Genomic DNA, 144179 nt, shown 5'->3' on the forward strand with positions numbered 1-144179 from the left:
CAACATAAACTGAATACATTATGGAGACATGCATCATGGCTGGACAGATACACATTCTGACATGTAAACATTAAACTTTCCAGCTGAAAACATGTTACACAGTATTACATTGCTAAACCTTAGTACATTCACCCTGTGCATCAGAACCATATTAGCATGTCCCAGCATCGATGGTATGGATGACAGGGATGTGGCACAGGTATCATCATATGCACAGGGTGAATTGTGGGTTTGCCAGAGACCTAGGCTGAGCCATTTGGCTGACATCATGTGTGTGAGTTAGGCAGTCTCATTATCAATTGGGCTGTGCAGACATGGTGTGTGTAGGTATGGAGGTGTCCTAGCTGTGTTGGTGATGTGTGTGTGTATGTATGCACACAGTTCTGCCATGTGGCTGTCTAATACAGGGATTTGTTGGACAGCTGCAGACCATACATGGCAGGGTGTACAGTTCACTATATCTGGCCACGGACACAAGAACTGTGCCTGCCAGGGGTTCCACGGGCACCAGATATGGTACTCTCTCCTAATGATGACAAATGTCTGCTGGATCCAGGTCCCTGTTGGGACCGGCCAGGATCACGTGCATGTGGCCCGCTGTGTTGTGGTGCAGACAGCACCCCCTGCAGTGCTGGTGCTGGTACTACTGCTATGGGAGCAGATGTGACTTGTTGCACGTCCGCGTAGACCTCCACCTGTTGGTGTTGCTGACCTACATCCACCTGGCTGTTGCCCTACTCCCACCATGCTCTAACACAGACATTGCATGGTCGAGGATTCTCACCATCTCACCCAACTGTCTATCCAGGACATCTATGCAAAATAATGCTGGGCACCTGCAAGATCACGGATGTTGTCAAGTACAGCAGAATGAGTAGCCCTCTGGAGCCTCAGACTCTGTCTGGTATAACATTCCATACGTGCCTTTGCCTTCATGATGGACTGAAACATGCATCTGGTGACACCTGTTGTGGGTCAGCAACACCAACAGCCGGAAGTATACCCCTCACTGGTGAGATCAGATCATAAACTAATCTCGCTGGAGGTCCTCATCCCGCCCCCACCTGAAATAAAAAAGACCACAGTGAAAAACTTCTCAAAAGTCGACTTCACACTTCTAAAAACTAGTGTGGTCTCCTTTAAGGCCCCTGAGCCAGTGGTAAACATTACTCAAACCGCTGAATCATTTACAAATGCCTTCTACCAGCACCTACATGACTGCATGGATCAGGCAATCCCAAACAAAACTAAGACTCTTTGTACCAAAGGCAAGCATCCAGTCTGGTGGACCCCAGCCATAAACAAGCTCTACAACAAAAGGAGGAAGCTACTACAAGATAGAGCAAAATCCTTGAAAGGTAAGACACCTTTGATCATTATAAGTAAAAACTAAGAGCTCTCATAAAATCATCCAAGGCAAATTTTGAGAGAAAATCGCCAAGGACTCAAAAGACAATCATAAGGCCTTCTTTAGCTATGTTAGAAACCTAGGAGGAAACTCCCAGATATGCTCAGAATTAGTTCAAAATGATGTGAAGATTACTGAACCTACACACATTGCCAACATACCGGCTGACAGGTTCAGTGCAAACTCCCCCAAAAGGAGAGATATCTATACCAGAGGATTGTAGCCCCCAAACATCTCCAACGCCCAGGTGAGAACTGCTCTCCAAGCAAACAACACAGCATCCATGGGACCGATGGTGTCCCCGGCTGTGTGCTCCATTAACTCAATGAGGAATTAAACCCGCAGTTAGGACAGCTGTTTAATCTTAGCCTCACCTCAGGATACGCACTCAAGGAGTGGCGACGGCGACTGTGGTCCCACTTCACAAGGGCGGTGCTTCCACCGACCCTGGAAATTACCGTCCCATTAGCTTGACAAGCCTTATCTGCAAAGCCATGGAGAGGATCATAATTGTACTCATAATTAAAGTCATAGGAACTTGCAGACTTTGGATCCAACCCAATTTGGCTTTTTCAAAGGCAGATCATGCCTTTTAAACTTGGTTGACTTTTTCGAGACAGTCACCAAGGCCATTGATGAGGGAAAGGCAGTCCATACAGCCTACCTCGACCTGGCAAAGGCCTTCGACACAATACCCCACTCAGGTATCATCGAAAAACTCATCATCTTGAATGTAAACCCATACATCACAAGATGGGTTGCAAACTGGCTAAGTGACAGAACCCACAGGGTCAGAGTTGCTGGAGCCATGTCAGACTCAAAGCCTGTCACAAGTAGTGTCCCACAGGGCTCAGTCCTGGGTCCACTCTTGTTCGGCATCTACTTTTCTGAAGTACAAGCAAACACAGGAGGGTTATGGCTGACAAAGTTTGCAGATGACTGCAAACTGGGCGCCATAGTCGAAAACACATCTGACACAGATATCCTTCAGAAGGCCTCACAGAAACGGATAACTGGTGCCAGAGCCATGGCCTAAAGTTAAACGCCAAGAAATGCATAGTCATACCCTTCGGAAAAAACAAGGTTACCCCTAGCTACCATATAGGTGGCAATCCACTGAGCACAGAAGAAGTCATCAGGGATCTGGGGACCCAGGTTGACAGTAGCCTTCGCTTGACACTCATGTTGCTAAAGTAGTTAGGAAAACCTTCTACATTGCCCACCTGATCATGAAGGGATTCACATCTAGATCAAGGGAGGTCATCGCCCTCCTGTACTCATCACTCATTAGACCTATGATTGAGTACAATGCCCCATTCAGAATGTATCTGACCTGACACCTGCAGCAGCTGGAAAGGCCCCACAAGTTCCTCACCAAAAGGATAAAGGGTCTCAAAAATATGTCTTATGCTGCCCGACTGAAAGAACTCCAGCTCTATTCAGTCTCATACCGCTTGCTCAGAGGTGACCTGTGCCTGACATATAAGGCCATGTCAAACCCAGATTTGATGAATATGCTTCACCTCAAAAAATCTAGATCCCTCAGAACCACAAGGGCGGGAGACTTAAACCTTGACACGGTTATTAATAGAACGTGCTGGAGGGACAGATTCATCACCCACAGACTCCCTATGCTGTGGAACAAAATCCCGATACATGTGAGGCAGAGCACCTCGCTGGCCTTGTTCAAGAGGAATCTTGACCAATGGATGAGAGATTGCAGATATACCCCAGGAATTACTTCAGTGTCACTGCTTGACAGAGGCACAGCAAAATAATAGGCATAGTTTTATTCAAACTAAAGAGGTGGCGAAAGCCACATAACTATGGGCTAGGCTTATAAATGCCCTTGGGCAGATAGCCTAGTATGAACCTATGAACCTATGAACTTCTGCCAGGGGCATAATGGCCAGCAGAACTCCTCTGAACACCCCTGTACATCTGCCTGTGTGGTACCTCAACTGTCATCCAGCTATGGCTGCTGTGTACATCCCACCAACCCCCAACTATCCCTCACATATGGCCACTGGTGATGGGGTATGTTTAGGCATTGTGACTGTGTGCGTGGATGGGCTGGATAAAAGTGGGATGTCAACCGATGGCACAGCTTCAGCCCATGACAACCCTGCCTGTGTCTCACCATACTTATCATCATTATCAGAGTCTGTATGGACACTAACATCAGTTTGCTTGCAGAAGGGACCCTGACCCACCTCACCACCTGTGAGGGGAAAACTAAAAACATAATTTAAGCCCTGTACATCATTGCTTACCTCTACACACACACACACACACACACACACACACACACACACACACACACACACACACACACACACACACACACACACACACACACACACACACACACACACACACACACACACACACACACACAGGTGAGGTGGCACAAAGATATTACATAGACCTCTCATTACCCAACAGTCTACATGCATGACATATGGCACTCAACAGTATGCACTGCAGCTATACTAAATCCATGTTACCAATGTTATACATCTCTGTGATGCATGAGTTGTGTTAGTATGTGCTGTCCCTTTCCCTGGAATACACTGCACCCATCCAAATAGTATTGCTGTGCACCTGTTAAGCACCCTGGCATGTACTGTGCATCATACCTTATAAGTGTACACACCATTGCTGAATGTGTATATGTGTGACAGTTATGTTTGCTCTGTTGCTCACAGCCCCTTTGTGTTTGTCTGACACATACCTGGGATGATATGAGGACAGATGTCAATAGTGAATGCCTGAACTCTGATTTGCAGATCTCATCATCAGCAGTGCATGTATGAGCTACCCAATCCAATTACACTGACAAACTCTAAAGCTTACTGTGGCTATGAGGAGTGTACACACCCTTATTGACATGCCAGCCTCTTCCATGATATGCACTGGAGGGCCAAAATACTGCATATGTTATCATTACACATACCTGATATGTGACATATGACCTGTGCAATCAAATGCAGTATCAAACAAATGTGTTAGTTGTGCAGATGCTGATTGAGATGGTAACCAGTGATCACATTCCAGTCTGATGAAATAGCTGGGTAATGACATCTTTAATAAGTGTATTTAATTCCATGTACATAACATGCCTCTATGTGCTGTCATTACAGTAGCAAGGGGTGTGAGTATACTGTATGGGACACCTGAGTATATATGACTAGTACAACAATCTTTTCTCTTTGTATGTGTTTCATACATGGGTAGTATCCCAGATTATATGCAGTCACACTTGCATGTATTGCATCATTACATTACTACTGTTAACAGTGCTTTCCCAAGTAAGAGTAGATTGCAGATTGTAGTACTGGAACCATACACCCATGCATGCAAAGCTGGACTCTGAGTACTGACTATCATGTTCTTGGTGTGTGAGTGTGTGTTGTTAAGTATTTGCTACTGGATATTGATCTGATATGTGGATATTAACTGCAGACTACTATGTGTATAGGATATGTCAGTGAGGGCTGCTGTCATGTAGTAATGGCATACCTATCAGTGTCAGATGTCTAGCTGTCAAAACATTCATCTCAATGCATAACCTGTTGGCTAGTTGATTTCTGTCTTTCCTCTGTACAGATGTGCAGATGTCAGGTATCCATCTTGGCTCTTTACAGGCAATCTATGCTTGACTGACACTGATGTCTGCCCAGCTATGTTATGAATGCCACAGCTAGGAAACCCCACACTGTATGCATGACATGTCATGGATACCTCAATTAGGCTACCACAGTCAAAAGAACATGCTTGGATACAGGTCTCCAATGCAGACACTGGCCATGTTATGTAATATATGTTGCATACATGTAAATTGGAGCACTTCACTGGCCCTCTGCAAGAGAAGACCATATGATTGGATGTTGCATTTAACTGTCACACTGGGGATCACTCAAGTGCCTACAGTTGATAGATGATCTGCTGACAAATGTCAGGTGGCAAGATACCAGTGTACCCACATCCCCTACTATTCTAATCTCTCCATGAACATTAGCCTGGTACAGACATAGGAACACCTGCACATATGGACCCCAGCACTGACAAATGTGTCAGTGTGCATTACTGGGAATGACAGTGTCTGTGTGTTTGTAAACTTGTAGTTGATAATACAATGAGGGTCTTCTCACCCACTAGAACCCCCCTTGCCATACTTAGAAATAGCTGCTGCTGCTGCTGCTGTAATGGACATTAAATGTACCTTGTTACACTATTCACCCTATGGGCTACCTGGAGCTAGCAGTACCAGCATAACACTGTTGTACAAATAGGTAGATAGGCATGGGTTATCCTCTGAGTCCTGGCAAGTGTGTTTATGTGTGTGAGTGTGTATATTTGTAGGATACAGCATTCTGATGCCACATTCTCCAAATACAATTTGCCTTGCCATACATTATAAGGAATAGTGATGTTGCTGACATTAGGAGAGCCATGACAAACCCTTACCCTACTATCCCTGTGGCATGTGCAATAAATGCATATCCCTGTAGTAGCACTGATTAGATAGACAAGGGGTTGTATTGCAGACCTAGTCAATGTGTGATTGTGGGTAAGTCAGAGCATTACCATTGGTTTCAGTGAGTTATAATGTGGGATGTGGGTGCTGGATATACTGTCTTTACACAATGGTACCCCCAGTACATGTCCCAAGGTCCACTGTATGAGGACCACTGTCACCATCAACCATACAGGTAACGTATTACACTATCCAGCCCAATGATGCATGTGCTGTGTGCAATTTATCTGTAACAGAATGGACTCACTGACAAGATAGTTAGCACTGATAAACCCAGGTCTCTCAGATGTGTTTATGACTGTTATGTGTTTGTCAATGTGTATATGACAGTATGTCATACTATGTACTGTTCATTAACAACCAGTATATCCCTATTACCATACTGTACAAGGCCTGGTGATGTTCACTTAACAAGAAACTCAGGACATACCTCATCCTAAAAGGTGTGTGGTGTGTGCAATTAAGGCCAAACACACTAGTAGCAATAAGTGTGTGAATGAGAGGGAGGATAGAGGAATGGTGAGGATGCAGGGAGTAGAGGTGGGAAAGGTGGTTGAGTTTAAGTACTTGGGATCAACAGTTCAGAGTAATGGTGAGTGTGGAAGAGAGGTGAAGAAGAGAGTAGAGGCAGGATGGAGTGGGTGGATAAAAGTGTCAGGAGTGATTTGTGACAGATGAGTACCAGTAAGAGTGAAAGGGAATGTCTACAAGAGGGTAGTGAGACCAGCTATGTTATATGGGTTGGAGACAGTGGCACTGACAAAAAGGCAGGAGTCAGAGCTTGACATGGCAGAGATGAAGATGTTAAGATTTGCACTGGGTGTGACGAGGATGGACAGGATTAGGAATAAGTATATTAGAGGGTCAGCCCAGGTTGGAAGGTTTGGAGACAAAGCCAGAGAGGCAAGATTACGTTGGTTTGGACATGTGCTAAGGAGGGATGCAGAGTATATTGGGAAAAAGATGCCAAGGATGAAGCTGCCAGTTAACAGGAAAAGAGGGAGGCCTAAGATAAGGTTTATGGATGTGGTGAGAGAGGGCATGCAGGTGGTTGGTGTGACAGAGCAAGATGCAAAGAACAGGAAGAACTGGAAACAGTTAATCTGCTGTGGCGACCCCCAACAGGAGCAGCCGAAAGAAGAAGAAGAAGTACATATGTAGGGGTTCTACTCTCAGTGCTGCCAAGTAAGTGTGTGTGTATGTGAAGTGATCTACTTCATTTTGCAGAAAATACATGTCCCAGGAGGTCATTTGTCCGAGAACTGACTGGCAAATGCTAACATTTCAAAGGAATCCTTTTGTGGAAATTCATTCCATCAAAACTAGTAGTAGATGATTAAATGACCTCTTCCCCAGTGTACTGCTGTATAGCAATACTAGAGTTGGTATATATAGTTGGGTGTGGATGTTGTGGGTACAGCCACCCTCACTGGGGTTATTGTTGTGTGTATCCCCCTCTTAATCTGCTATAATACTGTACAGTTTATGTTAACAGGTTAAGTAGTTGTCACTCACACTATGTGTGGTTCTACGCCACCCCACACCCTCCAAAGTGGAGGGCTGTACCACCCACACCCGCACACCTATGTTTACCAACTCTAGGACTGCACTACATTGGGGAAGAGGATATATACCCTGCCAGTACCATTGTCAATGACATTAAATTGGCAGACTTATTTTTTACTGATGTGATGTTTTGCCTATTTTGTCTTGGGGGGATTACATACATGAGTGACCGGTGTTCCACACCTGAAGTCAACTCCTCGTTGGTCTGATCCAACCATAAGCTTATCACCCTTGATATCTATATCCCGCCCCCACCCCCATTAAGTAAACCACAGTGAACAATTTCTCCAAAGCCAACTTCATGCTTCTTAATACAGAAGTGGTGAACTTCATGACACCCATGCAGATGGACAATACAGTTACAACTGCTGAATCCTACACAAATGCAGTCTATAAGCACTTACACAAGTGCATGGATCATGCTATCCCAAACAGAACCAAGATGCTTTCCTCCAAAAAAAGGAAGACAATCTGGTGGTCCCCTGCCATAAACAAACTGTACAACAGAAGGAAGAAACTGTTGCAAAAGACAGTAAAATCCCATGAGTGGAGGAGCTCCCTGGTCAGCCTCAGTAAGAATCTGAGATCCCTTATAAGATCCTCCAAAGCTAGCTATGAAATCAAAATTACCACTAAATCCAAGGACAACCACAAAGCATTATATAGCTTTGTCAAGAATCTAGATGGCAACAACCAGATCTGTTCTGAGTTACAGCAGAAAGGCATAGAAATTACAAAATCAACTGATATTGCCAACATCCTGACAGATAGGTTCAGTGCTAACTTTACCCCCTCTCACCCCCTAAAGGGCCCATATATATACAGGAAGAATGCAGTGTCCATGTAATCACAACTACACAGGTAAAAGCTGCACTTTCTAAAGCCAAAAATCCAGCATCCATGGGACCGGACAACATCCCAGGCAGCGTTTTACATGAACTTCAGAACTAACTGGTTCCCTACTTAAGCACCATGTTCAATAATAGCCTTGCATCAGGCTTTGTGCCCACTGAATGGTGCACAGCAACAGTTATCCCATTCCACAAATGGGGAGCCACCACTGATCCCGGGAACTATCAACCTATTAGCCTGACGAGCCTGGTCTGCAAGGCCATGGAACATATCATCATGGAACTCATAAACAAAGACATTGGTAACCTCCAAACTCTGGATCCCACCTAGTTAGGGTTTGTGAAAGGCAGATTATGTCTCCTGAACCTGATTGACTTCTTTGAGGCAGTCACTAAAGCCGTGGATGAGGGTAAGGTGGTTCACACAGCCTATCTTGACCTCACCAAGGCTTTCAACAGCATCCCCCATTCTGGAATTATAGCTAAACTCACTAAACTAGGTTTAAATCCCTACATCACAATATGGGTTGCCAAATGGCTCACTGACAGAACCCACACTGTAAAAGTTGCAGACTCCAAATCTGACCTCAAAGCAGTGACAAGTGGAGTACCACAGGGTTCCATCCTGGGACCTCTCCTGTTTGATATCTACTTCTCTGAAGTACAGGCTAACACAGAAGGCCTCTGGCTAATGAAGTTTGCAGATGACTGCAAACTAGGAGCCATAGACAAGTCCCCAAATGATGTAGACATCCTACAGAAGGGCCTCACTGAGACAGATGCCTGGGTCAGAGCCATGTTCTCAAGCTCAATGCCAAAAAGTGCAGTGTTATCCCCTTTGGCAAAAATTCTGTACACATGAACTGCCACATAGGCAGCAATCTACTTAACACCGAATGCGTGATAAGAGACCTTGGGACCCAGGTGGACAGTAGTCTCTCCTTTGATAGTCACATTGCCACAGTAGTCAGGAAGTCTTCTATGTGGCACACCTCATCATAAAAGGGTTCTCATCCAGCAAAAAATAGGTCATTGTTCCCCTCTACTTGACACTCATTAGACCCATTATAGAGTACAACAACCCTTTTAGAATGTACCTTACAAGACAATTGCAGCAGCTGGAAAGGCCACAGAAGTACCTCACAAAGAGGATTACTGGCCTCAAACAAATGCCTTACACTGACCACCTCAAAAAACTTCAGCTTTACTCCATAGCATATGACCTACTCCGAGGTGATCTCTGTCTAACATATAAAGCTATATTAAACCCAGAGCTGTTGGACATGCTACACCTAAAGAAATCCCAATCCCTCCGAGCTACACGCCCTAGGGACCTAAACCTTGTCACCACAACAAACAGGATATGCTGGAGAGATAGATTCCTGTCCCAGAGACTTCCTATACTCTGGAACAAGCTACTCATCTATGTTAAGCAAACTTCATTAGCACTCTTCAAGAAAAATCTTGATGAGTGGATGGGAAATAGGAAATACACCCCAAGGATAACTTCTGTGTCTCTGCTCAACAGTGGCACATGAAAATAACTTTCTTGGGTGGCATAAGCCATGGGACCTTGTTGGCTAGGCTTATGTAGGCCCTTGGTCCTATAGCCTAGTACCTACCTATGAACCTATTAACCTATGAGTTCACTGCAAAATTAAGTGCATCCATGTGTACAGTATTCTCTGTGTATTGCATCAACACCAAAGCCTGTGTGTGTGCATGTTATTCACAAACACGTGGTGTGTGCCACCCAGTACACTTACCACTGTCCACTGTAGAAGAGCTGCTGACATCAGCCACCATGCACTCACCTGTATACACCCCAAAGACCTATCAGCCATGTGGCACATGCAGTAACTGTTATACAGGCCTGTTACTTGTGTTCAGTTGCACCCAGGATATGACACAGTCAATGTGTCACCACAGTGCCATACCCCTTGTAGGAAACAACAGCAGACCAACATCCTGCTGACATATAGACACCTACAACATAAACTGAATACATTATGGAGACATGCATCATGGCTGGACAGATACACATTCTGACATGTAAACATTAAACTTTCCAGCTGAAAACATGTTACACAGCATTACATTGCTAAACCTTAGTACATTCACCCTGTGCATCAGAACCATATTAGCATGACCCTGTATCGATGGTATGGATGACAGGAATGTGACACAGGTATCATCATATGCACAGGGTGTGTTGTAGATTTGCCAGAGACCTAGGCTGAGTCATTTGGCTGACATCATGTGTGTGTGTTAGGCGGTTTCATTATCAATTGGGCTGTGCAGACATGGTAGGTATGGAAATGTCCTAGCTGTGTTAGTGATGTGTGTGTGTATGTATGCACACAGTTCTGCCATGTGGCTGTCTAATCCAGGGGTTTGTTGGACAGCTGCAGACCGTACATGGCAGAGTGTACAGTTCACCAATCTGGCCACGGACACAAGAACTGTACCTGCCAGGGGTTCCACGGGCACCAGATATGGTACTCTCCCCTAATGATGACAAATGTCTGCTGGATCCAGGTCCCTGTTGGGACCGGCCAGGACCAAGTGCATGTGGCCTGCTGTGTTGTGGTGCAGACAGCACCCCCCTGCATTGCTGGTGCTGGTACTACCACTATGAGAGCAGCTGTGACTTGTTGCACATCCACGTAGACCTCCACCTGTTAGTGTTCCTGACCTACATCCACCTGACTGTTGCCCTACTCCCACCATGCTCTAACACAGACATTGCATGGTCGAGGATTCTCACCATCTCACCCAACTGTCTGTCCAGGAGCTCTATGCAAAATAATGGTGGGCACCTGCAAGATCACGGATGTTGTCAAGTACAGCAGAATGAATAGCCCTCTGGAGCCTCAGACTCTGTCTGGTATAACATTCCATACGGGCCTTTGCCTTCGTGATAGACTGAAACATGCATCTGGTGACACCTGCTGTGCCACTTCTGCCAAAAGCATAATGTCCAACAGAACTCCTACGAGCACCCCTGTACATCTGCCTTTGTGGTACCTCAACTGTCATCCAGCTACGGCTGCTGTGTACAGACACACTTGCCATAGTCACAACACAGTCCTGTCCCATCCCACCACCTACCAACTATCCCTCACCTATGGCCACTGGTGATGGGGTATGTATAGGCATTGTGACTGTGTGCGGGGATGGGCTGGATAAAAGTGGGATGTCAACCGATGGCACAGCTTCAGCCCATGACAACCCTGCCTGTGTCTCACCATACTTATCATCATTGTCAGAGTCTGTATGGACACTAACATCAGTTTGCTTGCAGAAGGGACCCTGACCCACCTCACCACCTGTGAGCGGAAAACTAAAAACATAATTTAAGCCCTGTACATCATTGCTTACCTCTACACACACACACACACACACACACACACACACACACACACACACACACACACACACACACAGGTGAGGTGGCACAAAGATATTACACAGACCTCTCATTACCCAACAGTCAACATGCATGACATATGGCACTCAACAGTATGCACTGCAGCTATACTCAATCCTTGTTACCAACATTATACATCTCTGTGATGCATGAGTTGTGTTAGGATGCGATGCCCCTTTCCCTGGAATACACTGCACCCATCCAAACAGTATTGCTGTGCACCTGTTAACCACCCTGGCATGTACTGTGCACCATACCTTACAAGTGTACACACCATTGCTGAATGTGTATATGTGTGGCAGTTATATTTGGTCTGTTGCTCACAGCCCCTATGTGTTTGTCTGACACATACCTGGGATGATATGAGGACAGATGTCAATAGTGAATGCCTGAACTCTGATTTGCAGATCTCATCATCAGCAGTGCATGTATGAGCTATCCAATCCAATTACACTGGCAAACTCTAAAGCTTACTGTGGCTATGAGGAGTGTACACACCCTTATCGACATGTCAGCCTCTTCCATGATATGCAGTGAGGGGGGCACAATACTGCATATGTTAACATTACACACACCTGATATGTGACATATGACCTGTGCAATAAAATGCAGTATCAAACAAATGTGTTAGTTGTGCAGATGCTGATTGAGATGCATACAATATGTGGATTGCATTAGTGTGCACACCCTTAACATGATAGTTTGTTGTAGCATCTATTAAGTGAACTACAGCAGTCACTATTTCTGGAAGGGGTATACTAGCATGGTTCATCTTCACTTGCCATTGTTTGGTCACTATGCCCTACAAATGTCCCCCAACTCTGCTGGATTGCAAGGTCAGCTCATGTGCACAGCCCTTGGAGGGCACACAGTGCCTTCACTATTGCTGTGGAGTCAGGGTTATGTCTGGCACAATTCATTAACTTGACTGTGTTCCGATACAGCTATTCTTAGTGAGCTTTGGATGTATGCTTCAGTTCACTGTTGTGTTTCAGGATGACATCCTCAGCCTTATTGCAGATGCTTAACAACTATGGGCCACACATGAGTGCCATTTTGCAGTGTTCCAAATTCAGAATGCCATGTCTACCAGCCTAGTTCCTGCTAATGAACAGCAAACCTAAAGGTGTACACTGGCACCAGCAAGGTACAGATGGGGATGGTAGAGCTGAGGTGGAGTGAGGTGCTGCTTGTGCACCACATGTATCTTTATTAATAATGTCTGTAGGTTTCAGCCTTGGTCTCAGTACACCATTATACATTGTAACACATGCCTTTGGGAGAATTGATGTTATGCATATGCTACCTGTAGAGAGCCCTGGATGATGTTTCCTGTGGAACAACTCTTCCATCTGACTACCCTAACCAACCAGGGTTGGGAAGGTGACCTAATGGTTAAGGTGTTAAACCTAAAAAGGGTTTGGAGTCTTTGAGAGGACAATTGATAATTGCTTAGAATGGCTCGCAGCGCAAGGGTTAGGTAGTAGTAACTACCTATGAACCTATGAACCTATGAACCAATAGGCTCCACTTATGCAGAGTCCAGGGGATTGTCGACACAGGTACTCCACATGCAGTACTTGCTAGACATTCCTGCAAGTCCCTCAGTATTGCTCCATGTTTCTGAGCAGCCTCCATGACCAGTTTGCAACATGTGTTATCATCTGTCTTGGATGGGCATCTGTTTATTTTCTACATTAATGTTGTCCCATACTTCATAATCACATACATGACTGTCTGCATTGTTTGCCATGGTATATGCAATGGTGAGGTAAAGCTATGTCTCCCACTCCTGAGTGCTACCTTTCAGATATGGGATCCATTCCATGGTTTGTAAGATGTGTGCAAGCCATGGCTGCCTCTATTGCAGGTAAGTGGGCAAATATCATGGGCATACTTCATTAACAGCAGACCATTATTTGTTGTGACAGTGAGGCCCTGTACTTGATGGAAGGTGCATACTCAAGAATAGTGAATGCTGTAAGTACCTCAAAAGCTGCTTCCACAATATGTTATTTGGAATGTGTGCACACATATGCTTCCAGTGTTTGTTAAGGTATGTATTCCCCATATTTGTTGCCTTAACATAGGACTACATATTACACATTTATTGCTAAAGTTATGATCACATTGCAAGTTGTAAAAGGTGTGGAATGTGATATTGTGATATGCCATTGTGTAGATCTGTAACAGTTGCCATTATAATAATGGTGTATACACTGTTGTAGCCACTGTATAAGTGTAATGTTTCAGACATGTCCCTACTGTAGGCCATTTGTCCCACCATTATGTTCATCTCTGTCCACACATCTTGCACTGACAGGTTGTTAGGTATACTGCAGGACTCTTACATACCCTTCAGATATGCCACCAAGGTGACCACTGTGATGCAGTGCAGTTAACAGCAACAATAAGCGAACATGTACAGCATGCATTATGGGTAGGTGTGTTAAATGTGTGCATGGCAAATACCATGGCCATAACATGGCCGGTGTATTGCCAAACCTGAACAAAACAACTCCATACTCAACAGCTACAGGCTGCTGCCCCAGTTGTATACCAGAGGGACCTACATAGTTGTGTGAGACATGTAATGTCAGTAGCCACACCTGTTGCATTGGTACAGGATGGGACCAGCATTTCAGTACATCAACAGAACAAACCCACAATACTAGAAATTATGCACATCTGTTCATTACTACACTGCAGCAACAGACTATGTTATCTGACATATGCATGAAGATACTTTATAGATGATGATGGATTAGCAACACTGGTCTACTAATGTACCCTGGGGCCTTACCTGCATGCTCCTCATCCATTGTGTGGGTAGCACCATTCTCCACAATGCTATTGTCAGGTTCCTGGCTTGGCTGGTGGGTGGGTGGCCTAAGGTTGGCGAGGAGCTCCTCAGCATGTGTCAGTTAGGGCTGGATGGCATGACCCCCACCTGTGGCTAGCTGGTCCCTCCTAACTGCAGCAGCATGCTGATGGGCGTGGTGGATGAGATCAATGCAATGATGCCACACCTGGTCATAACTGTGGCTATGCATGTGAGCATCATTTACCCTGTGGACGAGCTCGTTCGACAGGGTGTTCCTCTCCTGCAGATCATGGGCCGTGCGTCTAAAGAGGGTTCTGTGATGCTATGCTGTTGTACAAGAAAGTTTATTATTATATCATTCTCCTGGAGGGTATATGTAGGGAGACGCTCACAGGACATGGTACCTTGAAGACATAACCGACGTTACACCAAAACCAGTTTAATCGATAAAGCTTTCGGGTCTACACCCTTCATCAGTATAATTTTACAACAGTAATAACACATTTAAATAGGAGAATCAATTAAACAAATTTCAGTAAAGGCCAACCTACAATTTTTTTTATATGCACATACAAAGATTTATAAAACTTGATTTCACTTTTAAATATAAAAAAAATTTTTTTTTTTTCGTGTGTGTGGGGTAGCCCCTTTAAATTATTTTAGGTTGTTGAGAGAGCTGGGTTGGGCTGAAGTATTTGTTTAATTGATTCTCCTATTTAAATGTGTTATTACTGTTGTAAAATTATACTGATGAAGGGTGTAGACCCGGAAGCTTTATCGATTAAACTGGTTTTGGTGTAACGTCGGTTGTGGTTTGAAAATTTGGTATTATCACCACTGTGTTTCAAGACCTTGAAGACATAAACAGGAAAAAAGGTCAGAGGGCATCATACTGCAAGGATATAATAGTTGTTAATTGACATCTCTCTCTCCCCCAACCATATCTGCAACAATAATCTGAACACACAAATCAATGAGTATGTTTACACCAAACCTATTATTGGGACATATATGCTATTGTTCGACAAATACTGAAATGTGTTTCTATTCATGTTCCATATTGAAACATTATCATTGGTGGCCTGTTGCTATCAATGTAACCTGCATGCCGTTGTAACAGCCACTGCGGTTAAATATATGCATGTGTTCTGTTTGCTATGCAGCTGTTCCAGATCTGGTGTTTTGGGTTAATGGGAATAACTATGCATGCTGTTATAACTAATCCTGGATTGTGTTGACTATTACTAACCCAAATATGTTCGAAAACTGCAACGCAATAGCATGTTTGGGAAGGCCGTTCCCAGCAGGAACACCTGTCCCACCTCATCTGGCTATGGCACCAGGCCAGAGCATGTCTGGGACCCACCCCGGGACCTCCTCATCCACTGGTCCTGCACTACCTTCAGGTAGAACCACATCAGGGGATGGGGCTCGCCCCCCCCCCGGGAGTGGGCATAGACAGGATCCTGTCACCTGAAGTCAGGTCCAGGGTCTGGTGCATAGGGAGCACTGCAGAGAATTGGGAGATCTGCTACACCAGCTTGAGGGCCTCATGGCGCAAATAGAGGGTCAGCCTGCCCCTCCTGCTCAGCCTCCAGCACAGCCACCTTCAGGGTCATGAAGGTGTAGTGGTGACTGCCCATGGGTGGGGACCTCAGTCCCACTGTTCCATTTGGGGGTTCATGGGCTTCCAATTTCCAAACACCCCACCCCGTCCAAGGTGTTCACCCCCACATGTGTCATATACTGCCCCTGTATGCTGTCTTGTTTGTCTTCTGACGCAATCTACCTCTCCAAATATACCTACTATCATTCCCCAACATCCCACTCTCACCTTAACAAAAAAAGGGCAATCTGTTCCCAAAAAGAATTTCACACCATACATAACTGTCCATTTTGCACCCACTTACAACTACTTAAAAGTGCCTTAATCACTCTGTATCCAACAGCCCTTGTTCTGGCCAGAAAATAAATTATCAGTCCTTGCAAGTATCTAACCCAGGACCATGCACACCATAATCACAGCAATTTATTTTATTTATTTTATTTTACTTTTGCTGACTGATTTGCTGGATAGTCTGACTGGATTCATGTCCATTTTTTGCAGAGGCCCGGGGAGAAAAGCTCCAAAAAAGTTATGAAATAGTAATTTGCAGTCAAGTAAAATATAAAACATTATATACAAGACAGTAAAGTATACAAAGTTTAGCAGAGAAAAAACTGATACACAATTCAGAGATCTATACTTAAACTTATACAGTTTTGCATAACACACAATATATACAACTGACAGGACAAAAGTTCATCTCTCTCAGATATTATTATAATTCCTATTACTTGTAGCAAAATGAGACTTGTAAATAGGAGTTAAGGAAGGCAGACTGTGGGTAGACATTAGTCAGGTTTGGTACAGGGACATAGCCAGTGAGATTTAAAATAATTGGCTAGATTTTTTTTTTTAACTTGACTAAGTGAGGGTTCCTGGGTTAGCTCAGAAGGACGCATGTTCCAGAGTTTGCCAACTGAATTAGCAAAAAGGATTCTCTAGACTAGTTGTTGGCTTTGGCTGTCTGAATCAGAAGTTTAGTAGAGGGTCTAAGTTGCCTGACATTTTTGCTGGGATAGATAATGTTACTGAGGGAGGCTGTTTTTTCTGGGTGGTTGATGACTTTGAAAGTTACAATAAGCTACAATTTATCACTAAGCAATCTGAGCTGCAGACATGTGTAATGTTTTCTCAAACATATCATGCAGCACAGTCATTCAACAGTAGGGAAAATGTATATATATACATGGGTGTGCGTGTGTTTGTGTATATATATATATATATAAATATATATATATATATATATATATATATATATAGACATATATATATACACACACACATATATATATACATATATATATATAAATATATATACATACACATATATATATATATATATATATATAAATATATATATGTATATGTATATATATATATATATATATATATAGAGAGAGAGAGAGAGAGAGAGTGTATTCAGACATCGGATCCACACTTTGAACCTCCTTCCTCCACAGTTGAACTGTTCTGCCTTGCTACGAAACACAGCATCACATGTGGACACAGCCTAACATTAGGGGGAGATATATAGGGACAGATCATAGATATGCCTATTACAAACCTATGAAGTGTGTGCATGATACATTTCACATTACCATGACTGTTCTGAAGGTGGTGGGGTCTAAAACTCATGTGTCTATCATAACTTCATTACTTCCACCTTCAGCTATTTGCCAGACTAATACAGATGTTTGGAGGAACAGAACAAACACTATGATGGCTTAAATCTTGACATTCTGTGCAGATCTGCACAGTTGACAGGTATGACCCACTGCCCACAGGGCCAGATGCTATGTCCATAGCAGTTGTTCAGCAGGACATCATTACAGCAAGTCTTGATGGGACATATAAATCTTTCAACATCATCTATCCCATTATTACAGACCAAGTACTGCATTCAATTACATGCTGACATGTTTCACATACCTGTTTTATCATTGTGCTCTCTTCTGTGCACCAGTTGGATGTCTTCCTTGTTTTTGTTTTTTTAGTAGTATTTTTGTTTTTTAGTAGTATTTTTTGTTGTTTTTCTTTCTCTCTCTTTGTAGGTGATTCTCATGATCAGGTGATGGTCTCTGCATCAATTAGTGTTCCCTACTTGCTAATTGCATGCAGCCAGCTGTGTAGTACTTCCAATAGCCGATGTCATAGCAACCCACTACTATAAATGACTATATCATGTGGGCATTGTCCCTTTACCTTTCCTGTATGGAAGACATCCTTCCTGTGTGTGGGCAGGAGTGTTACAGACAGCAGGTAGCAATATCTCTTACAACAGGACATGTGGACACAGGTCAACTAAATGTTTGTATAAGGTTCCAGACCTAGAGAAAGTGTGTGAGTATTGCTGTTATATGCATTGAATACTGCTAGTTTTACAAGGTTTGTGTGTACATGCTAGTTTTCCATGGAATGCAGTCTGTCTGCATAGCTCTCAACTGTGGGCCTATCCACATGACGGCCAGAGGGATTGGCTGCTATGTTTTGTCTGTTCACCACACAGGTCTTGTCTCTGACATATCAGTGCCATTCTCTCCGTTGATTGCTATCAGTACATGGCAACATCCATTTCTGTTTCTGACTTCATATTCCTGAGTAAGGGTATGTTGCAACCAATCCTGTTACACCAGCAAGTTTCACAATGTATAACAGCAATATTTCAAATATGGCCCTGTGTTTCAACCTCTGTCCTCCTGCTATATACCAGGCTTTGTCCAGATGTCATGCAGTAAGAGGTTGTTAGGTAAATGCCTATCATTATTTAGTGCTGGCATTCCTGCTATCATTCCAATGATGTTCTGGACTCCCACATAAATTGTGGGGTAGGGTCCATATATGTGAGGGCTACAGCTAAACAAAACATGTGTGACCCTGTACAGTCCAGAGGTCAGTGTATGGAGAACACTGTTATATGCCCTTGTAAGACATTTTATGGGGGAGGGGTATGAAATGTTTTTTAACCTAGGCTGTTACAACATGTGAGGGATATCAGTAATAAGAAACATTAAGGTATACGGCTGTACATTTGCATACATTTCACCATGGGAACAATGGTGGCCTAGAGCTTACTGTCTTACACACGGTTCTGTTTGTTAGTGTGATAGTGATGTTTTAAGTTAAGTATTGTTATGTAACAGATACATTTACATTGTGACAACTAATACTTTTCCCCCTAAGGGCTGAGTACAGAGTGTAATTATATATGCTGAACTACATCTGTAATTAAGTGTTGATTGATTCTTATCTTCAAGGCAAGTGTGTTTTTTACTGTTGTACTACTTGAAGGGTTTACTGTATCATACGTTTTGTTTGAGAGTTGCATTAATCAGTTACGTATTTCAAACAGCTAGCTACTATAAGAAATGGCATAAAAAACAGAAATAGTACACAAATAAACATTTATATGTATGCATACTTGTGTGTGGTGTCCTGTCCTTTGTATTGTGTGTGGGTATATGTTTCATGCAATAATTCTCATTTGTAGGAAAGAATCAGACACTGGCCATTTGAAAAGATGGCAGCTGTAGGAATAATGGCTGTTTGATATGCTGTGCACCCTCTATATATACTCTTTTTATATATATATATCTATAAGTATTTATATATTTATATGTGTATGTATGTGTACATACAAGTATATATGTATATATGTGTGTGTGTATATGTATCATTGGAATGTTTAGTGCTTCCACATTGTACATTCCCTATGGTAGACTGACTGTTCTGCATGATATGAGATCCTTGACTTTCACGCACCCACTCGCTCAAACAGAACTAAGGCAAAAGCTGTGCCTTGGCTTTCAAAAGAGACTAGGCTCAAAATTAATCTCAGAAATAAATCCTGGGCTTTAAGGTGATCTACTAAACTCCCTCATGATCAAATTAAATACAGGCAACTTAGGAATGAGACTAAAAAACTTATACTACTAAACAAAACAATACTACTGCAAATTACAAACATAAAATCAAAATAACCCTCAGAAATTCTGTGCAGGGTTGAATAATCTACTACACCCTGGTCATACTATTACCCCTGCCTCTACTGATAAACCCCCAGAAGCAGTCTCTAATAGTTTTAACCAATTCTTTACTGAGGCAATTCAAGCCCTAGCCAACCAACTACCTCTTAACTCCCATAGCTCAGATAGTACCACCCCTAGAGATCTACCCTTATTTAGCTTTCAGCCTGTTTCCACATCATTTATCCATACCCTAATCAGAAAACTAAAATCCACCACACTCTCGGCTGACCAACATCCAGCTGAATACCTACAAAAATCATCTGAAGCCATTGCCTACCCGGTGTCATTACTTATCAATCGTACCATAGTAGAAGCAAAAATTCCCACTATCTGGAAAATATCCTATGTAATCCCTCTTCATAAAGGAGGTAGTTCTACTGAACTCTCCAACTATAGACCTATAGCTATACTCTCTCCTCTAGCAAAGATAATGGAAAATGTATTTAGAAACAGTTCTTGCACCACCTAATCCATAACCACCTCATGGCAGATATGCAGCATGGCTTTAGACCTCACCATAGCACCAACTCAGCCCTACTAGTATTTTCCAATACTATAAACCTTAATCGTAGCAATAACCATATTTCTTCAGATCTTTTTTTGGATCTTTCCAAAGCTTTTGATATGGTTGATCAACAACTATTAATCCACACTCTGCAATCACTTTGTCTAGATCCCAAAGCCCTTCAATGCTTTAATTCCTACCTAAGTGGTAGACAGCAGGCTGTACTTTGGCAGACCAAACTCTCTACCCTGCTACCTAACACCACAAGATTCTATATTAGGGCCTCTGTTATTCTCCATCTTCATCAATGATTTGAAAACTGCCATACCTAAAGTCAGCTGTATCCAATATGCAGATGACTCTACTCTAATATGCTCAGCAACATCCCCTATAGAGTTACAGTTAGCTACCCAGACCACCTTTAACACAATAGAAAACTGGCTTACCAATCGTCGCCTGATACTGAATTCTTAAAGGATTAAAATGCTGTTATTCTCACCTACACAAAGGACTAGCACCATTAACTTTACAATTAAAGCAAAGGATGGCATAATAATCTCCCCTGACCTCTACTAAACTATTAGGTGTTACTATAGATAACAATTTAAAATTCAGCCTACATGTTAACCAATTGAGCAAAACCATCCATAAACAACTAGGTTCACTGTACAGAATAAAAAAAACTTCCTGACTTTCCCCAGCCAAGGTTGCCATTGCTCAATCTCACCTTCTCTCTACTCTTTTGTATGCATCCCCTCTTCGCCATAATAGTAATAAGACTGTCCTGAACAAAATCACTATCTGTTACAATCACATCACCAGGTTTGCCACTGGGCTGCCTTTTAGGACATGTCATTGCATCAATCTAATCCAGCTTGGATGGCTTGAACTACCATGTCTAATCTTATATAACCAACTGGTTATGGCCTACAAGATTATATACAACCCTGAAAACACCCCTGCACTCAAAAATCTGGTCACCCTATATAACAAACCCAAACCACTGCAATCTTCCAACAGACTCCTTATCCAGACATGTAAAACTAACAACCTAGCCGGCGACTCTCTCTTTACAAATTATGTAGGCAGATCATGGAACTCTCTACCACCTGATATTACCTCACTCTCTTCTCTAGGTCAGTTCAAAACTAAGCTCAAACACTACCTGGGATCAAAATGGACATGCTATTGTATCAAGCCTGGTTAATCTTTTCTCAGGATTGTGTACAGCTGCTATGTAACCTATCATGTACTGCAACTTTTAGATTTATCTACTCTGTACAACCGTACCTAAGAAACTATTAATAATGATCGTTCATCGAATGAATGCAAAAAAATCTATATGTAATTCTGTATGGTTTGCCTCTAATTTCTCTGTAAATATTCTGTTTTGCTATTTGTGAGATGTGACATATAATTAGATTTTTTTATTGCTTGGAGTTTTTCTCCCCGGGCCTCCGCTGAAAATGGACATATATCCAGTCGGACTATCCCGGTCAACAAATGTAAAATAAAAATAAATAAAATAAATAAAAATATGTTACAGAAATCATCCTGCCATTTCACAGCTGAGATGGCTTACTGTTAACTTGTTGTTGCTATGTTGCGAAGGGTCCTGGGTTCAAGACTTGCAAGTGCTGGTTATTGTGCTGCAAGGCAGATCAGTTCAGCTGTGGAGGAAAGGATAATACCAATAATTACAAGTGATCCCTATTTTGGGCCCCTTCACCCACATTAACAGTGCCTTTGGTCAGATGTTTTGCAGTGAGAGGTTCAGAGTGTGGATCGAATGTGGGAATGCAATATATATATATATATATATATATATATATATATATATATATATATATATATATATATATATATATATATATATATATATATATATGTGTGTGTGTGTGTGTGTGTGTGTAAATACATTTTCCCTACTGTTGAATGACTGTGCTGCATGATATGTTTGAGAAAACATTATACTTATGTACAGCTTAAATGGCTTAGTGGTAAATCACTGTGGCTATGGTGTGCAGGGTCTTAGGTTCGAGACTTGCAAGGGCTGATTATTTTGTTGCTGACAGAACAGGGGCTGTTGGATACAGAGTGATTAAGGCACTTTTAAGCAGTTGTAAGTGGGTTTGCGCAGGTTTGTGCAGTGGTAAGGAATGATAACTTCCTGTTAAATAAGCTGACAGACAGTTAGCCTGGCAGTGCTTAATCTGTGTAGCCATTGCTTACTGCCATACAAAAAGGCTTAAACCCACTCACTACTGCTTAAAATTGCTTACTCCGCTAACCCCCACACTAATTTCTTTAAAAGAAAAGAAAAAAGGGGTGATAGGAAAGTGGTGCCAAAGGGGAGGCATGCAGAGGGAAAAACAATAGGGGAAGTAGCTAGGGATGTGCAGGACAGGTGTAGGGAAGGTCCATAGCTGTCCATTTCTTCTACAGCAACAGTTGTGTATATATACTGAATTTGGAGGTAGATTTGGACACACAAACACCTGAGAGAGGGGTGAGGACAACAGTAATGTGTTATGAAGCCAGTTAGCCCAGATTACATGTCTCCAGTGGACACGTGAGCAAAATGGACAGCTATGTATGGGGCAAATTTTTTTTGGAAACATATTGCCCTTTTTTTTCTTTTAAGGTGAGAGTGGGATGTTGGGGAAGGATAGTAAGTATATTTGGGGAGGTAGCTTGGGTAGAAAGACAGACAAGACATCATAAAGGGGTGGTATATGATACATGTGGGGGGTAAACATCTTGGGTGGGGAGGGGGTGTTTTGAAATCAGAAGCCCATGAACCCCCAAATGAAAACAGTAGGACTGAGGTCCTCAGCCATGGGCAGTCACCACTGCACCTTCTCTGCCCGAAGGTGGCTGTGCTGGGGGCTGAGTAGGAGGGGCAGGATGAGCCTCTAAATGTGCCACATGGCCCTCAAGCTGATGTAACAGATCTCCAAACTCCCTTCAGAGCTCGCTACGCACCAATCCCTGGACCTGACTTCGGGTGACAGGATCCTGTCCGTGCCCGCTCCCGGGGGGGACGAGCCCCATCACCTGAGTCAGTTCCACCTGAAGGTGGTGCAGGACCAGCAGACGAGGAGGTCCCAGGGTGGGTCGTAGACATGCTGGGGCCCAGTGCCATGGCCAGATGAGGTAGGAGAGGTGGGTCCACTGGGACCGGCCTTCCCAAATGTGCTATGGTGTTGCAGTTTTAAAAAATATGTGGGTTAGTAATAGTCATCAGAATCCAGGATTAGTAATAGCAGCATGCATAGATATTCCCATTAACCCAAAACACCAGATTTGGAAAGTTGCATAGCAAAAAGAACACATACATATATGGAATCACAGTAGCTATTACAATGGCATGCAGGTTGCATTGATAGCAACAAGCCACCAATGATAATATTTCAACATGGAACATTAATAGAAGCACATTTCAATATTTATTGAACAATAGGACATATGTCTCAATAGTAGGTTTGGTGTAAACAAACGCATTGATTTGTGTATTTAGATTATTGTTGCAGATATGGTGGGGGGGAGAGTGATGTCAATTAACAACTTATATATCCTTGCAGTGCTCACAACTTTAATGATCATTGCTCTAATCATTAAGGTACAGGTATTATTACAATACCCTATGGCCTTGGTTTGGGCAGTGGTATGTTTGTACACAGTGTATACTTCAACTGTCTTATAGTTAAATTCTACATTCTTACCTGATAGACCTGTGGAGGGAATGTTTGTTAACACTACCTGACCATTTCTACACATATTCCCAGATTACAAGTTAATATTATGCACATACCTCTCAATATCTTAATGTGCAAACTCTGAACAAAGCTTGACAACATGGGGGTACAAATAGGGGCATATTTTGAATATTGCTCTCATAAACTTGGAGAGTTGCTAGAGTGACAGGATTTGTTTTAATATACATTTTCTGAAGGTTTTGAGGTCGGAAAATCAAATGTATGTCATTAGTTTGTAACTACAATTCTGAGATCATCCCACTGATTTTCCAGGGGGACAGAGGAACAGGCAGAAAATATGAGCCAATTATCTGGACATTCTGAAAAAATCTGTACAGTTGAGAGGGATGATTATGTATACAACTTACTACCATTCCCAGCATTCAAACCATGGCTGTGTCTGCTAAAAATACAACAATTTAAGTTTCAGCAGAGTGTGCTATTTGGATATTGCTCTCTAGCTCTTCCATGTTTTCTGTCTAAGTCTCTCTTGGTTGTACAATCTGATCTTGTACTTACAACAGTCTTAAACAGACATTCTTAGACATTCTTTTTATGTAGCACAGTGTGGGTAACTGGTTAACACAACATTACTATTCAGAGAATGCAACAATAAATGCCATACAATACCAAAGTAAACACAACCAGTCCAGGATTTAGAGCTTTATTGCCAGGCAGTTACAGTTTTATTTAAATATGACCTATATGGGACTATTAGTGTTATATTGTCTGGTTTATTCAGTACAACCCATACACAGTTTTTATACTGCTAGGTGACTTTCTACTACTTCATATTTATGTGGTATGACTACTACAAGGAGGATTGTTGCTCACCAGCCTCACTGTAGGGGGTATGTGTATTGTGAGAGCTCTGCTCTCAGACACACCCCCGGCACTTGTATACAGAACCTCGTCCGTTTTAGAGCATGGCAGCATGCCTTAATAAATATGCATGGCGCACTGCCGTGCTGAACAGGAACAGTCCCTGCCATGCAGAAATAACTTATTCTTGCAGGGCTGCTTGCTGAATCCCAGGGTTTGTCTACCAGTCTAAGAAATGTAATTGAGTACCTTCATTTAACATAAAATCAGGGCTTCATCAAAATTGAACAAAACAAGAAAACACAAACCATATAAGTAATCTAACAAGTGATGTAATTAAGGCTTGTCATTCTTAGAAGAAACAAAATCACCTCCCCTTTCATTAGGCTCCACCTTTTCTACAAAAAAATCAAATTTTACTAACATTTACACAAAGTTTACTGTTTTTAGCTAAAGCACTGACAATGCCTTTCTTAGTGATGCAGTATAAATGCTGGTAAATATGTTTTCTTAGTGGCGTCATAGTTTTACATATATAAAAAGTATAGTAAGTGACCCAAACAGCAATGCAAAATGACAGCTTTTGTACCACAATCATGATGTCCTTTAGATCTAAATAAAACATTTTTTTAAAAATCCTGACTTTGAGAATAATTACTGTTGTTCATATTCAACAAGATAGATTTAATGCCCATAAAATTACACTGTGATTACGTCATGGGTTAGTTTACTTATATAGATTGCCTTTGTTTTTTTTATTCCATTCTAAGGAAGTCCTTATTTCATGTTGGATGAAAGTAACTGGTAGACAAAGTGTGTGTTTTCTTTTTATTTTAAATGGTTTGCTGTTTGGATTTACTAGTAGGCTGTTGAAGTGTATGCTTTATTTTTTGGACTGTTTCCAACTCAGTGTGTATTAACACCCAGTGTCCAACTCAATGTGTATTAACACCCAGTGTTCCCATGCCAACTGAGAGTTGTAATCCATTCATAATTTTGTTGGGTCTGTCTCAGGGTCTTCTTTTATTGTGCCACTCCTGGAACAACTTTTAAGCTAGTCGCCCAGTGGGTATCCTTATACTTTAGCACTTTGCTTTGCTGCCATTCATAGGTTCATAGGTTCATAGGTTGGTACTAGGCTATCAGCCCTAGGGCCTATACAAGCCTAGCCATAACAATTCCCTGGCTATTTCTTCCCACATTATTTACTTTCCTGGACCCCTGTCTAGCAGGGCGACTGACGTGATCCCTGGGGTGAATTTCCTTTCTCCCATCCAATCGTCAAGGTTCCTTTTGAAGAGGTCCAAAGAGGCACTCTGCTTGACATGTATGGGCAATCTATTCCAGAGTCTGGGGAGTCTCTGGGTCAGAAACCTATCCCTCCAGCATGTTTTGTTTATTGTGATGACAAGGTTTAGATCCCTGGAGAGTGTAGCTCTGAGGGATTGGGATTTCTTTAAGTGTAGCATGTCCAACAGCTCTGGGTTTGACATGGCCTTGTATGTTAAGCAGAGATCGCCTCTGAGTAAACGATATGCGACAGAGTATAGCTGGAGTTTTTTAAGGCGGTCAGCGTAGGGCATCTGCTTTAGGCCTGTGATTCTTTTAGTGAGGTATTTCTGAGGCCTTTCCAGTTGTTGCAGATGTCTTGAGAGGTACATACCAAATGGGGCGTTGTATTCTATAATGGGTCTAATGAGGGATGAGTACAGTGGGACAATGACCTCCTTTTTTCTGGATGAAAAGCCCTTCGTGATGAGGTGTGCCACATGGAAGGATTTCCTGACTGTTCTGGCGATGTGGTTATCGAAGGTGAGACCACTGTCCACCTGTGCCCCCAAGTCTCTTATCACACTTTCTGTGTTTAGTGTACTGCCACCTATATGGTAATTCATGGATACATGTTTTTTCCCAAAGGGGATAACAATACATTTCTTGGCATTGAGCTTGAGCCCATGGCTCTGGCACCAAGCATCTGTTTCTGTAAGGCCCTCTTGTAGAGTATCCACATCATTTGGGGATTCAATAATGGCTCCCAGTTTGCAGTCATCTGCAAACTTTGTTAGCCAGAGTCCCTTAGTGTTGACCTGTACTTCAGAGAAGTAGATGCCAAACAAGAGCGGCCCCAGGACTGAACCCTGAGGTACTCCACTTGTCACTTGTCTGGAGCTGGATTTGGAGTCAGCTACTTTTATAGTGTGGGTTCTATCAGTAAGCCATTTAGCAACCCATTGGGTGACATAGGGATTAATGCCCAACTTAGTAAGTTTATCTATGATTCCAGAGTGGGGGTGGTGTCAAAGGCCTTGGCAAGGTCTAGATAGGCTGTGTGGACCACCTTACCATTGTCCATGGCTCTGGAGACTGATTCAAAGAAGTCAATCAGGTTCAGGAGACAAGATCGGCCCTTCACAAACCCATACTGGGTGGGGTCCAGTGTTTGAAGGTTGCCAATGTCTTTGTTTATAAGTTCCATGATAATACGCTCCATGGCCTTGCAGATAAGGCTTGTCAGACTGATGGGATGGTAGTTTCCAGGATCCAAGGTGGATCCCCCCTTGTGGATTGGGATAACTGTAGCTCTGCGCCACTCAGTGGGCACGAAACCTCAGGTGAGGCTATGATTAAACATGACACTTAGGTGAGGTGCCAGTTCATATTGTAGTTCATGTAGTACACACCCCGGATGTCATCTGGTCCCATGGATGCTGTATTCTTGGCTTTAGAGAGTGCTTTGTACCTGTGTGGCCGCTATTACTGGAATTTGGCAATCTTCCGGTATTGAGATGGGCCATTTAGGGGGTGAGAGGGGGGTGAAGTTGGCACTGAATCGATCTGCCAGGATATTGGCAATATCCTTTGGATCAGTATATTTAATGCCATTCTGTTTTAGCTCAGAGCAGATCTGAGCATTGCCATTTAGATTTTTAACATAGTTATAGAATACTTTGTGGTTGTCTTTGGAATCTTTGGCAATTTTATTTTCGTAACTAGCTTTGGAGGATTTTATGAGGCATCTCAATTTCTTACTGAGGCTAGTAAGGGAGTTTTTTGCATCCTGGGATTTTCCTCTTTTCTGCAAAAGTTTCTTCCTTTTATTATAAAGTTTGTTTATGGCAGGGGACCACCAGATTGGCTTCCTTTTTTTGGATGAGAGCATTTTGGTTCTATTTGGGATGGCACGATTCATGCATGAGTGGATGTGCTCGTACAGTGCCTTAGTGTAGGATTCAGCAGTTTCAGTTCCCGTCTGCATGGGTGTCATGAAGTTTGTCACTTCTGACTTGAGTAGCATGAAGTTGGCTTTGGAGAAGTTTTTTATGGTGGTTTCTTTACTGGGGGTGTGGGTGGGATGTGGATGTTAAGGGTGATTAGCTTATGGTCAGACCTGACTAACGAGAGGGTGACCATAGGTATGGAGCATTGATTTCCCATGTTGGTAATGACCAGGTCTAGGATATTGGAGCCCCTGGTAGGACTATGGATTAGTTGATCCAGGGTTGGAATTTATGAATTCCAAGAACCGTTGCAAAGGTGTTGGGACATGAGTAGTTTTCCCAGTTAATGGCAGGGTAGTTAAAATCACCTAGTATTAGGGTGTTTGGTTCTATCTTAATATTTTCCAGTATGTTTAGAAAGGTGTAGTGAGAATCTTGGGGTATGGTGGGGGATCTGTAGCAAGCTACAATTTGGATTGCAGTCTTACCTAGTGTTAGTTGCACTTGGAGAATTTCAGACACATTGTGTTGGCAAACTAGCCTGTTGGTGTGAATATCCTTGGTGAATATTGACACTCCTCCACCTTTAGTGTTTCGGTCCTGGTTTGGTGGCCGAAAAGTGTGGTAAGAGTCTTATCCTGGTATTGCAGGGGTGCTCTCTGGAGCCTTGAACCAGGTCTCAGTTACTGCACAGATATCGATGTTCTCCATTTTTAGGAGTGCCTCGAGAGAGTGCATTTTGAGGTTTAGACTTCTAGCATTGAGTAGCATTACCTTCAGATTTTGCATGCTTGTATCTGTTACGGTGGTGGTTTTGTCCTTTGAAGTTTGCCTAAAAACGGCACTATAGGGGTGGCAAGAGCCTTAGCCAGTAAGCTGAATCCCAGGGGACAGGTGCAGACCATCTCTGGCAAAGCATCGTGGTCTGTCAATCATGTCATCCCAGGCAGACAGATACTGGATCCCCTTTGAATGACACCATAAGCTTAGCCAATTGTTGAAGTCAATCATTTTATCCTTATATTGTGGTATCATTCTGGGCGAAGGCAGGATGCTACTCAGGGCTAGGGTCATACCTGCCTGGGCCACATGATCCGAGAGCTCTTCCATGTCTCTTTTCATGTAGTCCAGGGAGGTACGTCTCAAGTCATTTACTCCAACATGGACAATGACAGAGTCATATTTGTACTTGTTGTGGAGTGATTTGAGTGCATGCGTTATGTGGCTGATCCTGGCACCCGACAGGCAGCTGACTGTAATTTTCTCCTTATTCAACCTGGTGAGAGGGACATCAGTGTGCCGGACTATAGAGTCACCTATGACTAAAGTATTAGGTACATTGTCTTGCCTTAGGGGCTGTTGCTGGGTGGCACACTGGTGTTGTGAACTATGTGACACATTGGTTGTGATTGGTGTTTGTTTGCATTTCAGCTTCAGAGGTCTTTGTTGCTTGGGCAGGTTACAGTTAAGGGCCTCTGCATATGTGGATTTAGTGTTGCTATATGTGGGTGTTGGTGGTGTGGGTTCAGAATGGCTATGTGTTGATTGAGGTGTAGTGTGGGTGTTAACCTTCTCCTCTTGACTGTTTAGCACAATCTTGGGTGGAGAGAGCTTTGCTTCCATTTTGGCTATGTAAGTGCATCTCTCACAGGTTGTAGTGTTGGGTGGTAGGAGGAGAGGGTTGTCTGTGTACATGAGGCAATTGCTGCATTGCCCCAGTATACCCAGATTCACCAGGTGGACAGGAGAAATCACCGGAAGCTGACCCTTGGACATGCCTGGTTTGGGGCTTTTTTTTCTTTTCTTTGTAAAGTATAGGAGCTGTTTCCTTAGCAAGGTACTTTGCAATTATAGGCTGTTTAGTGCCTACTATTAATTTCTCCTTGTTAACAAGGAGAGTTCAGTGTTTGTATGAGTTTAAGGCTTCCTAGTGCTTTCCAGCAGGTATTAGAGAAAGTGCTAGTCACAGGGATGCTTAAAGGTAAGATTGAAAAGAATGCACTCTGCAGTGTGCACTAGAGAAGTTAGATGAAGTAGGTAACTTGAGTTTTATCTGTTTAAAAAGTTAAGGTTTAGTGGAGAGTTACTATTTTAAAACAGCAAGATGGATTGAAAGGGTGGGCACTTTTGTATTTTGGTACTATGAAATACTGTAGGATGGCCAATAAATTTAAATAATTGAAGGGTGGGATTTCAAAAATGATGATTTTGTGATTACTCACATAAGCCAGTGAAAGTAGAGAGAAATGAAATATATGGTCAGATTAACATAAGAGGCGGGCAACTAGAAAGACAGTGGTATTTAACAAGACAACTTAAATGGGTGGGAGAGCGGGAAAAAAATCTGCCTGACTCAGAACAGAGAGAGCTGTGGTCTCTTTTGAAGTTTTAATATGCTGTTAAAACAGAATGCAAGCAAAACACAAGGTAAAGAAAACAAACTACAGTATTCAAAATATAGAAAAGTAATACAAAAAATAAAAGCAAACTAACCTTTCCTTCACAGCAAAGTGTCGTTGTCGTCAGTCTAAAGAAGCAAAATCTCTACACTGATAAATGGCAGATCACTGAGCTACTCTGAGACTATCACATATCCCTGAGCTCCCTTCTATGGTCATGCTGCATTACCGCTATGAAGTTGTGTGACCACTACATTGAGTTCATTTACAGTGATGGTCCCCAACCAGCTAGAAATCCAGGCACTTTCTTCAGGTAGGAGGAGAAATGCAGTGGATTAAAGAGTTCAACAATGCATTTCTTCCATGTCCTGACAACCTCCGATATAATGGTCAGCACTTGCCTTTTTATTTTTTTATTTTATTTATTTACATTTGATTACTGGGAAAGTTTGACTGGGTAGGTGGCCATTTTCACTGGAGGCCCAGGGAGAAAAGTTCCAAAGTATTACAAAACATTTTAAGAACAATAATTTTAAAATCTTTAGAAGTAATACGAAAATACCTACAGTTTAAATAATTATATGAAATTAGACTTAATGTGAAAACATTGGTTAACCATAGCTAGAACTTATATGACAATGATTTCATATTTAGAGGAATGTTAGCTAGTTTACAGAAACTAAAGATAAGTTAGTATAATGCAAACTGGAACTGCAATATGAAGGGAGAGAAAAAATAGGGTTATGCATGTTTAGATTGAGACTCAATGGAGAGAAATTAACTGAAGTAAGAAAGTGGTTGAAGAAGGGAGAACAAGAAGGTGTATGGTATGAATAGTGAGTAAGAACAGAGTCAGATTTTAACTAATCAGGGACTTATCTTACACTTCTGAGCAACAAATTATTTTTATTTCCAGCATAAAACTCTTACACAAGGTTTGCCTCACAGTTTTTTACTTCTCTATAATATCACAACCAAATATGATAACTATCTAACTTAGCTCCAGCTACCCTCCATCCACTCTTGCAGTGACAGTTGCTCTCTACTGGCCTTTGCAGACATAACCTTTTTAAAGCTAGGTACCTCAGAGGGTAGAGCTTAGTAGTGTCTCTCTCTTTCACTAAGGATGCAGAATTATAGTTCAGTTAAGGTTACTGGAGCAAACCTGGGAGCACCATCCTGTAGCACCTGGTCAGTAGATCTAACTAAAGAAAAATGTACAAAAATGTTCAGTATGTAGGTCATACACTTACATGCCCCTGCAGAGTGCATCTGTCTCTCTTTCCCTCCCTTCAAATTAAGCCTGCATCTGTGAGTTTCTTGCTGTCCATCAGAGGTCACACAGACAAAACACAGTCCAAGCCCTCTATCAGGGATAGGAGAGCAGACACTGAACCACATCATGCTATGCTAGTCCATCAGCTCTTCCACCTTGCCTGACCCATTCCAGAGCCCAAGTCATTGAGGCACAAATGGATATGCTGCATTTGTAGCAGTGCACCTGCCTGTCTGGAAGTTATTTTCTGGTTTATGGCTGTTTAAAACCTTTTAGAAAGCAATGAAATTTATAATTATGCCACAGTTGTCTTTGCTCACATCGCCACAAATCTAGCTATCATTATCATTTATCATGTACTGTTGATTGCAGACCTGTGTGAGCAACTATTTGTCAGATGATTTATTGGAAGTGCAGGGGTCCATGATATAAAGAAATAACTAACAAAATAAAGCTCGTTCCTCACTGTCTCATTGCCTATCATCTATAACTCATCTTTGTTTTGTTTCCTTCCATACACTTATGTGCAGTTCCTGTTATAGCCTTGCATCCCATTTCTTTGCTCAGTTGAACCTACATTGCTATAGGGAATTACCTAGCTATTATTTTGTTTCATTAGTAACTTAATGTTTTAATGCACTGAAATTTTGCTTAAAGAAGCACTTTGGTTGCTACATCTTTTCCTCACCATTTTAAAATGGTAGCTTCCTGCCTCCTCCACTCATTTTAAAATGAAGTTATAAATAAACTATTTTGGACAGATAAGTGTTATTATCTACTGGCAACATTCTGGTGTGTGTGTGTGTGTGTGTGTGTGTGTGTGTGTGTGTGTGTGTGTGTGTGTGTGTGTGTGTGTGTATATATATATATATATATATATATATATATATATATATATATATATATATATATATATAGTTTACTATCATAAGGTCGAAGATCAAAACAAAATCCTACCAAAAATATCGAAGCAGATAGATGAAACAGAATGTCAAGAAGGTCAGAATTTCGCAAACACACTTCCTTAAGCGAATTCCACCTTTCTCGACATCTGTAAACTGCAGTGAAACACTGCATACCACATGACAAAACTATTTAGCAGGGGGCAACCCCCTGCACCACCCCACACCCTCACACATTAAATATTCCAACTCCGAGATTGTACTACAGTGGAGAAAAGGCAAATTTCCTGATCTGCACTGTACAGCAATCTGTTGTTATAAGGCTGACCACATATGCACGAATGCACAATGCATTCGCTAAACCAACACTCGCACAAATGAAGGTTCAACAACATGGGTTCAGCCAATCAAATTTTGAAATCCCGTGGTTATCAAACCTTCAATCGGAATTTTGATTGTAACCCTATGTGTGTGTGTGTATGTGTGTGTGTGTGTGTGTGTGTGTGTGTGTGTGTGTGTGTGTGTGTGTGTGTGTGTGTGTGTGTGTGTGTGTGTGTGTGTGTGTGTGTGTGTATGTGTGTGTAAGTAATAGCATGACACATATTTGGTATAAATAATTTACTGAGAGAATGCATTGGGCAAAAGGACAAAAAACCCAGTGTATGTGCTTAAGACATGCCACCAGGTAAGACAGTGCAAAGCAATAAGCACAGTGTTTGTGTGGGCTAGTGCTCAATTCCTCAGAGCTGCTCTTGATGTGGCTACTTCACCTGTGGGTTACAGTGAATCTGCTCCAGCTAAAATCATCCACTGATGAAAGAATGAAAATAAGTATCATTTTGCACTTCTGTTGATTATCCTTACTGCATTTTATAATACTCCTGTATTGTTTGTTACATTTCTCACACTTAAGTAGAGTTTCAAAGCTGAACTTTTTCCACTGCTGCAGTACCTAATTACATTTTGTCTGCTAAATTTACAATGGAACAGCAAAGTGGTCAGCAGATAGTGTTGTTGCCTCACAGCAAGAGACTTCCCAGTTCGATTACTGGCTGGGTTACCTTCTGCACAGAATGTGCATGTCCTCCCTGTGTTCATGTGGATTTCCTCCTGGTACTCCAGTTTCTTCACACATTCCAAAGACATGCTGCAGGTGGACTGGACACTTTTAATTGGCCATAGGTGTGAGTGTGCACGTGAGAGTATGGTATGGAAGAACTACCATGGTAGGGCTAGCCACTTGGCTGTGTACACCTTGACTCTATATGATTGACACTGTTGAAGTGACACCCAGAGTCCATGAGCAAAAATGGGAAAAAGGGGTTGCAGATGGGTGGTAGATGGATTATGGTTTTACAGGACTGTAGTATCTTCTCACTGCACTCTTGTGGCAGAAATGTGCTGTAGCAAACCTGTCTGAGTTGGGGGATGGTGGTTGAAAGCTTATTGTGTATTTTGCTGATTGGTCTATAGGTCTTGCTGTTGTAGAACTTTTAGTTATGTACTCACCATAACTTCAGATGTTTGGGATCCATCTCGCCTACATTCTGACTGATGGGTTCGGAGCCGATCCCTCGGCTCCGACTCGGCACGCTTATGCCAAAGAGCGAAGTCTCTTATTGGCTGAGCTTACTATATCCCAGGATGCACCACTACCAATCCCCCAGATCTAGTTTGTCCGCATACATGCACACACGCACGCACTGCTTATATAACATCGACAGATGATACAAGATAAAAATAGTAGAACTCAAACCGTTCCATCTCTTCTGATCTCCAAGGCAGGGGGAAGGAGGGTGGGTATAGAATGAAGGCGAGATGGATCCCAAACATCTGAAGTTATGGTGAGTACATAACTAAAAGATGTTATGTGATCCTATCTCGCCTACATTCTGACTGATGGGACAGCGTCCCTAGCACCTGAATCCTGGGTGGCTCACTGGAAAACACTCCTGAGTACCGTGGAACCAAATGATGCTCGCCCTTTAGATGCCACATCCAATTTATAGTGGGAAATGAAAGTGTGCGGGTTGGACCAAGTAGCCGCAGCACAAATCTCAGAAATAGCGAGCTTGGAATGAAACGCAATAGAGGTAGCCATAGCTCTGGTAGAGTGAGCTTTGATAGATGTTGTAAGTTGCTTATTTGAAGAGGAATAAGCCTGAGTTATGCAATCTCTAATCCATTTGGAAATAGTAGCTTTAGTGATGGTTTTACCCAATTTATTATCTGAAAAGGACACAAACAATTGGTCTGTTTTTCGAATTTGTTGAGTCCTGTCTAGATAGAAGCGCAATTGCCTGTGAACATCCAATTTATGCAAGGTGTATTCTGCTTCATTTGAAAATTTTGGAAAGAAAACTGGTAGCTCTAGAGATTGTTGGAGACAGAGATTAGAACAAACTTTTGGAACAAAAGATGGATTAGGCCTAAGTGATACTCTATCCTTGTGAAAAATCAAACGGTGGTTTGATAGATAGGGCTTGAAGTTCTGAAACTCTTCTTGCAGAGGTAATTGCAACTAAGAAGGCAGTTTTCCAAGACAGATATTTCAACTCACATGTAGCCGCCGGTTCAAAAGGGGAAGATGTTAAGGCAAGTACCAAATCAAGATCCCAATGGAGGCGCAGGATGAAAAACTGGGGGTCTTAACAGCACAGCACCTTTCATGAAAGTTTTACATAATCTGCTGCTCATCAACGGTGGGTCTATGGATTCGTGAAATTTGGAGATAGCTGCTAGTTGGACTTTAATAGTAGAGACTGAAGATCCTTGATTAAACAAGGATGTTAAAAATTTCAAGACCTCTGGTATCGGGGCAGTAATAGGGTCTAAGCCTCTGAGTTGAGCCCAGATAGCAAACCTCTTCCACTTACTGAGGTACAATTTCTTAGTGGTGGGTTTGTGGGCTGAAGATAAAATGTGAATAACTTCCGGGTCTAATGTGTGATTTCTGACTAAGGTCGGAAGTGGAGGAGCCAAGCTGTTAATTTCAAAGTGTGAAGGGACTGGTGCTGTCGTCCCGACTGATGAATCAGCAGGTCCGAGTTAGATCCAAAACCAAGGACCGTCCAGAGCATATTTCTTTAGGTAGGGGAACCATACCTGACGAGGCCAGTACGGAGCAATTAGAATCATTGTGGACCCCAATTGGGAAGCTTTCTGGATGACTTTGGGGAGGAGTGGAACCGGAGGAAAAGCATAAAGTAGTCCTGTTGGCCAAGGTTGGACTAGAGCATCCGTAGCTGCCCCTGACGCGGAGTCAAGGAAAAGAACCTTTTGCACTTTGTGTTTTGTGGTGTTGCAAACAGGTCGCAGCACGGGTCCCCATCTTTTGAAAACCTGAGCTGCTACTGTTTCGTTCAGGGACCACTCGTGAGGAGAGAGAATCGTCCTGCTTAATCTGTCTGCCAATATATTGGATTTTCCTGGAATGTGGGTCGCTACCAGGAGCGGTTGGTAGCTACTGCCCATTCCCACACCCTCATGGCCTCTCTGCAAAGGTAAGATCTGGTCCCTCCTTGTTTGTTTAGATACCAGACCACCGACATGTTGTCTGTGTGGATAGCGATAATGCCTTGAGGGAGAAACTTGTGGAGGGCTTGTAGGGACAGAAGTACAGCCCTCATTTCCAATACATTGATATGGAGAAAAGTTTCGTCTGGAAGCCAAGAACCCTGAACTAACCTGCCCAGACAATGCCCCCACCCCGTCTGGGAGGCATCCGTTGTCAAGGTGGCCACCGGAGGGGTATAACAAAAGGTCTTCCCTGATTCAGATTGGATGGCTGAAGCCACCAGCGGAGGTCCCGTTTGCACGTTTCTGTAATCAGTATGAGATGATTGAGAGGGAGATCCTGAAAAGACCATTGTGTCGATAACAGCCACTGAAGAATCTCATAGGCAATCTTGCCAGCGGAACTAGGAGAACCGTGGCAGACATTGAACCTAAAAGTTGCAGGACCAACCTGGCTGGGGCTTTGGATCTTGGAAGCAGGGCTCGGACTTGACCTTGTAATGTTTGAATCCTTTCAGTAGGAAGGAAGATGCGCATCAATTTTGAGTCTATCTCTGCTCCTATGAATCTTATGTGCTGAGAGGGCAGCAAGACAGACTTTGACCAATTGAATGTAATTCCCAGGGAAGCACCCAGGGAGATGGTGGCTTGTAGGTTGTCTAGTAGTAGATGCCTGGTGGTGGCAGTCAGGAGCCAGTTGTCCAGATAGGGAAACACTTGCAATCCGAGACTCCTCAGGTGAACAGTCACTACTGCCAAACACTTGGTGAACACCCTGGGGGCTGTGGTGAGACCAAAGGGCAGTGCACAAAATTGGAAATGACTGTCTCCCAGGCTGAAGCGCAGATACCTCCTGGACGCCTGATGTATCGGTATGTGATAATAGGCGTCCTTGAGATCTATGGAGCACATCCAAACATCCTTTTCCAACAATGGGAGAATGGATTGTAAAGTGACCATTCGGAATTTGGACTTCATGACGGACTGGTTTAGTTTGCTGAGATCCAATATGGGTCTCAGGTCCCCTGTCTTTTTTGGCACTAAAAAGAACCTTGAGTAATTTCCGGATCCGATCTGGTCTGTGGGGACCGGTTGGATGACTCCTTTTTCTAGCAGCATTGAAGCTTCTGCGGCTGCAATTTCCCTTTGACTGGGTGGTGGGTCCGGGATTTTTTTGGACGGTGGGGGTGAGTGTGTGAAGGGAATGGTGTAACCTCCGGCATAATCCGAAGCACCCATCTGTCCTGAGTAATAGACTCCCAGGCTTTTAGGTGCTTGGCAACGGCACCGACTGGCTCCGGAGCAGCACAGCCGGGCAATCTCTCATGAAGTGTGGGAGGCTGAAGAGCCACGAAAGGACTCGCGGTCTCCAGTGTTGCGGGGCCCTCTGCCGCCTCTGGGACGGCGTCTCCCAGAAAAATTTCCCGTCCTCTGCCTCTGGAAGGGGAATCTTCCTGCTGTTGAGGAAAGAACTTGTGATTTATGGAACCACATCTTCCCTCCTCTTTTAGCCTTGGGATAAGGCCGAAAGGGAGTGGAATAACGTGCTCCTATGGCAGATAAAGTTTTTCCCTCTTGCTCACAGCGGGTAAGAGTGTCTTTAACCTTGGGTCCAAACAAAGAGGACCCATCAAAGGGAGCGTCGGCGAAGGAGGACTTGAAGGCCTCCGCGAAATGACACAAACGGAGCCAGGCTTGTCTCCGTAGAGCCACGCCTGTGCCTGCCAGCTTCCCGCCTTCGGCCGCATATGAAATGAGCCTCATGGACGAGTTAGAGATCGAGATAAGGATAGCCAACTGAGAGCTAACCGACTGGGCTAGCTGCTCAGGTAGGTTACCTGAGAGGGAGTCTGACAGCTCCTTGACCAGATCCCTCTGTAGTCTGGTGAAATGTGCCAAATAATTCAGGGACCTTAGAGTAAAGGCCGCTGAAGTCAGGGTGCGCTTCCCATCGTCCATGCTCCTAGACTCCTTATTAGGAGGATGGACGGACGCTGAAGCCTCTGCCACATCCTGCTGTGTAGCAGATGCCACCACCATGGCATCTACAGCCATGCCTTTCTCAAGAACTCCTTCTCGGTGGGGCAGACAAAAATTTGTTAGGCGAGAAGGCACTGGTTCCACAGTATCTGGATGTTCCCACGCCTGACAAACCAAATCCAGGAGCTCGTCAAGTGCGGAGACACCCAGGAGGCGGAGGGCTGAGCCCCAAAGGCCTTGAGAAGCACTGACTCATCAGCGGAGGGGGTTTGGAAATCCAGCCTCCTTGCTTAAGGATCTCTAGAATGTCTGCAAATGAGACATCATCCGAGGACGACTTTGGGGACCCCTCCGCATCATCAAGATCAGTGTCCGATGTAAGAGACTCGGGGAGTCCCTTTCCCCTTCAATTTTTTAAAATTTTTTTTGGGGGAAAAAAAAAAAAAAAATTTCCAAAAAAATTTTTAAAAGGGGGAAAAAATGAAAAAAAAGGGGAAAAAGGGCCCCCCAAAAAAAAAGGGGGCAAAAAAATTTTTTCCCCCAAAAAACCCCTTTTGGGCCCCCCCGGGGGCCCCCCCCCGGGGGGGCCCCGGGTTTTTTTTAAAAAAAAAAAGGGGGAAAAAAAAACCCCCTCCGGGGGGGGAAAAAAGGGTTTCCGCCCCCTTTTTAAAAAAAAAAAAATTTTTTAAAAGGGGGGGAAAAAGGGGGCCCCGGGCCCCCAAAACCCTTTTGGGGGTGGCCCTTTTGGTTTAAAAAAAATTTTTTTCTTTTCCCCCAAAAAAAAAAAAAGTTTTTTTGGGGGGGAAAAATTTTTCCCTTTTTCCCCCTTTTTTCCCCCAAAAAAAAAAAAAACCTTTAAAAAAAAAAAAGGGGGGGGGGGGCCCCCCCCCAAAAAAAAAAAAACCCAAAAAATTTAAAAAAAAAATTTTTTGGGTTCTCTTTTTAAATTGGGCCCCAAGGGCGGGGGAAAAAAATTTCAGGGGTTTTTTTTTCCCAAAAAAAACCCCCCTCCCCCCTTTTTTTAAAAAAAAAAAAAAAAGGGGGGGCCCACGGGGGAAAGGGGGGTTTGGGGGGGGGGGAAAAAAAAAAATTTTTTTTTAAAAATTTTTTTAAAAAAAAAAAAAAATTTTTTTTTTTTGGGGCCCCCCTTTTTTTTAAAAAACCCCAAAAAAAAAAAAATTTAAAAACCAATTTCCCCCCCCCGGGGGAAACCGGGGAAAAAAAACCCCAAAACCCCAAAAAAGGGGCCTGTAAAAAAAAAATTTTAAAAAAGGGGGGGGGCCCCCCCCCCTTTTTTTTGGGGGGTTTGGGGGAAAATAATCCAACGGCCCAAAAAATTCCGGGGAAACAAATTTTAAAAAGGGGGAAAACCCCCCCCCCCGGGGGGGTTTGGGGGTTTTTTGGGGGGGGGGGGGGGGGGGGGGGGGGGGTTTTCCCCCAAAGAAAAAAAAACCCCAAAAAAATTTTTTAAAAAAAAACCCGGGGGGGCCCCCCCAAAAAAAAATTTCCCCGGGGGTTGGGCCCCCCCCCCCGGTCCCCCGGTTGGCCCCCGGGGGGGAAAACCCCAAAAACCCCCCCCGGGAAAAGTTTAAAAACCTTTTTTTTTTTTTTTTTTGGGGGGGTTTTCTTTTCCAAAAAAAAAAAAAAAATTTTTTTTTGGAAAAAAATTTTTTTTCCCCCCGGGGCCCCCCGGGGGGGGGTTTTTTTTCCCCCAAAAGGCCCCAAAAAATTTTACGGGGGGTTTTTAAAAAAAATTTTTGGGGAAAAAAAACCCCCTTTTTTTTTCCCCCAAAAAAATTCCCGGGGAAAAAAAAAAAAATTTTTTTAAATTTTTTTTTTTTTAAATTTTCCTGGGGGGTTTTTTTTTAAAAAAAAAAAATTTTGAAAAAGGGGTTAAAAGGGGGGGGAAAAAAAAAAAATTTTTAAAAAATTTTTAAACAAAAAACTTTTTTTTAAAAAAAATTTTTTTTTTTTAAAAAAACCTGCAAAAAAGGGGAAAAAAACCTTTTTTAAAAACCCCGGGGGGGGGGGTTTTTCGGGGGTTTTGGGGGTTTTTTTTTTCCCCAAAAAAATTTTCTTTTTTAAAAAAAAAAACCCCCCCCCCCCCCCCCGGGGGGTTTTTGGGCAAAAAAATTTTTTTTGGATTTTTTTTTTTAAAACCCCTTTTTTTTCCATGGTGGTGGGGGGGGTTTTGACTGTGGGAGTACATTGGTATAAATAATTTACTGAGAGAAATGCATTGGGCAAGGACAAAACCCAGTGTATGTGCTTAAGACATGCCACCAGGTAAGACAGTGCAAAGCAATAAGCACAGTGTTTGTGTGGGCTAGTGCTCAATTCCTCAGAGCTGCTCTTGATGTGGCTACTTCACCTGTGGGTTACAGTGAATCTGCTCCAGCTAAAATCATCCACTGATGAAAGAATGAAAATAAGTATCATTTTGCACTTCTGTTGATTATCCTTACTGCATTTTATAATACTCCTGTATTGCTTGTTACATTTCTCACACTTAAGTAGAGTTTCAAAGCTGAACTTTTTCCACTGCTGCAGTACCTAATTACATTGTGTCTGCTAAATTTACAATGGAACAGCACAGTGGTCAGCAGATAGTGTTGTTGCCTCACAGCAAGAGACTTCCCAGTTTGATTACTGGCTGGGGTACCTTCTGCACAGAGTGTGCATGTCCTCCCTGTGTTCATGTGGATTTCCTCCTGGTACTCCAGTTTCTTCACACATTCCAAAGACATGCTGCAGGTGGACTGGACACTTTTAATTGGCCATAGGTGTGAGTGTGCACGTGAGAGTATGGTATGGAAGAACTACCATGGTAGGTCTAGCCACTTGGCTGTGTACACCTTGACTCTATATGATTGACACTGTTGAAGTGACACTCAGAGTCCATGAGCAAAAATGGGAAAAAGGGGTTGCAGATGGGTGGTAGATGGATTATGGTTTTACAGGACTGTAGTATCTTCTCACTGCACTCTTGTGGCAGAAATGTGCTGTAGCAAACCTGTCTGAGTTGGGGGATGGTGGCTGAAAGCTTATTGTGTATTTTGCTGATTGGTCTATAGGTCTTGCTGTTGTAGAACTTGTTTTTTCTGATTCTATATAGCCCAATGTTTGTAATAAGCTGTCTATGCACAGTGCCCTGTATAGACATAAACATTTTCAAGTTAACATTTCCCTTAATATAACACTCTCTGCAACCTTTCCCAGTCCCTCTTGTGCTCCATGAGTATCTGAGTTGTGTGCATATCAGCATTGCCTTGTTGGATAGCTGCAATTCAAACTGTGTATAGCACACATTCTTCATCTGTGTACTATCATCCCAGTCCAGTTAAATATACCCACTCTTCCCACTCGTTAAACCTATAGTAAAAAAACTGAAATCATAGATAGACACTTTCCAGCTATCTTTGTGGCCAGCCTTGTGGACATGGCCATACTCAGGCAAAGTAGCAATTGTCTCATGTATACTGACATCATAACTCTGAAACAAACAAGCAAACACAGTATGTGAGAAATGTAGTTACAATATGAAAACTGAGACATGACTCTCACATATTGACAAATGAAATAACAAACAGGTTGTCAACACAGATACATCATTCCCCTCACTAAGTAAGGTCTCAACACATAAATCCACATATGTGGAGGTACTCACAAGTAACTTAAAACCTCAGAGGCCTCTCTTACTCTGCCCTCAGAAACCAGTTGCAAAACAAAACCAAGTCAACAACAACCACTGCACATAAAAATACATATCACAGCATCTCAACTAGCAAGCCCCTAAGGCAAAACACCACACATTCAAACATTTTGCTCATAGAATACTCCATTGTAAGGCACATAGATGCCCCCTTCACCAGGTTGGATAAAGAGAAGTTTACAATTAGTTGCCTCTCCGGGGCCAGGATTCACCAGATCACACATGCGGCTAGGTCACTCAACCACAAGTACTAGCATGACTCAGTCATAGTCCATGTGGGTGTGAATGACCTGAGATGTACCCCCCTGGACTATATAAAGAATGACATGATGTACTTCTCTGAATACATGTTACAGGTGTGTATGAGCCTTGCACTGAGCAGCATTCTATCCTCACTAAGAATAATATCACAATGCAAACAGAAAATGATAAACTTCAGTAATTGGCTTAGCCACTGGTGTCATTCCAAGGGGATTCAGTATTTGTCAGCCTGGGATGACATGATAGACAAACCACTCTGCTTTGCCAAATATGGTCTGTACCTGTTGTTGCTAGGCTTTCAAATACCTGCAAAGACATTAGCCACTCCCAGATTGCTTTTTCTAGGACATCTCAAACAGACCTACCAATGTAAAAAATTCTTCTAATGCCAGGCTAATGGTACTACTACTCAGTTCTAGGAGTCTTAACAAGGAACTGCACTCCCTGGAAACTCATCCTGGAGAAAGCTGATCTCTATGCAGTTACAGAGATATGGTTCAAGACTGTGGAAAGTATCCTGACAGTGCAAGGCTATAATGCCCATCACACATTCAAATCATCCTTTGAAAATGATAAAATGAAAGGAGGAGGTGTTTCCATTTACATAAAAACACAATTACACCACAAGATTGGTCAAGCAAGATGACTCATTTGAGCTACTCCATGTCCAGCTGACCATATACAAAATCTCCCACTATATCATTGCCAGCTACAGGTCCCCAACCATGAATCATAAAAACCACTCCACATACTTGAAGTTACCAAAACCATTTACCATTCAGCCCAACACATTACTCATGGGTGATTTTAATTACCCCTCCATAAATGGGAAACAGACATGACCACTAACATGCAGACATGCTGGTTGGGAGGGTGGCCTAATGGTTAAGGTGTTTGCCTTGCAAACACAAGGTGCAGGGTTTGAGTCTCACAAGGGATAATTGGCTAGGTTTAAAATGGCTCGCAAGGGCAGTTAGCTTGGTACTAATCTATGAACCTATGAACTTATAGATTCCTGGACTTTGTCAATGCAAATGTTCTGGAACAACTGATCTGTACTCTCATTAGGGGATTAATTATCCTTCACATAGTGTTCACAAACTTGGGGAGCATTGCATCTTCCACAGTGTAATGTCATCTTTGGTAAGTTCAGATCATAAATCGGTATCCTTTGAAATAAATGTAATAGTAGAACCCTATCAAACTCTAAAACCCTAAAGAATTTTTCCAAGGCAAATTACCTTCTATTAAGTGATAGCATAGGTAATTTTAAAGCTTCCCCAACCCAAAAACATGAATGTCTGTGCAGAAGTATACATGATTGTCCTGTACAACCACTTAAAAAAACTGCATAGAAATGGCAGCACTTGACCTAACTAAACCCAGGTCTTCTTAGGGAAAACAAGTCACACAGGAGGACCCCTGGCATAAATAGATTATACAACAGAAGGAAGAAATTCATGTCTAGAAGCAAGTGGAATGGTGCACAACAGAGAAAAAAATCTGTCATTAGTCTCAACAGCCAAATCAGGGAACTTGTCAAGTCCTCCAAAGCTAAATACAAGACTAAATTAGCCTCTCAAGCAAAGGATAATCACCAAGTATTTTTAGTTATGTCCGAAATCTTAAGGGAACCACTCAACAATGTGCTAATTTGGTTGTAGACAGCACTACCTATACTCAGCCAGAAGAAATAGCAAACCTGCTGGCTGATAAATTCACCTCAGATTTCACCCCCTCATCATCTCCAGTCACTCCCCATGAAATACCCCCTATCATTCCTTTGCCTGTCATCACAAAGGATCAGGTCATCATTCCACTCTATAAACCTAGAAACACAGCATCAGTAGGCTCTGATGGAATCCTAGGGTGCCTATTAAATGGCTTGAAACATGACCTAGTAGACCTTCTCATATCTGTTTAACCACAGTCTCCAAACAGGCTTTGTCCAAGCAGAGTGGAGGACAGCAACAGTCATCCCTCTACACAAGGGGTGACCATCAATAGACCCAGGAAACTACTGACCCATAGCATATGACTAGCCTCATATGCAAGGCTATGGAAATGATAATCTTGGACCTGATTAACAGTGACATAGGAAATCTCCGTACTCCAGACTTAACCCAGTCCAGCTTCATCAAGGGCAGGTCCTGCCTGCTCATTGAGATGATGAGAAGGCCACCAAGGCAATGTATGACAGTAAGATAGTGCATACCATCTACCTTGACTTGGCCAAGGAATTTGATACAATACAAACTTGAGTATTATGGGTAAGCTCACAAAATTTGGCAAAAACCTCAGTGTCACCAGATGGATAGCCAAATGGCTCACAGATATGACACATGTTATTAGAGTGGGGGAATCCACATCCACAAGAGGTCAGTCATCAGTGGAGTACTTCAGGACTCAGTGCTGGGCCCCCTCGTGTTTTGAATATACTTCTCAAATGTCAAGTCAAATGTAGATTGGCTTTGGCTAACTGAGTTTGCTGATGACTGCAAGTTGTGGATACTCACTGACTTCCCCAAATGATGTTCATATCCTATAGAAAGGACCAATGCAAACTAATGATTGGTGTCAGAGCCATGACCTCAAACTAAATGTAAAGAAATGCATAATAATACCTTCTGGGAACTCAAATACCCTGCAATTTACTACACTGATAGCATCCCCCTAAAAGTGGACCCAGCAGTGAGACATCTGGTTACTCAGTAGATAATCTGAACTTTAACCACCATGTATCCATGGTAGTGAGGAGATCCTTCTGTGTGGCTCAGCTTATATGTAAAGGCATGGCATCCAGATCTATTATGTCATTAGTACCACTGTACTCGACCTCATCAGACCAATTGAGTACAATGCACCCTTTGGCATGTACTTAGCTAGGTACCTGCAACAGATGGAGCATCCGAATGTTTTCTCACCAAAAAATATAGGATATAACCAACATGTCATATGCAGACATATTAAAAGTCCTATTAATGTATTCAGTTTTCTACTGTTTACTGAGGAGTGATCTATGCCTGACCTACAGGGAAGTTCCTGACCCATCCATGATGGAAATCTTGCATATTTGTAGAACTAACAGCACAAGAGTTACCTGCTTCAAGGATCTAAACCTCATCTCTGACACAAATAGATCATGCTGGAGAGACAGTTATGTGTCCCAGAGATTGCCTAGCCTCTGGACTAGGCTTCCTATTCACATGAAGTTGAGCCCTTCCCTGACCATCTTCATATCATATCATGACACAGGCAAGAAATCATGAATTAAAAAAAATAAAATATTATTTAAAATTAAAATAAGCTGCTTAGGATGAGCTGTGAATTTCCATATTGCAGTGATGCTACATTTGGTGCTATATGATTCATAAAAGTCATATCAATGACACAGATACACTGCAGAATTTTGATTGTAGTCTTACGTCAAGTTAGAATGGTGTAACTGACTCTTGAAGGGTGAAATGCAAAGGAAAGTTCTAACTTGAAATGAATTGCTCACCAGTTAGTTAAAAAAACTGAGGGGCCATAGGAAAATGGTCCATCTAGGACAATGTAAAATACTACATAGATCTTGGAACAGTGGACTAAGCTGCATTCTAATTCCTTCCCTTTAGAATGCAGCATGCCCTTGATTAGATTAATGTTGATTAGCAGTGGTGGAGGCCCCCCCTGACTATTGCTCAGTATCACTCTAAAGATGGGGTGAAGTTAATATGCTACTTTTACAATACTTCTTGACAGTCTTGTTACAAGTTTCAATAACTGAGTTTATTCATGTCACAGAGCAGAAGCAATGGTTAAGTCACCTGTACAATATGGTGTCTCAAACATTAAGGTTTCTTTTTCCTAAGATTTGAGGTTCAATAATGACCTCTAGTTACTGTCTGCAAGACAATTCCTTTTTTCATTATGTCCGTATGGTTTTCTGTTTGTATTCTAGTTTCATTTGTGAAACATGCTGCTTGATGGGCTAATCAAAATGGACTTAGCTATGGTTTAAATAGACTGTAGTGAGAATAATTTAGCAAATTAACAAATTTAATATATTATACTCAGTATAACTCATACAGGGCACAGCCAGCATAAATGGCATACTGTCCATAGTGCATATTCAACATTTCTTGCAGATTACCCACCGTCCAAATCAAAGCACTGAACAATCCAGGGAATTGAAAGCAAAACGGTACATTGTCCCGATGCATTTCAAGAGTCATCAGGTAAAATGGCACATTAATAACAATGTGAAAAGCAACAGCAACTGCAGGAAGACAAAGTACAAGTAAGGAATGAAAAGGAGGCGGAGGAAGTGAGTTCAACAAACAGAATAAGCATGTGAAGTTTGTGTTAGTACAAATCCATGGCACTAGCAGTACAGCAATGGGGCCTAGTTAAATGGTCAGAGCCACCTATGTGAATTGCAGCTTTTGGCTTCTTACTCTAATTGTGCTTTTATCCAGAGTGTCACTATAAGGGTTGTCAACCTCAATAAGCAGTCAGCAGTCACAATTATATTAAATCTGGGCATGCTGGGGATGCAACCCTCTCCATTCACCTCATGGCAGGTGATGAGTAACTCCTTCTTCAAAATGCAAATGTGTTGAACACTTTGGTACACACAATTTATTTTGATGGAAAATACATTCATTTTATTAGTCTTCAACAAAAAAATCATAGATGCATGCTAGTGGCATATACATGCAGAATATTTAATTAAAATTCCAATGTAGAAAACTAGCAGCAGAAAGATTTGAATCTGATAAATGAAGATAGTTTGTAAAATACACTTGTTCAGGGCACCAGTACTGCATTACATAAGTCTACATCTGTAAGTACATGTGACTGTGCTAATAGGATCATAGTATCATAGTAAGTTACTAGGCTAATGGCCCTGGGGCCCTTACAAGCCTAGCCAAGAGTTTATCCAAAAAAAGAAACCTCAGTCAGCACCTGTCACCCCTGTCAATGAGGGACAAAGGTGGAACCCCTGGGGCAAGTTTGTGGTTTCCCATCCACTCATCAAGGTTGCGCATGAAGAGGGTCAGCGAGGTACTCTGACATGTATGGGAAGTATATTCCAGAGACGGAGCAGCCTCTGGGAGACAAACCTCTCTCTCCAGCAGGTTTTGTTGATGTCACATATTAGATTTAGGCCTTTCAAGTGGGTAATGCGCGAGGAGTTAGACTTATGAATATGAAGCATCTCTATTAGGTCAGAGTTTAATATTGCCTTGTAGGTGAGACACAGATCATCTCTGAGCAATCTGTATGATAACAAGTGATTTGAGCCTGTCCGCATAGGACAGGTGTTGGAGTCCATGGATTCACTTTGTGAGGTATTTCTGCAGCCCTTCCAGTTGCTGCAGGTGTTTGGAGAGGTACATACCAAACGGGATGTTATACTCAATTATAGGCCTAATGAGGGAGGAGTATAGAGAGCTAATAACCTCCTTTTTTTCTGGATGCAATCCCTTTACTTATGAGATGAACCAAGTAAAAGGCTTTTCTGACAACTGCCGCTACATGATGATCGAATGTGAGATTGTTGTCAACCTGAGTAACCAGGTCTTTCACCACAGGTTATGTGCAAAGGGGTTTGTCGTTGATGGGGTAATCAGTAGGGGCCATGTTTTTGCCAAATGGTATGATAATACATTTTTTTGCATTTAACTTAAGGCCATGACATTGGTACCAGTCATATGCTGCTGTGAGACCCTCTTGTAGTATATTAACATCATCTGGAGTGTCAATGACAGCACCCAACTTACAGTCATCCACAAACTTGGTCAGCCACAAGCCCTTTTGTCTTTGCCTAGACCTCAAAGAAGTAGATGCCAAACAGTAGGGGTCCCAGGACATATCCCTGGGGAACACCACTAGTGACAGGTCTGCGGTCAGAGGTGGTGGGACATTTTTTGACCTTGTGGGTCATATCACTGAGCCAGTTCATCAACCACCTGATGGGCTAGGGATTTACGCCAGGTTGAATTAGCTTTTCGATGATGCCCAAGTGGGGGATTGTGTCAAAGGCCAAGTCAAGGTAATTTGCATGTACTAAGCTTTCCTCATCCAGGGCCTTGGTGACAGTCTCAAAGAAGTCAACCAGGTTCAACAAGCAAGATCTGCCCCGGACGAATCTGAATTGGGTGGGATCAAGTACTTGGAGATTTCCTATGTCCTCGTTTATGAGCTCCATAATAATACATTCCATGGTTTACAGATCAGACTTGTCAAGCTAACGGGGTGATAGTTTCCCAGGTCAGTAGTAGCACCATCTTTGTGCAAAGGGATGACAATGGCAGTTCTCCACTCTGGTGGAATGAAGCCTGTAATTAGGCTGTGGTTGAATACGGTGCTCAATGGCGAAGCTACTTCTTGCTGGAGATGGTACAGAATACAGCCTGGGATACTATCAGGTCCCATGGAAGCTGTATTCTTTGCCTTGGATAGGGCTTTTAACACTTGATCTATGGAGATGTGAGGTGTGGGACAAGTATTGGGGATGTCGAATGGGCCTTGTGGGTGATAGTGGGGTGAAGTTTGCACTGAACCTATCAGCTAGCAGGTTGGCTAAGTCAACAGGGTCACTGTAAGTGGTACCCTTAAGTACTAATTTGGAACAAACCTGGGCTTTGTCATGGAGGCTCGTGACATAGCTGAAGAAGGCTTTGTGGTTTCCTTTTGTTTTGGAGTCTAGTTTCAATTCATAACTGACTTTGGTGGTTTTCACTAGTGATTTGATTTGCTTGTTGATGCTGAGGAGGGATTTGGAAATTGTTCTTTTTTACCCTTGGACAATAGTTTCTTCCTTTTGTTGTAAAGCCTGTTGATAGAGGATGTCTACCAGATAGGTTTGGGTTCCCTTGAGGACCAGGTTTTAGTTATGTTGGGTATGGCTGTGTCCATGCAGTTGTACAGGTGTTTGTATACTGCATTGGCATACTGATCAGCATAGTTGTCTGCATCCTCTGAAGGGGCAGTGGTATTAAAGCTACTAATACCCCCCGTTAGAAGGATGTAGTCAGCTTTTGAGAAGTCTTTTAGCCTGGTTATGGCTGGGGGTGTTTGTGTGTGATAGAAACTTTGAATGAGAGAGACCGATAATCTGATCTCAACAGGGAAGAACATGCTATGGGAGTGGTGCAGTGGTCACCCATGTTGGTGAGAACCAAGTCCAGAATGTTGTCTCCACTTGTGGGGGATGAGATGAGCTGGTCTAGTGCATTAGAAGTGATGAAGTCAAGGAAACATTGGGTGAGTGCATTAGTGCAGGAATAGTTCACCCAGTCTATGATGGGGTAGTTGAAGTTACCAAAGATTAGGGTGTTACAGTGTTAGGGGGTACTTTGATGGAGTCAAGTAGATCCAGGTAGGAGGAGTGTGTGTCCTGAGTCATGGAGTGGGGTCTATAGCTGGCTATAACTTGGATGGGTATCTTGCCAACTGTCAGTTGCACTTGGAGTAATTCGGGTCTATATTAGATAATCGAAACATGAATTCACCGAATGGCAATTCCATCGAAAATATCGTTCAACGAATTCTCCATGTGGGGCACTGTGCACCCTCCACCCCCTCTGCTAATTATATATACCAACTCAGAGATCGCACTACAGTGAGGAAAGGGCAAATTCTCCAATTTTCACTGTACTGAATATTCAGAATTCACTAAATGGTATTTTCGATGGAAATACCATTCTGCAAACTCATCATTCGATTATCTAATATAGGCCTGAGTAATTCCAGTGCAACATGCTGGCAAACCAGTCTGGAGGTGTGCCTGTCCTTAATGAAGATAGAAACTCCACCACCCTTAGTCTTTCCGACCACAATTTGGGGTTGGAAAGTGTGGCATGAGGTATAGCTTTGTAAGGTAGGGGTGCTCTCTGTAGCCTTGAACTAAGCTTCCATGACCACACAGGCATTGGCATCTTCCATTGTGAGGAGAGCCACTGGGAGTGCATTTTCAGGTTAAGGCTCTTACCATTAAGCAGCATGACCTTCAATTTGCCTTTTGACAGATCTTTTATGTTGGAAGATTTGTCTTTGGGGCATAGCCTAAAAAAAGGCACAATGTGGGAGGCAAGAACTTTGGCCAGGATCCGGAACCCCAGGGGTGACAGGTGGAGACCATCTCTGGCAAAGCATTGAGGCCTGTCAACCATGTCATCCCAGGCAGACAGATACTGGATCCCTTTGGAAAGACACCAGAAAATAAGCTAATTGTTGAAGCCAATTATTTTTTGTTAATATTTTTTGTTAGTATTGTGGTATCATTCTTGGTGAAGGTAGGATGCTGCTTAGTGCTAGGGTCATACCTGCCTGAGACACATACTCAGAGAGCCCAATCATGTCTCTCTTCACATAGTCCAGGGAGGTATGTCTCAAGTCATTCACACCAACCTGTTGTGCAGAAATTAGTAGTTTATTGGCCATTTTGGGCTAATTTCTATCTCTTTCATTTCCCTGCTATAAAAACCATATTTGTTCAGTGTTGCACACCGGGCAGTGCCGGTTAGCTAGGGTATAACTATTCCTGGCTCCACACAGTCTCCTCTTGAAAGTTTCCCTTGGAACTAGACAAACTTTCAACTTAAGCACTCAAGCCATTCATTTCTCAGCCTGACACTTGCTCAAAACTCAAACACTCACCTATAAACCCTAGCACTAGACCCCCCTATACTGTACAGAAGGACAAGGCTTTCTATTCGACCATACCAGCCATTCAGTAAAACAATTCACTGTACCTATCCAGGCATGTCCAAAGGGCAGTTTCAGGTGTACTCTCCAGTCCAACTGGTGAATCTGGGCATTTTGAGGCAATGTTACAATAGCCTCATGTACACAGACAACCCTCTCCTCCTACCACCAAACACTAATACATGCGAGAGATGCAGTTATACAGCCTAACTGGAGGCTAAGCTCTCTCAACCCAAGACTGGATCAGACAGTCAAGAGGAGAAGGCAAATACTTGCATCACACTACCAGTCTCACATAGACCCATTAAACCAGCACCGGCAAAATACACACATAAATACACGAAAACATACTCGGAGGCTCCAAATAAAAATCTGCAAAAGCAACAGAGACGTCCAAACTAGACATCCAAGCAACCTCCACCCCCCCCAACACAAACCATGAAACACATACTTCACAAAAACAGTGTGCCACACAATCAAAGCCCTTAAGGCAAAATAACATACCCAATATACTAGTAATAGGTGACATCCCACTCACTAGGCTGAATAAGGAGAAGGTTACTGTTAGCTGCCTGTTGGGTGTCAGGATCCGCCACATAACACAACCACTCAGGTCACTCCAGAACAAGTACAAATATGACTCTGTCGTTGTCCATGTTGGTGTGAATGACCTGAGCTGTACCTCCCTGGACTACACGAAAAGAGACATGGAAGAGCTCTCTTGTCACGTAGCCTAGGCCGGTATGATCCTGACCCTGAGTAGCATCCTGCCCTCACCAAGAATGATACCATGGTATAAAGAAAAAAATATCAATTTCAGCAATTGGCTAACTTTATTGTGTCATTCAAAGGGGATCCAGTGTCTGTTCGCCTGGGATGACATGTTCAACAAGCTACACTGCTTCATTAGAGACGGTTTGCACCTGTCACCCTTAGGCTTTCGAATACTGGCCAAGGCTCTTGCCACCCCCATAGTGCCTTTTTTAGGCAAGGCTCAAAAGACAAACCCACCACCGTAAATAGCACAAGTAACAAAAAACTGAGGGTAATGCTACTCATTGCCAGAAGTCTAAACCTCAAAATGCTTGCACTCGAGGCACTCCTCAGTATGGAAAAAATCGATATATGTGCAGTAACAGAAACCTGGTTTAAGGCTTCAGAGAGCACCACAGCACTACCAGGCTACAACTCATACCATACATTTCAGCCACAAAACCCGGACCAAAATACAAAAGGCGGGGACGTATCCATATTCATCAAGGATACCCACAGCTGCAGGTTAGTCGCACAGCACGATACTTCAGAGATCATCCACGTGCAACTAACAATGGGCAAAACTGCAATTCAAATTGTAGCTTGCTACAGATCACCCATCATGTCCCAGGACCCACATTCTGCATTTCTGGAAAAACTGGGAAATATAAAGGTCCTACCAAACATCCTAATATTGGGTGATTTCAGTTACACAAACATTAACTTGGAGAACTACTCAAGTACTAACTCCCTTGCCCAACATTTCCTAGAATTTATAAACTCAAACACCCTGGATCAACTGGTCAACACTCCCACCACAGGTGACAACATATTGGACCTGGTCATCACCAACATGGGTGACTGGTGTTCCACACCAGAGGTCAACTCCTCGCTGGTTAGATCTGACCATAAACAAATCACTTTGGATATCCACATTACTCCCCCACCCCCAGACAAGGAAACCACCATAAAAAACTTTTCAAAAGCAAACTTCACGTTACTTAAGACCGAGGTGGAAAGTTTCAAAACCCTCATGCTAAAGGATAACGCTGTCCAAGCTGCAACATCCTTTACTAATGCATTCTACGGGCACCTACAAGAATGCATGGATCGTGCTATCCCAAGCAAAACCAAGACTCACTCCTCCAAGAAAAGGAAAACAGTCTGGTGGACCCCTGCCATAAACAAGCTATACAATAGAAGGAGGAAACTAGTACAGAAGTGTAAAATCCCAAGAAGGGAAAACATCCCTGATCAGTATCAGCAAGAAACTACGCTCCCTCATAAAATCATCCAAGGCGAGCTTCGAAAGAAAAATTGCCAAGGACTCCAAAGATAACCACCAGGAATTCTTTAGCTATGTCAAGAATCTAAGTGGCAATGCTCAGATCTGCTCAGAGTTAGTGCAGAATGGCACAAAATACACTGAACTGACCGATATCGCCAACATCCTGGCAAACAGGTTCAGTGCAAACTTCACACCCCCTCTCAACCCCCAAAAGGGCCCATAACCATACCAGAAGAACATACAGCCCCTGAAATCACAGACACTCAGGTTAAAACAGCCCTCTCCAAAGCCAAAAACACAGCATCAATGGTACCTGACAGTGTCCCAGGCTGCATCCTACACGAGCTCAAAGTCAAACTAACCCCTCACCTAAACACACTGCTTAAACTCAGCCTCTCCACAGGCTACATACCCATAGAGTGGTGCACAACAACGGTTATTCTGCTCCACAAAGGTGGAGCCACAACAGACCCCAGGAACTATCACACTATAAGCCTGACTAGCTTGGTCTGCAAGGCTATGGAGCGCATCATCATGGAACTCATTAGGAGAGACATTGGGAACCTCCAAACACTGGACCCTACCAGTTCGGTTTTGTTAAGGGCAGATCATGACTTCTAAACCTGGTGGACTTCTTTGAGACAGTTACCAAGGCTATAGACAAGGGAAAGGTGGTACGCACAGCCTACCTAGGCCTCACAAAGGCCTTCGACACCATTCCCCATTCTGGTATTATAGACAAGATTACCAGCCTGAACATAAACCCCTATGTCAGAAGATGGGTTGCCATCTGGCTCACGGACAGAACCCACATGGTGAGAGTTGAGGGAGCTAGGTCCAACTCTAAACCAGTCACAAGTGACATTCCCCCTGGCTCAGTCCTAGGACGACTGCAAACTAGGGGCTATAATTGACTCTCTGGCTGACACAGACATCCTCCAAAAGGATCTCACTGAGACGGAAACCTGGTGTCAAAATCATGGCCTCAAGCTAAATGCCAAAAAGTGCATAGTCATCCTTTTTAGAAAAAGCAAAACACCCACAAACTACAACATAGGTGGTAGCCCCCTAAATACAGAAGATGTAATAAAGGATCTGGGGACCCAAGTAGATAGTAATCTCTCCTTTGATAATCACATTGCCAAAGTGATTAGAAAATCCTTCTATGTGGCCCACCTAATCACAAAAGGGTTCACATCCAGATCAAAAGAGGTCATTGTGCCCCTCTACTCATCACTCATCGAACCCATCATAGAGTACAATGCCCCATTTGGGATGTACCTTACAAGACACCTGCAACAGCTGGCAAGGCCACAGAAGTACCTCACCAAGAGGATCATTGGCCTGAAACAGATGCCCTATGCAGCTCGACTGAAGAAACTCCAGCTGTACTCGGTTGCATACTGCCTACTCAGAGGTGATCTATGCCTGACATACAAGGCCATGTCCAACCCAGAATTGATGGACATGCTCCACCTAAAGAAAACCTTATCCCCTCGAACCACACGCTCTAAGGATCTAAACCTCACCACTACAATAAATAGGATGTACTGGAGGGATAGATTCCTGTACCAGAGACTTCCCATGCTTTGGAACAAGATTCCAATCTACATTAGGCAGAGCTCCTCGCTAACACTCTTCAAGAAAAACCTTGTTGAGTGGATGGGTAACAGAAAGTTTACCCCGGGGATCACTTCAGTGTCTCTGCTGGACAGAGGTACAAAGAACTAATCTAAGGGGGCAGCAAAAGCCAACACATTCTGGCTAGGCTTATAAATGCCTTCGGGCAGATAGCCTAGTACCTACCTATGAACCTATGAACCTATGAGAGACTTAAGTGCGTGCTTGAAATGGTGGATTCTGGCACCTGACAGACAACTGACCTTGACCTTCTCCTTGTCAAGCCTTGTGAGGGACACATTAGTGTGTCTCACTATTCAGTCACCAAAGACTAGTATGTTTGGTTTATTGTTATGCCTTATGGGCTGCATTGGTTTACTGTTATGCTTAATGGGCTGTGTTTGTGAGACACTGGTGTGTTGTCCACTGTGTGTGATGTGTTTAGTGTTGTGTGTGGAATGCTTGTGAGTGTGTTTTGGGGGTCTCTGTTGTTTAGGTAGACTTTTATTGAGGACCTTTAATTCCACTGAAAAACTTGATAAAACACTTTAAAAAATACCACAAAATAAAAACTAAATGGTTGAGCACTTTTGTCTGTTAATTCGACATCTTCAGAATCGCTAGCTACTAACACACTAAGCTTAAAATAGGCCATCAAAAACACTGTCCCCCAGATTCTGCAAGCCCTGCATGGTGCGCAGGACTAGTGCAGGAGCTCCAGCAGGCAATATGTCTGCTGTGTGATCCAGGAATAACCTGTAGGGACGTGCATGAGTGCTCCTGCACTAGTCCTGCACGGACTCAGCCCCTGTATACAAATTACCCCATTTACAGGAGAAATCCATGCAAATGAGGTGAATTTGCAATCCAGGAAGCTGGAAACCAGCCTTGCAGGACTAGTGTAATTTGCAGAAATGTACTCCACCAGTAACAGAGTACATTTCTGCAAATTACAAAACAGAGCCATGACAGCTCCAAATAAAGGGTGGATATCATGTAGAAAGCATGCCAATGGCCAACTATAAGGCCAGTGGCATGGAAAACATTCACAAAAATAAAAAAAGCAACTTTTATTTTTTTTTAGCCGAACTCAGCTGTTTAAGCATAGGGCAGTGGTGCGCAAACGGAATCGGGTGGAAAATAAGAAAAAACCTAAAATAAGCATTCTAACCAAAATCACTATTTTGCCATTATACTCAATGGCAGGCAGAAAACAACATGGCCAGTGAATAGTGGTTGCTAAGGGGGGAGGCTCAGTGTGGGACATGCAACTATGCATCAGCAGGCAATCCTATGCAAATGAGGGGAATGATACTGAATCCCAGATTTCCCCTGCATGCTAGTCAGCACCCAACAGTGTCAGAACAGGAATAGCTTGGTGCAAGCCTAGGAGTTAGATGACATCATAGGGGTGTGTGTCAGGAATACTGTAAGCGGATTCGAGCCCTGTGGCTTTGGTTTGCTCTTAGCATAGCAGAGCTAAACAAGGGGGGTGTGTCTGAGGGTGCCTAGCACTCTGTACATTGCCTAAGCGGGTGTGCGCACCGTGCACCGGGTTTTAAAGGAAAAAAAAAAGAAATCAGGAAATAGCAGCTCTGGGCACATTTGAGCACTGTGTTTGTGCAGTACACCCCTGGGCTTAAACAGGAAGGCAATGGGAAGGGAGAACAGCAGTAGGAAGGTAATCAAGGAGAACTAGCATAGGTGGCAGGTGAAATGTATCAGAATCAGCCAATTACACAGGCAGCAGACCAGCCCAATCCAGAACACTACTATAAACTATGCAAACACCTTTCACTGTATTTTTCCCATACTCTACACAACCAGTGTACACAAGCGGGGAACTTATAACAAACAAAACAACAAAATGATAAGGGCTGCAATAGCTATCATACAACAATATGTGGAAGAGGCTGAGGGTGGTGAGGATGTGAATGCTATTGACCAACCCACAGTAAGGAGACAGAGAAGAGTGTACAGACCCGGGGTAACCTACCAGGGGCTACATGAGCTGGAGATAGTGGAGCACTATAGGGTGGACCGGGACCTCCTACAACAAATTGTTGAGCTGTGCTGGCCACGCCTGACACACAGAACTAACAGAGGGGAACCCATCCCAGTAGATACCAAGGTATGTTTAGGCCTAAGAATACTAGCTACAGGTACCTTCCAAAGGCCAACTGGGGATATGAAGAGGATCTCACAGGCATCAGCATCGTGGGTACTCCACCCGTTCCTGGATGCCATGTCAGCGCATGCTGGTAAACACATATATTTCCCCAACACCCGTGAGGCATTGGCTAGCAATATGCATCTCTTCCACCAAATAGCAGAATACCCTGAGGTAGTGGGTGCTATAGACTACACTAACATATACATCAAAGCACCACCTGGTGAGCAGGGTAGGGTCTACATCAACCGCAAGGGCTTCCCCACCATCAACTGCCAGGTCATGTGCGATGCCCAGGGCATAATAATGAATGTGTGTGCTGGCTGTCCTGGAAGCTATCACGATTCCCACATCTGGCATCTGATGGAACTGTACCAGAGATTTATAAATGGGGACATCCCTTATGGTCAACTAGTGGGGGATGCTGGTTACGCACTGGAGCTGTGACAGAAGACACCCATCAGAAATGCGCATACACCTGAACAAGAACCCCATAATGAAGCACACGCACAGACCAGAATTATAACAGAGCATGTGTTTGGGATGCTCAAGTCATGGTTCCAGTGCCTGGACACATCCGGTAGAGTCTTGCAGTACTCACCAGCTTTGTGCACCCAAATTGTCATCGTATGTGCCATGCTACACAATATGATCCTGCAGAAACAGCTGCAGCAGGAACAGCATGGGGCAGAGCCACACAACCCCCCCACCATTGCCAAGGCCTGCACGGGCACAGAGTGACTCAGGGGAGGAACAACCTGAGCCTGCCCCAGTAGGCAGAAGGAGGCATGCCCAGTATGCCCTGGCCTTGGCAAAGTGGCAACACATAGCACATACACTGACACAGGAGGGACCCAGGGAATGACACCTCTCTCTGACTTGCACATACAGTAAAAGGGATGCCAAACATGACACTACCTGTGCCCAACCATTTATAGGGAGTGTACTATGCGCATCCGACATAGGCAACCCCCAGCACCATCCTCAATACTGGCACACCCACAAGGTAAGTTACTCCCCTTACTAATTGTTGGCTGGAGTGGTATGTGTTGTTACTTGTATCTATGGAATGAATGTGAGCATGCAAGGCAATTGGGTGGCTGAATGGGATGCCAGCAGATAGTATACACCTATAGTGGCAGCATGAGATCTGTAACAAATACGGATGTCTCCATATTAGCCAGTATTAGACATGCTGACAAAACCCACTGCAGGAAATGTGCTGGGCCACATGTGTGTCCATATGACACACACATGCCAGTCAGGGAGGTTCACATACCTAACAACATCCACAGCCAGCAGGACAGACATAGACAAACACAAACAAAGGTTGTGCTAAGGCCACTGAATGATGCCTATGGGTAGCCCCCCCCCCAGACCTACACAGACAGACCACATCAGTTCAGGCAGTGGGATGTTAGTTCTGAAGGGTAGGAAGTCAGAAACTAATCTGTAAGTCACTCAAACATAAGACCTGTAGTTTACTGACATGCCTCTAGTCAGCATGATAGGTTAGAAAACAGAATGAAATGGAGTACCTGACATACCAGTACAGTCATAGCAAATGTGTACAAGTGTCAGGTGTGTACCCCCCCAATCCTGTGTAACAATGTAGAAACAGTCAGGTGTGCCACCCCATAGTCTATGTAGACATGTAGTAACAGTCAGGTGTGCCCCCCCAATCCTATGTAGAAATGTAGCAACAGTCAGGTGTGCCCCCTCAATCCTATGTAGACATGTAGTAACAGTCAGGTGTGCCCCCCATCCTGTGTAGCAATGTAGAAACAGTCAGGAGTGCCCACCACCAATCCTGTGTAGAAATGTAGAAACAGTCAGATGTGCCTCCCCCAATCATACTTAGACATGTAGTAACAGGCAGGTGTGCCTCCCACTCCTATATAGGAATGTAGTACCGATCTGGTGTGCTCCCCAATCAGATATGCACAAGTTGTAACCGTCAGGTGTGCCCCCCCCATCCGATGTAGAAATGTAGTAACAGTCAGTTGTGCCCCCCAATCCTGTGTAGCAATGTAGAAACAGTCAAGTGTGCCCCCATATCCTATGTAGACATGTAGTAACAGTCAGGCATGCCCCCCCCAATCCCATGTAGAAATGTAGCAACATGTATGTGTAGGTATAATACCAGTGGAGCACAGATGCCCATAGGTGGCCAACGTAGCAGGATATATTGTAGCATTTGTACAGTATGCAGGCATGTGCATGTCAGGTTGGTGTGTGTTTCATATTGTCTGAGAGTGGTCAGTATGTATGCGTTCCCACCAGTATAACACATGTAGCAGTAAGTCATTGTAAATGTATGGTGGCAATATGTGTCACCATCTGAAAGATTGACATGGCTGTTGGGCTAGATATACAAGCAGTACACAGGGGAAAGTACCCCAGACATACAGTATATAATGTGTAACTATGAAATGGACACACCCTTGGAATTGTACATATAGGTATGCATCACATTATCTGGGCCTGTAGTAAGGAATACTGGTGTCGTTTACCTGAACACTTGCAGATTACAAAGGCGGTAGGACTGATGTATTGGGAAACAGCTGATGTACCTGCACATTCCGCCATAACTGGAATGCCTCATGCATATCTGTGCATCAGATGCAAGTAGTGTCCATAGCACACATGCACCCAGCTCACCCAAACACCACCCACAGGTACCTCTCTGGTCGTAGCCCTGCTATTGTGAATGGGTACAATATGACCCACACCTGTACATAGCAATAGCGAAAGAATGCAGCATGCAGTGCAGATGTCCTATGCAGGTGTGTCCCTAGCTGTAGGTAGCACCCTGCCAGCATCCACACCACCTGATCAATACTGATAGAAGGTATTGGCATGAACACCTAGCACACCTACCCTGTCACCCCAGGGGAATATACTGTATGGCGGTCTGGGACTGTAGGACTGACAGATTGCAATGACCTGCCACAGCTGGCCTGCATCACCACCAAATGGCCTACAGGCCTCTGCCAAAGGCCTGTGTCTCACACGTACTGCCAATGCATGTTATGGCATGGACACTCAAATAACAACATAACACACTCCACATAAGCCATATGCAAGGCCATGTGGACAAACCTCAGTAACATGTCCACCATGCCCAACTGCATGAACTGTGGACCAACACCAAGACACAGCTGTGATGAGGTGATAACCGTAGGGAAAGTATCAGAGAATGTATGCATAATGTATGGCAGATGATAGAATAATAGAGGTGGGGGTGGGAGCATGGGCAGCATGGAATGTGCAAGGTCCTATACACAGCTGTGTGTGCACACTATCCCTGGCTGCAAACACATAAATGGGTGGCCACAAACATGCCTGTACACCACAATAGGGGTAATGTCCTGACTTATGGCCCCTGCCACTGGGTAACCTGTGTGAATCTGTACAGCTGTCAGGTATTGCCACAGTAAGATAAGGCCATATTGTCATGTCGATGGATATACAGGTATGGGACCCTCCTCTAGCACTGTACCAAGGTGCTGAACCAGATACACAGACCCAGCAGCAGGTGCCTGCAGCTCCCACTCCAGAATGGCATACCTTACCATGAATATGTAGGCATTGGGCCACAATACCGGACACAGCTGCACTCACCCTTATTCCTCAGAACATCACTGTGAGCAAGAATGCCTACCTGACAGTACTTGAGGACATAACACATCACAGTGTATAACAGTACACATGTCTGAATATCTCTTCCAACACCAGTACCATGTAGCAGAAGCAGCACAGACACAATCACCTACAGTACACACTATCCCTTGCAGAGTTTGTCCCCATATTGCCAAATGATCTACGGATAACCTTCAGAAACAGTTTTCTACCTGTAGGTGTACAACACAAAGGTCTGCACTGGAGTACAAACTACCTGTAATGGATCCACATATTCAAAACATAAGGGCATATTGGGCATGCTCACACACTTAGAGAAATGAAGGCAATGTCAGACAACAACACACTGAAAGGTCATACTGGGCATGCTCACACACTTAAACAAATGAAGCCCATGTCTGCAAACAACAGTGGACCATACATAACTGTCTGTTGCAGATGTTAGTGCATACACTCCTCAGTATGCACCAGTCATGCTTTGCACACACATGGGATAGGAATACAGACATATATTCAAGGACAACACACTATAATAAGCCAAAAGCAGACATACATAGATGTGTGGAAGAGAGTGACTGTGACAAAGAGCAATCCATCATGAGGCCTGTCCCACACAGCACACAGCCTAATGGCTACAACCATATGATGTGTAAATGTCACTCATTGCAGATATTAGTCACTGGTATCTGTCAGCATTACAGACTATGTGGTTTAAGTGCTAGCTGTGCAATATAACTGTACAAGACAGTAGTCATCTAGCAGCTGTGTACACGTACCTGTGGAATATAACCCTACATGTGCTTGAATGTGGTGTGTCATCCTCTAGATGAATGGGTTATGGCCCATGCACACACACTGCCCTCCCCATAGCCCTACTATGACAAGCCTGCTGATTTCATCCACTTCAGAATACACCTTTGGGAAAGATGTAGCCTAGTAATCTCTATGGTGCATCCCATAACTGCGTAATGCTATAGTGTGATAAACTAGTTAGGTAGGAGTTCTAATCCCCGACATGGAAACTGTGTGTGTGTGTGTGTGTGTGTGTGTGTGTGTGTGTGTGTGTGTGTGTGTGTGTGTGTGTGTGTGTGTGCATGCGTGCGCCTCTGTCTGTGTAGGGAGCAATGATTTTTAGGCTAGTCACACTCACTACAATTCAAATGACCTTCTTTGGCAAAGCTGCTGATGTCATTCACTGTGAAATACACCTTTGGTGTAGCCCAGTAATCTCTGTGGCATGTTCTATAACTGTGTAATGTTGTAGGGTGATAAACTAGTTAGGGAGGAGTTATAATCCCAGACATGGCAACTGTGAGTATGTGTACCTCTGTCTGGGTAGGGAGCAATGCTTTTTAGGCTAGTCACACTCACTGCAATTCAGATGTCCTACTTTAGCAAGGCTGCTGATGTCTGTGTTGCCCGTGCCCTAGACCAGCAATTAAGGAGCCTCAATCCTCACCACTAGCACCAAAGAGGGCATCTCATATATGAGGAAAGGATAACAAATACACACAGTATAGTGCAATTTCCCTTAAGAGCACTCAGAGATAACTGTCAGTCTGCGGCTGGTCACTCCCTTGCTCTCCAGGTCCCCAATAGGACTCCCCACTGGCACAGCTATAGGGTCCAGATCTCAGCCAACTGGGCAAGCTAAAATCTCCAGCACCCTCTCTGTCCAGCCAGTGCTTCGTGTCCCTGCCCAAGTAGCTGACACATGCACACTTTGAGATAAGACTTTATACAACCACACAGACAATTCTGGGGAAAAATGGCACAGGTTCTCCAGCTGTGCCCCTTTTACCCAGACTATATGGCAGTACCACTTGTCACCACACAGCTAATATTTATCAGCTACTCAAAGCCCTTTAAAAGGGTGCCCAATTATTACTGTGCAATATTATTATCCAATTGGTAGTATAACTAAACAGTCAAGGCTTATTAGAATGATTTGGTACAGTAACCTCTAGAAATATGCAATGCACTCTAGAGCTTAAATTATCTTTAGACAAGACAGCCACAGTTGAAAGGTTTTAAAATATTTAATAATAATAAAAACACAAGATAATACTTCTTATTACACAGTGCTAATAAAGAGTTCAGAGACCACAGAGAAATGTTTAAATTATTCAGTAGTACAGTTCTGACATCACAGAAAAACACTTAGTCTAATCTTTCTAGTTTCTAGCTATTTCTAAGAGAAAACACAAGTCTAAGATAAACTTACATATAGAAACAGGCAGAGTGCTGATGAGTTGGATGGTCAAGACAAAAATGCATAATGCCTTCTGATTCTCTCTGTTTAAATTGCTATTTTTAGTCCTGATTCCCATTACATCATTTTTTACACTTTCCTGGGGTTCCCAGGCTGACAGATACTACATTCTTGTTATCCTGCACCTGCAGGAAACTAGAGCCATAAAAGACATTCCACATGTAAACTCTAGTAATTATTCCTTAAGTTAAAACAATAGGCAGGATGTTTCACTCCAGACCCATCAACTCCAAATTTTAACTTCAAAGGGACAGACATGAAATAATTTTAACTTCAAAGGACAGACAAGAAATGCTTGACTTAGCTTTCTTTACAGCAGAGGGCAATGTTGCTACATTGTTTTAAGTTCAACATTTTACAGCATATTCTTTCATTTAAAAAAACAAGCTTGTAGTTCAACATTTCACAGTATTTTCTTTTAATTAAGAAAACAAGTCTGTAGTTCAACATTCATATTTACAAATGACAGAATTATGTACAAAATTCTATCTGGCTAGGCTGCCAGCCTTCACATTCCACCCCCCCCCCCCCGGAGAACTCAAGCTAGTTTTTCAAGTGACTCTTGAGAAACGCTGCTTGAGAGGGTTAGTTCTATCTGAGTGTACCTACCCCATTCCCTGTCTTGAGAGCCCATCTGCATTGGCATTGCTACTCCCACTGTGGTGCTGCACTGACATATCATATGCTTGCAACCCTAGGCTCCATCTTAGTAACTTGTCATTTTGCTGGCTGGCTCTGTTTAACCATGTTAGGAGGTTGTGATCTGTCATAACAGTGAATTTCCTTCCATACAGATAAGGCTGAAGTTTCTGCAATGTCCGCACTATGGCTAGGCACTCCTTTTCTACAGCTGCATAGCATTCCTCCCTGGATTGGAGCCAATGACTGAGATAAACCAATGGGTGCTCTTTCCCCTCTGACTAAATCTGGCTAAGTACAGCCCCCAACCCATGGTTTGAATCATCCACCTGCACAACAAATTATTTGCCGTAATTTGTACTGGCTAACACAGGGGATCCTCCCAAAGCTTCTTTAAGCTTTTGAAATGTCTGCTCACATGCTGGGTCCACGCTACCTTATCTGGCCTGTTTTTCCTTGTCAGGTCTGTGAGAGGAGCAGCTATGGTACTAAAACTGGGGACGAACTTTCTGTAGTACCCTGCTGTCCCTGAAAATGCCCTTACCTGCTTTTTAGAAACAGGTGCAGGCCATGCCTGAATGCCTTCCACTTTGGCGGGTTCTGGCCTTATCTTACCACTCCCCACTTTATGTCCTAGGTAAGAGACCTCTGCCATACCCACCTGACATTTGCTCAGCTTAATGGTCAACTCTGCCCTCTGTAGTCTGGCCAGCACCATCCTGACATGCTGTAGGTGCTCTGGCCAGGAATGGCTGTAGATGTCAATATCATCTAGGTAAGCAAGGGCAAATCCTCTGGCTCCTGCTAGGATACGGTCTACCAGCCTCTGGAAAGTTACTGGGATATTCTTCATCCCAAAGGGCATATTTGTGAACTCATACAAGCCAAAAGGAGTCACAAAGGCTGGCTTCTCTCTAGCACTGGGAGTCAAGGGCACCTGCCAATAACCCTTGGTAAGATCAATGGTTGTAAGATACATGGCCCCATCCAGCTGCTCTAGGGTCTCATCTGTCCTAGGCATGGGGTAAGCATCCGTCTCAGTGTAACTATTTAATTTCCTGTAGTCCACACAGAACCTGGTGCTGCCATCCTTATTTGGCACCAGCACCACTGGGGAGGCCACGGGACTGTTGGACTCTTGCATCACCACTAGTTCCAACATCTGCTATACCTCCTCCCTCACAGTCTGTTTGACTCTCTCAGGCACTCTACAAGGGGCCTGCCTAATAGGCCTTTGGGGTCCTGTATCCACCTGGTACTGCACCAGGTGGGTGCACCCTGGTTTCCCAGTGAACGTGTCCCCAAATTCCTGCAACACTGCTCAGATTTCTTGAACCTGGATAGGAGATAGCTGCTGGGACATTGCTACCCCTTCCACTGAGGAATCAGCCAGAGGGTGACTGAGGAGATCAGTCCCCACATCTCCCTCAGACTCCTCCTGCAATCTACTGCAAATGCTTAGCACAAGAGCCTTCCTATCATGGTAAGGTTTCATCATGTTAACATGATACAATTTGTGCCCCTGCCTTCTGCCTAGCAGTTCCACCATGTAGTTAACATCATTTACCTTTCTTACCACCTTGTAGGGTCCCTCCCAAGCTGCTTGCAGTTTGTTGTGTCTGACCAAAATGAGAAAAATTACCTGCTGCCCCACAGCATACTCTCTACCTCGAGCATTCCTGTCATACCACACTTTTTCTGTTGTTGGGCTTATGCCAGATTCCCTTGGGCCAAGCCCATGAGTTCCCTGAGCCTTGTCCTGAGGTTTAGGACATATGCCACAACAGACTCCTTTTGAGACTCGCACTTACCTTCCCACTCATCTTGAATTAAATCTAGAGGTCCCCTCACCCTATGCTCATACAGCAACTCAAAGGGTGAGAAACCTGTAGATTATTGGGGAACTTCTCTGTAAGCAAACAACAGATGAGGCAAATATTTGTCTTACTCCCTCTTAAACTGATCTGCAAATGCCCATAACTTGGACTTGATTGTAGAGTTTAACCACTCAACAAGACCATTAGTCTGGGATGGTAGGGGGTGGTCTTCATGTGCTTCACCCAACAGGACTTCCACAGACAATCCAGTAGGTCTGACATGAAATTGGCACCTGTGTCAGTCAGTATTTATTTTGGGAAGCCTACCCTGCTGAAAATCTCTAAGAAAGCATTTGCCACCTTCTCTGCCTCAGTGGAGGACAAAGCCACTGCCTCAGGATATTGTGTAGCATTATCCACTACCACGAGGATATACTTTTTCTCTGTGGAACTTGTGCTACTCAGAGGACCCACAATATCCATAGCTACCCTCTGAAATGGCTCTTCAATCACAGGCAAAGGCATAAAAGGAGCTCTCACCTTGTCTCCTGCCTTGCCTACCTTTTGGCACTGCTCACAGGTCCTACAGTACCCTGTTACATCTCTGGAAATTCCAGGCCAATAGAAGTTCTGCATAATATGCCTATTTTTATGTTTTATGCCCATATGACCTGCAAAGGGAATATCATGGGCTATGGCTAGAAGTGCCAGACAGTAGGCTCTAGGCACTACCAACTGCTGTACTCTCTCACCTTCTAGCCCTCCCTCAGGGGTCCACTCTCTGTATAGTAACCCTTTGTTCCAGTATGCAGATTTCCCCTTTCCTTGAGATTCAGGTGCCTCCCTAGCTACCTGCCTCAGGCCTTGCAATGTAGGGTCTGAGAGTGAGCTTGTCTCAGCTGTCTCCTTGTAACCCTTCCCCGTTCCGCTTCCACAGGAAGTCTGGCATCCTCTAACAGTGGTGTCTCACTGTCAGCCTGGGTACTACTACTCACCTCTACCTTTGCAGTCACTCTGTCCAAGGGACCATCAGTACCCACAAGCAGCTGTGGCTTACCTTCAGTTTCACTGCTACAGAGTAGTTCCCTCCCTGAAGTAACCACCTTACCAGTCCTGGCTGCAAGTATGCAGTCAGTCTGGGTCTCCCCCAGGCTACCAGACTCACATGCTTGTCTCCTAGCCTGACTGTGTGTAACTGCATAAGCACATTGTACTGCCTCATCCAAATCCTTCCCTATCAGGACATTTGCAGGATGGTAGTTTAGTACCATTGTTGTCTCAAGGCAACTTACTATTTGCATTTTGTCTTTCCCACTTACTGGCTCCCTCACCTTTTGTTCCCTACCTTGCCTCCGTGGACACCTGTATGCCACATGGCCCCACTGGTTGCATTCAAAACATTTAACCCTAGCTCCTGGACATGCACCTGGACTAGTGGCTTCCCCTGCTACTGGCAGATTCTGGTGTGGCAGTCTGTGCTGCCCACTATGTGTTCCTTTAGTACCATGAGCAGTACTGAGGATTCCCTTCCTGTGCAGGGCTGCCCTGCTTGCCAAGTATAGTTCTCCCTTCTTACCCAACTCATCTGAAGTAGCACATTGTCTATCAGCTAACCAGATCCTCATGTCCTCAGGCAAAGTGCTAAGGGCTTGTTCTCTCACCAAAAGGTCTGCCAGCCCTTCAAAAGTGGTGACCTGACATCCACTCACTCACCTATGGAAATAAGTGCTCAGTTCAATAACATATTCACACACACTTTCATCTGCCTTGCGTCTATGCTCACAAAACATTTTCCTATACGTTTCAGGTGTTAGCTTAAAAAACTCTAATAGACAATTTTTACACCAGTATAATCAAAACATGCAACATCAGACATTTTAGATAATACAGTTACAGCTTTACCATGGAGTAAGGGGGTCAGAAACCGTACCCAGAGTCCTTGGTCAACTTCATACTGTTTACATACCCTCTCAAACATATGAATGAAACTATCAAAATTATCCCCCTCTTTAAACTGCGGAAGAAATTTACTGACCTTTTGTGCTTCTGGGGTCCAGTTACTCCCTTCCCCATTATCTCCATGACTGTGGCAAAGAGTCAGCATCCCCTTCTCATGCTGCCTCTGCCTCTCTTTTCCCTCAGCTTCCAGGCGCAGCAGTTTCTCATTCTCCTCACTCTCTAGATGCCTAAGTTTCTCAGCTGCTTCTAATTCCACATGCCTGACCCCCAACTCAAGTCTCTTTAGCTCCAGCTGAATTTTTAGGTCCACTGCAGAAAGGTTAAGCTGTCCATTCTCTGTGGGTATTATATCTCCACTGCCAGTCTGATTGTCCTCCTGGCTGCTGATTTCTGATTCAGCTGCAACCAAGGCTACAATCAGGTCTGCCTTAGTCAGGTTTCCATGCACCAGTCTCCTAGCCTGGCACATATCCACCAGCTGGCTCCTTGCCAGCTTTCCATACTCCTCTGCTGACATGCTGCCTGCTCACCCTGGCTAACTAAGCTAACAAAAGAAATAAAACAATTGTGATCTGAACTCTGAGTATTCACTGTGTGGCTGTTTTAGAGTACAAAAGACCTTCAAAGCTCACTGTACACAAGTTACAGAAATTCACTCTACCCACACCAGTACAAGCCAATTAGTATTTGCCAACTAATTAATATGTGATGTGGATATCCCACCACTGCCAAACAATTATGTGATGCCCGTGCCCTGGCCCAGCAATTAAAGGAGCCTCAATCCTCACCACTAACACCAGAAAAGGTGCTCATATAGGAGGAAAGGATAGCAAATACACACAGTAAAGTGCAATTTCCCTTAAGAGCACACAGAGATCACAATCAGTCTGGAGCTGGTCGCTCCCTTGCTCTCCAGGTTCCCAATAAGACTCCCCACTGGCACAGCTATAGGGTCCATATCTCAGCCAGCTGGGCAAGCTAAAATCTCCAGCAATCTCTCTATACAACCAGTGCTTCTTGTCCCTGCCCAAGTAGCTGACATACACACACTTTGAGATAAGAGTTTATATGGTTTACTATCAAAATTGCGAACGGCACTACGTCGACAGTCATATAGTCGAACACGGAAGTTCGAAATCGGTAATGTCGAAGACAAAATAATCAATCTAGGAATGGTTTTAACAGGGGTCGAGGTAGGGGAGATGTTTGTAGTTTGGAATAATACTGAACACCTACCTCGACCCATGTTAAAACCATTCCTAGATTGAGTATTTTGTCTTCGACATTACCGATTTCGAACTTCCGTGTTCGACTATATGACAGTCGACATAGTGCCGTTCGCAATTTTGATAGTAAACCATTTATACAACCACACAGATACTTCTGGGGAAGGCTGGCACATGTTCTCCAGTTGTGCCCCTTTTACCCAGACTATACGGTAATACAACTTGCCACCACACAGCTAATATTTATCAGCTACTCAAAGGCCCTTAAAAGGGTGTCCAAGTATTACTGTGCAATATTATTATCCAATTGGTAGTATAACTAAACAGTCAAGGCTTATTAGAGTAACTTGATGCAGTAACCACTATAAATATGAAATGTACTCTAGAGCCTAAATTATCTCTACACAAAACAGCCACAGTTGAAAGGTTTTAAAATATTTAATAATAAATAATAAAAACACAAGATAATACTTCTTACTACACAGTGCTAGTCAAGAGTTCACAGACCACAGGGAAATACTTAAAATAATTCAGTAGTACAGTTCTGACATCACAGAAAAACACGTAGTCTAATCTTTCTAGTTTCTAGCTATTTCTAAGAGAAAACGCAAGTCTAAGATAAACTAACATATAGAAACAGAGTGCTGATGAGTTGGATGGTCAAGACAAAAATGCTTAATGCCTTCTGATTCTCTCTGTTTAAATTGCTATTTTCAGTCCTGATTCCCATTACATCATTTTTTACACTTTCCTGGGGTTCCCAGGCTGACAGATACTACATTCTTGTTATTTTGTACCTGCAGTAAACTACAGCCATAAAAGACATTCCATATGTAAATTCTAGTAATTATTCAAGTTAAAACAATAGGAAGGATGCTTCACTCCAGACTCATCAACTCCAATTTTTAACTTCAAAGGGACAGACAAGAAATAATTTTAACTTCAAAGGACAGACAAGAAATGCTTGACTTAGCTTTCTTTACAGCAGAGGGCAATGTTGCTACATTGTTTTAAGTTCAACATTTCACAGCATATTCTTTCATTTAAGAAAACAAGCTTGTAGTTCAACATTTCATAACATTTTCTTTCAATTAAGTAAACAAGTCTGTAGTTCAACATTCATATTTACAAATGACAGAATTATGTACAAAATTCTATCTGGCTAGGCTGCCAGCCTTCACAATGTCATTCACTGTGAAATACACCTTTGGGAAAAGTGTAGCCCAGTAATCTCTGTGGTGTGTCCTATAGCTATGTAATGCTGTAGTATGGTAAACTAGTTAGATAGGAGTTTTATTCCCAGACATGGCAACTGTGTGTGTGTGTGTGTGTGTGTGTGTGTGTGTGTGTGTGTGTGTGTGTGTGTGTGTGAGTGTGTGCCTCTGTCTGTGTAGGGAGCAATGCCTTTTTAGGCTAGTCACACTCATTACAATTCAAATGTCCTAGTTTGGCAAGGCTGCTGATGTCATTCACTGTGAAATACACCTTTGGGAAATTTGTAGCCCAGTAATCTCTGTGGTGCATCCTATAACTGTGTAATGCTGTAGTGTGATATACTAGTTAGGTAGGGGTTCTAATCACAGACATGGCACCTGTGTGTGTCTCTGTCTGTGTAGACAGCAATGCATTTTAGGCTAGTCACACTCACTACAGATCAAATGCCCTACTTTGGCAAGGCTGCTGATGTCAGCCACTGTGAAATACACCTTTTGGAAAGGTGCAACACAGTAATCTCTGTGGCACATCCTATAACAGTGTAATACTGTAGTGTGATATAGAACTCTGGGTGGGGTTCTAGTCCCAAACATGGCAAGTGTGGATGTTTGTGTGTGTGTGTTACTGTGTTTGTATAGGGAGCAATTCTTTTTAGGCTAGTCACACTCACTACAATTCAAATGTCCTACTTTGGCAAGCCTGCTGATGTAATTCACTGTGAAATACACCTTTGGGGAAAGAGCACTCCAGTAATGTCCATGGCATTTCCTATAACTGTGTAGTGTAATAAACTAGTTAGGTAGGCGTTCTAATCCCAGACAGGGTAGGTGTGTTGTGTGTCAGTGTTTGTCATTGGTATCCTGTGTGGAGGTGGCTGTGAATGTGTAACAATTAAAGTCATGGGAGAGTAGGTTTTTCAAATTTCTTATATGGTGGTCCTAGTATATGTCACAATGTCCACCTTACAGGAATAACAGATGTGAAATAGCCAAGAAGTTGGGGTGGAAATTTATACCCCTACATGTGACATCAAGGCCTGGCGAACAAAGTTAGTAACCCTTGTATTACCCAGAGAACACTCACAACCCATGTCTAATACACAAACACACTTGCCTAGGCAACAACTGCTATGTTGGTAGTACCCTACATATTGCCCACATATAGTAACCATGGTGTGATTGCAGTGGTCTACAGAGGGCATGGCACCCTGTCCATTAGTCCAATAGGCATGTACATGCAGACAGTGCACCTTCACTATGTTCCCCACTAGACACCTGTAACACCTGTGGTGCCATCAAATGTGACCCATAAAGGACATACCATGCCTTAAAACATGCCCTGTATGGACAGATGCCACTGACACCAGGGAATACTTGTATCATGCTATCAATGTAGGTGCAGGGTCAACCTGCTGTCCATTACCAGCTCCCGCCACATGAGGCCAGGACCGGCACATCTGATGATAACAATCTGTGTACACAACAAGGGCCAGACACCCCAGGTACAGTTCCACATGACACTGTACATACATGTGGGACGTGTGCACATCCCAAAAACTGTCCATGTCATGGACTAACGAACACCTGCATGGCAAGCAATGCAAAGCAATGGCCACACACAATAATTACCCAGGTGACTGAATGGTGAATACAATACACACCTGTGTGGGCCAATCCAGACACTACACCCCTGTACCACCCTGCAGACCATTGCCGTGTGGCTTGATGCCAAGGTATACCCATCACCTAGCCTTGTATAGCCATTTGGCACAGTCGACCACTACACACCCGTGAAGCGATGCACCCATGCATGTCAGTACTGGCGCCCTGTGTCTGTGTGTGTGGTATATGATGCTTATGACCACATTCACACTCATTACAATGCCCATTGGCATACTGAAGCATGCTGTCTGATGTCAGACACATACCCTTTGCCCATATAACCCCCGGGTAACCCCTGTCGTGCATGTGATGCCTGCACAGTACTGTATTGTGGCAAACTAACTAGTGAGGAGTTGTATTTATGACCCTGCCAAGTGTGTCAATGTGTCTCGGTCCCTGAGAAAGTGCGGCTGTGTTGACACTGACAGCTGTTCATGGGGATGGGCACGTGTACTACATTTATTGTATAGCTACCATATCACTGTTGCAGATGTCACTCACCATCACATATACTTTTGGAGAGCCCCTCAACATGTAACCTATGTGGTGCATCCAACAACTGCATAGACATGTGATAGCAATACATAGTCAGTCAGGGGTTTGATACCCTGTACTGGTAGGTGTGTGACACAAACATGCTTAAGTTTTACTTTCCCACCCCTCCTTGACTTATCTTTGCCTCTGTCTGCCTCTCTCGCTCCCTCTCTGGTGGATGTGGAGACTTACACCTGCTTTGCTTAGGCAGCAGCATGTGTTTTGTAAGTGATGCTCATGATCAGCTGATGGCATCTGCATGAATTGCAGCCCTCCTCTAGCTGATTACATGTGGAACTGCTGTGGTAACATTCCCATAGCCAATTGCATGGGGACACACGCCAGTATCTAGGAATATCATGTTGGTGTTGGGCCTTTCCATTCACTGTGAGCAGGACCTAGATCTATTGGTTGGCAAACAGCATCACAGATGGATTGGGGATTTACCTCTAACAACATACACTGTGGAAACAAGCCAACACACAGGAGGTGGATGTGCCTGACATGACTACAGAATGTAAGTGTTGCTTTTCTGCATTTGGAGCAATGTTGGTTTAACAGGGTGTGTGTAGATATGGCTGTTCTACATGTTTTAATACCTGTCATGACAGTGCTATGTTACTGAAGAAACCCCCATCTGTAGGGTCATCTACAGACTGGGCAGTGTGTGGTGCCTTTTCTTTCAGGTGTTACCCACAGAGCACCTATCTGTGAACTGCATAAGCATAGTTTGAGGACTGCAGACAGTACATGGTGACAGACATGAGAGTTACTGACCTCATATCCCTCATAGGACATATGTTGCAACAAACCCTGTTACAACAGTAAATGTATGAGGTTATTACAGCAACATGAAAATATTGGTCCTGTGTTTGTGCCTCCAGCCACAACTCTGTCAACCTGTGAACACATTTCATGCAGTAAAAGGTGCTTATGTCCTGTACACCATAATGTATTAACATCATATCTGATAACAAGCCAGTGGGATATCAGACTGTGACACGTTATGTATAGTAGGGGTTCTCTTTGAGGATGTAACCTGGGCATACTGTGGTTGTGTGTACAGTACTGAGGTTTGTGTACTTACGGTGATTATCGACAGTGTGTGTATTGTGAATATGTACCTTGGCCTGTGTACAGACTGTGGTAGATGTCATTGTTCTTGGTTCTGTTCTATCTGATGTTACATGCTGCTCCACTGTATGTTACCCTGTCGGCTTACATGTTTGTAGGGCCAAACACACACATGTCCCATACCACAGACATGCATCGGACCACACTGTGTAGTGGCCCAGTATATGTAGGGTTCGTGTGTGAGTGGCACATATGAGGATGGTGGAAAATGGTGTCCATATATTGTAATATTATGCTGGCTACCATGTATGGCTATGGCTGTGTTCACATTGGTTGTGGTTATGCACTTTCACACAGGTGTCTGTTACTCTGTGCTGTGACATGCCTGTAGAGCCTGCTATATATGCAGGTATATGTGTATTCCCCCATAAGAAATGTAGACCAGTGTTGTGGCAGTCTGCCTGTAGCCTGCAGAGTGCTTTGTTACATGTCTAGCAGCTTAGTGTCTTTACCCAGTGTGATGTTATGTCCAGATACTTGCCAGATGTACTGCTGCCAGCCCACCATAACAGTCATGTATGTCAGACAAAGCAGTGGGATGCTGTACAGTTGTATGTCACTAACTAGTGAGTAGGATGTGGCCATGGCACTTCTGTACCAGTGGTTATTATGTGGCAGGACAGACAGGGGTGCGTGAAAGCTTAACCTATGGGGGCAAATGCATACCAGTATTTACATGTTATACCCATCTACATGGCTGTTAGCATCCACATTGTCAGGCTTGGTCTACATGTCTTGCACTAAGGGGTTCTGTGTATACCTCTGGACTGACCAGAGTGTGTCAGACTGTCCACATGTATTGGCCATAGCTCTGCTGTAGTCTACAGGATCAGTACTGTTCTAGCAGTGGTACTGTACTATGATGTCCTTAGGATGTCTGTCAGTAGCCAGTGGCGCACATATTAAAGGCAGATGTGAACTCCCACACACAGCATGTCTTTGAAGACAACTGATATCACAGTAGCAATAATCTACATATATACCTGCACTACATACCTGGCATCCCCTTGCACTATGAGGTTGGGACTATTGGGGCTGAGGTTGGGCTCCACTCCATGTTCAGGACATATGGTGGACATATATGTATATATAATAAAGATATATACGCATATACATATCGACATACATATATGGATATGTATATAGACATATATATAGACATATAAACACTCACATATATACATATACATGGAAATATATGTCTACACATATACAGATAGAGATACATATGAATATATACGTACAGATATCTAAATATATATTGAGAGTAATAGGTATATCAGAATAGATATGTATGCACATATAGTTATAGATATCTACATATATATCTACATAAATAGGCATATCTGTACACATAGGATGTGCATACATATATAGCTAGATATACATCTCTCTCTCTCTCTCTCTATATATATATATATATATATATATATATATATATATCTGTACATACGAAGAGATGTACACATGCCCATATATATGTTGCACTATACAGATATGTATACAGACATATACATGAATATACATGTGTATGTACATGTAGATATATATCACCCTATTATATGTACATACCCATATTCCTGTCATGTGTACACCTCACGGTTGTGTATACTCTCCCAGATGTATCCTACCGTATGTATCTGCTAAGTGTACATTATGTTAAAACAACATATATGATGCAACAGTCATATTAATAACAAGTACTACACAATTGTGGTAGTAAAGGCAGCTGTTCAATACTAATCAATATGTGTATTGCCAGATATATTGGTAAAACAATATTTATTTTCACAGTGGTCATGGCGTGGTGGTTAAGTCTTGTGATTGTAGTGTACAGGGTCCTGGGTTCAAGACCGGTAAGGGCTGTTCATTTTGTTGCTGGGAAGACCAAGGGCTGATGGATACAGAGTGGTTAAGGCGGTTTTGAGTGGCATTAAGCACATTTACATGATTTTGAGTGAAAGTAAGAGGTGCTAAGCTGCGGGTAAACATACGGGCACTTACTCAGTGTAGGCTTCACTTAACAGTGCGCAAGTCAGCTTAGCTGTTAAATTTGATACCTGCTAAGCATGGTTTAGCCCTGGTAACCAGTTCACACCACCCAGTCTGATAACATAGCAGGGTAATTACATCTGTAATAAGTGTATGTAATGCCATGTAGAATACATGCGCCTATGTGCTGTCATTACGGTAGCAAGGGGTGTGAGTGTCATGTCTGGGACACAGATGTATGTGAGGCCTGGACAGCACTGTTATCCATCTGACTTTGTTACATACAGGGGTAGTAGCCCAGGGTATGTGCTGTCACACTGGCATGTAGTGTATGATAGCAGTACTACTGTTGACAGTGCCTACCCATGCAAAAGTAGAGTGCTAAATATAGTACTGACAAAAGGCACACCTACAGGCAGAGCTGGGCTCTGAGGCCTCCCTGTTGTATCCCTGGTGTGTGAGCCATTTCAAAGTATCTAACCCCTACTGGGTAATGATCCAACAAGTGGAATGTAACTGTAGACTACCGTCTGTACAGCACATGATGGTGAGGGCTACTGACATGTAGTTATGGCATACATATTGCTGTCAAATGTCTATATGTCAACACATTCATCTTACAGCATAGCTACTTGCCAAGTGAATGACTGTCAGTCCCTGTACAGATGTGCAGATAGCAGGTATCCCTCTGGAATATGTACAGGCATCCTAAGCATGAACTGGCACATATTGGAGATAACACTCTGCACACACCACATGCCAAGGGTACCTCCACTACACTACATTAATCAATCAAACATGCTTGGATACAGGTCTCCATCACAGACATTAACCATGTGTTGTAATGCAAGTTGCATGCATGTCAACTTGATCACCTCAGTGGCCATGTGCAGGAGGCACCTGGTGGAATGGCTGATGTATGTCACTCACACCCCGAGGGTCACCACAGTAGTGTCTCTCAATGGCTTGCCTCCTGCCACATGGCAGGTGGCAAGATACCACTGTAAACACAATCCCTACACAACCCATCTCTCCTTGGACAATAATTAGGTACACAGCTATGATCACCTGCAGAGATGCACCCCAGTACTGACACGTGTACATGTGCATGACTGTGTATAGCAGTGTCTGTGTGTTAGCACACCTGTACGTAGGAATTCCATGAGGGCCTTCACAACCACCACAACACCCATTTCCATAGCCAGTAGTGGCTGCTGCTGTATCAGACATGACATGTACCCTGTTAAGCTCCTCTTGATACCAGCTACATGAGCCTTGCAGTACCATCACAACAGCATTGTACAAATGGGTTGATAGGCATGGGATACTCATTGTGCCCTGGCAGGTGTGTGTATGTGTGCATGTCCATTTATCTGTAGGGTACAGCATTCCTCTGCCAAATACTTCTATTACAATACCCACTGCCACACGATAGTACAGATAGTGTTGTTGCTGCCCATCGGTGAGGCATGACAATGCAACACCCTGCTATGCATGTGGCATGTGCATTAGATGCATATCCCTGTAGTACCACTGTTGGTATCTACAATGGGTTGTATCGCAGTCATGACCAATGCGTGATGGTGGGTATATCAAAGTGTCAGCATGGGTTTCAGGAAGTACAATATCCACTGGGGGATGTGGGTACTGTGTACACAGTCATTACACCAAGGTACACCTGGTATATTTCCCATGTACCACATTATGGTTACCACTGTCACCATCAACCATACAGGTAACTGATACCACATTCCAGGCCAGTTATGCCTGTGCTGTGTGCAGCCTACCTGTAACACATTGGACACACAGTCATGTTAGTTAGCAGTGATAGGCCCTGGTCTCTTGGGTATGTATCTGTCTGCTATGTGTCTGTTAATGTGTATATGAAGGTATGTCACACTATGTATTGTCCATATGCACCCATTACACCCCCCATTAGCATACTGTATATGTCTGGGGATGTTCTTTATGTAACATCTAACCTGGGACACACCTCACACTAAACGCTGTGTGGTGTCTGCAATGGAAGCCACACGCTTCAGTAGCATTAAATATCTAGGTAGAAGTCTAGTCCCAGTGTTGCCACGTAACAGTGTGCATGTATGAGGATGGGTCTACATCAGGTTGTAGATTATACACCTCCCAGCGGGTCACCTGTCTATGTGGCACAGGCAATACCTGTTATACTAACCTATGACATGTGTTCAACTGTACCCCAGATATGTCACAGCCATGGTGTCACCACAGTGCCATACCCTATTGTGGAATATGACCGCAGACCATCCTCGTGCCGGCACATGTACACCTACAACACAAATGGATAACATTATAGAGACCACACTCAACCAGTGTTACTAACAGCTATAAAGCATCATTGCTGGATGGCTACACTACCTGACATATATGCATTACACTTTACTCTTTACAACATGTTACACTGCAGTACTGTGGTACACTGTAGTGCAGTCACTATATGCATCAGAACCATAGTAGCTTGTCCCTGCATAGATGGTATGGATGACAGGGATGTGGCACAGGTATCATCATATGCACAGGGTGTGTTGTTAGTTTGCCAGAGGCTGAGGGTGGGCCATACATTTGACACCATGTGTGTGGGTGAGGGGTGTACTGAGCTGAACTGGGCATGGTGATGTGGTGTGTGTAAGTATGGGGTTGCCCTAGGTGTGTTTGTATAGTGTGTGGGTATGCATACACACAGTTCTGCCATATGGCTGCCCTAAACAGGTGTTTATGGACAGCTGCAGACCAGACCTGGCAGGGTGTGCAGTTCACTGCCACCAGCCACGGACATGTAGACTGTGCCTGCCAGGGGTTCTATGGGCACATGCAGGTACAGGCCTCGATGTGCTACTTTTACCTGATGATGACAGATGTCCACTGGTACCGGGTCCCTCCTAGGACTGGCCAGGACCATGTGCTCATGGCCTGCTGTGGTGTGGTGTGGACAGCACCCCCAGTGTCGTGGCTGGTACTGCCACTACGGGAACCCCTTGGTGTCCTAGTACATCCACGTTGACTGCCAGCTGTTGGTGTTGCTGGCCTACATCCATGTGGCCATCACCGCACTCCCACCACACATTCAAGCATGGACAGACCATGGTCAATGAGGGCCATCATCTCACCAGACCATCTATCCATGAACTCAGTTAATGCACAGATAGCACCTGCCAGTTCACGGGCGTTGTCACTTGCAGTTGTGAGAGCAGCCCTCTGCAGTCTCAGGACTTGTCTGGTGTAATGTTTTATACGTGCCTGTGCCTCCATGACTGCCTGAAACATGCATCTACTGGTGCCTCTGCCAGGGGCATGATATCAAGTGACCCTACCACAAGCACCCTGGGACATCTACCTATGTGGTGCCCTCTCAGACATCTGGCTATGCCTGCTGTGACCAGACACAGTAGGCATGGTTACCACACTTCCCTGTGCACAGCCACCAAACGCCAGCTGTCTCTCTGCTATGGCCACTGGTGATGGGGTATGGATAGGCATTGAAACTGTGTGCGGGGTTGGGGTGGTTAAAAGGGGGGGTGTCAAATGATGGTGCTCTTTCAGCCTCTGACAACCCCACCTGTGCCTCAACAGTACTATCATCATCTTCTGTGTCTGTATGGACACCAACATCAGATTGCATGCAGGAGGGACCCTGACCCACCTCACCACCTGTGGGGGAAAACAATAAACACACTTTAAAACCTGTACAGTATTGCCTATCAGTACACACACACACACACATGCACACATGCACACATGCACACATACACACATGCACACACACACACACACACACACACACACACACACACACACACACACACACACACACACCATCATACTACCTACCTATCAATGACTTTACATACAGTCCCATGTATTTTTCTATGTGTTCCTCATCCTGCATCACACTTGGTAACATACACAAATTGAATTTTCATTAACATATCAATCCTCTCAATGCCTAAACAAGTGAGCACAACACAAAAACCTGTTACTACATTACCTGCCTGACCTGCGTGTAGCAGTGTTAGATGGCCTCACTGCTGTCAGTCAGTGTTCACCCTGTGTATGTCCGGACATCATGAGCATGGGCCCTATATGTGTGGGCTACTATGTTCACTCCATAATATCACGCACTGGTGTGTCATGTGTATGTATTGCTCTGTACATGCCAGATATGCTGCTCAATTAGCCTATCATGTGACAACTGTGATTTCCGGATACACTCCCTGGCGTTGACTAGTACTTCCCCAATGCATCTGTAGTGCAGCATACATGGGTTATAGGTCATCTCTCTGCTGAATGCGATATTAAGGGTATACCCGGTGTCTACCTTCCCTCCCAATGCCTGTTCCATGCTACAGACCTTATTATACTATCAGCTGTCCTGTGATTACATACATGACAAGTATACCTGGTGTGTAATGTGGTAGTCTATGTCCATGTACTGCATGGTCCCAAAGGGAGTTACTGCGGTATGAACACCCCACAATCACACATGTGCATATATGGCCACTCACACAAACACACACACATGACCACACTCATCCTACATGCATCAACCTCTCTCCAAATCACCAGAGTGACCCTACAGACAAGCTAACTAACCTCCAGGATGTACACACACACACACACACACACACACACACACACACACACACACACACACGCACACACACGCACACACACGCACACATACATACAGGTGAGGTTGCACAATGATAGTACACACAGTCATCCTATTACCCATCTGTCAACATGCAGAACATACGGTAATCAATAGCATATAGTGCAGCTATAGTCAGTCCATGCTAGCAACAGTATACATGTGTGTGATGCATGTGCGTTGTCACTAGGTGATGCCCCTTCTCCTGGATACCACTGCACCCATGTACACAGTATTGCTGTGCACCTGTTCTGCACCCTGCCATGTACTGTGTACCACACCTCACAGGTGTACAACCCATTGTTTAATGTGTAGTACTGTGTCAGTTATGTAAGCTTTAATGCTCACAGCCCCTATGTTTTTCAGCAACACATACCTGGGATGATATGTGGACAGATGTCATTTGTGAATGCCTGCTGTCTGATTTACAGCTCTCAACATCAGTGGACCATGTATGACCAATCCAATACTCTTACACTAACAACCATCAGAGCATACCATGGCTATGGAGGCTGTACCCACCCTTATTAATATGACGCACCCATCCGTGATCTGCAATGGGACCACATCACTGCATATCTTAACAGTACACGAGCCTGATATGTGACATATGTCCTGTACTTTCACATGCAGTGTCTACGGAATGTGTTAGGTGTGCGGATGCTGACCGCAATGCATACACTCCGTGTGGGCATATGTGTGCTATGATGGTTTGTCGCACCTCTTGTGTGTACTACAGCAGTCACTACTCCTGGCGGGGGTATACCAGCATGGGCCATCTGCATTTGTCAATGTATGTTCAGTCTGCCCTACACATGTCCCCCTAATCTGCATGAATGCAAGGTCTACTCATGTGCCCATCCCTTGGTGTTCACACACTGCCATCGCTATTGCTGTGGGGGTAGGGTTCCATCTGCCACACGTCCAGAATGTGACTATGTGCAGATACAGCCATTCTTAACATCCTTAGTATCCCTGCTGCAGTGCACTGGTGTGTCGTGCTGACACCCCCCTCCTTCAGCCTGTTTGCAGTTGCATGACAAGTAAGCCGTACACATGTGCATCACTTTGCAATGTCCCATACACTGAACACCACATATTACAGCCTAGTCCCTGCTGATAATGTGGACCACTGTAATGCCTTATGCCATAGCGTATCTCTGCAGCAGTTTCCATTGTCCTACAGGTATATACACTGGTGTTGCACTGTATATGGGTGTTGTTCCAAACATGTCCCTACTGTAGGCCATCTCTCCCACCATTATGTTACTCCCTGTGGACACATTCTGCAATGACAGATGTTAGTTATCATGCAGGTGTCTGACATACCCTTCCAATACCTCATCATGATCACCCCTGTGATGCCATGCATTTCACAGCAACAATACGTGCACATGTACAGCATGCATTCTGGATAGGTGTGTTAGATGTGTGTATGGAATATACCATCGCCATTACATGCCCAGTGTATTGGCAAGTATCTACATAAACCATACTCACCAGCTACAGGTTGCTGCCTTGGTGGTGTTCCGGAGGGACCTACATAATAGGGTGAGAGATGCAATGTCAGTGGCCACACCTGTGGCAGTGCTACAGGGTGGGTGCAGTATTACAATACATCAATGGTACATTTCCACAATACTACCACATATGGACATCTGTTTTTCACTACTATGCAGCAACACAATATATCTATGACATGTCAGATATGCATGATCTACCTGTACTGATGCGGATGTATATGTAACAGTGATCTACTGATGTTCCCTGTGGCCTTACCTGCACATTCCTTGGCCGGTGTGTGAGTCGCACCCACCTCCACAAAGGTGTCCGGCAGTTGGTGGCTGGCCGGCCGGGTAGGTGCACCGAGGCTGCCCAGGAGATCCTCTACATGTGTCAGGGGGATGGATGGCATGGACCCCCCCATGACAATGCGATCCCCCAGGACTGCAGCAGCACGCCAATGGGCATTGTGAGGCAGGTCAGAACAAAGGTGGCAGACCTGCTCATAACTGTGGTTGTGCTGTCCAACATCATTGACCCTGTGGACTAGGCCATTCCACAGGGTGGTCCACTCCTGCTGCTCATGGGCGGCCCAGCCAAACAAGATCGCATAGTGCTGTATCAGTTCATTCAGCAGGATTTCATTTTCAGCTGCTGTGTTGGCTGGCAGCCTTACATGGGTCATTGTGCCTGAAAGACATAAAGATGGACACAGGTGTGATGAAGCCATGCAGCAAGGTTACCACAGTTCTTAATACACATCACTGTCACCCCCCACCATATCAGTGACAACAAAGAGTAAACACAACTCAACAGGTATGGCCACAGCATACCTACCAGTGGGGTAGATATTGTACTGTACCACGCTTTGTGCAATGTGTTTGTAGCCATGTTCCCTGTGTGAACACTATCAATGATGGCCTGTTACAGACTATACACCTGCATGCCATTGTCAGGGCCACAATGGTTCCATATATGCCTGTGGTATGCTTGCTATGTGTTTGCTGCACATCTGGCATTCTGTGTTATTGCGGTTATCTATGCAAGCTGTTGGACATGTTCTGGGATTGTGTAGACTAATATTACCGACATATGGTCTATAACAGTGACACAATGACATGTATATGTATTAATGGCCAGCAGAACCACCTCTCCAAACTCATCTGCCCATGTTACCAGGCCACGTCACATGTGTGACCCACCCTGGGTCCTCCTGATGTACTGGTCCAGCATTACCTTCAGGTGGAACCAATCCAGAGGATGCTGTCCTCCAGGGGGCATACACAGACATGTTCCTGTCCTCTGAGGTCAGGTCCAGGGTCTGTTCCATAACGGCCTACACAGACACATGTGGGATGTGCTACATCACCTTGGGGCACCCAGTACACATTCATAGGGCCCACATGCTCCTCCTGCTCAGCTGCTCAGCCTACATGCCAGGCACTTTTAGGACATGGACTACTGCTGTGAGTAGCAATGGGTGGGAGGCTTGTTCCCATTGTGTCCATATTGGGGCCCATGGGGCATCCACATCACAGACCACACACACCATCCAGGGTATTTACCTACCACATGTGTCACATACCACCCCTGTAGGCTGTCCTCTATATCTACCAACCCTGACCACCTCCACAACTATAACTGCCATACTTCCCCATATTCCCATTCCATACTTCAAAGACAAGGGCAATGTGGTCCCAACAAGGGGTTCACATGTGACATACCCATCCATGGTGCACACACTGACAGCTGTAGATACCTGTGTCTATTGCTATGTGTGCTGTTTCCTCACACATAGCATGCAGCACTGTGGTAGTAATATCGGGGACATGTATTTACATACATATATGTTTGTGTGTGTGTTTGTATATACGTAGACATGTGCATATAGGTATATAGCTATATATGTGTAGATATATGTGATGTTGTATATATGTGCTCATATATATGTCCACATATGGGTATATGTATATTTGTGGACATACCTGTGTGTGTGTGTGTGTGTGTGTGTGTGTGTGTGTGTGTGTGTGTGTGTGTGTGTATATATATATATATATATATATATATATATATATATATATATATGTGTGTGTGTACACATATGCATACCTATATGTGGGGTACATTCAGACATCAGGTCCACAATCTCACAACACCTTCCTGCACAGCTGCACTCTTCCACCTTGCTACAACACAGACAGGTACAACATATGGACACAGCCTGACATTAGAGGAGTATATGTAGGGCCAGATTGCAGGTAACCCTATTACACACCTATGACATTCCTGTATGCTACAATACAGGTTAAATGAGTATCCTGCAAGAGGTGGGCTGTGGAACCCACGTGTCCATCATTATGGCATTACGTCCACCACCAGCTATTGGCCATGTAATATACATACTTCCCATTACACAACACACACTATGATGGCTTACAACTTATCAGTCAGTGCTGCTCTGCACAGGTGATGGGCATGGCCCACTACCCACAGGGACGGACTCTATTGTCCTTAGCAGTTGTTCAGCTGAATATCATTACAACAACACCTGAAGGTACATATAAATCATTCCACATCATCTATCCCATTATTATGGACCAAGTTCTACATTCAGTTACATACATATATACTTTAAATACCTGTTCTGGGAATGCAGACTCTTCTGGATGCTTTTTTTTCTGTGCTTTAAGCACACACACTCTCTCTCTCTCGTTCACTCTCAGTCTCTCTCCAGTAAATGGTATGAGCTGCTTTGCATAGATTGCAGCATGGTGTTTGTAGGTGAGGCACATGATCAGGTGATGGCCTCTATACCAGTTAGTGTCCTCCACTTGTTATCTGCATGCAGCATGCTGTGTATTACTTCCAATTACCACTGTCATGGCAACCAACTACTATAAATCCCTACATCATGTGGGCGTAGTCCCTTTACCTTTCCTGTATGATGGACATCCTTCTTGTGTGTGGGCAGCAGTGTTACAGACAGCAGGTATAAATACCTCTTACAGGAGAACCTGCACACTCAGGCCAGCTACATATTTGTAGGAGGTTCCATAACTACAGACAGAGTGTGAGTAGTGTTGTTGTATTTATTGTATAGCACCGGTGTTACAGGGTTTGTGTGTACATACTAGTTTCACTTGGAATGCAGTCTGTCTGCATAGCTCTCAACTGTGGGCCTATGCTTCAGATGGCCAGAGGTATGCCTATTAAGTTTTGTCTGTCCACCACACAGATCTTGTGTCAGTTATATCACTGGCAGTGTGTGTGTTGAGTGCTATCAGTACTTGGCTACATCCATTTCTGTTTCTAACTTCATATTTCTGACTAAGGGTATGCTGCAGATTATCCTGTAACATCGGCAACTTGCTTAGTGTATGACAACAGTTTTACACATATGGGCCTGTGTTCCAGCTGCTGTCCTCCACTCACATACCAGGCTTTGCACATATGACATGCTGTCAGGGGTTGTTATGTAGTGGGCTGTGAGTATGTCATGCTTCTATTCCTGCCATTGGTCCACTGCTGCTGTGTCCCCCACACATACTGTGGGGTTGGGTCTATATATGTGTGGGCTTCACCTACACAATACATGTGTGCCCTTATGCACTCCAGAGGCCAGTGTATGTAACAATGGTATATGGCCCTGTATTACTGAGTCTAGGCGAGGATGTACCATAACTAACCTAGGCTGTTACAACATGTGGGGGTATCAGGAGTAGGCTGCCTTAAGGTATCTGGATGTACATTACCATACAATTCACCTTGGGTAAATGCAGGCCTACTGCCTCCTGCCATACAGACTGTTCAGTTTGTCAATGTGACTGTGATGGTGACAGTTATGCCTTGTTATGTAACAGATTCCTAGATTATAGCTTAGTACTAGGCTAACTGCCCTTGTGGGCTGTTTTAAGCCTAGCCAATTATCCCATGGGAGAATCAAGCCTTGCACCTTGTTTCTGTAAGGTAAATACCTTAACCATCATGCCAACCTCCCACATCCCATTGTGTAAACCGAGGTCTTTACCCCCTAGGGATTGTGTACAGAGTGTAGATAGAGGCTGCTGGACTATTCATCTACATTACTTAATGTTGATTGATTGGTATCCTGTGACCCAGTCTGTCTTTACTATTGTACTACTGGAAGGCCTCAGTCTGGACAGCAACATATGTAAACCTTTCCAGACCACTGTATTAATATAACTGTTTCACAGTTGCATTACTCTATTTATATGTATGTCAGTGTCTAAACAGCTATATGACATGACATATACAACTATAATAGTACACAAATAAAGCTTCCCCATGTATGCAAACCTGTGTGTGGTGTTATATCCTTTGACCTCACTGTGGGTATATGTTGCAGGCAACAATTGTCATTTGTATGGGGGGGCTCATACAGTGTCCAGTTGGTAAAGTGGTAACTGTAGGCATAGTGGCTGTTCCATATTGTGTGCACCTTCTACATATGTATCTTCCTATACATATCTCTGTGTGTGTATGTATGTGTAGTTTTATATATATATATATATATATATATATATATATATATATATATATATATATATATCTAGATATACATCTGTGTATATGTATCCTAGGGATGTTGATTGCTTCCACATTGTACATTCCCTATGGTAGCCAGACTGTACTCCATGCTATGTTACTGATTTTATTTTATTTATTTATTTTACATTTGTTAACCTGGATACTCCAACTGGAACAGGTCCATTTTCAGTGAAGGCCCGGGGAGAAAAGCCCCACAGTTACATATTATAAGTGTATAAGACAAAAATTGATAATAGCTGCCTATTACAAGTATATAAGACAGTGCAAGGAAAATAAAAAAAATATTTTACAAGGTTAGACATAGTATGAAAATTAAATTCAACACTTCCCAGAAAAAAAAAACTTTGGGTAAATAACAGGGAATAGAGACGAGTGCCAGTAGATAAGAGGTAGACAGTTATGCTATACATGGGCAGATCCAGGTTCTTCTAAGATGTGCTTTGAGTAGTGTTTTGAAGTGAGTGTTAGTAGTAGTTATGACTATGCTGGAGGGGACAGTATTCCAGTATTTGGCTATTTTGTAGGAGTATAGAGCTTTGCTGGCAGTATTGATACCAGCCTGCCATCATACAAGTGGGATGGAGTACTGTTAACATCTTGTGCTAATGTTGTGTCAGGTCTTGGTTATGAGATCTGCAACTTTTGGTAGTGTATTGCAGGGTAGATGTGTTTGGCTGTGGGGGGATACCTATACGTACAAGACATATGTTATTTAGGCCCCCTCAACCACATTAACGGTGCATGTGGACATATATGTTTTTGTTATGTTCTCTTTTATATCTATAGATATATGTCTGTATATATATATATATATATATATATATATATATATATATATATATATATATATTTATGCTTACATGTACTTATGCTTTTATATATATATATATATATATATATATATATATATATATATATATATATATATACATAGAGATGTAGACACATACACACACACACACACATATATATATATATATATATATATATATATATATATATATATAGATGTATACATTATCATTTCATCGAATTTCAAATCATCGAGACCAAATCGTCGAAAACTCATTTCATCGAATCTCAAATCATTGAAAACTATAAAGCAACTAAAAATAACATCCCAGACACTGTTTACTATGTTTATGCAGGGGGTCAAGCCCCCCTGCACCTCCATGTGGGGGGCTCCGCCCCCCCAAACCCCCCGTAATTAAATATACCAACTCCAAAATCGCACTACAGTAGGGTTAGGAAATTACCTTTTTCTCCCACTGTAGTGCGACCTTAAATGTAGTAAAAACTTTGTGTAATGTTATTTGTAGTTGCTTCATAGTTTTCAATGATTTGAGATTCGATGATATGAGTTTTCGATGAAATGAGTTTTCGACGGTTTGGTCGCGATGATTTGAAATTCGATGAAATGATAATTCGATGATATGAAGTGGAACCATATATATATATATATATATATATATATATATATATATATATATATATATATATATATATATATATATATATATATATATATATATATATATAGATAGATAGATATACACACACTCATACATCTACATGTTTAAATACATTTCCTGTACTGTTGAATGATTGTGCTGGATGATACGTTTGTGAAAATAGCAGGGTTATGTATATCTGACATGGCTTAGGGATAAATGACTTTGGCTATGTTGTGTAGGGTCCTGGGTTCGAGCCTTGCAGAGGCTGTTTATTTTGTTGCTGGGGCAGAACAAGAGCTATTGGATACAGAGTGATTAAAGCACTTTTAAGCAGTTGTAAGCAGGTTTGCTTGAAGGTAAGCACTGCTAACTTCCGGTTACAATTTCTTATACTCAGCTTTTAAATTGCTTAACCTGTGTAGGCATTGCTTACCCCCACACAAATAAGCTTAAACCCACTTAATGCTGCATAAAAGTACTTACTCCCGCTTAACCCCGCACTAATTTCTTTAAAAGAAAAGAAAAAAAGGTTGAAAGGAAAATGGTGAAAAAGGGGCACAAAGAGGGAAAGACAGTATGGAAAACAGCTAGGAATGTGCAGGAAGGTGTAAGGAAGGTCCATAGCTGCCCATTTCTTCTACAGCAACAGCTGTGCATATACACTCACTCTGGAGGTAGATTTGGACATTTAAATCCCTGATAGAGGGGTGAGGACAACATTAATATGTTATGATGCCAATTAGACCAGATTACATGTATCCAGTGGACATGTGTGTGAAATGGTCAGCTATGTATGGGGCGACATTTTTGTTTGGGAACAGATTGCCCTTTTTTATTTATTTCAGGTGAGAGTGGGATGTTGGGGAGGAATAGTAGGTATATTTGGGGAGGTAGGTTGGGTAGGTTAACAGACAAGACAAACAAGATGCATACAGGGGCGGTATATGACACATGTGAGGGGTAAACACCTTGATGGGGAGGGGGTGTTGGGGAATCGGAAGATCATGAGCCCCCTAGTGGAAACAGTGGGACTGAAATCCCTACTAATAGGCAGTCACCACTGCACCTTCATAGCCCCAAAGGTGGTTGTGGTGGAGGCTGAGTCAGAGAGAAAGGCCAACCCTCTAGTTGCGACACGTGGCCCTCGAGCTGGCTTAGCAGATCTCCGACCTCCCTGCAGAGCTAGCTACACACCACAACCTGGACCTGGTAACTGGTGACAGGTTCCTGTCCACTCCTGCTCCGGGGGGGCACCCCATCCCCTGAGGTGGTTCCACCTGAAGGTGGTGCAGGTCCAGTGAACGAGGACATCCCAGGTTGGGCCCCAGTTGCCTGGTGCCATGGCCAGCTGAGGTGGGACAGGTGAGTCCACTGGGACACGCATTCCCATACGTGCTATGGTTTTTATGGTTTATCAACATATGTGGGTTAGTAATAGTCAACACATTCCAGGTTTAAACAAAAAAATAAAAAATAAAATGGACCACCAAGGTCAATTGCTCCACTTTATTCAGACACACAAAAAACAAACAAACTAAGCGCTTTCGCCAGATGTCAAGTCCAGCTTCATCAGAGTCATTTGGTTAAACATCAAGCAAGTTTTTAAATAAATACTTAGTCATCTTAAGAACCAATCACAGGTAATGTGTTGGTGACCTCATACAATTGTCATTTCACATTTAAGGAAACAGTTCATAAAGCCTGTCCATACAATTGTTACAAATTCTATACAATAATTAAAACATTGTCAACTCACACTATCAATTATTATATGGGTGAAAATGCAACAAAACATTATAATAAACATTAAAAAAACTTTAAAACCATTATATAAATATAAATATATAAACTTATGTTGTTAACAAAGTAATATGTGTGTATAAAGCACAAACTGTGCTAGATCATGTTAGCCCTAAGTTTTAAAATGGGCATCAGGGTAATGCTATCATTTAACCCTGGTGAAGTCAAAGCATTTAGCCTAAGCTGCCATTGTACTTACATAGTTTCTACATCAAGATTAATGTTTCCCCCTCTTTCACTAATACATACTCCATCTACAACAAAGAATAACAACTTTTTGAAATTCATACAATGTTGACTGTGTACATAAAGTGCATTGTGCTCATCTCTACCTTTGATACTTCTCAAATGTTCCGAACTTCTATCACGCAGCCTTGCGCATAGTCTTTCCAACATAGAAAGTTTCACAGGCTGTGCAAGTTGCCACATAGACCAGTTTAGCACTATTACAATTACATTTACCAGGGCATGAAATAGAAAATTTGTAGTCTTTTATACATAAATAAGGACTGTCGTTGATAAATCAACAATATCTACACATACCACACTTAGTCATAGATAAGATATTGTATTTCTTCTTGGTAGGGTTGCTTTTGAGTATATTTTTCATATTCCTACCCCTTCCATACACTATTTGTGGTTCTATACCCAAAATGTCTTTAGTAATTTTGTTTAAACAAAATCTCCATGCAATTTTTAAACTAGAAACAAGTTATGGAACTACTGGGTTATATTTTACCACAAATACCACACCAGACTTATTGTTGTCATTCACTTTGTGGATCACTGATAAATCACTTCTTAATATTGGGGTATATACTTTTTCCCTTTTTCACATAACTTCTTTTTTAACACTTAATAATAACTTAAGTAGATATCCCCTCTCTAAGAACATACCAACCAATTTAAAAATTTCTTGCTTAAACACCATATTGTCACTAACCAATCTTGATGTTCTTACCATCTGCCCCTTAATTATTCCTTTTCTTTGATGGTAAGGATGACAACTATCAAAGAGTAGTAGCGAATCTGAATAAGTATCCATTCTATAAATATTACTACATAACCCTTGTGGTGTTATTTTCAGGGTAATATCCAAAAAATGTATCTCTTCTTTATGCCCTGAATAAGTAAACTTAAAAAAAATCAGTCGTACCATTCAGGTATTCAATAAATTCACCAATATTAGTACCGTCACCACTCCACAAAATGAGTATATCATCCAAAAATCTATTGTAAAGCAGAATGTTTTGCTTGTATTTGGATGGAAAAATATAAGAATTCTCCCAAGCAAGTAAAACTAAGTTAGAGATTACCGGCGCACACCTTGCACCCATTGCCACACCAGTTTTTGCTGATATATTTCCCCTTCAAATCTCAGAACGTTGTTTTTTAGTACCAGTCCCATAAGTTCAACTAACAGGTTTAATTTAGATTTGTCAACCCCTTTACTGGCAAGTAGACTCTCATGGAACATATTCAAACCTTCATCTTGGGGAATCACTGTAAAGAAATTAACAACATCCACTGTTAAAAATACATAATTGGTTTCATTTTTAACCATTTGTAATCTTTGCAAGCAATGCCAGGAATCTTTTAAAATGTGTACAGCTTCCTCAACTGCTACTTTAGACCATGTGTCCACATAGGATGCTAAAGGTTCTGTTTTGGAACCACCTGCAGCAACAATTGGCCTAAAGGGTGGGTTGTAAATATCCTTGTGGACTTTAGGTATACCAAAGATGACAGGAAGGGTTGGATGTTTAACTGTTAAATAGTTAAAGTCAATCTCTTCTATCATCCCTTGGAATAGTGTATCTTGTAAGTAGAAATCAATCTTCTGGTAGGCCCTGTTCATCTCATTTCTAGATGCCCTATTGTAAGTCACTTCCTCATTCAATTTATTGTTCATCTTGAAACTGTAGTCCATACTGGTAACCAAAACCAAATTAGATCTGAACCAGACCAAGAACAAAATGATGTATCCAAAGGCTCAACAGGAGCAAAAAATTCAAAATGCCTTAAATAAAACTCTGTTTTAATGAAATGATAAAAAATTCCACATCAAGCGCTTTCGCCTGGAGGCATACCAGGCTTTTCCAAGATGAACCATGATTAAAAATTCAAGGCTTAAGTACTTTCTAGCCCAAATCATGTGACTAGAATAGCAACTAATAAAATATGCAAATCAGATGTTAAAGTGCCAACAGCAATTCATTCATTCAATGAAATTATACAATATCTAATAACCCACAAAAGTGTACTAAAATAATGTAAAAACATGTGTTTAAATTACAACTCGTAATAAAGCATGTATGACTGTTTTATAAAGCTACAAACAAGCTTAAAAAAACTTAAAAACAGTCTTAAAAAATTATTTTTATGTCTAAAAAATCTATTAAGAACTATTGGTTTCTAAGACCTCTGTTAATCATATGAAAAGTTAACCAAAGTTTGAAACATCCACTCATAACAAAATGTTGTCCAAAATAACTGGCAATGAACAACCCATCTAAAAAAATTTTTATAATGAACAAAATCATAACTTAGCCCTCCTCAGTTTCAAAACACTGATAATACTAATACTGTCGTTTAAACCAGGAGGCTTAGTTGCATTCAACTTGAGCTGCCACAACAGTTCCTTGTATTCAAGCCGGGTTTCCCAATCACCCCCTCTACTGTCATGTAGGACTTGCTCTAGGATAAAAATTTAAGTTGCATATTAGGGCATGTGCTAAGATGCTTAAAAAAAGCATTGTTTTCCTTTTTCTTGGAAACATCATAAAGATGCTCATATATCCTTCTCCTAAGGGTTCTCTCAGTTTTACCTACGTAAAAACTGGAGCATTGAGTACAAAAACCTAAATAGACAATTCCTTTCGTACCACAGTTATAATGGTGTTCAGCCCTGAATTTGAACCTCCTAGAGGGAATGAAAAATAAACTACCGTTATGCACATAAGGGCATTGCTTACAAGAACCGCACTTATACAATCCAAGTTTTGAATAAACCCTTTTATTGTCCACACCAGGTCTGATCTCAAAGAGACCCTTGAGGTTCGTGTCCCTTTTCCTAATAAAATGGGGATGCTCCTTAACAATCTGTTTGAAATCATCATGTTGTACCAAAATTGGCCAATATTTTTTAATTGGTTGTTCAATTTTTAAGGAATCACCAGAAAAGGTATACACAAAACTGTTTTGGTATTCAATCTGTTCCGATGGTTTTGAAAGAATGCCACCAGATGCCCCCTTACCTAATAGAGGGAAGTAAATAGCCCCCCTACCAGCAGTAACCTCCTCAGCCAAATTACTTACTTACTAAGTATGCTGGGTAACCCCTTTCATCAAAAAGTTGCTTTAGCAAGTTAACCTCTTCAAGAAAAAGCTCCATTGTGCTACACATCCTTGAAGCACGTATAAGTTGACCCTTCACAATACCCTTCTTCTGGTGGAAGGGGAGGCCACTGTTGAAATGTAGGTAGGAATTAGAAAAGGAGTTTTTTTCTATATATCTTAGATTGGAAAGTACCATTACTGACATCTTTAAGAATGGCAACATCAAGATAATGCAAATAATCATTATTTACGTTGTAAGTAAAAGTTAGAAAGGGAGTGGTAGAATTGATGTAAACCATAAAGTCTAAGAATTGATCTAAAGGGCCATCCCATAACAAACAAATATCATCCAGGTATCATTTATAGTGGGTGATATGTAGAACCCAATGCGTGGAAAAAACAAATTTGTTTTCACAGTGGTGTAACACTATGTTTGCATAACTAGAAGCACAAGCCGTGCCCATTGCTACACCCTTTTTCTGTTTGTAAGTGTCACCCTTAAAATAGATGAAATTGTTTTCTAGGACAGTCTCCATAAATTCAAGCAGTAAACCAATCGTGTTAGACCCTAACCCAGATTCAGCAGCAAGAATATTGTTGAACCATTCCAGCCCTACAGCATGAGGGATACTGGGGAATAATTCAACTATGTCAATAGTGGCCATTAAAAGCTCTGGTTTATAGAGATTTTGCTGGATGCCTGAGAGAAAGTCCCATGAATCTTTGCAAACATGAGGTAAAGTGAAAGCAAATTTGTTGATGGTAAAATCAATGAATTTTCCTAAGGGCTCTGTTATTCCCCCAGCTCCTGAGACAATAGGTCTAAAGGTCAAAGGGTCTAAGCCCTTGTGTGTCTTGGGAATTCCAAAAATTGCAGGTATCCTTGGGTTTCTAACATAAAGATAATTATATAGTTTTTCATTTATCACACCCTGTAATAAATGATCCATGAGTAAATAAGAAATTTTAGAATGTGCTAAATTCAATTCATTCCTAGAAACCAGTTCATAACGCTCAGTATCCTGCAACATATTGTGAATGTGGGTGTCGTATATCATGTTATACATTAAAACTACACCTCCACCCTTATCTGGCTTCATCACCTGAATGTCTTCATCACCAAGCCTCTTGATTAACTGACCAAGTTCTGGTCTAAAATTAACCGATGGTATGTGAGACTTGTTCAAACAAAAGTCTCTTAAATCTGCCTCCACCAAACCTTCAAATAATTTTAACAGTGGATTTAAGGGTGGGTTAAATGTGCTAGCCCTGGAAAGCCCTTCATTAGTCTGAGATTGACCTTTAAAATAAAAAGCAAGATTCAAGCGTCTAACAAAAAGCTTCAAATCAACTAAAATATTACATATGTCAATTCTACATGAAGGTACAAAGTGAAGCCCTTTTGTAAAAAGCTCAAAAAAATAATCAGAGATGTTGATATCAGTATAATTGTATATAACAAAATTATTCTTTTTAGTTAAAACACAATTGTCATGAGATCTTCTGAAAGCTTCATCAACAGAAATCCTATCAAATACATTGCCTAAACTTATTATCTGCGTGCTCTGTTCCACATCTGCGGTTGATGCATTACATTCCTCCCCCCTGGTCTGCCCGGGGGATAGTGAAAATCCGATAGGCCACTCTGACTATTTTTCTGAGCAAGTCTCTCACTTCTTCTTGGTATCTCTAGTTCAGCACTTGGGACACTGTCATTAAAAACCATGTCACTATATTGGTTATGAAACTGTTTGGTGTCCTGCCTATTTCTACCCAACAAAGGGTAGGCCTTACCCTCCCTGTATTCTATGAGGTCACGCTCCAGTTTCCTGATTTTACGGTTCACAATTTTTAAACAATATTGATCTACTTCATTAAAAACACGATCATATTCTCTTTTAACACCTAAAAAATTCTTACTCTTCACCACAGAATCATTAAGTGATGTTACTTCTTTAAGTAATAAACCTGCTTTTTCCTCATAGTCCCTTATCATACATTCTAGCATTTTAAGCCCTGCTTTGTCAAAGATTTTAACCAAGCTGTTATAAAGAGATGAACCAGCCACAGCATTGTTTGGAAATTTATAGCAGCGTAACCCCTTCGGGACACGCTGCACACGCAAACATTCTTTCAAATAATCTATTTCTAATTGCGTGCTCTTAAATGCATACAACTTGTCATTGAAAGTTTTAAAGTCATGTTCAGCACAACTACTCATGCTGTTGTTAACAGTAACAGTACCTTGTTTGAATTGAAATTGTTTTTCAGTCCATGAAGTAAAACTGAAATCTTTTTTTACAGAATTACTCTTAGCATTGCTGGCGCTGACCGGGTGCAATTGCTGCTCCTGTGGATCGGTGTAGCCCAATAAAATCCCGCCAGGAACTTCCGCTGTTGGGGAAACTCTGTTGTTAAGCCCCATAGTTGCTGTAGCAAATAAACCTAGTCCATTTTGTTGGTTACCAGGCAATGAAGTCCCAGAACTTGTGGATTCAGAGTTTAGGGACTTAGTCAATTGAGTTAAAAGAAACAAAATCTGTTTAAATTCACGACGCGTAGCTGGTGCATCATCAGTTTTGTCCCTTAACAATAATGGTGTGTCAGAGAGACTAGATTGTTCAGTTCCTTCAGCCATGGATCAGTAAAACCAGGAAACCAAAACCAAATTAGATCTGAACCAGACCAAGAACAAAATGATGTATCCAAAGGCTTGACAGGAACAAAAAATTCAAAATGACTTAAATAAAACTCTGTTTTAATGAAATGATAAAAAATTCCACATCAAGCGCTTTCTCCTGGAGGCATACCAGGCTTTTTCAAGATGAACCATGATTAAAAATTCAAGGCTTAAGTACTTTCTAGCCCAAATCATGTGACTAGAATAGCAACTAATAAAATATGCAAATCAGATGTTAAAGTGCCAACAGCAATTCATTCATTCAATGAAATTATACAAAGTCTAATAACCCACAAAATTGTACAAAATAATGCAAAAACATGTGTTTAAATTACAACTCGTAATAAAGCATGTATGACTGTTTTATAAAGCTACAAACAAGCTTAAAAAACTTAAAAACAGTCTTAAAAATTATTTTTATGTCTAAAAAATCTATTAAGAACTATTGGTTTCTAAGATCTCTGTTAATCATATGAAAAGTTAACCAAAGTTTGAAACATCCCCTCATAACAAAATGTTGTCCAAAATAACTGGCAATGAACAACCCATCTATAAAATTTTTTATAATGAACAAAATCATAACTTGGCCCTCCTCAGTTTCAAAACACTGATAATACTAATATTGTCATTTAAACCAGGAGGCTTAGTTGCGTTCAACTTGAGCTGCCACAACAGTTTCTTGTATTCAAGCTGGGTTTCCCAATCACCTCCTCTACTGTCATGTAGGACTTGCTCTAGGATTAAAAATTAAGTTGCATATTAGGGCATGTGCTATGATGCTTAAAAAAAGCATTGTTTTCATTCCCTCTATGAGGTTTAAATTCAGGGCTGAACACCATTACAACTGTGGTACGAAAGGAGTTGTCTATTTAGGTTTTTGTACTCAATGCTCCAGTTTTTATGTAGGTAAAACTGAGAGAACCCTTAGGAGAAGGATATATGAGCATCTTTATGATGTTTCCAAGAAAAAGGAAAACAATGCTTTTTTAAAGCATCTTAGCACATGCCCTAATATGCAACTTAAATTTTTAATCCTAGAGCAAGTCCTACATGACAGTAGAGGGGGTGACTGGGAAACCCGGCTTGAATACAAGGAACTGTTGTGGCAGCTCAAGTTGAATGCAACTAAGCCTCCTGGTTTAAATGACAGTATTAGTATTATGAGTGTTTTGAAACTGAGGAGGGCCAAGTTATGATTTTGTTCATTATAAAAAAATTTTTAGATGGGTTGTTCATTGCCAGTTATTTTGGACAACATTTTGTTATGAGTGGATGCTTCAAACTTTGGTTAACTTTTCATATGATTAACAGAGGTCTTAGAAACCAATAGTTCTTAATAGATTTTTTAGACATAAAAAGAAATTTTTAAGACTGTTTTTAAGTTTTTTAAGCTTGTTTGTAGCTTTATAAAACAGTCATACATGCTTTATTACAAGTTGTAATTTAAACACATGTTTTTACATTATTTAGTACAATTTTGTGGGTTATTAGACATTGTATAATTTCATTGAATGAATGAATTGCTGTTGGCACTTTAACATCTGATTTGCATATTTTATTAGTTGCTGTTCTAGTCACATGATTTGGGCTAGAAAGTACTTAAGCCTTGAATTTTTAATCATGGTTCATCTTGAAAAAGCCTGGTATGCCTCCAGGCGAAAGCGCTTGATGTGGAATTTTTTATCATTTAATTAAAACAGAGTTTTATTTAAGTCATTTTGAATTTTTTGTTCCTGTTGAGCCTTTGGATACATCATTTTGTTCTTAGTCCATACTGGTCATAACCACCATCCCACCACCCTTGTCAGGTTTCATAAACCTGTATATTTTGTTGTTATCCATTTCCCTTAAAACCACCCTTTAATCATGTGCAAGATTGTCAATGTGTTGTCTACTATGGTTCAAAATTCTTCTAAAGTCACTCTCAACAACTCTTTCAAGGGACAGTACCTCAGGGTGTGGTTGAGGGATAAAAGTACTTCTTCACTTCAATGTCATTATATTGTTAGCCACCTGGTTATTATGGCCCATTGAAGAGAAGTACATTTTTAAATTTAACTGTCTCATATACAATTTAAGATTAATGAGCACATTAGCAATATCTAGTCAAAAATTCGGTACAAAGGTTGTACCTTTACTGAGTAAATCAAAATGTGCATCACAAATATTAATTTCTGTATAATTGTAAACAGTAAAACCTTGCTTTTTCACCACTTTGCAAATCATTTGTTCATCCATTATATTAATGATTTTAAACCCCATATCCCCAGATGAAGCAGAGCTTGCTTCCATTGTTTGAACACTTTCCTCAAACATATCCAATTGACTTACAACATCATGGTCAAACACAGCATCACTGTTAGTAGTAGTAAATCCAAGAACAACTTCAGGGCACAGCACATAAGACACATTTAATGATAACCCCTCCTGTTCCCCCTCCCACCTCTTCCATTCCTGTTGTGGTAAAAGTTATGTTGCATGTACCCACCTCCACTGTTCCCTTGGTTCAGAAGTCTTTCCAACCTCCTCAATTCCATCGGTCAGTCCAAAAAACAGTCATGACTATCAAGCACATCACCATAATTAGCATCAATTACATTGTCACTTGGACCAACATTAACGTCAGTGTTATTATCCATATGTAAAACAAACTGTTTTTGTTTAGACCCCATTGAGTAAGCACAATTTTCCTTATAATCATTGGTATCTCTCAGTAACTTCTTTTGTTTTACACTGACATTCTTTTTAACAAATGTCTCCACATTATTAAGCACTTTACTGTAATTATCCTTCTGTTGAGGAAAAAAAGTAAATCCTTTGTAATACTATTATGGAGTACAGAAATGTCTTCTTGCAATTTAGTCAATTTAATTTCATTGTTACAAATAATGATGTTCATCATTTCCATACCTGTTTTATCAAACAATGCAACCAGTATGCGGTATGCTGTTGTGCCTAATTCCACGCCCATCGGTTTCTTCCATATTCTCAACCCTTTCAGCACTTGCTTCAGTGTCAATGATTTAGTGAGAAACGTGTTGTCAAGTTGTAAGGCTCGGAATTTGACACCCAATCTCACAAAGTTGGCCATTTGTTGTTTTAACGTCGGCATTTCCTTATTCACCTCTTACAGGCCCGTGAATTCCATATCTGGTATACAGAACCAGTTGGTAAAGTCACGTTGCTCTACATCCCTTTCAGGGGTTGGATTAACCCTTGCTCTCACTCTACCATTCATTTGTTGTACGGAACTCGTGGCATTGTTCAAATTAGCTGCAGCACTCACACCTCCATCAGCAATTGGTGAGTGAAGTGTAAAAAGTTCAGCTTGTGAGCTGGCAAGCATACTTGTACCGACACCACCTGTAACCACATCATCACCCATATACAACGATTTCAGTTTCTCCACAGCACAAGCTAGTTCCTTAATGGCCACTTCCATGTTAGTGACCTTAATAACGAGTAAAGCAAGTGGGTAGCAATAGATCACAGGGCCAAAATAGAATCAAATAAAACACAGCCAGTCCACAGGGACCAAGCACAACTAAACACAAAATAAAAAATAAAACGGACCACCAAGGCCAATTGCTCCACTTTATTCAGACACACAAAACCAAACAAACAAAGCGCTTTTGCCAGATGCCAAGTCCAGCTTCATTAGAGTCATTTGGTTAAACATCAAGTAAGTTTTTAAATAAACACTTAGTCATCTTAAGAACCAATCACAGGAATTGTGTTGGTGACCTCATACAATTGTCATTTCACATTTAAGGAAACAGTTGATAAAGCCTGTACATACAATTGTTACAAATTCTATACAATAGTTAAAGCCTTGTCAACTCACACTATCAATTACTATATGGGTGAAAATGCAACAAAACATTATAATAAACATTAAAAAATGTAAAAAAACATTATATAAATATAAATATATAAACTTATGTTGTCAACAAAGTAATGTGTGTATAAAGCACAAACTGTGCTAGATCATGTTAGCCCTAAGTTTTAAAATGGACATCAGGGTAATGCTATCATTTAACCCTGGTGAAGTCAAAGCATTTAGCCTAAGCTGCCATTGTACTTACATAGTTTCTACATCAAGATTAATGTCTCCCCCTCTTTCACTAATACATACTCCATCTACAACAAAGAATAACAACTTTTTGAAATTCATACAATGTTGACTGTGTACATAAAGTGCATTGTGCTCATCTCTACCTTTGATACTTCTCAAATGTTCCAAAATTGTATCACGCAGCCTGCGTACAGTCATTCCAACATAGAAAGCTTTGCAGGCTGTGCAAGTTGCCACATAGACCAGTTTAGTACTATTACAATTACATTTACCAGGGCATGAAATAGAAAATTTGTAGTCTTTTATACATAAATAAGGACAGTTGTTGATAAATCAACAATAGCTGCACATACCACACTTGATCGATGAGGTATTGTATTTCTTCTTGGGAGGGTTACTTTTGAGTATATTTTTCATATTCCTACCCCTTCCATCTAATAGAGAACATTTGTGAAGGCCAACCCACTCAGATTCTTAACCTTGAATTAACTTCTGTTCCAGCTTTCTCCATTTCCACTTTACTGAAAAAAAAAGTCTAAGCTTGTTTTCCCCCTTTCCTGTAACAAGTCTAGTCCAGATACAGATTTGGTGTATCCAGGATTGTTTGTAAGCTCCTGAGCCCCCCCCCCCCCCCGGGCTTAACTAGGTTTAAACTATTCCTGGTGCCATAAAGTCAGACTGTCTAATATATGTGACCACAGGGGACTGGGTATGCATAGGCATACTGGCTATGTACGCTGATAATGAGGGCAGACGAGGGATGTCAACCTCTGTCAGATTCCATCCCTGCAACCTCCAGCTGTGCCTCACTTTGACCACCGTTATCATCAGAGTCTGAAGAGACACTGACATCTGGTTGGGAAGGGGACACGGACCAACCTCCATGGTTACCTGTGATAAAAAGGGAAAAGCATTACATTAATGCTTGCACTACTATGCTCTGCAGTACTACATTGCAATATAAGGTAAACTGTATATACTGCTCTCACTATTATAGACATGTATAACCCCTGATCTCATATAGAATATCACAAGCAAAACATGAATGATGTACACTGTTGACATTCTGCAAAACTCAAAAGTGTACAGTTCTGGCAATCTGTAATGTCCTGATAATACTATCAAATCAATCACTGTAGTCACACCTACAAGGCATATGTATGTGTCTAAACTGTGCAGTCAGAAAATATCTCAACAGTTGACAGTCATGCAGGCAGTACATCAATCCAGCCAGCAGGCCTGTGATGGCACTTGAGCGAATATATTGAACTAAATCTACATCTCTGACAAAACAGTTTTGTGTTTACCAGCAGCAGGAGCATGGCTTCTTCCTATCCCTGATGTTGCTGGGAAAATATGAAGGAGAGGTAATGTAATCAATACAGCATGTTACAGTATAACAGGGCTAATATGTCCAAATATCTCACATTTATATTAGCTGCTATGTTAACAGTATGTGGGTCACAAACTGTGCATGAGCTTAAAATTGAAGCTACCCCCAAACACCCGATACCCACGTAAAACTATATGCACCTTGACATGCAGAATGCTACAGTATTTCAGTGTGGATCCAACTAAGCATACCTGGATGCTCCTCTTGAATGGAAATGGTTGGACCTACGTCTACGACATATTGGGTGATGGATGCCTGGGAGCTGTCTTGTTTTGCAAGGTTCACCAGGAATTCTTCAGTGGCTGACAGAGATTGTTCTGCTGCAGGCTCACCATCAGTGACCTGACAATCCCTGGCCACATCTGCTGCACATCTGTGTGCCATGTTGATCATGTCAGTGGCATGGTGTTGTACCTGCTCATATGTGAGATTCTGGTGAGCCACAACATTAATGTGCATCAGTTCATCCAAAAAGACTGCATGCTTTTGCCTATTTCCCCTCCCTCTGGACAGCAGGACTTGGTGGTGTTGTCTCAAGGCCTTAATAATGATGTTGTTTTCTGCCTCAGTGAAAGGTGCACGGTGTCTGGCATGCATATCTCCTGAAATACAAATAAACGAGAGCACATGTCAGGATCACATATGTGGGAGTACAGTATGTAGAGATACAGCAATAAAGGAAGCCTTTTAGTATTCCCTGCTTGATTGCACATCTGATAATCAACAGTGTGCTAAACATACAAAGGTTGGGGAAGCAACTAGGATAGTAGCAATAGTGACCCACTGTTGTCTGTTACATGACAAATGCTCACCTATGATCACACAACAAACACAGGAGTACATTATAGTGTGGCCCATACAGAGAAACCCCCACCCATAACATATATGTATAAACAATAGTGCCAACCAAAAAGCAGGGTACTACTACAACTGCAAACAAAGGAAATATCCAGGAGACCTGTATACCTAGTTAATACAGAGCATTATACCCTTTGTGTACTCGACATCCTCTGTAAGTGTAACACAGCTTGAGATGAATGGCATATCATCAGTACATTTCTAAGGAAGGCTTACTGTTGTAATCCCCCATTCCCCCTAAATATATTCAAAGATATGCATTATGTTGGAAACAAAATGGTTACTTACCTGATGGAGTACAAAACTCCTCTGTTGAAAGATACAGCTATAGGAGTAACGTGTGAACAAGTTAACCATACAAACTAATTCTCATACACAATGGATCTCCTAGACAGCTGTTTGCTTTTTTAAGATGGTTCTCATTAGCAGGTGATTGCCTCTGAACCAATCTGTGGTTCAGGAATCCTACATGCAGCATACACAGCCAATTTGTATAATCAGCCAAATCCCATGTAACTACTCAACAGTATATAAGGCCTCAATGTAGATTCTATCCCCTTTCTAATATTTTAGGTTGGAAATTACTGGGGTACGGATTATGTCAGCACAGACAGAATATTTATAGCATCTACTTGTTACATACAGATATGTGTGCTACAGGCTGAAGCTGCTCCTGCTGCTAGGCAATTGGCATAGTTAGAGAGGCTGTACAATGTTCAGGTCAACAACACAATGAGTAACTGCATGACCTGTGGCAGCCTTAGTGTACAAGCTAAAAAATAAATAGATAAAGAGGAATGGACAGCAAAACATATGTCAAAGTATAACAAACTTCAGTTTTTTAAAACAAATACTCAGATGAGCGCTTTTCTTCTGTTGATACAAAACTTCATCAGATAATATTTGTCTTTTAAGGAAAATGCTTGAACATTTCAGCCAACTGTTCTTACTGGGTATTCCTTTAAGGAAGTTAATGAGTTAGAGTCATGTGATTTGAAAGTGTATTTAATTGGACTTAGAACTTAATTTAATTATCTGATGAAGTTTTGTATTAACAGAACAAAAGTGCTCATCTGAGTATTTGTTTTAATAAATTAAAATTTGTTATACATGGACATGTGTTTCATTGGCCATTCCTGTTTATCTATTTATTTTTTAGTTTGTTTGTTTGTTTTTTTTTTTTTCATGGTTTCTAGTAGCCTTGGTGTACAGCCAGATCCTGATTGAGGGAAGCCATCCTACTGGAAAGTAAGGTATGTGTTTAAGGCAAGTATGTTAGCCAAAGGGTGTGATGAGGGTGGACAGGATTAGGAATAAGTATATTAGAGGGTCAGCCCAGATTGGAAGGTTTGGAGACAAAGCCAGAGAGGCAAGATTACATTGGTTTGGACATGTGCTGAAGAGGAATGCTGAGTATATTGGGAAAAAGATGCTAAGGATGAAGCTACCAGGTAACAGGAAAAGAGGAAGGCCTAAGATAAGGTTTATGGATGTAGTGAGAGAGGACATGCAGGTGGTTGGTGTGACAGAGCAAGATGCAGAGGACAGGAAGAAATGGAAACAGATGATCCACTGTGGCGACCCCTAATGGGAACAGCCGAAAGAAGATGATGATGTTAGCCAAAGGTATCATTAACAGAGTAAAGGAAAACATGCTTGTTGTATCATAGAACAAGGTAGGGGGAACATTATGTCAACCAGTTGGGTAACTGCCAAGTCATGTGTTATGCCATGATAGTCATCTAGAACATGTATACTGGCAACCGTTGCTTCTAGCATGACCTCCATATATGCATGTTACTTGTGCTACTGTGGTTATCTGTAATATCACTAGCAAATCATTGTAGGCTGCAGTCTGATATGACTGGGCCTCATTTGAATTACATACTTCAACATTCTCTGAGAATTCATACTGATACATGACCTGAAATTCTAAGCACTTTCTGGTGTTGTAATAGGAATATTTTAAATGTGGTTGTATCTGTAGGCCTTTGACTGCCATTATTTTCCAGAAGGCATTCAAACAATATTACTTTTGGTGGATAAATAGGTGATAAGATAATCATACATATCAGAATTTATACTGGTGATGTACACATACATGTATTTTAAAAACTAGACATGGCTGTATTTGAACCCAGGGCCATGTGGACCAAAAATTAATATGTTTACAGCATTTAACAGACTGAGCTACTGTTACTGTAGGTGCATTTTTACATGTTGTAGATATAATTGCATATGTTCCTGCGGTTACATTCTTCACTTACCTCTATTATTATATGTATGGCTTTATAGAGATGCATTTCTCTACCAGAGTTCCAGTTACACTCCTATTTTTTCATTAATCTTATAGCTGATTTGCACAATGTTGGGTACTGCACAGCATGGCTTAAACATGTTTAATGATGGGAAAATGACAATTGCTATGTTTTTCTTAAAACAGCTATGTTACTAAACAGGCTGTGTGGCTTGGCGGGTTGATGCACTGTTCTTCAGGTGCAGTGGTCCTGGGTTCAAAATAGGGAGCAGATGTTATCTTTGAACATGATTACTATTTTTCCAATACATGTATCAATATACTGCCATTTAGCATAGCTGAGTGATGCTGCGCAATGCTCCACATCGGGCAAAAATTCTTTAAATAAATAAAAAATGGGGAGATAGGACAGTAGTGAAATGGGGTGCAAGCAGGGGGAAAACATAGTGAAAGGCAGGTAGGTATGTGCAGGAAAGATGTTGGAAAGAACCATAGCTATCCATTTCTTCTACTGCAACAACTGTGGACTTTCACTTTTTTTTAGCTGAATTTGGATTCTCAGCCCCAAAGAGAGGAGTGATGACAACATAAGTGCATTGTCAAGCCAGTTGAACCAAATTAGCTGTGTCCAGTGGACACGTGCGAAATGGAGAACTATGTATGCAATGATAATTTTTGGGGGGACAGGTGGACTTTTTTCCGTTTTTTAAGACGAGAGTGGAATGTTGGGGAAGGGACATGGGTATGTGTGGGAGAGGTAAGTTGGGAAGGTGAGGAAGCTTTTCCAGACAGACAAAACAGACAAGACAGCAGACAAGGTTCTTTTGTGACACAAGAGGAGGGTGAACCCCTTGGTTGGGGAGGGTGTTGTGGAGATGCAGTCACATGGGCATCAAACACTGTAGCAATCTGACTCAAGTTCTCACCCATGAGACTGTCAGCACTGAGAACCAGTTAACCGATGGAAGAGCGAACAAAACAAACTATGTGGAGGCAGTGGTCAATGCAGGAGCCTGGGGCCAGGCTGCCCACCAGGATGCACAGCATGCTCTCCATCTGGTTTAGGGATGCACCAACAGTTTGATGCAGCAGCCCATGCACCATGCCCAGCAGTTCATCATATGTGGCAAAAGCACCCCCTCTACCCCCCTGCACCTCCACTCCCACAGAGGGGACCACCCCCAGCCTGTGGGAACGAACTACCCGATGGACCAGATAGTGCAGGAGCAGCAGAGGGGATGCCACCAGGCTGTGTCCCAGGCATGCTGGTTCACAGTGCCTTGGCTGGGGGAGCTAAGGTAGTTGGATCACTGGAAACCAGCCTACCTTATGACACTGTGGTAAATTACATATAAACACAAGGAAAAATAAACATAACCAAAAAATGTAATTAATAACAGAGAAGAAAACAGTAGTGAGTAATGTAAAGAAATTGAAAATAATATAATGAGGAACAGAACAATAAGTAATGTAAATGAAAGTTTTTTAACAGCAAAGCAATATTAAATTATACATAAGGCCAACATAAAAGGTATTTATAAATAATATAATATCAAATGATAATAAATATAATTAATAAAAAAAGAGAAGGGGTGGGGTGAGAGAAAAGAAGTACATTAGTAACATCACAGATAATATAACTACACAAACTACTACTACGTACTTCTAGATATGTTAGATTTCACTTGTGAGAACACTGACTGCTCATATTGTATAGATTATGTTGCATGTACATAGCTCTCAACCTGTTAGCATGGGACATTATGAGCCAAGCCATACAAAATGGTGGTACAGAGGCACATCAACAGGGAACATTTTTACATAGTGTGCTCATGCATTAGTAGAAAGGTGTTCTGACAACAGATTTGCCATTAAATCGCATTCCAAATAATATCATATATCTGCAAATCAAAGGACCAGACATATGAGGGAGTAGACATTACATTCTGCAAAAATTGTGACAGTTGAGACATGTTCATGTACACTAATTACACTAGACAGCTGGACATTTCTCAGTTGGCTGCCTTAGGACTGGAACCCACAAGCAGTGACTACAGGAAGACTGAGCATTTTATTTTAAAAAATAAATTTTCAGACCACCATCTCCTTTAAAACTTTTATTGATTCCTGTTTTGTCAAACTGTGCATTCACACACACACATAGCCGTGTCTGGTGTTGGATTAGAACCCACAAGCAATGACTACAGGATTACTGTGCATTTTATTTGAAAACCTTAAATTATCAGAGTGACTTCTCCTTTTACACTTTAATGATGTTGGTTATTTCAAATCTTGATTTACACACATGCATAGCTGTGTACGAGTTGCATTACCTTAAACATTTACCCTATTCATTTATTAACTGCAACCTACAGCATATATCAGACAAAATGAGCAGAATACAAGCTTGCCCGTTAATCTGGGTACTACACTGTAGTTATGTATGACATATATTGGCACATTATTTAGTACTTCACATTTATCATTTGTCTGGTGTCGGATTAGAACCCACAAGCAGTGACTACAGAAAAACTGAGCATTTTATTTGAAAAAATAATTATGAAGGCAACATCTTATTTTAAACTTTATTTATTAATGTTGCATCAAATCTGGCATTTACACACATGGATAGCTGTCTAGGACTTCTGTTAACTTACCTGTATACCCTGTTTATTTACTGAGTGCAACCTACAGCATATTTCAGACAATGACCAGACCAGAACAGTGATTATTAATCTGGGTAGACCACAATATTAACTGATGGTTGGAAGCTATGCTATACAGTACTGCATGATTACTTGCTTTAACTTGCTTTACCATTTCAGATATACACTGACAAAGATGTAAGATACCTGACTATCAAGACTGCAAAATCTGTATTTACTTTATTGCATTATTAAATTATGCATTAAGTTATTGCCTTGATGATTTTCTTACTTACCATGCATTTGCCTCATCCTGGCCAAATACCCTGCATGGGACTGGACATTGCGAGTGCTCTCTTCTGCAGCTGTGGTAAGAGAAACAAACCAGTATGCATACCAGTTTTGCACAGATTCAGCTTGTATATTTATACATTACTGGAAAACATACTTGCATATCTGTGGGGTGTGCCTATCCCTAGCCTCTTGGACCCAGATATCCAAGGTTCCTCTGTTCCTACATTTCAGGCCATCATAGTGGTGATGACACTGCTCACCAGTGCGCGGGATACCAGCAATGCTGATTAGGTCCCTGGCCAAATGATTCCAGGCCTCCGACTTACACTCTGAGCCCTCGTATTTATTCTGCAGCAGCTGGGGTCCATATCTGTCTAGCAGGAGTCCAATGAAAACTCTGAACTCCTGCACTCCCCACCTTTGTGCATGAAAGTGTACTCCCTCATCAACAGCAGCAGCAGCCATAGCTATAGTGAAGGTTACGCTCCAAGGAATAATGTGAAATTCCCGCCTATTGCCCATTAAAAAGGCTGTATTCCTGCTCTTGCATGTCATACAGTAACTTTTAAAAATGTGCCACATTGCTTAGCATCTCACAAACTCATGCAAACCATGTTCAAGTGAAGCTTAGCAATGTGCAAACTGGGAAAGACCATTGTGTTACGCCTAGCTAAGCAACGCTCCACACAGTGCAAACAAGCACAAAAAAGATAAAAAGAAAAACAAAATTATTTATTAAATGTCTGATGATGCCTGGATTGTAAAAGGTGAAATCACTAAGTCTCTGGTGATCTTATCGTATTAAAGTGACCATTTCTTGTGCAAGAACACGTTGGTTTGCCTTTTTACTTTTTTACTGTATTTACCACACTGGTTCTGCATTTGTGGCTGCAGTTTATTTACTAGTAGTTTTAATAATTGATCATTATAGAAGTAATCATGGCCACTAAGGCACATACATACATGAATAAAAAAAAATGTTGGCCAAAGGAGATGAAATGGAGACAGCTGCAATGTACCAAAAAAGACTAAATTTATAAATAATATTTAAAGTTGAGTGGTGAGAAACCAGTTGCCAAGGAAAGTAGATACAATCGAGGACTTTACATGTACTGAAGGTAGTACAGAGTTATGGAATTTCCCTGGCATTTTCATTTATAGTGTGAAAGCAAACAAAGGAAATAATGTACATACACATGAATTTATGTTTGACATACAAGTTAAAGAACTGTAACCCATTACTTGCCTTATATGTAAGAAGGAAGCAATAATGAAGTTGCAATGGCAATATACACACGGGTCTATATTACATTATCAAAGTTTCAAAACGTCGAATCTGATATGGTCGATACCATATAATCGAAGTCTTGAAACATCAAAAATGTAATAAAACACAACAACCTACAAAAACAAACCATTTAAATGCTCTAAGCAGGGGGGCATGCCCCCTGCACCGGGTTCCTATTGTATTATCAAATTGCTGAAACTTCGAACCTGAAAACATCGAACACAAGTGTTCGAAGTTTCAGCAATTCAAATTAACAAAAAAAACCCCAAAAAACAGCTCAATAACTGTTGTAAGCAGGGAGGCTAGCCCCCCTGCACCCTCCACATGGGAGGTGGCACCCCCCACCCCCCCGCTCTTTATTTATATCAACTCTGAGATTGCACTACAGTACAGTAAAGGTAAATATTTCCTTTCTGCACTGTAGTGTGATCTTGGAGTTAGTATATTTAAAAAGCGGGGGGTGTGGGGGTGCAGGGGGTCTTGCCCCCCCCTGCTTACGACAGTTACTTTCTGTCCGTTGTTTTTTTTTTTGTGTTTGAAATTATAAACCTTTGAACATACAAGTTCGATCTTGTGGTGTTCGAAGTTTTATACTTTTGATCACATAATAAGAACCCCCCCTGCACTCCCCCGTACCCCCGCAACTTAAATATACCAACTCTGAGATCGCACTACAGTGCAGGAAAGGGAAATCTTCCCTTTCCGCATTCTACGGAGATCTCCATTAAAAGATTTGAAGTTTCAAGACTTCGATCATACGGTGTCGACCATATCAGATTCGAAGTTTTGAAACTTCAGTCTTCTGATATAGACCCTATACACGCATGTTCAAGATGGGAACATACGGAGAATTATGCACACCTGCAAAATCATTCCAATAACAGTGTTTAAGTCTGGAAACTATGATTTGTGGCAGCAATCCATATGTTGTGAATGGTAGAAAGTGTGACTGTTCATACATGCCACACATTTATATACTGTAACCCAGAGGACCAGAACTGTTACTTTGACCAGCATATCAACCAAGGAGTGTGGTGCTGTCAGTGCTTACAGTTGTCTAACTCTAACAGATGTGAGATGTACTTTAATGCAAAATGAGGGGCATGATCATGTGTCATATTAACATACACAAAAATCATAGCAAAGCTCATAAGTAACTCCATTGACCAGGTTGTGTGTATAAGAATTTCAGCATATCCCTATGCATATGGTGTATGTATGTGTGATAGGAAGACCACAAATGGATAGGTACCCCATAGAAGACTTAGCCCAAAGCAACTTACATGCTAGCAGTATTGTATAATAACATCAGCTACAGGGGAAATATATCACCGGTCATTTTAGCATTAACTCAGTGTAATGCTATTCTGTGAGTGCAATCAGTTATATTATGCACATCTGACCTGCTGCATCTGCCACAGAATATATGTTGAAATATGAAAGTCTAGCCAACTTCATCTCTGAATGCAGTATAACATCATTTTATACATCCCATTGTGCCCTGACATGAGCCTGGTTGAACACATTTGTAATACCCATATAATAGTACACTAACAGTAAATCACAAACAGGTGAAACATTAACTTCTGTTATTAAGTGAACTTTGAAAATTTGCATTTCACATATAACAACTGTACACTGGAGTCTGACAACTGATGTTATCCTCTGTATATAAGTCAACAACTCCACTGAGCAAGCATTGGCAAAGCCAACCTTTTGGAGGCTAATTCTATTAAGTTTTGACAAAGAGGAAGAAATGACAAGACTCAACTTCATTAAAGGAACTGAACTGCACTGATCCATCTCTTGATTGCTCTTTTATTCTTAATATTGGATTAAGATCAGGTTTTTGTCAGCACCTCACTTCCCTAAAGCCTAAAGAAAAGAAACTTAAGAGAAGAAAGCATTGACATGACACTAATGAGACCCCTGAACTGCCATAGTACCAGACAAAAAAGGATCTAGGTTTATTTTTTGATCCATACCTGATCTAGATCTTGAAGCCACGGTGGTACAGTGGTAGCGTTGTTGCCTCACAGCAAAAGGTTCTCCTGTTCGATTCTTGGCTGGAGTGCCTTCTGTGTGGAGTCTGCATGTCCTTCCCATGTTTGAGTGGCATTCCGAAAGACATGCGTGAATGGGTGTGTCTTCGCTGAAGGTTGGGCATCGGGCTGGCAACTCAGCACCATAAAAATCTACTGCCAATCATTAGCGGACTGGAGTTCCGCTGTGGTGACCCCTAACCGGGAAAAGCCAAAAAGATAAACAACAACCTGATCTACAGCTTACGTTATGAGAGATTCCTATGTACCCAAGCAGGTAACCGTAGGACTTTCTTTTTTTTATTGTTTTTACCCCAATTTCTCCCCAGGCAGGGCGGTAATCAGCACATCATTTAAAACCTGAAAGGAAAGTTTCACAGTTGATGTTTTTTACTTTAGTTGACTGCTCAGCTCAGGATCATTGTATGGGGATCTTTATTAGTTGATTTGCCATTGTGAATATTTTATAATCTGTGTACAATGTGTAATGTAAATACACAGCATACATGTTAAACATATGAAAGGATGCTACTTAACACCACTCAGCAAGTATATCTGGAAAGGTCCCACACCGTTGTACATCATTTGCAAGTGGTGGAGTGCAAACATAATTTACATTATGAAGTATTTAGACAGCATTACAATGAACTCATCATATCTTCAGTATCGCAAGCCATTAAAACATACACAAATAATAGGGTTCCTATCAGTTCGTCGAAACTTCAGCAGTTCGATCACCATATGTTCAAACTGTGAAGTTCGAAAACTGATTATCGCGAAGCCGCAGAAGACCAAATTCTTTCCCAGGGAAAAAATTTGGTGGGCCGTTTCTGTGGCTTCACGATTTTCAGCACTGTGGTGGAACATTATGGGTCTAGTTCAGGTAAGTGTGCGATTGTGCAGACATTAGGGTTAAGGCGCAGGTTAGGTGAGTTAGGGTTAGGGCGCGGGTAAGGTGGATGTGCAATAGTGTGGATGTTAGGGTTAGGGTGCGGGTTAGATGAGTTAGGGTTAGGGCGTGGGTGAGGTGGGTGTGCGATAGTGACAGACTTTAGGGTTAGGGTGGGATAGGTGAGTTATGGTTAGGGCGCGGGTCAGGTGAGTGTGTGATAGTGACGGACCTTAGGGTTAGGGTTTGGTTAAGGTAAGTGGATAGATAGTAGTGTATGTACAGTATAGTGTAGGGTTAGATGTAGGATTTTAAGTGTATGTGTGTGGATTGCTGTTTTTTTGGTGTGCTTGTGTTGTGTGTGCGTTTCTTGGAACAGCAATTTTTCCCCCGGGAAAAAAAATCGCTGTTCTAAGCCTTTGATGGTTTTGCACTTCGAGCTTAGAGGTTTTAACATATGGTGTTCGAACTTCTGCCATTTCGATGAAGTGATATAGACCCAAATAATATAACCCATGACATTATTGTTTGGTCAAAATTTGCATAACTGATGGCAAAGTATTAGCACATGCAATTATTTTTGAGGTTTTGAACCTAGAACAAGGATTAACAGTCATGTGTCATATTAATGTTTTCTGTGTTATGATTTACACATCTGGCTTGATCATTGAAGTAAAGTAATCATTATAAAGATAATACTGGTGCATGCATAGACTGTCCTCATATCTGGTGACTCTCCACATGTTTAAAGCATGTTGCACTTTGCCTTATGCACTTGTATTTGTTTGGATAATATCACTGAGTATTACAGTGACTACATGATAAAGTGCATTTATGTCACACTTCAAATACTTAAGAAAATGCTTGGCAATGCTAAAGAATCAGTCCTACCACATTCTGTGTGTATAAGAGCAATACTTTTAAATTGCACCTAGTGTATAATTGTCACCCCATAAATCCTTGATATGACCAAATGTCTTGCACTTATTGTTGGGAATGTATGGGCAGGTTTAGGATGATTATAAACCACATAAGGGACCATGAAGGGTACTGCTGGTGAAATATCATATGTATCTATAATTTCAGAGGGCAAAATTTAATAAGAAATGATCACGTTCATAATTTTAGACCTGATGTTGAATTCAAATGCCTGATAATTTGCATCAATACACTATAGACATGATCATTAGCTGATCACACCACAAAAAAACAGCAAATGTGAGCTGCTAAATTGCACAAATTTGAAGGGACTATGAAAACAGCATGAAGCAAACGAGTTTGTGTGCAACATACTTCATAACAATACCTATTACTGAAACTTCCCATATGGTGTACATTCAACTATGCAGCCTGTTCAACATATGATAACTGTCTTCTCATAGTGCTGTCAGTCTATCTTTCCATAGTGCAGTGAGGCTAAGCACAATAGTGCAAGGGGCACAGACTAATGTAGCTGAAGGCAAAAAGTCACCAGTTTTCTCATAAAGCATGAACTGTCCTTTTCTGTCAGTTACCATTGGTGCTAAGTGGCAGGCATCGCCCAAGTTCATAGGACAAAGATCTGTGGCTGACAAAGTTTGCTGATGACTGCAATCTGTGAGTGGCCATAGAATCTCCAAATAATGTCAACATCCTACAAGAGGGTCTTACACAAACAAATGATTGGTGCCAAAGTCATGGTCCTAAACTCAATGCAAAAAAATGCATTATTACCCCTTTGGTAAGAACAATGTTCCTGCTAACTACCATATTAATAGCAACACCCTAAGTATGCACTCAGTGGTGAGACACCTGGGCACACAGGTTGACAACAACCTTACCTATGATCACCGTGTCTTGGGGCATTGCCTCCAAAAAAAAGAAGTTATAACCTCCCTGTACATTTCCCTCATCAGGCCGATAATTGAGTACAATGCCTCTTTTGGTTGTAACTTTCCATTTTATGCAGCAACTGGAGAGGCCACAAAGGTTCCTCACAAGGAAAATTCAAGGTGTTCAGCATCTGTCCTATGTATATCATCTGAAATCTCTGTAATTTTTTTCTGTTTCATACAGACTAGTCAGAGGTGATCTCTGCCTTGCATAAAAGGCAATCTCTGACCCTGATTTATTGGAAATGCTGCATATCTGCAAGTCAAATAGTACACGGGTTACTCACTCTAAAGACCTTAACCTGGTATGTGACATTAATAGAACCTGTTGGATGGTCAGATTTTCTCGCAGAGGTTACCATACCTTTGGAACATACTCCCACTTCATGTCAAAAAGAGCACCTCACTGGCCTTTTTCAAATGCAATCTGGATGATTGGATGGCTAATCATAAATTCACCCCAGTGGTTCCGCCTGTGTCCCTCTTGGACAGGGGTTAATAGGTGTTGATCATGGAAATAAGTGTAGAACTTGGCTATGTTTGTAAGGGCCCTAGGGCCATTAGCCTTAGTAACTTCCTATGATCCTATGATCTTATGGCAAAGAAGGTGTGTGGAGGGAGGATCGGGAGAGAGGAAGAGAGAAATAGAAATATTGTTGATTGTGGGCCATTTCCAGCCATCTTTGTGGTATGTTAACCTTAGATTTGTCATCATAATAATTATGCAATGCTGTGTACAATAAAGTGTTTCTAATGGGGAGTAAGCAGGGGTAGGATAGTAGAACCATTATTAAGACATGATCATAATAATGGTGGGATAATAACACATGTAGCCAACAACTCCTCACATAATATTAATATAAAAATATTAAATAATGTTTTACATATTTCTGGATTTGAACCCTTGACATTATGCAAAAAGTACTCTACAAACCTGAGAAAACCACATAGGAACTCATGCTTCACATAGCAAGAATTACACATTTGGAGACACAGCAACAATAGATTGAAACATGTGAGAATGTAGGCATCAGACTTCATCACAGTAATGATATTTTGACATCCCACAAAGTGTACATTCCCATAAGGGGGTTCATATTATAATCTCGAAGTTACGGAACATCGAATACCATATGGTAGACACCATATGATCGAAGTTCTGTAATTTCGAAAAAAAAATTAAATAACAAAAACTTACCCTGATGGGTTAAAGCAGGGGGCAAGCCCCCATGTATCCCCCACATGGGGGGCTGCACTCCCCACACCCCCTACTACTAAAATTACTTAAATATACCAACTCCGAGATTGCACTACAGTGTAGGTAAGGGAAATTTTCCCTTTCCGCACCGTACTCCATTAAAGTGCTATCTCAGAGTTGGTATATTTAAGTAGTGGGGTATGGGGGTGCAGTCCCCCTGCCTACACTCTTTAGGTTTTTTTGTTTTTGGTGTTAAAATTATTTTAATTGTAATTCGATGTTTTAATAGTTCGATGCATAAAGTTCAATGTTTATGCATTCGAACTATTAAACTTTTATTATAATGATATGTAGCCCCCCATAAGGTGTACATTACATCCTGTAGCCTATTAAACCTATAATAGCAACCTTCTCCTCGTGCTTCTATCAGTTTTTATAGTGCAGTAGAACTAAGCATAGTTGTGCAACAGTTAAAAGACTAGCATGGCTGAAAGTGAAATCTTCAGATCTTGTCATAAAATATGAAATGCCATTTACTGGTAGTCAACACCGGTGCTCAATGCCATGCACTGTTAAAACAAGGTCAAAAATTGAAGGGTTGTTTTATGGCCCATCTCTGTCCACGTGTGTTATATGCAATTCTATTTTTTGACCCGATTAAATGTATGAAAAGGGGTTGATAGGACAGCAGTGAAGATAGGAGACAAGTAGAGGTTAAGACACAGGGAAGAAGTATAGAGGAATGTGCAGGTAGTGGTGGGAGATCACCTTAGCTATCCACTTCTTCACAACATAAATGTAACAATAATTTGATGAATTTGAATAGTTACCAGATCGGGGTGGGTGACATCAACAGAATAATGTTGCATGGCCAGTTGGACCAAATCAAATGGGTTAACAAACTACACATGTAAAGTGGAGAGCTATGCAAGGAGCATAATTTTTTGTAAGGGACAGGTGTCCATTTTTTTTACTGTAGAGACAGGAATGTTGGGAAGGGTGGTTAGGAATAAGAATGTTAGGAAGGTAGAGTAGCTTAGGTAGCAGGTGCATACAAGACAGAGATATTAATAGACACAAAAGGTTAGGGCACATGGTGATAGGGGATAAGTAGAGAAATCAGAGGCATCCACATCCAACATGAGTACAGTAAGAATCTAGTCCTGACCATCAGAACTGTCATCATTGTCTCTTGTCACAAATACATGGGTCAGTGTTGGATGGAGCACTGACTTGGCTATTTGATGCAGGACTTTCTCAATTTTTTGCATTCAGGTATCAGGACCCCACCAAGACCTGTCTCCATAATGTCCTCTACCAGCCCTGTCAGCTCCTGACAAGTGATGAAATCACCACCTCCACTAACATTAGTCCTGCATCAAACTGCATCAGTCTCTGGTGCAGAGCTTCCTGATGCAGTTGAAGCATGTAGTGTAGCAGTAGTGAAAACAATGTTAACAGGTTTAGACCCAGATGTGCTGGCCATCTGTACTGTCTGTCATGGCGCCATCACAGCCACTTGTGGAAGTATGGCGGTCTGATCCCCAGTGGTCAGTCTAGCTCCCCATGCTGATGGTCATTTGGGTTGCAGCAAGACTGTTTCCCAAAACAGAAAAAAAAAGCTGAAGGGTGGGGAGAGAAAACACATGAAATACCATCAAATCCATGTTGTTTTAAACTTTCAAAATATAATCAAATTTACATATAGATATGGTAAACTTTGGCACATCCAGATATTAATAAGAAGTCACAAATATGTCATAAAACATATTAATCTCAGTGCTCTTATAGGCATTAGGCAAACAGTTAGGTAACTACGGCATATAGGATATATGTATTCCAAGTAAAGACATTGATTTACAAATATGTAAAGTTTAATGTTATTTAATAATTGCAGAAAATAGATTTTGTATATCATCCTGTAATAAACGCTAATTACTACTACCTGGAATTGAACCCACATGCAGCTAAACTGATTTACACATTGCCTAAAGCAATGATCAAGAGCTATTGTTGCAGGCATGTGTGCTTCATATAAATGTGAGGTATGCTTTCTCAGTTGTGTTTGTCTCAAGCTCATATGGACTGATTCTCTGAAAGTTATTAAAATTAACTACATTTCTGCTGTCAACAACAAACACCCAAAAGCAAACGTCACTTAGTAAAACAGCAAAAAAAGTCCCCAAGTGAAGGAAACATGTTCAAAATAAAGGATACAGATGAATAAAAACCGAACAGTTTTATTCCAATACTTGACAGTAATACGGTAAGTGCTTTCACAATAATTCAATATTGCTTCATCAGACCCGGAGTAACATCTAACATAAGTCCTTAAATAACATTGCTAGGCCTCAAAATTCAAAATAACCACTCAGAAGCCAGCAAACCAAAATTAATTACAATTTAAAGACAAAGTTACTAATTTCTATTCAAGATTGAATGTGCAATGCATTTTAATACCATTTATAGCTTCAAAGCAAATTGCCTTATAGTTCATGTTTGTTTACAAATTCTATAAATGAATAATGATATAAGTAATTAAAATGAAAATAAAAAAATATATATAAAAAAAAGAATATAAATATATATGAAAACACATACATATCAAGTACATATATAATAACTAAATATATATATAATAATTAGATGTGAGTATATATGTACAACTCATATAAATATAAATATAGTGTACATAAATCTTTATTTGAATTTTTTATGGTAACTGAACCTCTAATACCTTAGATAAAAGGGTTACCAAAAATTCATAAGAATGCATATAGACCATCATTACGCCCCATAGTTGCAGGAGCAGGCTGGTTAACAGAGCCAATATCGGTATATTTAGATGGGAATTTAAGGAATATAATACTAAAAATACTGAACAATTTTTAAGGGATTTATACAAAGAATATCATGTGAACCATAAAGTGGAATTTTTAGTGACCTTTGATGTCACATCCTTATTTACTTGTATTCCAAATAATGAAGGAATAAACATGGTACTTAAATTTCTGACGAGATCAGGAAAGCTAACTCCAATACATGTTGACTTCTTATGCATGTTATTGGAGATGGTATTAGAGTATAATGTTTTTATCTTTCAGAATGCATGCTATTGGCAAACAGCTGGTGTCGCTATGGGCACCAGCTGTGCAAACGCTTACGCCAATATGGTTATGGCAGAATGGGAACATCAATTTGTACTAAACAAGCAGAACCCATCTATAGGGTTTTATCGACGGTTTGTCGATTACCTTTTTCTTGTTTGGGAGGGTGATGAAAATGTCTTAATACAATTCTATGATTATTTGAACAATACTAGCCCTTTTTTGAAATTCGCTATGAAATATACAATTAAATCAATGGAATTTTTAGATGTCTCTGTAGAAAAAGTGGGTAATTTCTTAACCACTAAATTATATAGAAAGGCATGCTATTGTCCAACATACTTACATAGAAATAGCATGCATCCGGGATTTACCTTTGAGAGAATAATGAAAGGTCAAGCTCTCAGAGTATCTCGGCTATCATGTGAAGAACATGATTTTACATCAAGCATGACACAATTGGCTACTGAATTTGAAAATAGAGGTTATAATAAAGATGAATTTATTCGAATTCGCAGAGAGGTGACTAATGAGAGGATGGACCGTGCCCATCCTTATTATAGAGATAGGCCTATGAATAGAAAGGTGAAATCCACATTTGATAATGTACCACTGATTCTTACTTATGCTCAGAATATTTCTAATGTACAACAGATTGTTAGACAGAACTGGCCTATAGTTCTTACAGATCCGATAATTGCAGCTATAGTGGGGTGTCAGCCTAAATTCATGCATAAGAATAAGATGACTTTAAAACAGTTATTATGCAATGGAAATACTAATACAACACATCATTTATCATGTAATGTAAATGGGACACGAAAATGTGGAAATGTGCACAGTGTCAACATATAGATGAGTCTAGATTCTTTAGACACCCAGAAACAAGGAAACTCTGGGAACTAAGAACTCAAGCTGATTGCAATACAAGGAATGTAATATATTGTGCACACTGTACCTGCTGTTTTAAATTCTATATAGGCAAAACAAATAGACGTCTTAGAGAACGTATCAGGGATCATATATATTGTATTAATAAAGGTTTAGAATACAGTGCGCTAGCAAAACATTATTTGAAAGAAGATTTATAACACACATTCTTATTTCAAGTATTGCAAACAGTAGGTGAAAATATAAGAATGGGAGATATTAATAGAACAGAAACATTAGAACTGCAGTGGATCTTACATTTGGGTGCTCATAGGGGACACGGTCTGATTAACAGTGTCTCATTAAAACCTGTTCTGAAGTCTAGAAGGGTCAATAAGTATAAGAAGGGCTTGTAGTATTTATATGCATTTATATGTAGTTATGCTATGCAGCGATGTGTTAAGTTATGCACATTATGCATATGTATTCATTTTTGGTGTTCAGATGATTTTTAAAAATATTGGTTGAGTTATATAGTATAATGTTTGTAAATGTGTACACTATATTTGTATTTATATGAGTTGTAGATATATACTCACATCTAATTATTAGATACATGTTTAGATATTATATATGTATTTGATATGTGTGTGTTTTCATATATATTTATATTCTTTTTATATATATTTTTTTATTTTCATTTTAATTACTTATATCATTATTCATTTATAGAATTTGTAAACAAACATGAACTATAAGGAAATTTGCTTTGAAGCTATAAATGGTATTGAAATGCATTGCACATTCAATCTTGAATAGAAATTAGTAACTTTGTCTTTAAATTGTAATTCATTTTGGTTTACTGGCCTCTGAGTGGTTATTTTGAATTTTGAGGCCTAGCAATGTTATTTAAGGACTTATGTTAGTTGTTACTCCTGGTCTGATGAAGCAATATTGAATTATTGTGAAAGCGCTTACCATATTACTGTCAAATATTGGAATAAAATTGTTCAGTTTTTATTCATCTGTAACCTTTATTTTGAACGTGTTTCCTTTGCTTGGGGACTTTCTTTTACATTTCTGCTGTATTATGATTTTGCCTGCAGTCATACCTGAGTGATACTTATCCCATGCCTCTCTGAGCCATGTTAATCATTGCTGGTGCATCTCCCTATTTTGAGCTATTTCTTCAGTGGCTCTAACAGAAAAAAAATAAGCAAAATGTAATAGTGCATGACTTGCCAATCCACACTATTGCATTAGCTGGTTCATAGGTTCATATGTGTTTACTAGGCTAATGACCACAAGGGCCTTTTTAAGCCTAGCCATGCATCCCAAATCTCTGATGAGTTCTGATACCCTCGATAAGTGTAAACATGGGCCTTGGAGATGGTTCACTCTGTTTACACATTTCAAGGATATTTGCACTTAGGTGATCCTGTTTGTTTCTTTTCTTGTCACTATAATGATGGTGGCATTATTCACCAGTGCTTGGAATTCCAGTTGCACTTGTGACAGTCTTAGCCAGGCTATTCCAAGCCTTAGCCTTGTACAGAGACCCACTAGAGTCCTCCTGAAGAAGCCTATGGCTATAGCTCTTTACAAGGGCTCCCATAAATATCCTGGACTCCTCTTGACATCACCTTTGGGCTCTAAATGGAATGCTCTCCTCACCATCGCCTGCCATGTCTTCTGAAGGATATCTGGAAATATGTCAGGGAATTGACTCTCAATTGCGATTTCATGTGCAGCAGCCTGTGCACAATGACAGACAACCTTGCCAACTATATTTGCATGATAGCAAGTACACAAATGTACACAAGTGCCCTGGCAGATGTATTGGTTGTGATTGTTTCAAAGTACACTGCAGGTGTGAAATCTGAAAATGGGACTTGGCCATGTGTGATGCTCATTGTATTTACAAATGTTGCACTTTGGAAATCCTCAAATACTTTTTGCTGATTATATCCAAATTACATTTCAAATGATATATGATCACATCTAGCCATACTGGTGGTACAGTGGATGGTAAGCATACATAATACTCTTGTGACAAAGTAATATGACATGACATGTTTTTATAATGTTGGTAATAATCAGTGTTGGTAATAGACACACTTATATGCATTGGGACAAAACAGGTTGGTGAGACAAACTGTGAATGATGGACCAGAGAATTGAATACATGACTATAAAGAAGGCTAAACAGCTGAGTTATTCTTATTAACTGGTGTGTGTTTGACTTTGACTTGTTATGTTATTGATGTTATATTTAGAAGGCATTATTTATTGCTGTAGAACAATTTCCTTGCATTGATTGGAATAAGCTCAGTAAAACATGTTAAGGAAGGGGCATACATACCTTACATGACAAAGTCCTATACACATAGCAATGATACTTGTGCTGAGTCATTCTTTATTCCAATAAGTATGGGTAAAATTATACATATGCAAGTGTGCATTAAATTAAATATGATCATCGGTATGCTTAATGTACTTCACACAGAGTATAGTTAAGTTATTCAGCATTCATTACACAGAATTGTGTTACAACTTTAATGTTTCAACTTGACATTTGTACTTCATGTTCAATTACTAATAACAAGTCTGTGGCAGTAGTTATTCTGACCCCCCCAGGAAAACTATCTGTAATCTGGATTCAAACCCTGCATTGTCTATGATGTTATAGCTTCATGCATTAACACATTAAGACATACAGAAAGTTACATAAAAGATGTATTTTCTTCACTCAGTATTGTCCAGATTGCTAATTGAAGAGGACCAGCACCAGACTCATTTTCACTACAGATGGCAATCAAAATTATGTTTTATTTTATTTGTTTTCACAAGTTAACTGTTGTTCACTCATAGTGACCACTGACAGTCAGAGAAATGAATTGCCAAGCATCATGCAAAGGAAGGAGATTAAACTTTTTCATAAAATTAAAAATAAAAATATATTGACTAGTGTGCTGATTTATTCCAGTGGTGGCCTTTTAAAATGTGTAGAATTGAACTCAGCATGAATGGCATTACCCTGAAACATTCATTCATTTAGCACTGCTTGCCAAATGATAGGTTTATGGGTTCATAGGTAAGCACAAGGCAATTGGTATTCATACCATTTCAAGTCTAGCCAAAAACCCTATTAAAAATTTCTCTCTAGCCTCAAAGAAGCCAAGACAAGACAGACAAGGAGAGAATTAGAGGCTACCAATTGAAGAAGATGGCAAAGCTGCTACTCTGCTTGACAAGTAGTGTAAGTTTGTTCCAATGGTGAGGGATACATTGTGATATGAGTCAAATGTTCCAGTCTGTCTTATTTATCTGCTGATGAAGGTTTAGTTTAAATAACTGAGTATTTGGTGTACCATTAGTTCTGTGAAGGAATAGGAGATCAAATAAGGTTTGATCTTTCACAGCATGAAAGGCTAGACATAGATCTCCAGGAAGGAGTCTGCAAGAGGCTGAGTAAAGAGGAAAGGGCTGTCAGTTTAAGATTTTTGAGGCCACTGATCCTTCTAGCTATGAATCTATGAATACATGCCAAAAGGTGGATTACATTTGATAATTGGTGTGATAAGATAGGCATAAAGGGGAATTAAGATGTCTAGTGGAGATGCCTTTGAAAGTTAGATAAGCCAGATAATAGTCTTCCTAACTAATGTTGATACACAATGGTCAAATGATAAAAAGATATAAAAAAGGGTCCCAGATCCCTTACAGCAGTGTTTGATTGGAGGGGTACATCTCCTGCAGTAAGTGAAACTGTTTTGTTAAACAAAATGAACTATGCTGCATTTGTTTACATTTAATTTGAGACTATTGGTACTTGCACCAAATGATAATATGGTCTATGCCATGTTGGAGTAACTGAAAGTCAGTTGAAGACTGAATAACAGCACCCAATGTACAGTAATCTGCAAACTTAGTTAAAAGTAGTCCAGAAGTGCTGTCCTGAAGGTTTGAAAAATATAAGTCAAATAGGAGAGGGTCCAAAACTGAGCCCTGGGATAATCTGCGTTTCTGTAAAAACATCATAATGTCTTCATTTAATGTCAATTATTGCAGAAGGTAGCATACAGGAGCTTACAAAAGGTCATTTTGTATACAGCACATACAAGTAAGGTGTACACCTGTTTTAAGGAAATATCTTACTTTCATAATTATTTGTTCTGTTATGTTTAAAATGGTTTTGATTAAGTATCCATATTTCAAAATTCATTATGTTGCTGATTTTAGTTCCTCACACTTTAGTCCATGTCATATTTGTTACATCATGCATATAAAGATGAGCTATTACTATTATCAGACATTCAGGTTCTAAGACACAGACATTTCTTTAACTGTGAGTACTAACTTCAAAATATAAAAATAAAAATGGAATCAACCCTATATTATTTGTGCTGTTACTCATATCTTACTGCATTAACACATTGAACAACAGAGGAAGTTACATAACTGGTACCTTTTTAGCTACTAATGACTTTCCGAAATACATTTTCAGGTTATGTCTTAGGAAGTGAACTGTTGATCAATGCTAGTGACCACTGACTGTCACCAATGTGCAATGCCAAGCATAGTGCAAAGGATGAAGCAAAACATAAACAAATAAATAAAAGAAAAAATGTCTATGTGTGATTCTTTATTAACTCTCTGGTCTTCTACCATTTTAATGTGGATATTACAGCTCCCTACTTTCAGACAGAAATCACACTCTGTAGATATGAACCTTGAAACAATGCCATTAGTATGAAACATTGACAAGATTAGCAGTATTTGCCATATCAACATAGATATTATGACACACAAAAAGTAGATCACACATCCTGAAGCTTTGACACTCTGCATTTTACATTTAGGGAGCAATATACCCGTTTTCTCAAACTAGTCTTTTGTCCTTTCACAATAGATGTCTAGATGACTCTCAGCTGACTCTTAAGCATATATTCATGAACATGGTATAAAAGTTATGCCCTAAGTCAGTCAATGTTATCGCAATCTTTGCTGTAAGCCTATACTCCCAGACACACACTGTAAGTATACATCAAAATAGCAGAAGTGTTAAACACTTAATTAGTCCTGTACCACTGCTAACGATTCACACTTGCAAGCCATTAGCTAGCTCTAGTAGAGAAAATTTGCTCTTGCATTGCTAGGCTGTGTGCAGGTCCTCACACTGCATTTACCTACCCAGCACATTCAGCAGATTGAGTGATTCAGGAATGATAATGAGCTGATACCTGACTTACATATTAAATGTTCCAGAAGGGTTAATCTATACTATATAAGCACAAATGGGGCTGAGAAACTTGCAACATAGTAGGGAAGACTGCTTGGATTTACTAACTTAAGATACTGCTGGTTGACTGACTTAAACTGCTGCAATTGCATTAATTTTGGCAAAACTTATCACAAATCCTGTCAAGGTATGTTATGTTCTTTACAAGTAATGCTTAAACAATTATGATGTTATTTTGTTTTCCTAGAAAATTGAGTGATATCTGCAATTACCCATTTGAGTTGGTGTAGAAGGTGTAGGATTTGCTATTACAATGTTCCTTATCTAATGTTAGATGGGTTAATAGCAACATTTCTCTAAGGTTGTGAACATTTTACAAACTTATTACTGGAAGTAGCAATGTTAAACTGACATTTCAGAATATATTCTTTGCTAAGGCTGTTGTATATGCTTGACATAACTGTTATCCCATTAGAAGGGTTGTCTTCTTAGCATTTATGTTTTCTGGGGTAGAGTAAAACAGTTGTTTTATAGGAGATCTTTCATTGTTATTACATAAATGAGTGTCGTCTACAGTTTGCAAAATTCTTTTAGTAAGGAAGGTTTAATTATTTCTTTTAAAAGTGATCATTGACTTGTATTACATACAGCAGTTTTTTTCCCACATGTCCTTAGCATTGCTAACAGACATTGGAATACAGAATGCAATTTAAAAAAAAATTAAAAGTGTCATTTCATACACTCCCTTCATTAGTGATGTTATATATTGCAGACTAACACATTTCTTTCCCCCTATTTAGTTCAGTTATTGCCAAAGTGTAAATCCACCCCACATGCAAGTGATGATGACTGTGCTAGCTCTTTGCACACTTTTAAGTGAGTTAGGGTTTCCTATGTCTGATGCACAGAATTAATAGATAATGCTTGCCTAGTCAGATGCTTACTTACATCAAAACTATTGTACTGAACTCACTTTTTGTTATTCTGCTCAAGTTCAACTGAATATTAATTAGGTTGTTATCCATTCTGTAGCTGCAGTAGTTATAGTAGTAATACTGTCCTATTAATTATGAATTACAGCTTGCTCATCCCTTTTTGCAGATCTTGCTTTGATTGCCCTGGTCACTGTTGGAGTTTCTAAGACAGGCAGCTTTTACGTGAGATGCACAGTGTTGAGCAGGTCAAGCATATGTGTTTGGTCAATACATATTTGTTTTATTACCCTATTGGATAGAATATTCCTAATTTGTTTCTTGTGTAATCTTGCAATATTTTTTATTCTTATGGATGCATAAGTCTGCTTGCTCATATACCTAAGTGGATAATTATCAAATTTGACTTAACATTGTAGGTGTTGTTTTGACATGGGCCTGCTTTGGCTTGATGTACCAGATGTAATCATTTGTATCTCTTCTTTGCAGGTTTGTCACTTATCTTGGTTAATGCTGTTGTCACATTTTGTCTCTTCTGGGGTTGACTCATGTAATGGCTGTGCTTTGTGAGTATCAGACAGAGTCAACCACAGAGAAGTCAACATGTATCAGCAGCACTAACTGAGATAAGTGATAAACCTATAAAGAAGAGATAAAATGATTGCCCTCATATGTAAGTATTGTATTTCACTAAGATAAAATATTGATGAACTGTACAGGAATGTAGCAGTAACACATGAGTGATATATGCAACATAAACATATAAAAACAAGTATGCTATTAAATGGTATATAAAATTGGCTTTCAATGCACATGGTATACATCCTGTACATCAAGCCAAAAGAGGTCCATGTCAAAACAATGTTATCATGATTATTCATGCATGCATCAGTGTTACTGTATGTATGCTCTTTTCAACAGACATACAGCAATGATTTCACGGCATTTTTAAAATCCATTTGTTAATTATCATATAAATTCAATTATGTTATAACCTTTCCATCATAACACTCCTGAGTTTATTTTAACCTGTTCACTATTCATGTTGCAATTGTCTTACTTGCAGTAATATTACATTTAAAAATAGACAATGTTAACATCAAAACCTTGTATTTCTGGAGTAGTGAGGATGAACCAAGAAGCGTCATTACACTTTCAGAGCACATAGACTTAACATGATGATCCACTTCTCTGGCTCTACTGATGGCACTATGGAGAATCAACAATTGTAGAACAACCATAGAAATTACAGTACTGACTGATAATAATGGCAGATGCTGCATTGGTGTATAAATGTGCTTTACCAGTCTTGCAGCTTTTACTTGTTACTAAGTAAACACCATCATATTTCAGAAAATTGACCTGTATATATTCAGGAAATTTCTTAGATGATCCAGTCACTCCTTATTTATCTCCCAATTCCTTTCTATCTCTTCAGGAGCTGCAAAGACATAGAGAATATAATAAGAATTTGCAGGGTGACGTGATATCAGGTAGTATGCATAAGTGTTTTATGCTACACTTACACTGTGAAGGTAGTGATCAAACCTGAGATTTATCCTCCCATCTCACAAGGAAGTCACACTTTTGACTTGTAATTTCACTATAAACTGGAAGGCACAGTTTCCCCATGGATGGGATACCAGTTACATTGGTGACAGCTTTGGGCAACATATTCCAGCTACAGCCTTGTACTGAGACCCTGCAAAGCCCCGTTCCCCCCTCAGGAGTTAACAGCTGTAATGCTTATGGAGGAGTTGATGAATGTTCTTTGTCTTCTCCTCCTGTACATCAAGCCAAAAGAGGTCCATGTCAAAACAATGATAATCATGCATGCATCAGTGTTACTGTATGTATGCTCTTTTCAACAGACATACAGCAATGATTTCACGACATTTTTAAAATCCATTTGTTAATTATCATATAAATTCAATTATGTTATAACCTTTCCATCATAACACTCCTGAGTTTATTTTAACCTGTTCACTATTCATTCTCTGTGATCTGAAATTAGCATTACCTTCCCCTACACCAGCCATAATTCTCTCCTTCCAAGATGTAAGGAAAATGGCTTTGATTTAGCTCCCAAAACAGATCTCACATTTCATATCCTTTGTGCAGTGATGCCAAATGGTGAGGATCACATTATGTTAACCCCTTTAATGGAGATACAAATTAAAATCCAAAAATGAGCAATGACAACCAGAAGCACGATAAAAACCAAAAAGTTAAAAATTACCACAATAAGTGCTTTCTTCTTGTATTACAAAACGTCTTCAGATCTGAAGAAGTTTCATAATACAGGATGAAAGTGCTTATCATGATAATTTTTAATTCTTTGGTTTTTATCATGCTTCTGGTTTTTATTGCTCATGTTTGGATTTTAATTTGTATCTCCATTAAATGAGTTAGTATTTGTGAACCATGGGTCCATGCTGTGTTCCTTGTTTTTAGTTTGTGTTTGCTTTTCATTCATGTTGTCAGGATCACATTGTGTAACAGATGGCCATATAAATCTCATATATGTACTGTATTTACTGCACTGTTATGGCTCCAGTGACACTACTTTCAGGTGAGAAACATGGTGGACCTGCTTCCATTTGTTTGCTGCTGAGATTACATAATCAACAGTGACTCCAGATTAGCATGATTATTCTTGGCATATCTTTTGCCTTAACATTGACAGCTATAAGTTCCAGAGCATGTACACCTGGTAAGATTGATAAAAGAAACAGCTTTGCATAGTCATCCTGACTATTAATTACATTAATACAAATTACACATTAAGGGATTTGAACCCCTGACTGCCTCCTTCATGCTCTCTTGATTTCTCATCTACCTATATACATCACAGCCTGACATTTGTTAATGTTTTCAGGAAGCATACATTTGCAGGTCTTTTGCCATCTGTAAGAAAAATGCAAAATGACCAATGCTGAATACACTGAAATCATCATACAAACACTCAGCCTTACTTAGTTATCAGTTATACATCACAAGTGCAGTGCAATAAGTCTTGGATGGTTTTGGAGTGTATATCAGTTTGTCAACTTGTGTTTATATCATCATTGGTTTCTGTCTGTTATGCATCAAATTTAAGATCATTCACACAATGATCAGCAAGTCAGTAATGCATTGAAAGATTTCCGTTTAGTTTTTCCCATGAGATGGTAAATGTCATTTATGCTTAATAACCTATGTGTGCTACTGTTGCTCTATACAAAGCTCATACAGCATCAGGATCATAACATTTTTTTTTCATTTGAATCTGTTAGTTCTTTTTGAATGTGTGCTGTGCTACTTATGAGTAGGCAACATGGCAGAAGTCACTATGCAAAACCATTACTTATGCATGCCACATAGCTTCTACAGGACAGGTTTTAATAATACAAATTTCAGCTAATCACAGTAAATGAAAACACAGTAAAATGACTCCACATGAAATTATTCGAACACATGCATAGCTCAGTGTAACAAACATAGCTTTACAGAGATATGCCACTGAAGCCTGCAGACAAAAATGTGAAGTACACATAATATTATTTCAAGACATCCCACATTCATTGGATTAGAACCATGCATGCAATGCACTGAAATGAAGGTTTCATGTTATTATTACCATGACCCATTGAATCTGTGGCAAATGTAATCATTGTATATTACCTTGCTTTTTTAATGTTATATTTACTTACTGACATGCAGTAATGCTATGTTCTGGTACATGACTGCTCTGGATCATCTGTTGGGGTGAGGGCTGATCCTCAAAGCTGGTCATCTGTAACATCTTCAGATGTTACTCAGCATGGCCATGGATGGGGCGAGTCTTTATCCTGCAGTGGTTGCATTTCCACTGCTATATCAGGGATGGATGTCTGTACACCTAGGAGAAACTGTTCCCATGGTTGTGGTCATGCTGACACCTCTTTTGGCAGATGTCAGTCATGTTAGGCTAGCATACCAACATCTAGCCGAGGCTGTGTAACAGCCAGTGCAACTCTGACAGGGCCACTTCTCATATGTGGGGGCATGCACACAGGTTCATAGGTTGGTACTAGGCTATCGGCTCTAGGGCATATACAAGCCTAGCCATAACAGTTCCCTGGCTATTTCTTCCCTCAGTATTTACTTCCCTGGACCCCTGTCTAACAGGGCAACTGATGTAATTTCCCAGGGTGAATTTCCTATCTTCCATCTAATCATCAAGGTTCCTTTTGAAGAGGGCCAAAGAGGCTCTCTGCTTGACATGTATGGGCAGTCTATTCCAGAGTCTGGGGAGTCTCTGGGTCAGGAACCTATTCCTCCAGCATTTTTTGTTCATTGTGATGGCAAGGTTTAGATCCCTGGAGTGTGTGTCTCTGAGAGATTGGGATTTCATTAACTGTAGCATGTCCAACAGCTCTGGGTTTGACATGGCCTTGTATGTTAAGCAGATATAATCAATGAGTAGATGATATTCGACAGAGTACAGCTGAAGTTTTTCTAGATGGTCAGCATAGGGCATCTGTTTTAGGCCTGTGATTCATCAAGTGAGGTACTTCTGCAGCCTTTCCAGTTGCTGCAGATGTCTTAAGAGGTACATACCAAATGGGGCATTGTATTACATAATGGGTCTAATGATGGATGCATACAGTGGGACAATGACCTCCTTTTTTTCTGGTATGAAAAGCCCTTAATGATGAGGTATGCCACATAGAAGGATTTCCTGACTGCTGTGGTGATGTGGTTATTGAAGGTGAGACCACTGTCCATCTGTGCCCCTAAGTCTCTTATCACACTTTCAGTGTTTAGTGTACTGCCACCTATGTGGAAATTCACTTGTACATGTTTTTTCCCAAAGAGTATAACTATACATTTCTTGGCACTGAGCTTGAGCCCATGGCTCTGGCACCAAGCATCTGTTTTTGAAAGGCCCTTTTGTAGAATATCCACATCATTTGGGGATTCAATAATGGCTCCCAGTTTGCAGTCATCTGCGAACTTTGTTAGCCAGAGTCCCTTAGTGTTGGCCTGTACTTCAGAGAAGTAGATACAAAACAAGAGCGGTCCCAAGACTAAACCCTGAGGTACTCCACTTGTCACTTGTCTGGAGCTGGATTTGGAGTCAGCTACTTTTACAGTGTGGGTTCTGTCAGTAAGACAGTTGGCAACCCATTGAGTGACATAGGGATTAATGCTCAGCTTTATAAGTTTATCTATGATTCCAGAGTGGGGGATGGTGTCAAAGGCCTTGGCGAGGTCCAGGTAGGCTGTGTGGCTCACCTTACCATTGTCCATGGCTCTGGAGACTGATTCAAAGAAGTCAATCAGGTTCAGGAGACAAGATCAGCCCTTCATGAACAAAAACTGTGTGGGGTCCAGTGTTTGAAGGGTGCCAATGTCTTTGGTTATAAGTTCCATGATGATATGTTCCATGGCCATGCAGATCAGGCTTATCAGACTGATGAGGCAGTAACTCCCGGGATCCAAGGTGGATCCCCCCTTGTGGAGTGGGATAACTGTAGCTGTGCACCACTCAGTGGGCACAAAGCCTGAGGTGAGGCTATGATTAAACAAGACACTTAGGTGAGGTGCCAGTTCATTTTGTAGTTCATGCAATACACAGCCTGGGATGTCATCTGGTCCCATGGATGTTGTATTTTTGGCTTTGGAGAGTGCATTTTCTACTTGTGTGGCTGTTATTACCAGAATTTGGCAATTTTTCAGTATTGAGATGGGCCCTTTAGGGGGTGAGAGAGGGGATGAAGTTTGCACTGAATCAATCTGCCAGGATATTGGCAATATTCTTGGGATCAGTATATTTAATGCCATTCGGTTGTAGCTCAGAGCAGCTCTGAGTATTGCCATTTAGATTCTTGACATAGCTATAGAATGTCTTATTGTTGTCTTTGGAATCTTTGGCAATTTTATTTTTGTAACTAGCTTTGGAGGATTTTATGAGGGATCTCAGCTTCTTACTGAGGCTGGTAAGGGAATTTTTTGCATCCTGGGATTTTCCTCTTTTCTGCAACCATTTCTTCCTTTTGTTGTTAAGTTTGTTTATGGCAAGGGACCACCAGATTGGCTTCCTTTTTTTAGAGGAGAGTGTATTGGTTCTATTCGGGATGGCGCGATTCATGCACGAGTGGATGTGCTCGTACAGTGCCTTAGTGTAGGATTCAGCAGTCAAACTTTCAGTTCCCGTCTGCATGGGTGTCATGAAGTTTGTCACTTCTGACTTGAGTAGAATGAAGTTGGCTTTGGAGAAGTTTTTTACAGAGGTTTCATTACTGAGGGGTGGGGGTGGGTTGCGGATGTCAAGGGTGATTAGCTTATAGTCAGACCTGACCAACGAGGGGGTGACCATAGGTGTGGAGCATCGATTTCCCATGTTGGTAATGACCAGGTCTAGGATATTGGATCCCCTGGTGGGACTAAGGATTAGTTGATCCAGGGTGCTGGAATTTATGAATTCCAAGAACCGTTGGGCAAACATGTTGGTACACGAGTAGTTTTCCCAGTTAATGGCAAGGTAGTTGAAATCACCCAGTATTAGGGTGTTTGGTTGTATCTTAATATTTTCCATTATGTTTAGAAAGGTGTAGTGAGGCATGGTGGGGGAGCTGTAGCAAGCTACAATTTGGATTGCAGTCTTACCTAGTGTTAGTTGCACCTGGAGAATTTCAGACAGATTGTGTTGGGCAACTAGCCTGGTGTTGTGAATATCCTTGGTGAATATGGACACTCCTCCACCTTTAGTGCTTCGGTCCTGGTTTGGTGGCCGAAAAGTGTGGTAAGAATTGTAGCCTGGTATTACAGGGGTGCTCTCTGGAGCCTTGAACCAGGTCTCAGTTACTGCACAGATATCAATGTTCTCCATTTTATAGGAGTGCCTCGAGAGAGTGCATTTTGAGGTTTAGACTTCTAACATTGAGTGGCATTACCTTCAGATTTTGCATGCTTGTACCTGTTATGGTGGTGGTTTTTGTCCTTTGAACCTTGTCTAAAAAATTCACTATAGGGGTGGCAAGAGCCTTAGCCAGTAACCTGAATCCCAGGGGCGACAGGTACAGACCATCTCTGGCAAAGCATCATGGTCTGTCGAGCATGTTGTCCCAGGCAGACAGATACTGGATCCCATATGAATGACACCAGAAGATTAGCCAATTGTTGAAGTCAATCATTTTGTCCTTATACTGTGGTATCATTCTGGGCAAAGGCAGGATGCTACTCAGGGTTAGGTTCATACCTGCCTGGGCCACATGATCCGAGAGCTCTTCCATATCTCTTTTCATGTAGCCCAGGGAGGTACGTCTCAGGTCATTCACTCCAACATAGACAAATGAGTCATATTTGTACTTGTTGTGGAGTGACTTGAGTGCATGCATTATGTGGTGGATCATGGCACCCGACAGGCAACTGACTGTAATTTTCTATTTGTTCAGCCTGGTGAGTGGGACATCAATGTGCCTGACTATAGAGTCACCTTTGACTAAAGTGTTGGGTACATTGTCTTGACTTAGGGGCTGTTGTTGGGAGGCACACTGGTGTTGTGAGCTATGTGACACTTTGATTGTGATTGGTGTTTGTGTTTCAGCTTTGGAGGTCCTTGTTGCTTGGGCAGGTTAATGTTAAGGGCCTCCACATATGTGGGTTTAGTGTTGCTATGTGTGGGTGTTGATGGTGTGGGTTTAGAAGGGCTATGTGTTGCTTGAGGTGCAGTGCAGGTGTTAACCTTCTCCTCTTGACTGTCTAGCACAATCTTGGGTGTAGAGAGCTTTGCTTCCAGTTTGGCTAAGTGCATCTCTCGCAGGTTGTAGTGTTGGGTGGTAGGAGGAGAAGGTTGTCTGTGTACATGAGGCAATTGCTGCATTGCCCCAGTATGCCCAGATTCACCAGGCGAGCAGGAGAAATCACCAGAAGCTGACCCTTGGACATGCCTGGTTTGGTGTTTTTTTTGTTTGTAAAGTACAAGAGCTGTTTTCCCATACCTTAGCAAGGTACTTTGCAATTATAGGCTGTTTAGTGCCTACAATTAATTTCTCCTTATTAACAAATGGAGTTGAGTGCTTGTATCAGTTTAAGACTTCCTAGTGCTTTCCAGCAGGTTTTAAAGCAAGTACTAGTCACAGGGATGCTTAAAGGTAAGATGAAAAAAATGGTTTATCCTAAACACTGCAGTGTGCACTAGAGGAGTTAGATGTGAAAGTAGGTAACTTACTTTTTTCCTGTCTAAAAAGTTAAGTTTTAGTGGAGAGTCACTATTTTAAAACAGCAAGATAGATTGAAAGGGGGTGGTCACTTTTGTATTCTGGTACTATGGAATACAGTAGGATGGCCAATAAATTTAAATAGTTGAAGGAGAGTGATTTCACAAAATTATATTTTTTGTGCTTACTCACACGAGCCAGTAAAACAGAAAGGAAATGAGATATATGGTCAAATTAACATAAGGGTGTACCCTCTGCCATGCTTGCCTTGGACCTGTTCAGAACACCACAGTATGCTGATGGCCCACATGCAGAGGCTCTGACCACCACTGGCTATAGCCTATCCCCCACACACAGTGCTCCAGGCTCTTTGACAAAGTAAACCACCCCCAACACACCAAGCATTTACATGTTGAGCATAACTGCAGTCATTCTTTTTTTCCTCAAATCAATAATCCAGCTCCTACACCTTCCTGTGAAAGATACTCACTAATGTACCTCCCCCCATATGCGTCAGTAGTACTTGTCTGAATCAGCTAAAATGGTGTACATTTATTAGGTACAGTTTCCTTCCCTACCTGTACAAATGATAAGTGTGGCTAGTTCTTTTTTTCATTGTATGACTTGGACTGCCTATATATGACTGACATAGTGGCCACATAGCAGGTTTTCCATTGTTGCATCTACTCCTGATATTTTGTAAGAGTTATTATGTGCTTGTAACCAACCGAAAACAACCAGAAAGGCACCAAAGAGGTTGAAATATGTGGAATAGACAGCTCACTTTATTACAGAAATCAATGCTTAACAGTTTCACAGCATTTTCATCCTAGCAGGACTTCATCAGATAATCAAGCCTTTCCCAGTACTTTCATATATATGTCCCCCCTCCCCATTCAAATCAACTTTAATTACCAAATAGCTAATCAAACATAGTTAAAGTACCCTAACCCATTTAAAACATTTAAAAAATAATATTTCAACACTTTTAAAAGGTATTTACTTTATATGCATCATATAAAATATTACATAAAGATGCATAAAATATAAAACAAAACAATATAAATGAATACCAGCTGATGATATGTGTTCTTATTAAGGGCTAGTGGAGTACCAAATGTGTGTACACTACTGACATCTTCTGGCTACCTTTATAATCTTCCTAAAGTACAAATCCTGTACCACTCAGCCTATATAGGGATGAATTACACCTCAACCATTTATGTATTTTCACCCTGGGGCATAAAACAATATTTAGAAAAATATATATTTTTAAAAATGCATTAAAAGTTTAAAAATTATTTTCTCTTCCCTAGGGGGATTAAATTGTACTCTCTTCTTATTTAAGCATCCCCTCAATTCCGTTTCCACTTGTGCCTCAACATTTTTTAACAGAGGATGTAGAGGTGGGTTCATAATATTTTTCTTTTTAAACTGTGTTTTAAATCCTCCTACAAAGTTATTCTTCAACAAAAGCTCCACATCTTTCTTCCTTAGGAAAATCTTAAGCTCTATTCGCACATTAGTAATCTGAACCCTATGGCCTGGAATAAATTGTAGCCCTTTACTAAATAATTAAAAATGTGGCAGGGTAATATCCAAACTACTAAAATTAAAAATGCTAAAAATTGTATGTATGTATCTGTTACCTTCCAGTATAATCTTATAATTTTCTCTCATCTCTTCCCCTTCCCTTTTTCTCCGTCCACCACTTTCTAGTACCTCCTTTCATTTAGGGGTCTCGCTTTGTTGGGATAATCAAACACAAAAAAGGACCAATGGTGCGCACAAAAAGACCAAGAAACAATAGTAAGCAACACCAACCAGGAATGAACACGAACAATGTAAATGCAAAATCCAGACACAGTTTATTGTCCACACAGTGTTGCTTACTATTGTTTCTTTGTTGGGATAATAGTGTATCTGTGTCTTTTGTCTGAGCCTTTCTGATCTCCGCAAAGGGGGGAACTCTAAAAGGTCATCTCGGTTGTATTGACTAATATTGGTGTTATCATTATTATAATTGTTAAACTGATTAAAACTTTCACCCCATTGTGTGTTTACCCTTTTCTCAACAGCCTCTCCTTCCACCGCACTATCTCCTGTCCTCCCAGTTTGGTAATAACTTTGCCTCTTAAAAGCTGTTTTAGGTTTTGGATAACTACGCTTCTCTTTGTATTCCACTATATCCCTATCCAATTTTTTATATTTCTTTTGTAAAGGAACACACATCTCTGATCTATTTTCATTCTAATATTAAAATATTTCATTTTTTCCTCTAATATAAACATTAAATCAGTAAAAATCACGTTATTCAACCTAGCTATCTCCCCATAAAACTTATCCATATCCCTTTCATTTTCCTTGCTAATAGTTTTAATTTATTAACAGTTGTTCTTTTTTAGATTTTTAATGAAATAATAATGATTTAGTTAATGGAAACACTGATGGTGATGCCTATGACAGTAATTTGTATAGGATACATGATTTAGTGTTGAAATACAAAACTTTGATTATTGATAATAGTTATTTGAAAGAGTATATTGCAAGAGGGATTGTACCAAAAGGGTTGTAGGTGTACAAATACCTGAATAATCTAAAGGAAGGGACTACATTTTTAATGAGTTAATTAAAATTTTTGACTACTGTGGTTTTGACATTATGAAGGCTATTATCAAGGAAAATGAAAGGGATTTGCAAAAGTTAAATGGGGAGATAAGTTGAATAACGTGATTGTTACTGATTCAATGTTTAAAATAGAGGAGGAAAACTTGAAATATTTTAATATTAGAAGGAAAATAGATGAGAGATGTGTGTTCCTTTACAAAAGAAAATGTAAAAAATTGGATAGGGATATAGTGGAATACAAAGAGAAGCGTACTTATCCAAAACCTAAAACAGCTATTAAGAGGTAAGGGTATTACCAAACTGGGAGATTGGGAGATAGTGTCATGCAAGGAGAGGTGGTTGAGGAGAGGGTAAACACACAATGGGGTGAAACTTCTAATCGGTTTAACAATTATAATAATGATAACACCAATATTAGTCAATACAGCTTAGATGACCCTTTAGACTTCCCTCCTTTGAGGAAATCAGAAAGGCTCAGACAAAAGACACAGGTGCACTATTATCCCAACAAAGGGGGACCCACAAATGAAAGGTGGTACTAGGAAGTGGTGGAAGGAGAGAAGTGGAAGGGGAAAAGATGATAGAGAATGGTCAGATTATAGTGGAAGGTAACAGGTACATATATAAAAAGTTTAGCATTTTAAATTTTAGTAGTTTGGATATTACCCACACACATTTTGAATTACTTAGTAAAGGGCTAAAATGTATTCCTATCCATAGGGGTCAGATTATTAATGTGCTGATAGATCTTAAGCTTTTCCTAAGGAAGAAAATTTTGGAGATTTGTTTCAAGAATAACTGTGTAGTTGGATTTAAACACAGTTTAAAAAGAAAAGTATCATAAACCCATCCCTACATCATCAATTAAAAAATTTTGAGGCACAAGTGGAAACAGAATTGAGGGGATGTTTAAACAAGAAGAGAGTACAATTTAATCTCCCTAGGGAAGAGAAAGTATCAATGGAGGAATTAAGACAAAATGAGTATATAAGGGTAATGAAGCTGAATAAAGGGGTAGGGTAGTGATGATGGATAGTATATTATATTCTGGCAAAATGATGGATTTACTAAATAACAACACCAGATATTCTAGAGTGTCAAAAAATGAGATAAATTTGGCTTATAGCAAAATAGACTTTATTTTGAAGGAATTGGTGGATGAAGATCTGATTAGACAAGATACTTTTCAATATTTATAGATGGATAAACCTAAGATCCCATCTATTTTTGGGATTCCAAAGGTTCACAAAACCCGGATGACCCCTTTTAAGACCAATTGTGGTTGCTAATGGCTCAAAAACATACACATTGCCAAAATATTTAGATTCTAAATTAAAAAAATGTTTGGGTAAACCAAAAAGGCATTTTAAAGGATTCTTGGGAATTTTTACATTTTGTTATTTGTGACCTTGGACATATAGGGCTTGTTTATGGTTATACCTCATAAATTAGGACTCAGATCATTTGAGGAAGCATTATTAGCAAGGGGGTGAGGTGCAGATATCCTACAAGTATGTATAGATCTAATGAACAAAGTGTTGGGCAACAACTTCCTCTTTCTGAGGGTGAATTTTTTAAACAGACTAAAGAAGTGGCCATAGGGGTGTCCTGTACCCCTACGTATGCTAATATAGAGTTGTCAGTATGGGAGGAGAAGTACTTGTTTCATTCCAGGTATGCTAAACATTCAACTTATTATAGGAGGTAACTGGATGATATTTGTATTTTTGGACAGGGTCAGAGACAACATTGAATGAGTTTATTGAATATATTAATAATACCACTGACTTTTTGAAATTTACCCATTGTAGTACCAGAGATAAAATGAATTATTTGGACATCACTATATATAAATTGACTTAAGAGAGGAAATTTAAGTCCACCATACACAGGAAAGACACCTTTTCTAACTCTTATTTATATTTTACCAGTTCGCACCCTTTTAAGCAAAAAAGAAGTATCTTAAAAGGGCAATTTATTAGGGGCTGTAAGATGACATCATTATATCAGGGGTTTTTGGGCAGAAAATGTGAAACTTAAAGAAATGTTCTTAGAAAGAAAATATCCCTTAGAATTAATAGAAGAATTAATGGTGGAGGTGGAAAAGGAAAGGCATATTTGGGTCTAGTATGGGTATAGGGCAGGAAGGCCAAGAGGAAGAACTTATACTAAATCAAAATGTGGTACCAAAAGAATAAAATAGGGTGGGTACATACTTTATGAATTTTAGTAGTGATACATATGCTATTAGGGAAATTGTGGTGAAACATTGGGAAAGGTCTGCTTGCTATTTGGATTTGAAAGATTTATTTAAGGAGCCCTTAAAGTTTACCTATAGGAAAGGGAGGAATGTTAAGGACCTACTTGAGAACAGAGTGGGAAGGAAAGGAAAAACGAAGAAAGGTATTGTCAAATGTGGGGCCTGCTCACAATGTCCCTATATAGTGAATTGTGAGTCAATATACATCCCGGATAGAAATAGAACCATTGAGGTTAGCACATACTCTAACTGTGATAGTATAGGAGTAATATATATTACTACCTGTAAGGGATGTGGGGCATTCTATATACATAAAAACATTAGGAAGCTGAGAAGAAGGATTTATGAACACGTGAACAAAATTAAAAATAAGGATGTTAATAATGCTATGTACAAGCATAGTTTAACTTGTACCTCGGCTAAATACAGTTTGTTTGTGTTGGAAAAGGTTAAGCAAGATGCAAGAGGAGGACACTGGGAAATCAGAATTGAATATAGGGAACTTTTTTGGCAATTAATTTTAGAGGCGAATAGATTCCCAGGGTTAAATGAACATATTTCTTTGGTTCCAATACTTAAATTAAGGGCAGCTAAATTGTAATATTTTATCAAAACATTTTTAATAATTTTTAATAACTTTGAATACATTTTTAAAAATATATATTTTTCTAAATATTGTTTTATGCCCCAGGGTGAAGGTGTAATTCAGTCCCTATATAGATTGAGTGGTTCAGGATTGTAATATAGGAAGATTATAAAGGCAGCCAGGAGATGGCAGTAGTGCACACACATTGGGCACTCCACTAGCCTTTAATAAGAAAACACATTATCAGCTGGTATTAATTTATATTATTTTGTATTATATTTTATGCATCTTTATGTAATATTTTATATGATGCATATAGAGTAAATACCTTTTAAAAGCATTATATTATTATTTTTTTTTAAATTTTTTGAATAGGTTAGGGTATTTTAAATATGTGCACTTAATTGATTAGCTATTTGGTAATTAAAGTTGATTTGAATGAGGATGGAGGATATATATATATATATATATATATATATATATGAATGCATTGGGAAAGGCTTGGTTGTCTGATGAAGTCCTGCTATAGGAGAATAAAAACACGGTGAACCTGTTAACCATTTATTTCTGCAATAAAGAGAGCTGCATATTCCACAAAAGGAGACGAGTCAATGTTTTTTATGATTGTGACCTCTTTGGTGTTCTCCTGGTTCATTTTTGGTTGGTTATGAGTTTTGCTTAAGGCACCATATTTCCTCCGGCTCATTGTGATTATTATGTGCTTGAACATGAGCAAATGGTCATGTACATAGCTAATGCATGTGCAATATGGTTGAGTTCAATTTTCTTGTTTCTGAATTGCTCCTCCAAGATTTTTTTGTTCATTAGTATACAGCTCATTATACAGTCATTAGAATATACCTCAACTGTACTTTGCTTTGCTTTCTAGCTGGCCACATTGTGTCAGAGTGTTTCCTGAATTGCACTCCCCTTTTGCCTTCACTCATCACACAGATATGCTTAGTGAAATGAAGTGGGTGTTTATGTATCCCAGCCATTAGTGTTATACTCAGATGAATAAAAAATAATATATATAGATTGAAAGGTAGATAGATATATAGATAGATATGGATAATTATACATAACAACTATTTAAATAAACAACCAACCAAAGAACTGAATTGCATATTCCAGTTTTGAAGTAGGTTTGGGCTTATGCACTCACTTATGCCTTTATTTTACCAGTCAGGTATTGCTGAACAATATTCCTCTCAGAGATGTAGCTAGCTTTAATAGCCCCTGGTTACTCCCAGTAGTGCCCCCCCAAATCCCCAATTCTTCATTAGAAGAGCAAAAAAGAAAAACAGGTAGTCCTGCTCCTTGCTCTGACACATCAACCAAGTAGCCAAACAGATACCCGGCCCCTCCCACCTGCCCCAGCTCTTCAATGGAAGAGAAATAAAAAAAGCATTCATCTGCAGTTAATTACCTGGATTTCCTGAAATGCAGAAGCCAATCGGGTCCTGTTTCTATGGCCAGGCCCCAACTCTCCTTCCTCAGATTATAGTTAAAAAAAGCTTTTTTTTGTTTTAAACTATAGCACACTGCTTGCTATAAATGTAGTATAAATGTATAGTAAATGTAGTAGTAATGTATAAATGACAGTCACTACAGTTTATATCCCACACAAAGCACTACTACAATGTTCAGATTTTTACCTAGAAAAGAAAAAAAAAGAAACATGTTTTTTTCTTTGAAATTATAGAAAACTGCTTGCTCCAAATGTGGAAAGCAGTTGCTAGAGTTTATACAGCACGTACAGTGCTACAGTGCTCAGGTTTTTACCACAAATGCAATATCAGTTTTAAAAGCTAGTATGCACTAAAGAACAATCGGGATGATACATTGCATGGTCAATAGTGCCCCCTAACACTTATTGATTGGGGCAGTTTCCCTTATTGACCTGCCCTAGCTATGCTACTCATTCTGCAGATGAATCACAATTAAGATTATTTATCCCCAGGAATATACTTAATTTTTCTCAAGATCACTTTTTTAGATTTAATCTTGTTTAGGACATCACTTCTTAATTTTACTATTGGTCGCAAGTTCATTTCCAGAAATGATAAGTCTTCTTGATGTCTTTGTGTGTGTGTGTGTGTGTGTGTGTGTGTGTGTGTGTGTGTGTGTGTGTGTGTGTGTGTGTGTGTGTGTGTGTGTGTGTGTGTATGCACACTCAGGCATATCTGTGTGCATACAAATGCATATATGTGCACGTGTGCACACACATTGTTATACTGAAATTATTTTGTCTATGCTTCATTGCCACTCCACTTGTGAAGGCACTGTGTATTATGTTCTAGTAGGGAAAAAAACTCAATATGCCGTGCAACTGTTTCCTCAATGAAATTGAAAATTCCATTTTTCTCACCATTTTGTCTGCCAAAGAATGCAACCTATGTCTGCTGCCAACAAATGCTTTACAGACCATATAACCTGTCATTTTGCAATCAATTGAATTAACCACATAATTAATTAAACCTTATTTCTTTGCAAACCATTTCATACATTATGAACTGTAAATATTGCTTGCTCTGCTTACTTTCTTAAAAATGTTTAAAGCATCCTTCAAACAAAGAGTGCTTTTATTATACAACTGGCATGTAAATGATATGTGAACATGCTCTCAGACATTATCTACTGTGTAACAATAGTATTATTGTTTGATGTTTTGGTGATGTGGATTGTTAAATAAAGTTTGTAGCATTATAGTATGCATGATATGCTTTGAGGGAGAAATCAGATATCAGCAAAATTATTGTGTAGACAAGAAGAGAATATTTAATTGTAGCAGCATTCTTTTGCTGTCTATGATAAGTAGATTGTACTTCAAAACTAATTATATTGTCAAATTGTCTGTCTGCCTCTCTGCATGATGAAGAATGTATTACTCTATAACTATTTCGATATGTTGAATAAATGTTTGTCTGAAGTTCTTTCCTCAATCTTTTGAGAGGGCAAAGTAGTACCTTTCTCTGTATCACTGTTAGGCCATCACATAATGTTACAGCACTAATGAATTCCCTGACATCCAGAATTATGATCATTTCATAACTATATCCTCACCTTTCTTATTTTTATGCATTTATTTCTTCACTTTGATTGACCTTAGAAACTTTTCAAGGCTTAATTAACTTAATATATAATTCTCAAAACTGTACTCAGTCCTACAGTATTGAAAAACAAAGAAAATGTATTTTTTTCAGTTGATCAGGTATGAAGGCTCCAATCTGAACACTATAGTTTGAGTAGAGACAGATTCAAAATATTTTAGTTCATGGTTTTAAAACTCATATATCAACTGCTACTACTAAACTGGGTGAGGGGACTAGTCAGAGTGCTATTTCAATAGGCAATAAAGTCATGTAAAAAGCATGGTATATGTATGTAAATATGTATGACCCAAAGTTAATACCACATAATAATCATGCAATATAATTACAGAAAATGTTGTAGTGGTAGAAATAATTCGTATTGTCAGTTTGCTGAAATTACACTATTTCAGGTGCAACCTAAAAGAAGTACACTGTTAAAAAGTGGTTGTGTAGATTTACATTATTTATGAACCTCTGAGTTGGTAGCTTGTTTTGCAATTTCATTTCTTAAACTAATAGTTCTAAATTCTGTTTGTAATTTATTAAAATTTAAAATGAAAATGTTATCTATAAAGACCATGACATGACATCTGTCACTAAATATCTCATCAAAGCATATCAGCACATTTAGGAATGTTTGCCATGGTGAGTCTAAGGTCTTAATGATTACTTACGCTAACCTGGGATGCCTCAGGAAAATTGCATAAGAGGAAATATTCTTTAGAGCGACAATATTATTAAAGGAAGTAATGCAGAAAATACTACTAACCTTGGTGATAATGTCCAGCTCTGTGACACAGGGGATAAAGCCCAGACAGTAATCCAGATCACCTCAGTTTGAATTAAGTCTCAGGTGTAATAGGAGCTGGATGGAGGGTGAGGATGAGTAGCATATGAGATGCTCATCCTGTGGGACATGTGGTTATTTCCAGCCAACTTGGCTGCTGCTCGGATACAAGCACAGGCCTTTACGAGGTAAGGAGACTATGCAAGGGAGAATGAGGGATTGAAGTCCTTGTGAGAATATGCTAGGGAACCTGCATGTACAGACAGAGCATTATAGAGATTCACATATTTACATTACTACCAGTACTGAGCATAGGGCAAGGATGCCATTGAGGGCACAAAAATCTCTGAGAGCTGCTGGTATGATGGCTGCCACCTACTGTACTGGAGAACAGTCCCCAGTAAGGGAGAATCACTAAGCTCAGTCTGACTAGTTATGGTTTAATGGTCAGCCAGCACAGGGACAAAAAGATATAAAAACAATCTTAGTGTCATAGATGTAACTTGGTAAAGGTATTCAATATGCAATAGTACGCCTTCAAACCTTTGCTGACATGAACATTTTAGCCATGAAGTCGACTTTAATTACAAGTGTTACCAAAGCTCATGCTTCAGAAAATTCAGTTGATTTGACTGCTATGAAAGTATCAGCATTATAGCTACAGGTAGTTAATATCACAACAGAAAATGCCTGTCTAAAAAAAACAAATTATATGACTTATAAAAATATGAGAGGTGTAAGAACATAATAATTTATAGTTTACCTGCAAATAATGGAGGTGGTGGCATGTCATTATTTATGTGGAGTAAAACTACCCTTACTTTTGACTTGTCGTTGTTGAGAAGAGATCCTAGAGCATTGTCTTCTACAATAGACCTCAAACATTCAACTTAAAGCAGTGGTAGTTAGAAATTTGGGATGAATGTGAATTTATTAAAAGTGCCTGGACCAAAGATAGAATAGAATTTAAAGAGGCCATTGTCCAAATTATTCATTATTATTCTTCTATAGTGGTTCAACAAAAATAGAACATTTATTTGTCCAATTAAAAGGCATAAATCTGGAAACATTGCATTTTATCTGTGCCGTCCTCTCTTAATGTTAATGTTGCCATACTATAAATTTATGAAAATCAGAGTTTACTAATGAAATTCAAATCTATACTGTGATGTAACCTATTTCTGTATCCTCTGAAATTATTAATAGAAATTAATAATTATAAGTGAAGGGTTTAGTGGGATATAGGCAACTGACTACATGGCAAATATAGAGAATCCATTATTTTTGTCAGTTGTAGATTTTTCTGATGTTACTACAATAATGTTTGCTGTAGTGAAACTCATAGGTTCATAGGTTGGTACTAGGCTATCAGCCCTAGGGCCTATACAAGCCTAGCCATAACAATTCCCTGGCTATTTCTTCCCACACTATTTACTTCCCTGTACCCCTGTCTAGCAGGGTGACTGACGTGATCCCCGGGGTGAATTTCCTTTCTCCCATCCAATCGTCAAGGTTCCTTTTGAAGAGGACCAAAGAGGCACTCTGCTTGACATGTAGAGGCAATCTATTCCAGAGTCTGGGGAGTCTCTGGGTCAGGAACTCATTGACTACACTCCCTTCATCTTTAGAGAATCCTGAGACTTGACAGTCAAATATATTCAGAACTATTCCAGTTTTGATTGTCATGGAAACTGTGGATGACAAAACCTTTTATGAGCAACCTGTTGTTGTTTCTTTTTCAGGTTTTGAACTGCATTAGGTAACTGTATAGCTGAGTTGATGGACATTGCCCTATTATTTATTAAAGCTGATGTATAATTATATTCCTTAATTTGATCACCATTGTTTTATGATTATAAAACAATTGAAAAGAATGAATATCTTTTTGTTTAATGGATTCCTTAGTTTTCATTTTCTTCCAGTTCTGCTCATTCTTCTACAGTGTTCTCCCCTCCACCTTTTCCCTTTTTTTATGTTTCATATCTATTCATATGATAATGATAATATTGACAGCTTTTGATTTTATATATTTCTATATTTGAATTTTTGTTTAATTTTCAACATGTTGATTCATTTATGTGAGGCAATTCCTATATTTATCACCTAATAGTATATAAATACTGCAATGGACAAAGGCTGTTAACCAGTTTTAATACGTTCAGTGTCTATTTTCTGCTTTAACTTTCAAACAAAGAGTATACAAGTGTATATGTGTTCAATAAATTTGTATGCCAAGCCAGATGGTTATTGACTGGGCCTGTTCTTTTACATCTGTCATACATGCCTTTCCCATTTCCCCAGTTCCATTTAGTTTGGAAATAGATTGAGCTCTTCAGCTTATTAAACACACACAGTTTTACAAGAATCATATCTGAGTAAAGAACATCATTATAATTCATGGAGATTTTAGAAGGTGAGTTGTAGTGATA

This window comes from Protopterus annectens, chromosome 2.part1 (genome assembly GCF_019279795.1).
Source record: "Protopterus annectens isolate FY-2018-M chromosome 2.part1, PAN1.0, whole genome shotgun sequence".
Classification (NCBI taxonomy): Eukaryota; Metazoa; Chordata; order Ceratodontiformes; family Protopteridae; genus Protopterus; species Protopterus annectens.